Here is a 130,141-nt window from a genome sequence, read left to right as displayed (position 1 = left end):
AAAGGTGTGCTTTAGTGATTCCTCAGTTTCTTTCCAATTTTAAATGTCTGTGATCTAGTAATATATTTTAAACAACTGAGCTGAGGAAGAGAAGATACCTGTTATTGGAAGAGTCGTTTAGCCTAAAAGGTCCAAATCATACCATCTCCGTCTGCTACTAGTCAGACAGCCATTGTCATGGGTACAGTGGTGTGTATCATGACGGCAGCGACTTCAGGAAAGCGACAGTAGTGATGTGATGACTTTTTCTCACTGATGCTTTGGCTAAGTGGTTACATGTCCCTACAGCCACTCTTGTCAGTTCTCTTCCCACCTTGCTATTACCATGTGGGCTCTGGCAAAGAATGTTCAAGAAGAAAGGGTGGGAAAATAGTTTATACCCTCCTGGAAGTTGGGGAAGTGCCCCATGTAGACTAGAATTCTCAGACCATTTCTGAAGTCTGAGCTTAAAAATTTTGGGAAATTCCAGATTGAGACTGAGAATTGAGTTTCTTCATCTAAAAAGCCAGGAAATTGGAAAAGATACTCTCTGAAAGCTTACAGAATAAACTTATTCAGAATTTAGTGACTGTAGTAATTGATCAGTTATTAATATTTCCCATATAACACCCTCTGTATTTTGTTTTGTTACCTGTGAAATGAACAAGTACTTAATGTTGAATTCTGGACATGCAAGAAAGTCCTCTTAGGGCCAACATATTTATTTTGTCATAAACACATATTTAGGTCTTCTCTGTACAAAACATTTTCCCAGATGCTTTTAGTATGTTACCATTTGTCCGTTCAACAATTCTATGCGTAGTATAATTGCCCTACACTTTACAAAGAGATTAATGACACCTAAAACCCTCTGGCTAGAAGAGGCAGACTGGGGACTTCACAAACTATTCATTGTCATTATACAATATCCTTTAATATATAACAGATCATATGCTCTATGCTTGTGATCCAGGTGGTAGCCCTGTGAGGTTAGTACAATAACTATTTCTCACTTTTTACATATAAGGAACCACTTCACACTTGGGCAGTGTTTGTAAGGAGGAACTCAAAAATACATGATAGACAATGGCTGTCTCATTTTCTTTGACACGTACTCTAAAAGTTCCAAAACTAAATGTTATTTAGTAATATTTTGACAGAAATCTAATATCAGAACAAGACAGTAGAAAATAGTGGATTTATATATATATATTTTTTCCCACCGCCAAATAAATACACCATTGTGTGTTCTATCTCTGGCTCGGGAAGATCCCCTGGAGAAGGGCATGGCAACCCATTCCAGTATCCTTGCCTGGAGAATCCCATGGACAGATGAGCCTGGTGGGGTTACAGTCCACGGGATTGCAGAGTTGGACACAACTGAAGTGACTTAGCACACATGTGTGTTTTTTAAACTACCTCCAAATATAAGCTTGAACATTAGAGTCATGAATTCACATCCTAACCCTGTCACTTGCTAGCTGTATGACTTTGGGAAATTTTTTTAACCTCTCCAAGGCTCAGTTTAACTCTGAAATGGAGATAGTGACCACTCATGGATCAGGTACCCCCAGCTTTGCTACCATAGTGAAGAATCCTATTTTGTGGACTTCCCTGGTAGTCCAGTGGTTAATCCACTTACCAGTGAAGGGGACACAGGTTCAATCTCTGGTCTGGGAAGATTTCACATGCTGTGGGCCAACTACGCCCACGAGCCACAACTACTGAAGCCTGAGCGCTCTAGAGCCTGAGCGCAACACACAGGCTTCTCCTGGCACAACAGGCGAAGCCGCCGCAACGAGAAGCCCACGAACTGCAACTAGAGAGTAGCCCCCCTCACCACTAGAGAAAATTCTGCTCAGCAGGGAAGACCCAGCACAGCCAAAAATAAATATTTTTTTTAAAAGAATCTTATTTTGTAAAAGAAGAGAAGGGGAGTCATTTTGGAGTTATACTTGGAGCTCTGGCATTTAAACACTGCTGTGGTAACATTTTTATTTTGAGGATTTGGGGAGTGCAGTGGTTAACAGCACAAACGGGCCAAATCACAGGGCTGGAAGTGCTACTTCCTCTGCTCACTATCTGACTTGACGCATGTTGGTGAACCTCTGTGTGCTTTACTTTCCAAACTAACTGGTGAAGGGTTGTTGAGAGAATTAAATGAATGTACACACATAAAGAAGAATGGACTCTTGAAAAGACCCTGATGCTAGGAAAGGTTTAGGGCAGGAGGAGAAGGGGACAACAGAGGATGAGATGGCTGGATGGCATCACCGACTCAATGGACATGAGTTTGAGTAAACTCCAGGAGTTGGTGATGGACAGGGAGGCCTGGCGTGCTGCAGTCCATGGGGTCACAAAGAGTCGGACACGACTGAACGACTGAACTGAGCTAAACTGATACACACAAAGCTCAAGACAGTGCCTGACATATAGTAACGCTAAGTGAGGGCTAGTACTATTACTGGGGCAAGTTTAAATGCTAACAGCCCCCTTACTTTTTCACCTTAATTTTTTTGGAAGTCCAGAACAGAAAAAAGGAGAAAAAAAAAAAGTGCTTGATTAGGGGGTGTGACCAGGCTAAGGACAACTCTGGCAGCCAGTGCCATTCCAGAGTCTGTTAATTAAGAAGAGAAAACAAAACCATTCCCTTCTGTCTTTCCTCCTGCCTTCTCTTCCGCTTTTTAGTTTTCTTTCTTCCACATCTGAGTTGAGCTGTTTTCAAAAGCTGTGCCTGTGCCTTTAAGCCAAGCTAGGTGCCTTCTACAGGACTCCCTTCCACTGATTGCCCCTTCCTGATTTCCTTGCAGTTTGCAGTATTAACCATTCAAGGGCTGTGTCACAATAAGAAAGATGAATGGATTACAGGGTATCTTTTCTTTTTTATGGATGTTCCCAAGGGCTCGCTCAGCCTTCTCTCAGTACCAGTGCAGCCCATCCAACCAAAGTTCATACCACACAACTCATCAGTTCCTACCTTTGAATTCTTGTCCAGATTCTTTTTGTTTTTATAACACTTTTAAGATATTCACATTCCATACAATTCATCCATTAAACCCAATTCAGTGGCTTTTAGTATAGTCACAGTTGTGCAGCCATCACCATGATCAACTTTAGCACATTCTCCCCCTAAAAAGAAAGTTGCTACCTTTTAAGCAGTAACCCCACCAGATCAGCCCTCCCAGTCCTAGGCAATCACCAAGTAACCTACTTTCTGTTCTGCAAATCTGTCTAACCTATTGCCCAGATTCTTACCTGCCAGTCTTGTCCTTTTTTTTTTTTTAATATAACTGGAAATTCACCTCTTAGAAGCTATTTGGACTCGTCCCACCTGTTTGATCACCACTCTCTGAGTCCTCTTATTTCCAGTGAAATACTTGAAAGTGAAAGCGGCTCAGCCGTGTCCGACTCTTTGAGACCCCATGGACTACCAGTCCATGGAATTTTCCAGGCCAGAATCCTGGAGTGGGCAGCCTTTTTCTTCTCCAGGAGATCTTCCCAACCCAGGTCTCCCACACTGGTGGGAGATTCTTTACAAACTGATCCACAAGGAAAGTCCAGAATACTGGAGCAGGTGGTCTATCCCTTCTCCAATAGATCTTCCCAAGCCAGGAATCGAACCGGGGTCTCCTGCATTGCAGGTGGATTCTTCACCAACTGAGCTATCAGGGAAGCCCAGTGAAATCCTCAGACATTTTAAACTATGAATGCAAACTTCATAAAGTTCCTTAAGTCAGTTAATATATGTCGTAGTCAACTCCCTTTCTATGTTGCAAGCACCTTAAGGAGCAAGAGAACTGGCTTCTGATTGTTTTTTGTACCTTCCGTCTTTTAATGTCTGTTTCAGTGATGCTTCCAGTTCTTCCTGATTCCAAAGCCATTGGTGATATGCTTCTTAGGGAGAGATCTTTAGTGTGTTTTCATACCCAAATTCCAAGTTCTTTTATCAGCAGTGCCCTTATCCCCCTGCAGCTCACACTGGCATTTTCTTGAACTCATCTTACATTTCCATCCCCTGTGCTCAACTATTTGCTAGTTTTCCTTAGTTATAGGTAATTTCTCTTGTCCTTCCCTTGTATTTCCTAATTGGATGTTCTTTCCATTATTTAAAGTGTAGTTTCAAAGTCATCTTTTTTTTTTCTTTCAAATATAGCAGTGTTATTTTGCATATTGGTGTTAAAGAGCATTTTTGTTATCTATGTTTGTTTTTGAGTAAAAACAAAATTAATAAATGTGATACTCTCCCCGCCTAAATTCTTTGTCTGAATTCCACCTAGGAATCTGAGAGCTTGGAAGAAACAGCAGATGGTAGATACTGAGACATTGGTTGAATAAATGGATGTACCTCAGGCACTTGGTACTTTCCACCACATACCATCATTGCCCATATATATATGTCTCTCTGGAATGTAAAGTTCCTCCAGGACATGCCCTTGCATGTGATTTGCAGAACAGAAAGTAGATTACTTGGTGATTACCTCATCTCCCAATATGTGGATATTTATATCTATGGCTTCCCAGGTAGCTCAGTGGTAAAGAATCCACCTGCCAATGCAGGAGAAGCGGGTTTGTTCCCTGGGTCAGGAAGATCTCCTGGAGAAAGAAATGGCAACACACTCGAGTATTCTTGCCTGGAAAATTCCATGGACAGAGGAGCCTGGTGGGCTAAGTCCATGGGGTGGCAAAGGGTCGGACACGACTGAGTGACCGAGTGCACACGTACAGTTACTTAAAGATAGGACTCAAGGTCTCTGCTTCCAGTTTTCTTCTTGAAACATCTTAAGTTTTTAAAGTTGGCCGAGACTTTTCAGCACTCTACGCCTCAGTTTCTTCATCTGCCATATTAACCTACCTCACCTGGCCGTCAGGCTAAAATATTTGTTGCTCAAAGTTTCTCTTAAAGAGTTATGACCCCACCTCTCCCAGGGACGAGGCCAAGCGCGCAGTCCCCTACCGGCGCGGGGTCGCACGCGCAAGGGGCAGGGGCGCCCAAGGCACTGATGTGCTGTGATCCACAGACCGCAACAAGGGAACGAAAGTCGGGGCAAAGCACACCAGCTCCCCCTGGCGGTATTGGGCCAAAACGGCAGAAACGACGTTTTGTTAATCTCAAACACGACGGAATGATCTCTTTTGGTTTCCAAGGCAAACCATTCAATATCACAGTAATCCAAGTCTATGCCCCAGTCCGTAATGCTGAAGAAACTGAAGTTGAACGGTTCTAGAAAGACCTACAAGACCTTCTAGAACTAACACCCAAAAAAGATGTCCTTTTCATTATAGGGGACTGGAATGTAAAAGTAGAGTCAAGAGATACCTGGATTAACAGGCAAATTTGGCCTTGGAATACAAAATGACACAGGGCAAAGACTAACAAGAGTTTTGCCAAGAGAATGCACTGGTCATAGCAAACACCCTCTTTCAACAACACAAGAGACCACTCTACACATGAACATCCCCAGATGGTCAATATAAAAATCAGATTGATTATATTCTTTGCAGCCAAAGATGGACAGGCTCTATACAATCAGCAAAAACAAGACTGGGAGCTGACTGTGGCTCAGATCATGAACTCCTTATTGCCAAATTCAGACTTAAATTGAAGAAAGTAGGGAAAACCACCAGACCATTCAGGTATGACCTAAATCAAATACTAAATCAAATTAATTAAGATTATACAGTAGAAATGACAAATAGATTCAAGGGATTAGATCTGACAGACAGAGTGCCTGAAGAACTATGGACAGACATTCATGACATTGTACAGGAGGTGGTGATCAAGACCATCCCAAAGAAAAAGAAATACAACAAGGCAAAATGATTGTCTGAAGAGGCCTTACAAATAGTTGAGAAAACAAGAGTGCAAAAGGCAAAGGAGAAAAGGAAAGATATACCCATTTCACTGCAGAGTTCCAAAGAATAGCAAGGAGAGATAAGAAAGCCCTCCTCAGTGATCAGTGCAAAGAAATAGAGGAAAACAATAGAATGGGAAAGAGTAGAGATCTCTTCCAGAAACTTAGAGATGCCAAGAAAACATTTCATGCAAGTTCAGTTCAGTTCAGTTGCTCAGTAGTGTCCGACTCTAAATGGACTGCAGCACGCCAGGACTCGCTGTCCATCACCAACTCCTGGAGTTTACTGGAACTCATGTCCATAGAGTCAGTGATGCCATTCAACGTCTCATTCTCTGTCGTCCTCTTCTCCTCCTGCCTTCAATCTTTCCCAGCATCAGAGTCTCTTCCAGTGAGTCAGTTCTTCACATCAAGTGACCAAAGTATTAGAGTTTCAGCTTCAGCATCAGTCCTTCCAATGAATATTCAGGACTGATTTCATTTAGAATAGACTGCTTGGGTCTCCTTGTAGTCCAAGGGACTCTCGAGTCTTCTCCAGCACCACAGTTCAAAAGCATCAATTCTCTGGAGCTCAGCTTTATTTATAGTCCAACTCTCACATCCATACATGACTACTGGAGAAACCATAGCTTTGACTAGATGGACCTTTGTCAGCAAAGTAATGTCTCTGCTTTTTAATATGCTGTCTAGGTTGATCATAGCTTTTCTTCCAAGGAGAAAGTGTCTAAATTTCATGGCTGCAGTCACCATCTGCAGTGATATTGGAGCCCCCAAAAATAAAGTCTGTCACTGTTTCCATTGTTTTCCCATCTATTTGCCATTAAGTGATGGGACCAGATGCCATGATCTTAGTTTTCTGAATGTTGAGTTTTAAGCCAACTTTTTCACTCTCCTCTTTCACTTTCACCAAGAGGCTCTTTAGCTCTTCTTCACTTTCTGCCATAAGCGTGGTGTCATCTGCATATCTGAGGTTATCGATATTTCTCCCGGCAATCTTGATTCCAGCTTGTGCTTCATCCAGTCCAGCATTTCTCATGATGTACTCTGCATATAAGTTAAATAAGCAGGGTGACAACTTGCAGCCTTGACGTACTGCTTTCCCGATTTGGAACCAGTCTGTTGTTCCATGTCCAGTTCTAATTGTTGCTTCTTGACCTGCATGAAGATTTCTCAGGAGGCAGGTCAGGTGGTCTGGTATTCCCATCTCTTGAAGAATTTTCCACAGTTTGTTGTGACCCACACAGTCAAAGGCTTTGGTGTAGTCAATGAGCACAAGTAGATGTTGAAGCCTGTGCAAAGACGGGCACAATAAAGGAAAAAAATGGTACGGATCTAACAGAAGCAGAACATATTAACAGGTGGCAAGAATACATAGAACTGTACAAAAAAGATCTTCATGACCCAGATAACCATGATGGTGTGATCACTCACTGAGAGCCAGACATCCTGGAATGCGAAGTCAAATGGGCCATAAGAAGCATCACTACAAGCAAAGCTAGTGGAGGTGATGGAATTCCAGTTGAGCTATTTCAAATCCTAAAAGATGATGCTATGAAAGTGCTGCACTCAGTAGGTCAGCAAGTTTGGAAAACTCAGCAGTGGCCATAGGACTGGAAAAGGTCAGTTTTCATTCCTATCCCAAAGAAAGGCAATGCCAAAGAATGCTCAAACTACCGCACAATTTCACTCATCTCACATGCTTGCAAAGTAATGCTCAAAATTCTCCAAGCCAGGCTTCAACAGTATGTGAATCATGAACTTCCAGATGTTCAAGCTGGATTTAGAAAAGGCAGAGGAACCAGAGATCAAATTGCAAACATCCATTGGATTATTGAAAAAGCAAGAATATTCCAGAAAAACATCTACTTGTGCTTCATTGACTACACCAAAGCCTTTGACTGTGTGGGTCACAACAAACTGTGGAAAATTCTTCAAGAGATGGGAATACCAGACCACCTGACCTGCCTCCTGAGAAATCTTCATGCAGGTCAAGAAGCAACAATTAGAACTGGACATGGAACAACAGACTGGTTCCAAATCGGGAAAGCAGTACGTCAAGGCTGCAAGTTGTCACCCTGCTTATTTAACTTATATGCAGAGTACATCATGAGAAATGCTGGACTGGATGAAGCACAAGCTGGAATCAAGATTGCCGGGAGAAATATCGATAACCTCAGATATGCAGATGACACCACGCTTATGGCAGAAAGTGAAGAAGAGCTAAAGAGCCTCTTGGTGAAAGTGAAAGAGGAGAGTGAAAAAGTTGGCTTAAAACTCAACATTCAGAAAACTAAGATCATGGCATCTGGTCCCATCACTTTATGGCAAATAGACGGGGAAACAATGGAAACAGTGGCAGATTTTATTTTTTGGGCTCCAATATCACTGCAGATGATGACTGCAGCCATGAAATTTAAAGACACTTGCTCCTTGGAAGAAAAGCTATGATCAACCTAGACAGCATAAAAAGCAGAGACATTGGATAAGGGAATGGCAATCCACTCCAGTACTCCTGCCTGGAAAATTCCATGGACTGAGTAGTCTGGTAGGCTACAGTCCATGGGGTCTTAGAGTCAGACACAACTAAAAAGCAGAGACATTACTTTGCCAACAAAGGTCTGTCTTGTCAAAGCTATGGTTTTTCCAGTAGTCATGTATGGATGTGAGAGTTGGACTATAAAGAAAGTTGAGCGCCAAAGAATTGATGCTTTTGAACTGTGGTGCTGGAGAAGACTCTTTAGAGTCCCTTCGACTGCAAGGAGACCCAAGAAGTCTATCCTAAATGAAATCAGTCCTGAATTTTCATTGGAAGGGCTGATGCTGAAGCTGAAACTCCAATACTTTGGTCACCTGATGTGAAGAAATGATTCACTAGGAGACTCTGATGCTGGGAAAGATTGAAGGCAGGAGAAGGGGACAACGGAGGATGAGATAGTTGAATGGCATCACTGACTCTATGGACATGAGTTCAAGTAAACTCTGGGGGCTGGTGATGGACAGGGAGGCCTGGCGTGCTGCAGCCCATGGGGTCGCAAAGAGTCGGACACGACTGAATGACTGAACTGATCTTAACTGAGGCAACCCACTGTGCGGGCTAGACTTGTGATGACTTTGCGGTCAGTTCTTAAGCTTCAGTTTACTCCTGTTTTAAATTGGGAGCAGTAAGTGCCTAGCTCAGTGCCATTAGATCTAGTAAAGACCCGGCTAACTGAGACTCTTTATCAGGTGCCCACTACGCACAACACATTTTCTATTCACTATCCTGCTGCCAAGAATCTAGCTCTAGGTGTGCCTAGTAGGTTGGGGCCCTCTTTGGGAGTCTCACTGTCAGACTCTCTGATAGCTTTCCAGTGGGGGAATAGGACTGAAAAGGAAAAGAAAAGTTCTTACTCTTCAATCCCTCACTGGTGTAGTCTTCCCCGAAAATAAGAATATGAAGCCACCTGGCCATCCGTCTGAGCGCGAGTAAGTATTGCTGGTGGTCAGGGAGAAACATGGGGCTTTCATTTTTTTTAACATGGCCCCCAAATACTGGAGTATCTGTTACCAATGCTTATAGGCTCTGTTTTCCAATGCTGTATTCCTTGCGAATTTTTCCCCCCAGGGGGGAAAAAAGTTTTAAATCAACTCAACTATGCAAAAAAAGGCACACTATCTCTTTTATTTCAGCATTTAACCTTTTTGAATTCTGCAAAGAAGTGCCACTTCGTTATTGGATTAATTTTTTCTTTTGGTAAGGGATTAAGCAGTGGCGTCTGCAATACACACTACTACTGAACAGATACACTCGTCATGTTTGAATTGCAAACATAACCTCAACTGTGAGAATGAGGATGATGCTCTAAGTAAAAATCATTTCAAGTTATTTTCAAAAAAAAAAGTTTAATGGCAATACTTGAAGTAAATAAAGCAAAGACATTTATTTTTGTTTCCAAATTAATCTGAAGCCTTCTTTAAATAAGACATCTTGCTTTCAAGTCTATTTCTCTGGTATGACATTTAACTTGAATAAAAACGGATTAATTCAGTTCATTGATGGAATATTAATGTGTAACAATTAAGTTTCCCAGTGCTTGGAGAGTATTCTGGTTTCTTTATAAAAAGTGAAGAAACATTAAAGCTTGCAAAATTCCAGGACATAGTATTTCAGTCACATAATCCTAATATAGTTCTTTTATTACTCTGAAGTACTGTGTGAATTCTCAGGCTGCAATAGGTACTGAAAATAAAATAAGAATGCAAATACATCCCAAAGTAAAAATGGGTTATTTTAAGATTACCCACTAATTTACTGTCCATATTATTTGATCCTAATAAAAACTTTAGATGAGGGAACATGCACAGTATCTTGAAACTTCACAAAAAATGTTTTCTTGAACTCAGCATCCATATTTAAATTCTCCCCCGTTAATTATAGGGTTGAAAACCAGTCGACTGGAAGGTGAAATGGTTCTACTGCCCATCCTTAGCATCTATGCGGGTGGGGGGACAAAGGGAAACTTTGACTAGGGGACCTTTTTTTGCACATAAAAGAACCACTAGGAATATTAAAAAAAAAAAAAAAACAAACTTATACACAGGCCCCATCTGCCAGAGATTCTGCTTTAATTAGGCATCCATGTTTTTAAAAGCTCCACAAGTGATTCTAAAGTGCAGTCAAGATTGAGAACTACTTATCTAGGTAAAAATGTTCCATTTTTTCCCTTATGGGCTGAATAAGTTAATAAAAGAATTAAACAGTTGTAAATAATATCAATAAGGAATTAAAAAGATTTTCCCAATGAGCAAATCTAGAAACTGTATAATGGATCTGTGCATTTAGAAATCTGAAAGAGTGAAGTAAAGTATAATCAGTTCTTAGACATACTTGACAAGCTGTCTTTAATGTAATGTTTGCAAATAATCAAATCAAGCTCAAAGGTAAAGACATGACTGGCATTACCCTGGTTACTGGCTTCCTATCTAAAAGTGATGAAATATGCAATGGTTTTTGCTGGTGTGAAGAAAACAAAAAGATGAGGAAAAGTGTTTATCATCCTTTTAAGTGAGTACATTTCAAAATGTTTTGCCTTTGGGGAATTCCTTGACAGTCCAGGGTTTCCCTGATAGCTCAGTTGGTAAAGAATCCACCTGCAATGCAGGAGACCTCAGTTCGATTCCTGGGTCAGGAAGATCCGCTGGAGAAGGGATAAGCTACCCACTCCAGTATTCTTGGGCTTCCCTTGTGGCTCAGCTGGTAAAGAATCTGCCCGCAATGCAGGAGACCTGGGTTCAATCCCTGGGTTGGGAAGATTCCCTGGAGAAGGGAAAGGCTACCCACTTCAGTATTCTGGCCTGGAGAACTCTGTAGACTGTGTCCATGGGGTCTCAAAGAGTTGGACACAACTGAAAGACTTTCACCTTCTTTCACTTTGGAAGTCCAGTGGTTAGGACTCAGTGCTTCCCCTGCAGGGGGCACGGGTTCAGTCCCTGGTTGGGGAGTTTAGATTCTGCATGCTGGTCAGTCAGTATGGCCAAAATAAAGTAAAATATAGTAAAATAAACTTTCCATTGCAAAAAAAAAAGAAAAGAAATTTAAAAATTTGCCTTTAAAAATTAGTCCTCTGGCTTCTCCTGTCTGTCTTATTAATATATTTCACTTTTTGTTGGCACTAATATTTTATGGAGAAGGCTGACAAGTTAGAAAATGAAGTTTTGAGATTCTCTGTGGATTTCATTTTTCTGGTCTCTTCATGGCACAATTAGCGTCAATAGTTAAGAAACTCCTGTATCAAAATAAAATATTAATTATACTTTACAATATATAAAGCAGCTGGCTAAATAATGCCACTGGTGTAACAATCTGAATCTTTATCATTGAAACTCTTGTAACCAAAGTCACATCCTTTACATAATATTTATTCTGTATAGGATTTATTATCCACATACAATGACGTCAGCTTTAAAACAATTGTTATTTGTATAAACTCATCTTATAAAATAGAGTAATACACAACACACCTCAGTGATTTAAGTTGATATTCTAGGATTCAGAAAATCTGATCATTCTAATTCCAATTTCTGCATTGTTTCACTGGGTTGTCTTAGGTAGGTTGCTTTATTGTTCTGTGCCTTAATTTCTTTACCTTTCATGTGATAAACATCCTATTTCATAGATACTTAAAGAATAACATAAAAATTATTAAATACTTTGCAAATATAAAATGCTATATAAATGATAAATAGTAATACTGATCCACTCTAATATAAAATAACATACAACTTTCCATTTATAAAGTTTGGTCCTCTGGTACCTACTAATATCAAGCTTCCCAGTTAAACACATCTTATGCTATATTTTTTTTTAGTGATTTTTTTTCCATAGTATCAAGTTTAGGCCTCCAAATACATATAACTAGTACGCATGGAAATTTCAATACATCTTAGCAAGACTTGGCAAAATAACTTTAATGAACTGAGTTCTGAGCTCATAAGTAACTGAAACATTAAACTTTTTATCCATTGAGTGGTAACTTGGCCACATAAAAGCAGTAACCATGTTTGATTTCCTCACTCAAACATACAATATTGACAAATTTGTTCTGAAAAAGGTCTTAAGATGTGATAACTATAGAAGAAACCTTGTAAAGATGTGATTTGCTGCTCTAAGAGATTCTATGGTTACCAGCTTATAAGTGCTGGGAGTAGCAGGAGTAATAAAGTGAGACTGTAATGCTCAAAGGGAATTTAAAAAGTGATCCAGTCCAAGGTTTTCAGTGTTGGACTCCTGAGCTCTGCACAAGTGTGTGGGGAAAGGCTTGCAAGGAGCTTTAACCAGAGCAGCTCTGTTATTAGTTTCCTTTAAATGCTGAACTTCTCTATGAAAAATTTTATTTGAAAAAAGTGTTTCTTGAGTTAAAAAAAATACCCTTTTAAACCACCGACCTAGTCTATTTTGCTTCATCCAGACACTAGGCATGACTGCAGTGGTGCTTTATTTTTGCAAAACTTCATCCCATCAACCAGATACTCTTGAGGACCATAGATAGACTTACAAGGGTATTCAGAAGCTGACAAACAGCATTCTTATAAGATCAAACTTTGGTCTAACCAACTTCCATTATTTTCCTAATGTTAAAAAAAATCTTGGCATAAATAAAGTTTATATTAACAGATTATACCCCTATGTAATATTTTCCCACATTTAAGAGCCAAAGAATTCAGTTTTCTTAGAAACCATTAATCGACAGTTTCACTCTAGAAAAGAATTGGTCTCTAAAGTCTTAGATAAATATGATATGATACTGTAGCTATTATTTACAACTTACAAACATGTCACAAATGTTCTTTTATATACTAAAATAACAGAACAGATGTGCTAGTCTGATGAATCTGATAGCTGTTTTGAGGGGATTGCTCGATGCTTGTTATAAACAATTATGAGAAAGCATATCTCTGATAAGGCTCTACAAGCGCTGGTGGCACTGTGTTCAGTGGACTTTGCTGACATTCATGCTGATGTTTGCATGCAGAAGATAGTAGCATTAAAGAACATTTAGGTCATAGAATAAAGTGCATTAAAGTATACACATGCAAGCATGACTTCATTTCTATAAATAAAGCTCAAATCTGTCATTTTTCTTATTGGCTCCAATGGTTCAGAATCATCTTATACTTATGTTCCCTCTCTCATTTATAACAGTTTAATTGTTAAGACTCCTGATTCAGGAATGGTCATATTGGGAGATAAAAAATGCAATGCACACCATCCAGTCTTGAAGCAACTGGAAATTTACCATCAGGAGAATCTTGAAAAAAATCAGAAGTAAGTACCATAAAACAAAGTGGTTATCACCTATTAATAAAAAAAATGAAAGAAATTAACCACTTTAGCCTGCAAATTGGTATTAAGGACAATCGTTAATTGAAGAATAAGAGAAAATAATAACATAAAAACTATCTTGAGGTATGTCATGGCAGTTAAAAATACAGAGTAATACATGGAGCCTCTGTCAAAATTAAATTAAAACAAGCTTAATTGGGATAACTTGCCAAGACTTTTATGAAGGACAGTTCTTTACTTCTAGTATTTAATCTTTACAACTAAAATAATGCTTCTTCACTTTGACTGTAATTTTGGAATGTTTTATAATTCATATAGGGGAGGAGTTAAAACTTCATTTTGTATCCTAGTAGAAAGTTTGTTTTGAAAAATTGCATAAACAAGCAAAGATCTTAAAGAACTTAGATAACTTGTTCAAATAGTTTTATATATAAATTTTACATATAAATAACATAAAAACATGTCAATAGATACTGTAGGGACATTGCTCGACACTTCTTGAATAGCTCTAGTGCAAGGTATTATATGTTGTCGAAGATGATTAAATTCCTCTTCTTTCATACGTTCTCATTCTTATAGGCTTCTTTTATAATTATTGCAGATTGGTGAGGTTTGACAATTCAAGGAGAGACAGCTGAAAGAGGACTATTTAAAATCAAAACCTGTCCAATCTCTGGTCCCACCACTTACACTTTCTGACCTTAATTTCCTTATTTGTACATCAGAGACAGTGCTATCTACCTTGCTAATTGATTAGGTGGGGAAATGCAAGAAAGAGCACTTTATAAATAGTACAGCAGTATATAAATGTAGGAAATTACTCTCAAGAACTGGTAAGAACCTCCAGTTTTCATTTTCCTTTTTTACTTTAGAGAGGAAGATAGCTATATTGACCAATCTTCAAAAACTACGTTGACAATATTAGGTTCCTGCTTTAAGAAAATGATGTCTATATATAATTTCTGGTCAGCTTCCATGTTTTTTTTTTTTTTTTTTTAATACTGACTACATAAGAGTAACTTCTAATTTAATGACAAAAATTTCAAATATGAACGACTTCAAACATTCTAGACTTGCCTTCTGCCATAATCCTAAAACCCTTAGGATAATGGAATAATGATAGGTTGTTTTAGATCTGAAGTTAACAGAAAGTCTAATTAGTTAAGTCAGGTAGGTTTCCAGACCCTTAAATGTGCTCTGACCTAGTTCCCTGTGAAAATTCAATAGTGGTAGTTTACATAATTTTGAAACACTTTGAAATTATTTTATATAAAGTTTGGTTGTGGTGAATTTATTGAAAATACTTTCTTTGAAAAAAGTTCCCTAAGTAGGTTTTTCAATATTTTTTAAAAAAAGGTATTTCTGTAACACAATAAAAGTAAGAGGATTAATTGCTCATCCAGCGTGTCAACTCAAGCTAGGTCTTTCTAGTGCAGCAACAGATTTTAGGGCGGTAAAGTTCAGAATGGATACAATGGCCTGTTCAGAAAGCATGCAAGTGGCGTCAGGTCATTACTTTTAACTTGATCTGATAATTTGTTGATTAGACTCTGACTGTGGAAAGAGTGACACAAGAATGTCAGTGAAAGCTGTAGGCTCTGTTGGTTCACATTCCAGCTACCTGATGTTGGGCTTTATTTCCTTTTCTTCTTCTTCTTCACTATCATCCACCTGTTGTATGACTAGGTCGGCAGACCCATCCTCGACTATCTCCACGTAGGATCTGTTCTCATCTTCACCCATGTGCCATCTGGAATCCTTGTCTCCATCTGCTGGGGACATAAGGTGCTGCTCAGCCTCCAGATCAATGGGGAGGCTGTCTATGCCAACCTCAGCAAGGCACTCATTGCAGAGTCTGTAGCGCCGCGTTCCTTCCTGTACCACCTGACCTGTTAGGTCAGTCACATGGCGCTTGCATTTTCTGCAGATAAGTTTGCATGCCTGGTGAATCTGTGTAGAGAATTAAATAGCGATTAAAAAAAAAGATTTTTCAACAGCAGAATAGTTTGATATTCTAAGTACCAGTTCGTAAATTTAACATGTCAAAGCCAAGCAATGATATTAAATTAACATCTAGTTTATTAGAAAAAGGTCACAGGTTTTGGTAATAAAGTAATGTCACAGAAATATCAAACACTAGCTTTCTCTAAATAATGTCTATTATGTTTTCATGGTTAACATTACATACTTAATAATTTCACATATCCCTTAATCCAATAGTATTTTTATATCTGAGGTAACACGGGACATATTCCCAGAATAATAATAATTGCAAACACTTAATATCTGCCATATACTATTCTAAGGACTTTAAATACCTTAATTCAGGAGAAAAAACTATTTTGTTATTTTGCTTGAGGAAGAAAAAATAATGTCCCAAATGTAAATTTATCAAAGAATATTTTTTGATGTAAGGATTATTGCCACTTTTATTAATGAAAGAGGTAGTAGAAAGAAGACTAGTCAAGGAATTGGAAGGCTTAGGTACTAGTTCTGCTTCTGTCATTTTCTAATCTTGTCATTTACTAACCATGCATAGTGAAGCAAGTCGTTTAAAACAGAAACCTACCTCCAGGGTGACTGTCAAAGTATTTAACAACTGGTAAGGTAAGCTGCTGCTGCTGCTAAGTTACTTCAGTGGTGTTCGACTCTGTGCGACCCCATAGACGGCCGCCCACCAGGCTCCCCCATCCCTGGGATTCTCAAGGCAAGAACACTGGAGTGGGTTGCCATTTCCTTCTCCAATGTGTGAAAGTGAAAAGTGAAAGTGAAGTCGCTCAGTCGTGTGCGATTCGTAGCGACCCCACGGACTGCAGCCTACCAGGCTCCTCCGTCCATGGGATTTTCCAGGCAAGAGTACTGGAGTGGGGTGCCATTGCCTTCTCCGGTAATATATGGGTACCACGCAAACAGAATAAAAGCCTGATGACCAGAATGGATACTAGTTACAAACAACCAAGATGGTGGTTCTGCTATATATTGGTCTATTATCATTCCTAATTGCTCCCTTATTACCAATAGGGATACACTTCAGGTTGTGTGGACCAAATGAGTTAATATGTGTGAAATGCTCTGGGAAGAGGTTATAATTGATGAATAATCATATATTATAGTTAGTAATAAATAACTTTGTTCAATAGCTATCAGAGCAGTAGATTATAGATTCTAACCTAAAAATTATTACATAATATTAACTATATAAAGCTAAATTAATGTTTATGGCATCTTCATTCAGATAAAGTTGGAATGCTATGAAGTAGGCCACCAAATACAAAGTAATCAAAAAACCCAAGAAAACTAATGCAGTCTGGTAACATAGCTAAGAATATGTATGGGACTAACACTCAATACACTTATTATCTTCTGCTTAACCACTGACATATTACTCAGTAAATGCTGAAAGTATGTAATTTTTTTTTCCCAATTAGTTTTATTAGTTGGAGGCTAATTACTTTATAATATTGTAGTGGTTTTTGCCATACATAGACATGAATCAGCCATGGATTTACATGTGTTCCCCATCCTGAACCCCCCTCCCACCTCCCTCCCCATGAAAGTACGTAATTTTAAGTGTATCTTTATTTCTCCTGAGACAGTAGCAGTATTATGGTTATCATATGAGGCATTGTTCTTGTTACAAAGTTCTGACACAGATTCATGATCATCCCCCTTCAAATCCAACACAATTAAGAAGACAAAGAAATTAAGTGAAACACTGGAATGTTAAAATTGAAAATATTATCAGGAACCCATTACTTTAAAAATATGCATCTTCTAGCTCAGAAAGGGGCTTCCCTCATAGCTCAGTCGGTAAAGAATCTGCCTGCCATGCAGAAGACCCGCGTTCGATTCCTGGGTCTGGAAGATCCCCTGGAGAAGGAAATGGCAATCCACTCTAGTATTCTCGCCTAGAGAACCCCATGGACAGAGGAGCCTGGTGGGCTACAGTTCATGGAGTTGTAAGAGTTGGACATGACTTAGCGACTAAACCACCATCAGTTCAGAAAGAATATAAAAAGAGTGCCCTAATAACAGTGAGTGCCCTGGGTGTTCAAATGTTGGTTTCTAATTTCATCCCCCACTGAAATGTACCATAGCTCCTTTGAGAAAAGGCTGATTCCAGTTTTGTGTCTGGGGAAGTACAAGACGGGCCTAGGGCTCTTTAAAAGCCAGAAAACTAAGACACTTTGAAAATTTAATGGGTTGTGAGCCAGCTTCAAGGGTCCCCACTGCACAAATTTGAAAATCTGAGGATCAAAAAGAATAACTGTTATGGATCCAAACACAATAAATCAATGAAAATTCATGAGACTGTATATTATTAAAAAAAAAAATAAAGCCAGAAGAAACTCATATATCATTTGAGCCTACTATTAAATCAACTCCTTACTCTGAAAATTGCTAATTAAAGGGAAATAAACATTTATATTGCTTTTCCTGTAGGAACCCTATTTCAAAGTAACCAAATAGCCCCAGGTGATGAAGGAAAGCTTTACTTTATAGAATTCCAGCTAGTAATACAGAAGGAAGGATAAAATCAGTAAATCATTTCACAACTCCAAGTAAAATTAATAATTTGGACAGAGATTACCAATTGGTATTAATATTATTAAATTAATATTGATGGGGAAATAGTCATATAATACCAAAATAGTTCCACAGAGATTCTTTTTCTAATTATAATGCAATGGTATCAACACCCTAATCCAGAGATCAATCGTAACCGAATGATGGGCCCACCAGATACTATGTGTCTCCCGATGTGCTGTGCTGTGCTTAGCTGCTCAGTCATTTCTGACTCATAGCGACCCCATGGACTGTAGCCCACCAGGCTTCTCTTGTCCATGGGGCTTCTCCAGGCAAGAACCCTGGAGTGGGTTGCAATGCCTTCCTCCAGGGGATCTTCCCAACCCAGGGATCAAAAACAGAGTCTCCTGCATTGCAGGTGGATTCTTTACCAGGTGAGCTACCAGGGAAGCCCCTCCTGAGGTGATACAATAAGAAATACACAATTTCTTCCTTGATGAAAGTATTTAATTTGAATTCATTAACCCTTTAGACTAAACGTCTAGTTTTTGGAAAATGCAGGGGGGATAGAAGGACAAGCTAAATGACACCATGTAGAAGCAAGCAGAGAAACCCAGATGTAGGATGTTTTGTAAAACAACTGGCTCAGTAATATTCCCAGACCAGGGATCAAACCCGTGTCTCAGGCATATTCTTTACCGCTGAACCACCAGGGAAGGCTCATGATAAAGTGTTAAGAATAGAACTATCTAGGTGGTAAATACGATATTTTTATTTTCTTATTCTTACTTCTATTTATTTTCTTGCTTTTTATAATGCATACTTATTGCTTTTGGAATAATAAAAGGTTATTTTAATTTAAAAAAATTTCGCTTCAGAAATTAAGGAAGGCAGAGTTTGTTTTGCTCACTGCCATATACCTAGCATGTAGAAAAGGGTCTGGCCCACAGAATGCTCAATATATATTTGTTGAATAAATAACTATAAAGTAATGTACCAAGTGACCCAATGCTCTTCAAAATTAAAAGGAGTTTGTATAAGTGGAATAAAAGTATGAGTAACACTCCACAGATTTTGAAAAACTTCTTGCTGCAAGATGAACAGCGGAATAAATCCTATGTCACTACCTTGTTAAACCACCAGAGCACTCAACAGAAAATTCCCTGAGATCCTTCTGACTGCTGACAGCCCACTCCCTGATTGAGAGTCACTGTCTAACCCTTCTTATTCCCTTCCTTGAGGAGACTAGAGAAACTGGAGAGGCGTGACGAAGAGGGTGCAGTGTGGACGTCAGACAGCAGAAAGCAGACTGACAGCCTACCAGACAAGGATGCATGAATCACTAGTGGACGCTGAGTATCTGCAGCGGTGATTCTGACCTACACATTTTTATAATTTACATTATCTTTGGCTCTGAAATGGCTGGCATATAAAAACATGTTAAGATTTTAAGTGAATTGAGATGGATATTCAAAAGAATGTCGCTTGGACTTTCCTGGTGGTCCAATGTCCAGAGTCTGCCTACCAATGCAGGGGACACAGGTTCAGTTCCTAGTCCAGGAAGATTCCACATGCCACGGGGTGACTAGGCCTGTGCACAACTACTGAATCTGTGCTCTAGAGCCCCTGCTCCACAACAAGAGAAGCCACCACAAGGAGAGCCCCCCACACCGTAACAAACGTAGCCCCCTCTCACAACTAGACAAAGTCTGCTCGCAGCAATGAAGATTCGGCGCAGCCAAAAATAAGAGCTTTAAAAAAAAGAACATCCCTTACTTCAGGGTTTCATAGGAGACTTAAAAATATATAGGGACTTCCCTGGTGGTCCAGTGGTTAAGGATACCCCTGCCAATGAAGGGGACAGGGGTTCAATCCCTGGTCCAAGAAGATCCCACATGTTGGGGGGCAACTAAGCCTGTGCGCCACAACTACTGAAGCCTGTCCTCTAGAGCCCGTGTTCCACAAGAGAAGCCACCACAATAAGAAGCCAGCATGCCACAACTAGAGAGTAGCCCCTGACTGCCCCAACTAGCGAGAGCCTTCATGCAGCAACAAAGATCCTGAGCAGCCAAGAAATAAAATCAACAAATAAGATAATGCATTACGTGCAAAGTAAAAACATTAAATTGGAAATTTAAAACAATATTGTAGAGTTATATGAAAAGATTTTCCTAGCAAACTCAGTTATCCTAAGAAAGATAAATGCATCTATTTCCTAAAAGTGAAACAATGAAAAACCATATACATACTGTTCGAAAATGGCTACTTAGATGGTCGAGCCGGCTAAATCTTTTCCCACAAGCTTGACAGGGGTAGGGTCTTTCTCCAGTGTGACAACGAAGATGGCGCTTGAGGTCTGCCTTCCGCTTCACCACGTGTGTGCAGTACGGACACTTGAACCTCATCCTGGGCAGGTCATCTGTCAGAGACAGTTTGATCAAATTACTGGAAAGTTCGTCACCACAATTCTAATAACATCAAGAATCCAAAAGGGGCTGGCGAGTCCAGTCTCACAAAGGTAGGCAAAAAGGAGAAGGAAGACATTTTACAAAGACTAGATTGTTGATGTTATCCTAAGTACAGAACTATAACTTCAGGATCTGATTTATTTACAAAGTCTGGGTAATTTACACTGTCCCACTTATCTTTTTATTTAATGTCTTAGAGTCACCAGATTTGAAAGTAAACTGGTAGCTGCGTGTTTAATTGTTCAATTGTGTCTGACTCTTTACGACCCCATGGACTGTAGCCCACCAGGCTTCTCTGTCCATAAGATTTTCCAAGCAAGAATACTGGAGTTGGGGTTGCCATTTCCTTCTCCAGGGGATTTTTCCCTCCCCAGCAGTTGAACCTGTGTCTCCTGCATTAGCAGGTGGATTCTTTACGATTTTAAAACTGTAGACACACTCCAAAAGTTAAAGTGCTCACTGTTTATGTTTTTAAGTAACTTATTTTATTTACACATATTTATCCCCCTGCTCTTACCTGTCATACAGTTGTACTGCTTTTCTTTCAAAGGTGAAAAAGTTTCAAGGATATTTTAACCTTTAGTTTTAAAACTCATATGGATTCAAAACGTCACTTATAGTTGGAGGCAAACATCATCAATTTAATAGTTAAATTCAGCTGTCATTTATTTTTTTAAAATTATTTTATTATTCTTACTGTTATTTTATTTGTTTTTATTTTTTGGCTGTGCCATATGACATGTGGGATCTTAGTTCCACCACCAGGGATTGAGCTCATGCTCCTTGCACTGGAAGTACAGAGTCTGAGCAACTGAACCACCAAGGGAGTCCCTCAACTGTTCATTATTGAAGTTGGATTTAAATAACTTAGAATTATAAAAGTGCAAAGCCCAAGAAAGGATAACTTTTTTGCTGTTTTAAAATGCGACAAAGGGGACTTCCCTGGTGGTCCAGTGGCTAAGATTCCAAGCTCCCAATGAAGGGGGCCAGGGTTCAGTCCCTGGTCAGGGAACTAGATCCCATGTGCCACAACTAAGACCCAGTGCAGCCAAATCATAAATAAATAAAATTATAAAATAAAATAAAATAAAATGTGACAAAGATTTCCCATATTTACTCTGTTATATCTGTTTGCCTTGGTCAGTGGTAGAGCTCCTCCGGATTTTCAATAAGCTTTGCAATATGATACAATCTTAAGTATTTTCATGTGAGTATCCTACAGGAAAATGTGATTAGTAAAAGTCAGTTGGGGTGGCTATTGTTTTTAAAAGTCAGTTGGGGTGGATATTGTTTTTAAATATGTTATCTGCAACAAGATTATTTTCTAAAATTTATATCACAACCAGGGAAATGTGAATATTGACTGGCTTTTAGTGATATTAAGTACTGGTTAATTTTATTTACATATGATAATAATGGTATTATAGTTTTTCTAAATTTATATTTTAGGGACACATTTTGAAATATTTACAGATGAAGGCATATGATGTCTGAGATTTACTTAAAAAGGGGAAGATTTGGAGGAGGAAATGGTAAGCCACTCCAGTATTCTTACCTGAAAAATCCCATGGACAGAGGAGCCTGGTGGAACCAAAGGGTCACAAAGAGTTGGGCATGACTGAACGGAGCAGAGCAGAGATACAGTGGATGCTGTTTTCAAATAATGTACATAAAAATTGTTTGTATTCTGAATATCCTATGTACAATAAAAATTATTAACAAGGGGGAAGAGTCAAGGGCAGAGGTACAAGACTGGTCATGAGTGGGACTGGGTAATAATAGGTGCATGGGGTTAATTATACTATTCTCTGTACATATATATATATATATATGGAATTTTTTCTAAATATTATGCTCTGCAGTTTTATTTTATCACAATTTTCCTTTAAATTCACATGTAAACTATTAAGCGTGGCTTCCCTGATAGCTCAATTAGTAAAGAATCCACCTGCAATGCAGGAGACCCCGGTTCAATTCCTAGGCTGGGATGATCGGCTGGAGAAGGGGTAGGCTACCCACTCCAGTATGCTTGGGCTTTCCTTATAGCTTAGCTGGTAAAGAATCTGCCTGCAATGCAGGAGACCTGGGTTTGATCCCTGGGTTGGGAAGATCCCCTGGAGAAGGGAAAGGCTACTCACTCCAATATTCTGGCCTGGAGAATTCCATGGACTGTATAGTCTATGGGATCCCAAAGACTTGGACACAACTGAGCAACTTTCATTTTCACTTTTCAAACTACTAAGCAAATCTGCTAACTGATTAATTGGGAGGACTAGATGATATGCATTTCTAATCCTTGTTCTCTACTTTGAAACTATTAGCCTACATAATTTCTCTGCATTTTACTATCATAGAAATGAGATATCTCATGGTGTTTCACACAGAATTACAGTATCAATGTTATGTTTTTTAAAATTACACATTTATATTTTAATAAAATCAGATTTAATTTATTTTAGGTATTAGGGCTGTGAACCTTTGCCAATATGCATGATTGCTCTATTTAATTTTTCTATATAAAAATACTCCTCCTGAGTGAATACTCAGAAAAAATAAACTATTTAAAGTGAAAGTGTGGTGTATAACTGAATCACTTTGATGTACATCTGAGACTAACACAACATTGTTAATCAGCTGTACTACAATATAAAACTTTTAAAAATAAATCGAATATATGTTAGGACTGAGCCATTTACAAAAGAACTGTAAACATCTAACAGTAATCTAATCATCTACAGAAAAGCAGGTCTGGAAAATCATGGGTTTCTGACCCTCAGAACTCTATTGTTTTGACTTACTAAATGTATCCAATATTTTAATTTTAAAAATTTACCTTTTATGCATAGATTTCATTAGAGAAGTATGACCTTTTAAAAAGGGGGAAAAAACATACTTGGTTCAACTGCCTTAAAAGCAAGGGCATGTTGAGATAGGATTGATTTACACTGGAGTCTTGGAACCCGATTGACAGGACTAATTCTCTATTTGGGTACCTGGAAAACTTCTCGACGTGACATCAGATCCTTGACTATACTGATAGCTAACAGGAGTAGAGTCCATTTCCACATTCATCTGTGCCTGTTCTTCAGACTGGGAAACATGGCTGGAAGAATCAGATGTCCGTGCTTCTCGTTTGCTTGACTTATAATGAGCCATTTCAGAAGGCTGTGACAACCTCAAATGTTTGGACTTTTTAATGGAATCTTTCCTTTGTTCATGCTTGGCCGGAGGCTGCTGAGTATTCCTTTGGGACACTGGATGGTAATTATACTTACTCCAAGATTTCCCGCTTATTATACCTGATCCTTGATCCGGGCTTAGGTGAGGACGAGGAGAACTGCTTTCGTCTTGCCAGCCACTGCTATAAAAAGAGGAGCGTTCTATACCATTAGAATTGGCATCTTTATCAGAGAGGCTGAAATAGCGATCCTTTTCTTTCTCACTAATGTCTAACGAAGATTTAATAAAGGTCTTACATACACTGATGACATCAGTCATCTGAAGGAAGCTAGCAGCTGACATCACTTCTATGACATTCTGACCTGTGAGAGAGAGCTTGCCAGAATAGACAAAGTCCAGGATAACTGTAAAGGTGTCAGGGGAGAAGGCCTGAAATGTCGCTGTGGTTGGCTGACTTGTCTCCTTGGAGTTCTGAGAAAGAAGCATTTTAAAGTAGCCACTACTAGCAAATAAGACATTTCGATGGGCTTTGAAGACCTTCCCTTCAACCAGAATACTGCAGTCACAAAATACATCCTGCCTGCGCTGCTCATTCAGTTGTTGCAGGAGGTGAGACTGATGAGAGGAGATCTCCATTCTAGAGAGGAAAAGACACAGTGGTTACCAACACTGGAGTAACACGGCCTCTCTAAGACGAGCCAAGTGAAATGACAGAAACGGCTGTCATTTTTCCACTAAAAATACTTTCTCCTTAGAGAATATCATCTCCAAGACACAGAAGATAACAGGTTTCAGGATACCATGTAATACTCTTTTTATGTGGAAACTTAGTTCCCTGACCAGGGATCGAACCCGTGCCCCTGGCAGTGGAAATGTAGAGTCTTAACCACTGGACAGGCAGCGAAGTCCCTACACTACTCTTGTGCGTAAGTGCTCAATTGTCTCTGACTCTTTGAGACTCCATGGACTGAAGCCTGCCAGGTTCCTGTGTCCATGGGATTTTTCCAGGCAAGAATACTGGAATGGGTTGCCATTTCCTTCTCCAGGGGATCTTCCTGACCCAGGGATGGAACTGGCATCTCCTGTGTCTCTTGCATTAGCAGGCAGATTCTTTACAACTGAGCCACCTGGGAAGTCCTCTGACTCTTTGTGATCCCATGGACTATACAGTCCATGGAATTCCTCAGGCCAGAATACTGGAGTGGATAGCCATTCTCTTCTCCAGGGGAATGTTCCCAATCCAGGGATCGAACCCAGGTCTCCCTCATTGCAGGCAGATTCTTTACCAGCTGAGCCACCAGGGAAGGGTAGTTAGTTCTACTCTTAGTTGTTTGATTTTTAGACAATCATTTGTTCAGTCACAGAACCTGGATTGAGCATCTTCTATAAATCAGACCTTCTGCTATATGGTAAACTAAATAGGCTTCTTTCTTGCCTCTATGTAGTTTTTAACCTAAAGGGAGTATCAGCATTAAACAAATATTCATGTGGAGTTATAAATGACAAGTGCTAAGACAGAAGGAGGGTGCTCTTGGTATAAAAGTATAAACTAAATTGGGATGGAGTGTGTTAGGGAATACCTCTCTGAGAAGTCACATTTAAGTTGAGACCTCAAAGGCAATTAGGAATTAGCCAGGTGAAGAATGAAGGGAGATGATTTCTGATTATAGCAAAGTGGTGGTCTAGAAAGTACTGAAACTTCTGGTCACAAATCTCTAGAGATGCTGGCTAAAATTCAGTCAAAACTTAAAAGGTATGGCTGAGTTGCTGGGGCAGCAACATGGGCTCTGGTTTTTATCAGTAACAGAAATTGGAACCCTCTAAGGGTTATTGAAAATGGAATAGTAAACTTTGCCCCTAAGTCCAGAGAAAAGGCAAAGAAAGTTTGTCTTTGTAAGGCCTTGGTTGAGGGAAAAAAAGTCCCTAGGTGAGATATCAAACCCAAGGTTGTGCTTTGTGAAGTTCTGGAGTCCAAATTTATTTTGCTTGCTTGGTGTGGAAAATCTCAAGCTGAAAAATTAACATGAGAATGAGTCTTGGGCTGGTGGTGTCCGTGGGGACACCTTGCAGAAGCAAATGCCAAACTACTTAGGAGGGAAGCTCTCAGAACCCGAAAAAAGTAAAAGTGTTAGTCACTCAGTCATGTCTGACTCTTTGGGACCCCATGGACTGTAGCCCACCAGGTTCCTCTGTCCACGGAATTCTCCAGGCAAAGATACTGAACCAGGTGGAAAATAAGCTCTGCTTAAACTGAACTCAAAGTCATTCTCTTCGCTATATAGAGTGGCTGGCTCATTTCCAATGTTGTACCACCATGATGTCTAATATCTCCTACCATAAAACCTCCCCTTGATGGGACTTCCTTGATGATCCAGTGGTTAAGAATCCGCCTGCCAATGCAGGTTTGATCCCAGGTCCAGGAAGATTCCACATGCCTCGGAGCACTTGAGCCCGTGCATCACTACTGAGCCACCACGCTCTAGGGCTTCGCAACAAGAGAAGCCGCCACAACGAGAAGCCGTGCGCGGCCAAGAGCAGACTCCACTAGTCGCTGCTACAGAAAGTTCACATAAAGCAGTGAGGACCCAGTACAGCCAAATAAAAAACTACAAAAACATAATAAATAACTCTCACTGACTTCACATCTATTTCTGGTTGCTACCCCATTTCTCTGCTTGCCTTACACAAAATGCATAGAAAGAGTTTTTGTCTTGGTTTTTTTTTCATTTGCTAGCTTCACGTCTCCTATTCTCATCAGGTTTTCATGCCCATCCATCAAAACCCATTTTTTGGAAAGATCATTATTAGTAACTTGCATGTTGTCAAATCCAACGGTCACTTCTTTGTCTTCATTTCACTGACAACAGTGGATCATTCTTTTCAACCTGAAACCCTTGTTTCACTTATTTGGCTGCCAGGATACCACTCCTTCATGGTTCTTCTCCTATTGCCCACTTCTCAGTCTCCTCTCCTGGTTCTTTCTTGTCTAATCTCTAAGTGCTATGGGATTCAGGACATGCTACCCCCAAATATGGCACCTTGGCAGTGAATATTATGAACTGAAGGAGTCTGAGTAAATAGGCAGAAGCAGGAAGGTCACTCTGACACCCCCTCTCTTCTCTGCTGCATCAGATCACAAATCCCAGGTGAGAGGTGTCCTCCCTAGACACAGAGGAAAGGAGCCTCCTTATCTCAGGAAATGAAGGGATGCTGAGAAGAATCTGAACAAACAGGCTATACTGAGTGTCCCAGTTCACTGAGTTTACCTCTTACTCCTTATCTACCACATTCTTTCCCGTGACTGTCCACGCTTCATCAAGCCTAGCAAAAAACACACAGATCTGTCTCTTTGGGTCTTCATTTCCTTATGAAGCCTACTGTGTCATGTAAAACTTAGAGTAAATTCGTATACATTTCTCCTGCTAAACTGTCACTTTAATTTTCAGATACAGGCGAGGAAGAAGGTCAAGGAAAATTTTTTCTCCTCTATAGCTGGAATGTCTTGGCCTCAGGCTCAGACCTTTCCTCTACTTACATCATTCCCTACGTGATCTCATCCAAGCTCATAGTTTTAAATACCATCTTTGAGCTTACAACTCACAAATTTATACATCTAGCCCCAACCTCTTCCCTGAACTCCAAACTTATGTATTTATTTGCATCACCACTTAGATATTTAATAGGCATCCTGAGCTCAACATATCCAAAATCATCCTCATCTTAAACCTGCCTTTTCTACGGTCTTATCCATCCCAGGAAATGGTAATTTCATCCCACTTATTTAGACCCAAAGCTTTAAGAGTCATCTTTGATTCTGTGTTGTCAGCTTTACCTTCAAAATAAATCCAAAATCCTACCACTTGTGTCCACTACTGCAGATACCGCTTTAGTCTGTCACCTATAATCAACAGCCTCCAAACCGCATATGGTAGGTGGTCAAGATGTGTTGGTTGAAATAATGAATAAATAAGTAGTCAAGTTAGGACTGAGTAATAGGTAGAAGTAACAGATATGAAGTGAAATTGGCAGAATTTTAAATACTTTTTGGTACATACAAAGAAACATTTAACAAATATTGGTCATTTGTTAGTAACAGGAACCACTTGAAGAATCAGAATCCCCAAATCTTAAAAATGAGGATATCCTTAAAAAACAATGGGACATCTTTGCACAAGAAGTTTCCCTAAGCTAGGTAAGGAAAACCTGATATAAATTCTGGTGCCATAAATACCAATTTAGGCATTTGTTGACCATGCAGCTTCATTTGGGCACTGGAAAGACCTGGGGTGTCAGCATCTTCAAGGTTTTCTTGTTGAGTGTTGTCTTCAAGAAGTTGCTTTCTTCTTGTCCTCCTTATAGTTAACCTTGATGTCATGGAATCATCCTTCATAAAGTGCAGATTTTCTCCAGGCTGCATAATACTCAAATTATGCTTATGCCATAGTTATCATGTTAAAAAATAACCATGGATTAAAGACCTAAATGTGAGACTGGACACTTTTAATATAAAACTTCTAGAGGAAAACATAGGCAGAACACTCTCTGACATAAATCACAGCAGTATCTTTTTTGATCTATCTTCCAGAATAATGGAAATAAAAACAAAAATAAACAAGTGGGACCCACTTAAACTCAAAACTTTTTGCACAGCAAAGGAAACAATGAACAAAATGAAAAGATAACACACAAATTGGGAGAAAATATTAATATTTGCAAATGATGTGACTGATACGGGATTAGTCTCCAAAATTTACATACAGTTTATGACACTTAACAGCATCAAAACAAACAGCCCACTTAAAAAATGGGTAAAAGACCTGTATAATCTCTTCTCCAAAGAAGACATGAACGTGAAAGCCACTGAGTCATGTCCAACTCTTTGCGATGCTATGGACTATACATCCAGTCCATGGAATTCTCCAGGCCAGAATAATGCAGTGGGTAGCTTTCCCTTCTCCAGGGAATCTTCCCAACCCAGGGATTGAACCCTGGTCTCCCACATTGCAGGAGGATTCTTTACCAGCTGAGCACAAGGGAAGCCCAAGAATACTGGAGTGGGTAGCCTATCCCTTCTCCAGCAGATTTTCCCAACCCAGGAACTGAACTGGACTTCTGCATTGAAGGCAAATTCTTTACTAGCTGAGCTAAAGAAGACAAACAGATGGCCAATAGGCACATGAAAAGATGTTCAACATCACTAATTACTAAAAAAATAGAAATAAAAACTATAAGACATCTCTTTAAGCCACTCAGAATGGCTATCATCAAAAAATTCACAAACAGTAAGTGCTGGAGAGGTTGTGGAGAGAAGGGAACCCTCCTACACTGTTGGTGGGAATGTAAATTGGTATAACCACTATGGAGAACACTAAAAATAGAGCTACCAAATGACCCTGCAATCCAACTCCTGGGCATATATCTGCAGATAAACATGATCCAAAAGATACACATACATCTATGTTCATTGCAGCACTGTTTATAATAGCCAAGACATAGAAGCAACCTAAATGTCCACGGACAGAGGAATGGATAAAGAAGATATGGTATAAATATACAATGGAATATTACTCAGCCTTCTTTTCATCAAAAACAAAGAAATAATGCCATTTGCAGCGACATGGATGGACCTAGTGAGTGTCATACTGAATGAAGTCAGTCAGACAGAGAAATATCATATGATATCCCTTATATGTGGAATCTGGAAAGAAATGATACAAATGAACTTACTTACAAAACAGAAAGAGACGCACAGACTTATTAAAGAACAAATTTATGGTTGCTAGAGCCATCTGAGATACTGCCTTCTGGGCTGCAGTCCTCATTTTGGCCCAAATTAAAACTTAACTCACAACTCTCAAGTTGTACATCTTCTTTTAGTTGACACTTATGGCGACCACGAAGGGACCCAGAGTGGATTTCCCTCCTTCGACTGGACTGCACGAGGAACCAGAGCTTTGGTACCAGCAGCGGCCCCGTGCACCCATCCACCTCCTTGGGGAGTACAGACAAATTTGGGACACTCTAGGGTTGTTTCTGAAGCTTATCGCAGTAATCTTTCTTTGGATGAAGATCAGATGCCTTACACATGACCTTCAATCAAGACTGGAAGAAGACATAATTCAAGGAACTGTCTCCAACCTGGATGGAAGGACCTTTCTATCAGGTACTCTTAACTAGGTCATGCCCAGTGAAACTGAAGGGAAACTGACTCTTCAGTTAAATCCCACTTTCAAAGGCCCCTAAGCTGGACTGGTCCATAGAGAGGCCTGCTGACCTCAAACTCACCTTAAAACAATGCTCAAACAGGGGAAACTACACTACACTAGGATGAGAAGAAGATGACATCAGAAGTAGACAGTTTGCTTAAGATGCTAATCTGACTTTTATGATCATTTATAATGTTTTCTTGATTCCTTGGACCTATGCCTATCAGTCACATGTTTTCTATCATGGATATGATTCTATGATAGTTGAAAACTCAATCCAATTGTTGGGTTGTGGCCAATTACCTGTACCTATTACTTCTGGGTTACCTTGGTGGATTTCTGTTCTTTAGGGCTCTGATTGGATACCCCCTAGGAAATTTGTTTTAGATGAGTGTTCAGTCCTGTTCTATCTATTCATAATAATTCTAGATGGGATCCTCTGGATCTTTAGGCCTTTAATTGGCCCACCTGGCCAATTAAAAATACCTGCTCTGAGACTGGCCATAGATTTAAGTTTTCTCTTAGGGTCATTTAAACTCAATCAGAGTGATGAGCTAAGTCTCAATAAAAAATTAACTTCTCATCTATTAAAAGCAAAACTCTCACAATTATAGGGTGGATCTACATGCTTAACACCAGGCTATGGTCATTTAAGTTTAAAGGCTCCTCTATGTTGGGAATGGTTAAATCATACTAAAAATGATCAACCTGGTAATTATTAGACAAGGCTGGGTGCTTTATGAACTATGCCTGTTATTACCCTTAGAGAGAGTGATTGGCATGGGACTCAGTGGATTTGTGGCACTAATTTATGGCCTTGACATCTACAGGGATGATATGAAGGTGTAGCCTGGGATTCCCATGAATTTAAGGTCATACATGTTAACAAATTAGAGGTAACCCCAACCAATCTACCATTGGTATGATCCCAGTGGGTCAAAGATCTGTATTCTACTGGTATGACCATTTAGCAGCTTGTGTGTGTGTGTGCCTTCAATGGGGTTGGAGGATGTAATTGACCATATCTAAGCCTTAACAACTTTCATAAGCTTTAAATGACAGTAACTGGGCTATTTGGAGAAGGCAATGCCACCCCACTCCAGTACTCTTGCCTGGAAAATCCCATGGACGGAGGAGCCTGGTGGGCTGCAGTCCATGGGGTCGCTAAGAGTCGGACATGACTGAGCAACTTCACTTTCACTTTTCACTTTCACACATTGGAGAAGGAAATAGCAACCCACTCCACTGTTCTTGCCTGGAGAATCCCAGGGATGGGAGAGCCTGGTGGGCTGCCATCTATGGGGTCGCACAGGGTCAGACACGACTGAAGTGACTTAGCAGTAGCGGGGGGAAGGGATAGTTAGGGAGTTTGGAAAGGTCATGTACACACTGCTATATTTAAAATGGATAACCAACAGGATCTAATAATGTATAACCCATGGAACTCTACTCAATGTTATGTGACATCCTGGATGAGAGGGGGTTTTGGGAAGAATGGATACACGTATGGAGGTAAAGAACCCGCCTGCCAAGGCAGGAGACTTAGGAGATGTAGGTTCAATCCCTGGGCTGGGAAGATCCCCTGGAGGAGGACATGAAAACCGCTCTGGTATTCTTGCCTGGAGAATCCCAAATCCCATGGACAGAGAAGCCTGGCAGGCTACAGTCCATAGGGTCACACAGAGTCTGAAGCGACTTAGCATGGCACAGCATGGAGGACTCCCAGGTTGTGAAGTGGTAAAGAATCTGCCTGCCAATGCAGGAGACACAAGAGACGCAGGTTCACTCCCTGGGTTGGGAAGATCCCCTGGAGTAGGAAATGGCAACCCACTCCAGTATTCTTGCCTGGAAAATTCTATGAAGCCTGGAGGGCTACAGTCCATCAGGTCAAAAAGAGTTGGACACGGCTGAGTGACTGAGTCTGCATACGAGCACAGATACAGGTATGGCTGAGTCCCTTCACTGTTCACCTAAAACTATCACAACATTGTTAATCCGCTATACCCCGATACAAAAGAAAAAGTTCAAAACAAACAAAAAAACCAAAATAACCATTACATTTAAGATGCAATTTTTAAAATGGCACTTTATGTCTTACACAACACTTTTCTCTCCTGGAATGAATGTGTGGAGTGTCTAATCTGAGTACAGCAGTCAAAGCGACCTTTCCACAACGTAAGTGAAATCAAGTCACTCCTCTGCACGAAATTCTCCAAAGTTCCCCATCCAATCCCAAGTGCCTCTCCTGACCTGCAAGGCCCTACGCCATCTGTGACCTGTCCCTCGGAGTACCCGTCTGCCCACATCTCCTCTGCTCTAGGTCTCACACACAGCATTCCAGCTCCAAAGCTCATTCCCAAACATTTAAGGCAAGTTCCTGCCATGAAGCCTTGTGGTACTATCCCCTCTGCTTGGAAATTCTTCCCCCAGATATACACATAGCTCCCATTCTCACATTTTCTGATCTCTGCTCAAAAGTCACCTTATCAGAGACACTTTCCTTTATCATTCTATGCACCTCCCCCTACTCTTTATCCTCTTATTATTTGATTACTCTCTGTTTTCTCCTAGAACTTAAGGTCTTCGAGAGCACAGAGTTTGCCTGTTTTGTTTACTTATATCCTCAGGTCCCTGAACAGCACTTGAGCACACAACAGATGCTTAATCAACACTGTTGAATGAAAGAGTCAAAAATATTAAAAGATATAAGGAAATTGTTCGTTATAAAGAAGAACTAGCAGGCATGACAAGCAGGGAATTAGAACTTCCAAATTTGAGTAAAACAGAATAAAAATCTAATAGGCTATTAAATAAGTGTGTTTAAAATGATCAAAGATAAAAGGTGATGTACACTAGCAATATAGTTATGAGCACAGACTCTAGAACCAGGTAGCTTGACTGAAATTCTAGGTCTTTCATTCTAGCTATGTTCTAGCTATGTAAACCTGGGCAATGTATTAATATTTAACCTTTGTAACACTGTTTCCTTATCTGTAAAACAGAACCAAAAATAACATTTATTTCATAGGATTACTGTGAGGATTGAATGAGCTGATGGACTGGGTTGGCCAAAAATTCTTTCAGGTTTTTCCATAACATCGGCTGGAAAAATCCAAACGAACTTTTTGGCCAACCCAATATCTATAGCACTTGAAAGTGTTTGGTATGTAGTAAGTACTTCACAAATGTAGTTGTTTGTGAAGTACTATTTTAGCTATTCTCCTTTTACTTTATCATTATTATCCATAAGAAAGGGGAAAAAAAGAAGAGGTAGGTTTGAAGAGGAATCAAATGAACATATGAAAAATATAAGTAATGAAATTTAAAACACCTCATGCTGCAAGATGAGTGCCCCATTTGCAGCTTCACATCCATATTCCTGGCAGGAAGAAGATGAAAAGACAAAAGGCGATTACCAGGCAATTTTTATCTTTTTTTTAATTGGGGGAAAAAAAGGTTTTTCCAGATGCCACATTCAGGGAACTTGCAACTCAATGGCTTGAATCATGTCACCTAGTCTTTAGGTGTGCACTTTCACTAATGGTATATATCAATTTCTACTTCCCAATTTTTGCCAACACTTAATATCATCAGACTTTTAAAATTCTGCCAATCTTATGGGCATACAATGGTATGCTATTGCTTTTATTTGAATGGACTGAACAACTTTTAATGTCTGTTGACCATGATTAACTGAATTTCCTTGCTCATTACAATGTTGCTAAGTACCTCTGCATAACAACTAACCACCAAAACAATGTTATACAATAATTACATATTTATATAGTTCAAGTGCTTGTGGGTTAGATGGGGCAGCTTGTCTGAAGTGGCTGTGTTCATGGTCTTACATCTCCCTCCTGGGACTAGTAGGCCAGCCTGGACAATTTCTTCTCACAACAATGGCTAAAGGACATAAACCCAAGTGGAACTACATGAGGTCTCTTAAGACTTAGGCTTGTTAGCTGCCACAGTGTCATATGTACCGCGTCCTAACAGACTAAAGCAAATCACATGGCCAAATCAAAAGTACAGAGGAGAAGAAATATCTTCTGGTCTGTTAGTGGGAAGAACTGCAAGGTCATATAGCAAAGGGTATGAATGTTGGTAGGGGTGATGAACTGGGGCCAATAATGCTGTCTACACAATATCCTTTCTTATTTTTTAAACTGGGTTATCTTTTTCTTATTGATTTATAGGTATCCTTTATATATCCAACAAACTAATCCTTTATCAGTTATAAGTCTTGCAGATATCTTCTCCCATCTGTGGTCTGTCTTTTTAACTCCCTTAAAGATAGAGTTTTTATTAAACAGCAGCTTTTAGTGTTAATATGGTCAAATGTATCAGTCTGTTAACGTGCTTTCTCTATCTTGTTTAAGAAATCCCTATCTCAAGGACATTGAGTTTTTTTTTACTAATAAAGTTCTGTTTCTCACTTTTAGGGTTTTAACCTACTGTTCATTTTGCATATGGTATTCTAATATTTTTCATAAAGATACCAATCTTTCTGGCACTATTTACTGAACAGAAAATCCTTTCCCTGCTAATTTGTAATGCTACTTCTGTTATACATCTAGTTTCCATAAATTCATGGGTCTATTTCTAAGCTCCCTTTTTGGTTCAATTCATCTATTTCTCTCCCCCAATACTGCACAGCTTTAATTACTAAAACTTTAAATTGAGTTTAAATTTAAACTCTAAATTTAAACTAAATTTAGAAAACTAAAACTAAAACTCTCCCTCATAAGGCTCCTTCAAATAACATTAAAAAATATGATTGTCTCTTGTTCTTCTATATAAAAATTATGATAAGCTTATCATATTTCACTTTTAAAATATCCTATAGGGATTATTTCTGGAATTGAATTTAGAGATTAATTTATGTGAGACCATACATCTTTATAATACTGAGACTTTTTCTTAAAAAAATATTCTTTCTTTTTTTTTCTTGGCCACACTTCATAGCATGTGGAACTTCCCCAACTAGAGATTGAACCTGTGCCCCCTGCAGTGGAAGCATGGAGTCAATCACTGGACCACCAGGAAAATAGCTCTAATATTGTTTTATTATCCATGAATATGGTATAATTCACCACTCATTTAGGTCTTCTTTCACATTCTTCAGTAATGTTTCCTTATTTTCTTTATGACCTTGAATGTTTTTTGTTAGACTTATTTCTGTTGCTTATAGGTTTTCTTGCTGTAGTGAATGGGCTAGTAGGCTTCATGGGCTGAGTGGAAATGCTGCTAAAATCTTGCTATTAAGAATGATGTTTAGGGGCTTCTCTGGTGGTTCAGTGGTAAAAGAATCCACCTGCCAATATAGGAGATGGGTTTGATCCTTGGTCCAGGAGGATCCCATGTGCCATAGAGCAGCTAAGCCTGTGCACAACTATTAAGCCTGTGTTCGGGAGCCAAGGAATTGCAACTACTGAGCCCATGGGCAGCAACTACTGAAGCCAATCAGTCCTAGAGCCCGTGTTCCACAACAAGCGAAGCCACCACAGTGAGAAGCCCGTGCACCGCAAGTAGAGAGAGGCCCCTGCTCATCACAACTAGAGAAAGCCCGAGCAGCAACAAAGACCCAGCACAGCCAAAAATAAAGAAACAAATGAATTAATTAAAAATTGGGGTCATAAATGAGTGCTAAATTGTATTAAATGTTTATTCTGCATTTATATGCTTTTTTCCTCTTAATCTGGCTATTGGTTTCCTAGGGCTGAGTGTGAAGTTGTTCAGTCGTGTCCGACTCTTTGCAATCCCAAGGACTGCAGCCTACCAGGCTCCTCCGTCCATGGGGTTTTCCAGGCAAGAGTACTGGAGTGGGTTGCCATTTCCTTCTCCAGAAGATCCTCCCAACCCAGGGATTGAACCCAGGTCTCCCGCACTGTAGGCAGACGCTTTACCATTTGAGCCGCCAGGGAAGTCCAATGGAGGAGGGCATGGCAATTCCTAGGGCTGCTGCAACAAAATACCATCAACTGGGTGACTTAAAACAACAGAAACATACTGTCTCACGGTCTGGAGTCTAGAGATCTGAAATCAAAGCCAGCAGGGCCAGGCTCCCTCTGAAATCTCTAAGAGAGGAATCCTTTGCTTTTCCCTGTCTTCTGGTGGCCCCAAGTGTTCCTCAGGTTGTGGCTGCAGAACCTCAATCTTTGCTCCATCTTCACAGGGCTTTCTTCTCCCTGTGAGTCTCTGTGTCTCCGCAGGAAGATCTCTCCTGTGTCGTCACAATGTCTTCTTATAAGGACCCTAGTCATTTTGAATCAAAGAGCCATACTCCAGTATGACCTCATCTTAATTAATTACACCTGTAAGTAACAACCCTGTTTTCAAATCAGGTACTGTAGGTTTGGACTTCAATATATCTTTTTAGGGGGAACACAATTCAACCCATAACAATCTATTAAAATGATATATTACACTAATGGATTTTTTGGATATTGAATCATCTTTGCATTACCAGAATGCACACTAACCCAGTCTTTATTTCTATACTTATTTAGAAGCTGAAATGATAAATCTTCTGCTTTTTCAATTCTCCAATAGTATAAGGCTAAACTGAGTAGTAGGTTGAATACTGTCCCTTCAAAATTCATGTCTACCTGGAACCTCAGAATGTAACCTTATTGGAAAGAATGTCTCTGCAGATATAATTAGGATGAACTCATACTGGATTAGAGTGTGTGTTCTAAGTCACTTTGGTCATGTCCAACTCTTTGTGACCCCATGGACTGCAGCCTTCCAGGCTCCTCTGTCCACGGGATTCTCCAGGCAAGAATAATGGAGTGGGTTGCCATGCCCTCCTCCAGAGGATCTTCCTGACCCAGGGATCAAACCCATATCTTTTATGTCTCCTGCATTGGCAGGCAGGTTCTTTACCACTAGCACCACCTGGGAAGCCCATACTGGATTAGGGTGGGCCCTAAGTTCAATGACTGGTGTCCTTACACCAAGAAGAGAGGATGCATAAATACACACAAGAAAGAAAGCCACATGAAGAGGTAGAGATTGGAGTTATACAACTACAAGTCAAGGAATACCTGCAACCACCAGAAGCTGGAAGGATCTTCCCTGGAGCCTTCGGAGGGAGTGTGGCCCTGCTGACACTTTGGTTTCTGACTTCCAATCTCCAGACTGAGAGAATAAATTTCAGTTGTTTTAAGCCACCCACTTTGTGGTGCTTCGTTGTAGCCCGCCCTAGGAAGCTAATATAAACTGCACGAAATTGCCAATATCAAACTGTAATAAATAAAAACAGTAATTTCACTTAGTTGACCTAAATCTTGATTTAAAATGAACTGGTGAGGGACTTCCCTAGTGGTCCAGTGGTTGACTCTATGCTCCCAGTGCAGGGGTCTCGTGTTCGATCCTTGGTCAGGGAACTAGATCTCACATGTTGCAACTAAGAGTTTGCATGCTACAGCTAAAGATCTTGCATGTGGCAACCGAGATTGAAGATCTCATGTCCCACACCTAAGACCCGGCACAGCCAAATAAATAAATAAATAAATTTTTTAAAAAAATAAATGAATTGGTGAAAAGGGAAAGTATTTGTTTCCGTATTAACAGAAGAAGCTGTATTTAAGTTGCTATTCTGTTTCAAACGGTACTTTTGGTTACCAGCCTGTTATATCATTTCCCTTCTGTTTATTCATTATTCTATTCCTACTACTCCACCTACTCATTCAATACCTTTTTGTGGAAACAGCTCCTCAACTTTTCTTCAGAGGATCAACCTTTCACTTCTTCACTTCTTATGGGTCTGGAAGATACTCACTCGACTCATCACTCTTGAGGGCAACTTGTGACCTTGACCTGGCAAATCAGAGTACTGCATTCCCATGGCCAGTTATTGGTTTGGGGATGGACATATCAAACAAGGCCACAAAAGGAGGTTCAATCAAAGCAAGTCTTAGCATTTTTTATTGGAGCAACTAGGAAAGAAGACCAATCTTATAAGGATATGAGCCTGGAGCTATGCAGATTTTCTGCCACCATAAGAGAACCTACATGAGAAGGGATCAACACTGGGGAAAGCAGAGCAGAGAAATAGAAAGACCAGATCTAATTGACATCATTTTTCTCTAGACCAGAGGCTGGTCATTCATTTCTGTAAAGGGCCAGATGGGAAATATTTCAGGGTTTGTGGGTGTGAAAATGTGATTTATAATAAATATGTATTTTGGAAAAAAAATATGTATTTTGGACTTTGTCCATGGTTCCTGGCTCACAGTTCTCCAAACCCCTGGAATTTTCTAAGCGGTGAGAGCAATGGGAGCATCTTGTGTTATAATATTTGAAATCATATCAGAGCCATGAAGGTGAAATGGGCATCTTGTTACTTATAACAAGTCCCTTTCAACCATAACTGAGTTTATGTTAATAAGGTGACTTTTTTTGACTATTTATTTGGCTGCACTGAATCTTAGTTGTAGCATTTGGGATCAAGTTCACTGACCAGAGATCGAACTTAGGCCCCCTGCATTGGGAGTGCCAGGTCTTAACCGCCAGACCACCAGGGAAGTCCCAATAAGGTGACTTTTGGAAGTCCCTTTAAAGAATGGGGGATTGCCAGGGAGAACAATCAGTGGATTAACAGTCCCACCTCATGACCTCTGAAGAGGTGAGAGGGACTGGAGGTTGAATCAATCACCAATGGCCAATGATTTAATCAATCATGCCTAGGTGATGAAGCCTCCGTAAAAACCAAGGACAGGGTTCTGAACTTGCAGGCTGGTGAGCCAGAACTCACCCACTTGCCAGCTCCTAACTCCACAGGACAGAAGTTCCTGGTTTCAGCATCTTGTCCTATATCTCTCTTCATCCAGTTGTTGATTTATGACTGCTTAATACCCTTTGTAATGAACCAGTAAGTTAACTAGTTTTCTGAATTCTGTGATCCACTCTTGCAGGTTAATCAAGGAGGGGGTCCTGGGAACCTCTGATTTATAGCCAGCTGGTCAGAAGCATAGGGAACAATCTGATTTGTGATTAGCATGTGAAATAGGGGCACTCTTGTAGGACTGAGCTCTTAACCTGTGGAATTTGATGCTATCCACAGGTAGATAGTGCCAGAATTGAGTTCAGTTAATGTTGGGAAAATTGCTTGGTTTGGGGGAACACCTCACAAATTATAGTGGGTCATAGATCTCTTTTACAACTATTCAGCTTCACCACTATGTTGTTCAATTCAGAGCATAAAAACATCTAGACAATATGAGAAGGAATGGGCATGGTTGTGTTCCAATGAAGCTTTATTTACAAAAACAGAAACAGACAGGGGACTTCCTTTGCAGTCCAGTGGTTAAGACTCCCCACGCAACACAGGGGGCTCTGGTTCAACCTCTGGTCCAGAACTAAGATCCCACATGCTGCGCAATGTGGCCAAAAATCAAACAAACAAAACCAGACACAGGCTCCTTTCGTTGACCCCAGCCCTAGGCTCAGTCATACCTTAAGCTATATGGATCCTTGAACTTTTAAGTTACTTGAGCCAATAAATGTCCTTTTCATTAAGTTAATTAGAGGTGGTTTTCCTTTTAACTTGTAACCAAATAATCTCAACTTACGTTATATCTGAAGATTCTGAATTATTCGTTAACTTTCATCTAACTATTAGTGTAACTATTCTTTAAAATCCATTCTTAACCCTGAAAGGAATCAAAGTTGGTTTCACAGAGGAAAGATAAATTGATGACCAAGTCATTGCCAGTTCTTTTTCAGACATGTCTTACATAAACACTAATTCTATTCTTGAAAGATTTAATAAAAGTTAATTCCTTGGGGGAGAAACAGATTTTCTTTTTCAGTCTAAGTTTCAACAAGAATTTGCTATGCAGGCAATTTGTAGACATTCAAAGTAAGCATCAGTATTGTTAAGAGTTGCAAACAGTAGTCACTGTGTACAAATTTAAACAGGCTCCTCACTGAGAGTTGATGGGGAGTGGGAGGATGTTAACAGTGAAAGTAAAGTGGAAAATTATCTTCTTCTGACTGCAGAGACTTGAACACTGTTTTGAAAAGCAGAAGAAAGAACAGAGGACCTCTGAAAAGGCTGAGAGCTGGGGGAATGATTTTAGCAACAGACTGTGTCAAAGAGCAGTCACGTGACTCTTCCCTAAAGTGAAATACCTCAAGTTGGCAGACGAACTCCTAGAGCTATGTACTCTGGTCCGGAAAAGAAAAGTATACTTTCAAGACAGGATGGAGACTGAGTTCCAGGGGCTTAATTCACACACACACACAACTAGGTAACAAACATACGGCAGGGAAGAGAAAGAGAATGATCATGGATGAGTCCAAGGTTTATGGCCTGAGTACTGGCAAAAGGTGCTTGCTATTTGTTGAAATGGGAAAGACTAGGTGAGAAACAGGTGGTAGGGGCTGGTACCTGGAGCTCAATTTTGGACATGTTAAGTTTAACGTGTCCCGTTATTCATCTAATAAGAGATGAAGAGTGGGCAGCTGTGCACATAAATAGTTAAGAAAATAGGTCCAGGCTGGGGATATAAGATTGGGAACCATCAGCATATAGATGGTATTTACAGTCATGAGATTAAATGTGATTACAAAGAAGGAGACTACATAGAACAGATACGAGTCCTTGGCACTCTTAACATTTAGGGAATACAGAGATGAAGAGAACTGAGCAAAGATACCTGAGAGGAAAGCCAGAAAGATAGAAAGAAATATCCTGGAGGGGAAGAAAGTGTTTCAAGGGAGAAAAGGTAGATCAACTGTGTTAGTTTTGGTAAGATGAGGACTAAGGGTTGACCGCTGGATTTACCGGCGGAGAGTGTGTGTATATGTGTGTGTAAGGGTGGGTTTAAGGGAGAATGGGACCAGAGAAACCAGCACACACAACTCTTTTCAAAGAGTTTTGCTGTAAAGGGAAAGAGAATCAGGGAGGAAGTGATAGGAAGGGAAAGTGGGGTCAAGGCTGAAGAAGAATTTGAATATTTTGGAAAGAAAAAAAAAGATAACTGAAGAAATAAACTTCCAGATGAAGTAGGAAGAGATTGAGAACACATTAAAATGGTTACTATTAGAAAGGATCAGTGAGGGATGGGAGTAGATGCCCTCTTCGCAATAGGAAGAGAAAGTGACAAAGTGTACAGAGACCTGAGAAGGGAGTAGTATGGGAGCTCATTACCGATGCCTTTGGTCTCTAAGTAAATATCACTATTTGTGAAAATGATGCGGATGGGGTAATACAGTAGAATTACAGTCATTAAACATAAAAATGCTTATCTGATTTTTAATCTACCTTGATTTATACTTTTCACTCAAATCACAGGATTAAAGTATCACAACATAACCTGGGCTTAACCCATAGTAGATAATAAATATTTAGTGGATTTGTATTGGTGAAACTGTTGCATTGCTAGACTATAGCAACTGACAGGCAGGAGAAATTGCTGTTTTTCCTTAACCTACCCATCTAGGGTTGAGTAGGTTTGTTCTTTGCTCTTGCCAGGTTTTCGTAACTAAGGCAACAGATTTTGGTTTCGGTACTGATCATTTTTACCTATTGCATACCTATTTAAGCCAAACAACTGCCCTTTTGTATTCCGCTATGTTCTGATAAGTAGAGTCTGGGGCTGAGAGTCTGAAATCTCATGACCCAGGATCTTTCATCAGCTAATTTCCTGTAAGATATGCTAAATGGGTCATGATGGAAACAGAAGACCAGAGAAAGAGAGAAATTTCCAGCTTCTAGCTCTCACAGTTGCTATAATAGTAGCAGGATGGGATGATTCTGGACAGCAGCTGAGGCAGATACAGAATCTTTTTGGTGATTCAAGTTCTGATTGAGGTGGCAATTCTTCAGCAGACCCAAGACTGACTGTGTCTTCAGAAGGGCAGCACACGCTTGTCGGTTCAGCTTTAAGGGCTTGTGAACTCTTAAGCCCTTGTGGTCTCTGAGTATCATTTCCTTCTTTTTTGTTCCTCCAGCCTCCATCCTCATTTATGCTCTTCCAGGCCTTCCCACACCCTTGCAATTTCCTGTAGCATATTATCTCTGTTTGGAATATCTGGAATGACTTCCATTTTCTGGATAGGACTCTTACTATACAATCTTAACAACAGAAAAGGTCCCAGGAAACAGGCCCTCCAAAACAGGATTTGACGACTGGTTTGCTGACTATTTGAGCTTGAACAGAGTGATGGGCTTACTGTCAATGGAAAATGGAAATGTAGTGGCATTATGATTACCTACCTCATCACTCATGTTTGCTTAGGACGAAGTCCTATCAAAGGCAATGCTTTGGGAGACCGAGTGGCTCCTGCATTTGACCATCATGATAGTAATGATGACCACAAGGACTTGGGAGGCCATCTGCTTCTGACTATATTGAAGCACTCACAGAGAGGAAATGATAAGTTCCAGTCTTTAAACTCAAGTCATCATCAGAGAATCAAAGAACTTTGACAATAATTCTAAACGAAGCTCTCTGTGAAATCACATGGTGCATATAGCTAAATATTAGACCCCAAATGTGTGGGTTGCAAAATAACAACACAGGTTGTTTTAAGATCCTGACCAAGTCTCTGATGCGACAGGCACTGATGGTGAGAGAGACCCTAAGACTTGGAATGGGAACATCTGAATAGATTCAGGCAATCTGAGAACCTTGAACCTCTAAATTCCCAAGAGCCTCCCTCACCAAGGAAGCTGCCTGTCCTTCTTAGTCTGAGGAGACCAGCCTTCCTTTTCTTGAAGATAGTAGAAACTCACCTGAGACAACTACCTTGCAAGGAGATGCCAATTTTCCTTCAGACATACCTCCCCACTTCTCACTACCACCAGACCATGGCCAGAGTCAGATCCCAGTATTTCCCAGGGAGGATAATGTAAAATTACCATGCAGGAAGAGTCGTTAGTGAGTTAAAGCACTTAGGAATGTCTCTGGAAATGTTTTACTGGCTGACCACAACTTGAACTCAAGAGTGAACTATATTCAATGAAGTTGAGATGCCAAAAATTCTGGAATGTAGAGGAAGAAACCCAAATGTCCAGAGGACACTTCCTTCACTTAGATATGGAGGTTATCATCTGTAGGATGGGGATGACAGGAGAAAAAGTTCTCACTGAAATGGGATGATAAGATCCTAGAGTGGTAAAGGCCAAGTGACAGTGGTTAAATGCTGGCAATGACGTGCATATGATTACCATAATATACAGCAGGGATCAAATTGCCAACATTCATTGGATCATGAAGAAAGCAAAAGAGTTCCAGAAAAACACCTACTTTTGCTTCACTACTACACTAAAGCCTTTGTGTGTGAAAAGAGTACATCAAGGCCATATATTGTCACCCTGGCTTATTTAACTTATATACAGAGTATATCATGTGAAATGCCAGGCTGGATGAATCACAAGCTGGAGTCAAGATCACCAGGAGAAATATCAACAACCTCAGATATGCACATGATATCACTCAAATGGCAGAAAGTGAAAAAGTGAAAGTGTAGTCGCTCAGTCGTGTCCAGCTCTTTGCAACCCCATGGACTGTGGCCCACCAGCCTCCTCTGTCCAAGGAATTCTCCTGGCAAGAATAGTAGGCAGAAAGTGAGGAGAAACTAAAGAGACTCTTCATGGGGGTGAAAGACGAGAGTGAAAAAGGTGGCTTGAAACTTAAGATTAAAAAAACTAAGATCGTGGCATCCAGTCCCATCACTTCATGGCAAATAGAAAGGGAAAAAGTAGAAATAGTAGCAGATTTTATTTTCCTGGGCTCCAAAACCACTGTGGATGGTGACTGCAGCCATGAAATTAAAAGATGCTTGCTCCTTGAAAGGAAAGCTGTGACAAGAAAAGTTAGAACAGCGTATTGAAAAGCAGAGACATCACTTTGCTGATAAAGATCCACATAAACAAAGCCATGGTTTTTCCAGTAGTCATGTATGGATGTGAGAGTTGGACCATAAAGAAAGCTGAGCACTGAAGAACTGATGCTTTCCAACTGTGGTGCTGGAGAAGACTCTTCAGAGTTCCTTGGACAGCAAAGAGATCAAACCAGTCAATCCTAAAGAAAATCAACTCTGAATATTCATTGGAAGGACTGATGCTGAAGCTGAAGCTCCAGTACTTTGGCCACCTGAAGCAGAGCCGACTCACTGGAAAAGACCTTCATGCTGGGAAAGACTGAAGGCAAAAGAAGAAGGGACTGGCAGAGGACAAGATGGTTAGATAGTATCACTGACTCAATGGATATAAATCTGAGCAAACTCTGAGAGATAGTGGAGGACAGAGAAGCCTCTAATGCTGCAGTCCATGGGGTCACAAAGAATGGGACATGACTTAGTGACTAAACAACAGCAGGGATGGATCTTTGGTGATGGCTAGCTGATCTTGTTGTCTCTGGGAACTGTCTAAACAAACAGCTTACTAAAGTATTAACTTGGTCTATATAACAAAAAACCAACCAACCACCAAACAGATAGGTCTACTGAGCAGGAATCTGACTTGGTTTGCCATATGGGAGTATGATAGCCTGCCATCCACACCTCAGACCTAAGCTGCTTTAGAGAACTGGATTTATAGAACATTTGATTGAAGAAGGACACTACATTCCCACAAGTACATATTAAAAATCTCCTCCAAGTCTCCCTCAAGGGACCTGAAATAATGTCCTAGTAGGTTAAGTGAAGCCATTTACAAGGATGACTGAACACTAGGAGAAAGGAACTGTCTAGATCTTTCGGGGATTGCGAGATACTGGTTCTGAATGGGCATTAATCCCCGGGTATCCAAAATGCCATTGTGATCCACCAACCAAAGTAGGCATTTATTGAGGCAGTGTGAATGGAGTTCTGGCCTGTGTCTATCTCACCCTATGGTTATTTTTCCTATTTCTGAAGTATATTTCGAAAAGCCCTACTTAGCAACTGGCAAAAGCCCCACTGTAGCTCCCTGATCATGGTATGGGGGGGGCTATTATGATAAGGGGCTTCCCTGGTAACTCAGCTGGTAAAGAATCCACCTGCAGTGCAGGAGATCCCAGTTTGACTCCTGGGTTGGGAAGATCCCCTGGAGAAGGGAGAGCCTACCCATTCCAGTATTCTGGGGCTTCCCTAGTGGCTTAGACAGTAAAGAATCCGCTTGCAATGTGTGGGACCAGGGTTCAATCCCTGGGTTGGGAAGATCCCCTGCAGAAGGGAATGGCTACCCACTCCAGTATTTTTGCCTGGAGAATTCCATGGACAGAGAAGCTTGGGGGGCTACAGTCCCTGGGGTTACAAAGAGTCAGACACGACTCAGAGACTTTGGAACAAATAGAAATTCTTAACTTTCCTTTCCTACCAGCATAAACCAAAACCAACACTAAAGCCCTTGGAAATATACAGAGATTAGTGCCACCATCAAAGGCTTCAAAGATATTAGGGTAGTGATTCCTATCACTTTGGCATTTAATCTGCCTCTCTGGCCTCTGCAAAAGGTGGACAAGTCTTGGGCACTGACTGTAGATTTTAGTATGCTTGTTCGTCCTTCAGTCGTGTCCGACTTTTTGTGACTACATGAACTGTAGCCCACCAGGCTCCTCTGTCCATGGAATTTTCCAGGCAAGAATACTAGAGTGGGTTGCCATTTCCTTCTTCAGTAGTATGCTTAGTCACTGGGTAATTCTGATTGTAGCTGTTGTTCCAGATGTGATCTTTCTATTGAAGCAAATCAACATGGTACCAGGCCCTTGGAATATAGTCATTGACTTGAGAGGTGTTTTGTGTCTATATGGATCAGCAAGAAACACAAGTAGCAGTTTGTTTTCACCTGTCAGGGACAACAGTTCACTACATCGAAATTATAATGCTGATTGGACATAATGAGAAGAAAGTAGCAAGTATCTTAGATACCTTAGTAAGAAAAATGTATGCTAGAAGGTAGGAGACAAACACCAGGAAGACTGAGAATTTTGCCTCCTCATCGACATTTTCAGAGGTCAAATAATCTGGGACATGTTGGGATCAGTCCAATCTAAAGTGAAAGACAGGACTTCCCTGGTGGTCCAGTGGTTAAGAATCTGCCTGTCAATGCATGGGATGTGGGTTTGAGCTCTGGCCCAGAAAGATCCCAGATGCCTCAGGGCAGCTAAGCCCATGAGCTACAACTACTGAGCCTGTGCTCTGGAGCCTGTGAACCGCAACTACTGAGCTCACATGCAGCAGGTACTGAAGCCCATGCACCCTAAAGCTCATGCTCCACAACAGGAGAAACCACCAGAATGAGAAGCCCATGCACTGCAACTAGAGAGTAGCCCCTACTCTCTGCAACTAGAGAAAGTCCTCACACAGCAATGAAGACCCAGCATAGCCATAAACAAATAAATATATTTTTTTTAAGACTTGTATCTAGAATATATAAGGACTTCAAAAAACTCAATAATAGGACAAACAACTCATTGGCAAATGATTTGAACTGATATTTCACTAAAAGATACACAAATTAGCATATGAAAAAATGTTCAATATCATTAACCACTAGGGAAACACACAATGAACAATGAAATGTCATTACACACCCACTGTAATGGTTAAAACTAAAAAGATTGACAGTACCAAGTGTTGACAAGGATGTGGGGAAACTGGATCGCATACACTGCTGGTGGGAATATAAAATGGTACAATTACTTTGGAAAACTGTTTAGCAGTTCCAGTAAAGTTAAACCTACTCCAGGACCCAAGAATTCCATTCCTAAGTATTTATCCTAGAGAAATGAAAATATAAGTCCACAAAGAGGTTTGTATAAGAATTTAGAGCAGCTTCACTCACATTTATCCTTGTTTAGAAAGAAATGTCCATCAACTGGTGAATAGATAAATTGTGGTACATCCATACCAAAGAATAGCAGTGAGCAACAGAAAAGAACAAACCTCTGATATTCAAAATGACATGAATGAATCTCAAAAGCATTAGCCTCAACAAAAAAAGCTAGATACAAAAGAGTCAATAGTGTGGTGATTCCAGTCACATGAAATTCTAGAAAGAAGACTAACGTAGAGTGACAGAAAGGACGCTGATAAAAGGCATTGGGTGGCGGGGCGGGGAAGGTAAGAGGGAAGTTCTGGGTGATAGACATATACTATCTTCTTTATGGTGACTGTTACACATGAATACATATCAAAACCCATTGAACTTGTACACTTAAAACATAGTACCGCTTATTGTATGCAAACTATACCTTAATAAAGTTAAAAAAAAAAAACCTCCTAGAAACAAGAGAATATGTGAAGATATCCAGTATAAAACACACAAAGTGAACACACAAAAATGAGCAGCTAGCTATCCAATGCAATGGAAGGTTCTTGCAAAATTGTTAAAATTAAATATCTTAAGAAATATGCAGGAAGTTTAAGAAGCATATGATAAAACTCTATAAGGAGGATCATAAAAGAACACTTGAATAAACAGACTAATGCCTTAGCTTTCTGACTCTGCTTTTACCAGAGGGATCTGCTAAAATATAAATCATGTCATATCATTCCTCTTCTCAAAATTTCCAGAAGTTTTCTTTTCAGAAAGAATTCCAAAATCATTACCCTCATCTAAAAGGACTGCAAGATCTTTCCTCCCATCCCCTACCTGCCCCTAGCTCTAACCTCAATGGTTTTGATGTTTCCCAATGTGCCAATGCACTCCTGATAGCCCTTATGTCAGGAACCCTCCTCACCCAGATCTTCACATAACTTGTTCCCCAACTTTAAACAAATCTTTGCTTCAAAGATTATAGGTTACCTTGGCAAGTCCATCTTTAGTATGGGAAGTTTCAGTTGATCACTATGACTCAACAGCTGTTGTCATAGAAACTATGTCATAGTTTAGAAACCAGAAGAAAAGACAAAAGTGAAAAATGATAGTTGTCTTCTGATATTGAAGAAGAATTACGTGGAAGAGGAAGCAGAATTATTCTTCTAGAAGCTCCGATAGGCGAGTCCTCTGGCCTGATCACTAGAACATTAAGTTCCACAAAGCCTGACTGTTTAGCACCCTTAGCACAGATCGTGTCTGGCACACTGGTGCTCAGTCATATTTGTTGAGTAAATGTTTTAATGTGGTTCTGAAAAGCAAAATGGACCAATGGATAGGACTAAAAGGAGGCAGATGTTAACTCAATAGGAAGAACAGTTTCTTTTTTTTTCCATTTATTTTTATTAGTTGGAGGCTAATTACTTTACAATATTGTAGTGGTTTTTGCCATACATTGACATGAATCAGCCATGGATTTACATGTATTCCCCTATCCCGATCCCCCCTCCCACCTCCCTCTCCACCCCATCCCTCTGGGTCTTCCCAGTGCACCAGCCCTGAGCACTTGTCTCATGCATCCAACCTGGGCTGGTGGTCTGTTTCACCCTTGATAATATACATGTTTCGATGCTGTTCTCTCTTAACATCCCACCCTCGCCTTCTCCCACAGAGTCTGAAAGTCTGTTCTGTACATCTGTGTTTCTTTTTCTGTTTTGCATATAGGGTTATCGTTACCATCTTTCTAAATTCCATATATATGTGTTAGTATACTGTATTGGTCTTTATCTTTCTGGCTTACTTCACTCTGTATAATGGGCTCCAGTCTCATCCATCTCATTAGAACTGATTCAAATGAATTCTTTTTAATGGCTGAGTAATATTTCATGGTGTATATGTACCACAGCTTCCTTATTCATTTGTCTGATGATGGACATCTAGGTTGCTTCCATGTCCTGGCTATTATAAACAGTGCTGCAATGAACATTGGGGTGCATGTGTCTCTTTCAGATCTGGTTTCCTCAGTGTGTATGCCCAGAAGTGGGATTGCTGGGTCATATGGCAGTTCTATTTCCAGTTTTTAAAGAAATCTCCACACTGTTTGAAGAACAGTTTCTTAAAAATGAGAACTTGATGGGATTTTTTGAACTCAGGTGTCTTGATCTAGGGCCTTCATATTTATATGCAAGCAAACAAGAGTTCCAGAAAAACATCTATTTCTGCTTTATTGACTATACCAAAGCTTTTGACTGTGTGGATCACAATAAACTGTGGAAAATTCTGAAAGAGATGGGAATACCAGACCACCTGACCTGCCTCTTGAGAAACCTGTATGCAGTTCAGGAAGTAACAGTTAGAACTGGACATGGAACAACAGACTGTGTTCCAAATAGGAAAAGGAGTACATCGAGGCTGTATATTGTCACCCTGCTTATTTAACTTATATGTAGAGTACATCATGAGAAACGCTGGGCTGGATGAAGCACAAGCTGGAATCAAGATTGCTGGGAGAAATATCAATAATCTCAGCTATGCAGATGACTCCACCGTTATGGCAGAAAGTGAAGAAGAACTAAAAAGCCTCTTGATGAAAGTGAAAGAGGAGAGTGAAAAAGTTGGCTTAAAGTTCAATATTCAGAAAACTAAGATCATGGCATCTGGTCCCATCGCTTCATGGCAAATAGATGGGGAAACAGTGGAAATAGTGGCTGACTTTATTTTTCTGGGCTCCAAAATCAATGCAGATGGTGACTGCAGCCATGAAATTAAAAGATGCTTACTCCTTGGAAGGAAAGTTATGATCAACCTAGACAGCATATTAAAAAGCAGAGACATTACTTTGTCAACAAAGGTCCATCTAGCCAAGGCTATGGTTTTTCCAGTGGTCATGTATGGATGTGAGAGTTGGAGCATAAAGAAAGCTGAGCATCAAAGAATTGATGCTTTTGAACTGTGGTGTTGGAGAAGACTCTTGAGAGTCCCTTGGACTGCAAGGAGATCCAATCAGTCCATCCTAAAGGAGATCAGTCCTGGGTGTTCATTGGTAGGACTGGTTTTGAAGCTGAAACTCCAATACTTTGGCCACCCGATGAGAAGAGCTGACTCATCTGAAAAGACCCTGATGCTGGGAAAGATTAAGGGCAGGAGGAGAAGGGGACGACAGAGGATGAGATGGTTGGATGGCATCACTGACTCAATGGACATGGGTTTGGGTGGACTCCGGGAGCTGGTGATGGACAGGGAGGCCTGGTGTGCTGCAGTCCATGGGGTCACAAAGAGTCGGACATGACTGAGCAACTGAACTGAACTGAACTGAAACTAAGGTTTGGAAAGTTTTAAGTTGGTGGTTATTTTATTGCTTATCTCAGTCCACTAGTGGGCTGTGAAATCAATTTAGTGGGTACAAGTAGGATTTTAAAGAACACAAAAAAGAATTTAAAATATTAGAGCTTATTGCAAGTACTAAGAATTCTTAAATGAATTTTTTGTTTCAGATAGAGAGATAGATTAATATACAGAATCCCAGGTGTGTATTAGGTCAAGATGTGCTGTGTTTAGTCGCTCAGTCGTGTCCAACTCTTTGGGATCCCATGGACTATAGCCTGCTGGTCTCCTCTGTCCATGGGGATTCTCCAGGCAAAAATACTGAAGTGAGTTGCCATGCCCTCCTCCAGGGGGTCTTCCCAACCCAGGGATCAAACCCAGATGTCCAGGCCGATTCTTTACCATCTGAGCCACCAGGGAAGCCCAAGAATACTGGAGTGTGTAGCCTACCCCTTCTCCAGGGGATCTTCCTGACCCAAGAATTGAACCAGGGTCTCCTGCATTTTAGGCAGATTCTTTACCAGCTGAGTTACCGGGTAAGTCCTGGTCAAGATGTAAAATGTAGTATTTCTTACTGTTTTGGTAAAAAAAAAAACAAACTGTTTTGAGTAATACCAGGTTAAGCTGCTCAATACAGAATTTGCCCCCTTGCAAAGTAACGAGTTCTATTTGCAGTTGAGATGGAGGTAGAATGTCATTGATTTAGGATGGAAACACCTGGGGAGCGATGGCACTAGATGATGTTAGGAATTTATATTTTTTCATTACATTTGTGTATATTTTCCAAAATCATCATACATCCTTTTTAAAGTAGTTTTAAATACATATACATGAAACATACTTTACAATAGAAATTAGAAATATAAAATGGAGATGAGATGGTTTCTGCAGGTTTACATTGAACACCATTTGTACTGTAATCCAAGGCAAAAAACAAAACAAAACAGAAGAGTACAAACAACTTATATAGTACTTGTGACATTTGCCCACTATGAAATGAGCATTTTTCTGGCGCTAACTTCTAGGAGGAATCTGTATGTGAATTCTTCTGAGGGCATTAAATGTCATTACAGAGAATATTTGGACCAATACAATAAACTTCCTAATTGGTCTCCTTGCCTTTTATCTTTTACCCTTCAATCCATCCTGAAGTATGTAATCTTTCCAGATTCTCCTGTTTAAAATTCTTTAGTGCTCCTTCCTGCCTCCTTGATACAGTCCATATTTCTACAGATGGATTTAATACCCCTTGGGACCCAACTTCTGCCAATCTCTGTATGCTCATCTCCTTCCAGCTACCTACCTCCCACTTTTAAGATCTATGCCATTCCCAGGTATATTATACCCTTCACGCTGCCAAGCTTTTTATATATTGTTCCTATGCTACAATAAAACGACCCTTCTCAGTCTGAGAAGCTCTTATTCTTCCTTCAGAGTCAGCTCAAACACAGCATCGCTTGGGAAGCTTTCCTTGACTTTCCTGGGTTCATGCTAATTGCTATTTCTTCCAGGACCCATTGCACTGTGTACATGTACGCCATGGCAATTGCTGGAATGTATTTTATTTGCCTGCTTGGATATGTGTTTCCCTTCTACACTGTAATAATCATACGAGGAGAGACCATGTCTATGTGTATGGTGGTGGTGATTTAGTCGCTCAGTTGTGTCCGACTCTTTGCGATCCATGGACTGTAGCCAGCCAGGCTCCTCTGTCCATGGGATTTTCCAGGCAAGAATACTGGAGTGGGTAGCCATTTCCTTCTCCAGAGGATCTTCCCCACCCAAGGACTGAATCTGGGTCTCCTGCATTGCAGATGGATTCTTTACCAACTGAGCCACCAGGGAAGCCCAGCCTTGATTTAATGTTTGAGACATTCAATAAATATCTTCACTAATGTCCTTACTGAACTAACAAGGTTCTTTTTTTTAAATTTACTTTTAATTGGAAGATAATTGCTTTACAACGTTGAACTGGTTTCTGCTGTACAACAATGTGAACCAGCCGTAAGTAGACATATATCCCCTCCCTCTCAAACCTCCCCTCCACCCCACATCTCATTCCACCCTTCTAGGTTGTCATGAGCTCCCTGTGTCATATAGCAACTTCCTGCTATTTTACATACGGTAATGTATATGTTTCAATGTTACTCTCCCAATTTGTCCCACCCTTTCCATCCCCTGCCATATCTATACGTCTCTATTACTGCCCTGTACACATACAATGGAATATTACTCAGCCATAAAAAGGAACAAATTTGAGCCAGTTCTAGTGAGGTGGATGAACCTAGAGCCTGTTATACTGAGTGAAGTCAAAAAGAAAAAAACAAATATTGTATATTAATGCATATATATAGAATCTAGAAAAATGGTAAAAATGAACCTACTTGCAGGGCAGGAATAACAGGTTATTTACATGACTTTCCCTATATCCTGACTTTAAAGTCAAGGACATTCTATAATTAATTTAATGAAAACATTTCAAAGGCAAACTAAGCCAATACGTCTTGAGTATGCTGTTCTTTAGAACTTTCTCTTGACATGGGGTTCAAGCTTATTAGTTATCACCTTTTTTGTGTGTCGCCATTGTGAACTACACATAACTTTACTGTGACACCTTTCATACTAATTTTTGTACCTATCTTTTCCTATAAACTCTTTGAAGGCAGGTATAGTCATATTCATTTTATTTTTTTAATCTCCATTTTATGGCACAGAGTCTGGTCTATAATCTATTAAAAGTTTGTTCCTGATAAAAATATATTTATTATAGCCCCAAACCTAGCATTTAATAGAAGTTACCCAGTAAAGTCAGCAACAGAACAAGGTTGCCATCTATTCCCACTACATATTATTTAACATCATTCTGGAGACATTAGCCAATACAATAAGACTTGAGAAAGAAACTAGAGAAAGGAGAACTAGAAAGTAGGAGGTGAAATTATCACTGTTTGTGGATATGCCTGTATACCTGGAAAATGACAGAGAATCAACTGTAAAATTACCACAAACAAGAGTATGAACAGGGAGTAGGAGATTATGAAATTCATATTAGAAATCATTATCATTAACATATATATATATGTATATATGTGCAAAAAAAACCATACCAGGTAAGAAATATAATGAAATAAAGGACTCCGGTTTTCAACAACATTAAAAATACAAAATATGGAGGAATAAATTTAACAAGAAATGCATAAGACTCATGAAAAAACCTAAGGACATAAGAGAAGACTACAGAAAATCAAACTCTTTGAATAGGAACGTTCAACATATTACGATGCCAATTCTTCCTAAGTCATTTTATAATATAACACGATCATAATAAAAATACCAGTAGGTCATTTTAAGATCAATACAAATTGATGCTAAGGTTTTATGGAAAAATAAATATACAACAGCCAGTTAAATTTTGAAAAAGAATGAAGAGAAAGAATTAGCACCAACAGACATTCAGTTATATTATATACTTCATCAATAATTAAAACTGTGATGTTGATGATAAAGACAAAGACAGACCAGTAGAGTGTACTAGGAAATACAGAAAAGTACCCCAATATATGTGGGAATTTAATATACGATGAACCTGTGGTAAAAAGATGAGCAATTTACTAAGTGACATTGGGACAATTTTTAGCCTTCTGGAAACAAAAATAAGCTGGATTTACACCTCCATCTCATACCAGGATGAATGCCATATGGATCAAAGACTTAGGTGTGAAAATAAGTCCATAAAAGTGCTAAGAAAATATATAGAAGGTTTATAAACTCAAATTGGGAAAGGCCTTTATAACCATGACTCAAAATACAAAAGTCATAAATGACTGATACGTGTGACGACATAAAGATAAAACAAAATTCTGTATGACAAAATATACTACAAAAAGGCGAAAGACAAATGACAACATGGCAAAAACATCTATTAGAGAAATGGCAATCTCCATAATATACACTAAGCTTCTAAGAAATTGGCTAGAAAAGAATGATAACCTAAGAAAAAATAAGACAAAGGACAGTCCACAGAAAAAGAAATACAAATATCAGATGAAGGGATGTTCAACCTCAGTCATAAAAATATAAATGCAAATCAAAACTATATTGATGTTTCATTTTTCCTCTCTCAAATGAGAAACAAAATCCAAACATTTGATAATATTGATAAGACTGTGGGAAAGTAAGCACTTTCAATCTTGACTGGTAGGAATATAAATTGGTGTCACTCCATGGAGGGCAAATTGGCAACAGTTTTCAAAATCATGAATGCATATATTCTCTGACCAAGCAACTTCACTCCTGGGAATTTATCCTACAGGCATACTAGTACATGGGGCTTCCCAGGTGGCAAAGTAGTAAAGAATTCGCCTGCCAATGCAGGAGACGCAAGAGATATGGGTTTAATCCCTGGGTCAGGAAGATTCGCTGGAGGAAGAAATGGCAACCCAGGCCAGTATTCTTGCTTGGGAAATTCCATTGACAGAGAAGCCTGGAGGGCTATAGTCCATGGGGTCGCAAAGAGTCGGACACGACTCAGCAACGAAGCACTAGCTCTAGCACACTGGTACATGATCAAAGTGACACATGTGCATAGTTATTCACTGCAGCACCGTCTAGAATAGCAAAAGACCAGAAAAACGTCCATCAGTAGGGGAGGAAAGTCATATGGAAAGGTGGCTAAGATACAAATATGACACATGATACACATAGTTAAGTCTTTTCAAAAAGCAAGGAACACACACACAAAATATAAGGAAAAAAAGTGGAAACTCTTGAAAACCAGGACAGTGGTTGCTAACTGGAGGCAAGGTGGGATCTGGGAGACAGAGGCAAAGATGGAGAGGAGACGTTATATGTTATACTTTTTTAACATTCTGAGTTTGGAATCATATGAATATATATTAAATTTTTTTAAGTGTGTCAAGCAAGTGGGTGAAATATTAACTATCAGTCTCACATTTATCCAGGTCTAGGTTGTAATTCATGATTAAGATATCTTGGGAGCTCACAGAGTAATGATATTTTGTGTCTACTTATGTCAAGATTCATGTGCCACATGAACAAGTGACAAGATCACATTCCATTATGAAACGTCAAGAGGTTATATTTCTTGGGTGAAAGAGAGAACAAACCAAGCGAGTGTCAGGTGAACAAACAGCTATACTATTGCAATTGTCAATCTGCTTACTGGTCTGAACACAGTGATGATGGCAGGAATGGGAAGGAAGGAAAAGATACAAATGACCTGAATGGGAAATAAATCCATGGGTCTTGATGGCTGATTGAAAAATTCTACTGTGTATGTTCAGAGAGCCCCACTGCAGTCTCCAGAGCTTTTCTAACTCTTATTCGACTTGCTTAATTGTACCTAAGTGCACCATGATTTGTAACTGGCTGTGGAAGGCTAGAAAAAAAGAAAGAGAACCCAGTGATTTTGTGCTTTGCAGTATCACTAACAGAAATTAGAAAGCCAGAAGGAAAAAAGCCAAGTTAGGGAAAAAGCAATGAATTAGGTTTTAAGTACATGGTGTCTGATACGAGTGGGAAATCAGGTAGCCGTGGCCAGAGGGCTACTGGAAATCCTAGTCTGAAGTTCAGAGGGGACATCAGACTTGAAGGTGGTAATGTGAGAGAGATCTGCAAATAGAGAAGAAGAGGCTCAGAGGAAATACGGGCAGAGGGGAGAAGCTGGAGGACCGCTGTGACTGTGGAGCAGAATGGGGAAGAGAAGGCAGAGATAGAGACAGAGAAATACAAGAAGAATCAGGACAGCATGTGACATGTACACTGAGGGTGAGGAGCTTTAGGAAGCAGTGAAGGGGTCTACACATTGAGAAATGAAAGGGCCACGGCAATAATAATAGCAATGAATCCTGACACACAACAACTAGAAGGTAGATAGTATTGTTAGCTCCATTTTACAGAAAAGAATATTAACCCAAGAAATTCCCTGGCGGTCCAGTGGTTAGGACTCTAAGCTTTCACTGTTGAGGGCTGGGGGTTCAATCCCTGGTCAGGGAACTAAAATCCCATAAGCTGCAGTGAAGCCTAGAGAAAAAAAAAGTGGGGGCGATATTAATTCAGAAAGTGACTTCAAAGCTGCAGGATGTAACTGGTAAGCTATAGTCCTTCATGGTGGTCTTGGGAGAGCTGGGAGATCAGAGTTCTGCCACTAAATTAGCTGTATGTGCAGGGATAAGCAACTTCACCTAGTTTCTAGGTTTCATTTCCTTCTCTGCAAATTGAGGGGATTGGTCTAGATAATCTCTAGCTCTTATGTAATGAGTCTTTGACTAAAGCCGAGTGGAAGAGGGAATTCCCTGGCAGTCCAGCGGTTGAGAATCCACCTTACAATGCAGAGGACTTGGATTTGATCCCTGATTGGGGAACTAAGATCCCACATGAACTGCAGCTACTGAGCCCGTGAACTCTGGAGTGCATGGGCCACAACTAGAGAATCAACGTGACACAACTAAGACTCAACACAGACAAATAAATAGATAATTTTTTTTAAAAAGGCAGCATGGTAGAGATATATACACATAAGATGGGCAATGAATTGAAAATTTAGCCATAAGTGAGCAGGGAGACCTGGCCCAGATCAGAATGCTGAATGTTTTACATAGTGAATTTTCAAGCAATAAACCCATACTCTGATATATAAAATCTATAATTGAAAAACTTTTTATCTATATATTTCAGTTAGGTATAATATCAACAATTAAAATTTTTCATACCTGGAAATTTATAAATACTGTTCTTGAAACCCTGCTAAGCTGGTTGAATAGAATAAAAATGGAAGAGTCCAAGTGACGCAGTCTGTATATGAAGGATTGTCCTGTAGAGAGAGAAAAGAGCTATTTATAATAAACATTTGTAATAAGAGACAGAAACAACCGCTAAGGTACATAAATATTTATGGAAATAAATTATATAGGAGCATTTATCAAGTATCATTTCTTTATAATGTAAAAACAGATCATCTAGCACAGAATATTAGTTAATGGGAATCCTGAACCTCTTAATATTAAAGTCTGTAATAAAGACTTCCAAAATTAAAATATATTATGGCAGACTGAAAGCAAACATACTTTTCAACTTTAAGAATAAAATAAACTTTTTAAGACAACAGCTGTTCAAAGGCAGGCCAACAGATGAAATACCAAGACAGCAACATATGTTCTATTACCCTTTTCCTACAAATGACATCAATATGATTTGCAAGAAAACCAAACAGAATAGCTTTAAAGATTCAACCTACAAAGTTAAATATTTCTTTAAAATTCTATGGTTAAGAGGAAAGTGGAGGAAAAAGTCCTACTACATATGTTCATAAAGTCCCATTACAGTCACCCAGATCTTTCATTTGTTTGCCAGACTGAACCAGTGTATCTCAATTTGCAGGAGCAGCTGTAAGAATTCTTGTATTAAAAATGTTTCAGTTTTGGGCTTCCCTGATGGTCCACTGGTGAAGAGTCCACCTTGCAATGCATGGGACACCTGTTCAATCCCTGGTACGGGAAGACTCTACATGCCATAAAATAACTGAGCCCGTGCATTTCTACTCTAATCCAAACCTTTTTCATTACCAAAAAAAAAAAAAAATCTGTTCAACTATTTTGCTCATTGATGAAGTTTTGTTACTGTAGAGACTGTTAAGGCTTTATGTTCATAGGCAGTGGAAAAATGAATTAAATGCTTTTTAAATCAATCAAGCTAAGAATTCCCATCAAAATAATTTTGACTAAATTAATGAAATCATTTTTAAAATAATACAGGTTATTTCTGATTTTAAAAAGGTATTATAGGGCTTCCTTGGTGGCTCGGTGGTAAAGAATCCGTCTGTCAATGCAGGGGACACACGTTTAATCCCTGATCCAGGAAGATCCCAGGTGCCACAAAGCAACTAAGTCCCTATGCCACAGCTACGGAGCCTGAGTGCTGCAACTACTGAAGCCCACGCTCCCTAGAACCTGTGCTCCACAACAAGAGAAGCCACTGCAATGAGACTAGCCCCCGCACAGCAATGAAGACCCAGCACAGTCAAAAATAAATAAATTAAATTTAAAAAGAAAATAAAAGCATTATATACTTTTAGAAAAATTTTTAAATACAAGCAATTATAAAGAAGAAAATGAAATGAAATAAATGAAATTTGAGATGAAATAACTTTTAAGTAAGCATCATGAAAACACTACCAGACAAAAGATAACTGCTCAAAATATACTTTAGTTAATAAACACATCAGTTACCCACCCGAGGAGGTCTGAATTCTGGCAAATTAAAGCATTCAAAACACTGCTATTCAAAAAAAAAAAAACAAACACTGCTGTTCAAAACACTGACCTGGAAGTTAACAACAACAAAAAAAATTCTGAGCAGCAACCAAAAGAGAAAAGAGCCAAGATGACCTGAGTATTCCATAAAGTGCAATGTGATTTCCTCTTAGGATTGGCAAAGTTTATAAAAAAAAAAAAGTTCCCACAGTCTCTACAGCTGGGAAGAATGGGAGACTTTTTAAAAAATTTTTTAAATAAAGGGACAAAAAACAAACTGAGAGCAAAAGGTGAGGGAGCCAGGAAGCAGCGAACCTGTGGAGATGGGTTATCAACACCTTTTATGTGTTTACATTTGAATAACAGCAAAGAATAGAATTGGCTATGAAAAGGATTTTAAGAAATACCCATCATTAAAACAGCAGGGTCTAATTTAGAGGTAAACTAGGGCTCTGTAGTTGGGGGAACAAAATAAATAACCTTTAATTTTTTTTGGCTGTGCTGCGTACTTGTTGCTGCATGGGCTTTTTTCTAGTTGCAACAAGCGGAGGCTGCTCTCCTTGCAGCGGCTTCTCTTGTTGTGGAGAATGAACTCTCCAGTGCCCAGGCTTCAGTAGTTGTGGCTCCCAGGTTCTAGAGCACAGGCTCAACAGCCGTGGTGCATAGGCTTACTTGCTTCGTGGCACGTTGGATCTTCCTGGACCAGGGATCGAACCTCTGCTTCCTGCACTGGCAGGAGGATTCTTTACCACTGAGCCACCAGGGAACCCAATAACTTTTGAAGACCACTCCTCCCCACCCCTAAAGCTCATCCACTCCGAGCGTCAGTGAGCAGAGCGCTCGGTAAAGGGCATTCACTTTGACAGCGTTAAGAGCTGTAACTATTTAGCTTTAACTATTTCAACAAGGTTATTTAAGAAAACTAACTAGCACTGTCCACTATACTGGGTCTGTACAGAGGCAAGTAAAGTTAATTCTGGGGCTTTTTAAAAGAGAACTGATTTTTGAACATAGTCTGTACCAGAAAGTTTATATATACTGATGAAATATCATCTTTAGTGATAACCACCAAATTCTACCCTAGCAGAAAATTATCTGACTAAATTTGCATATTAACCCCCAGCATCCTTTCTAACTTCCTTGTGGAAAATTAAAATGTCCATTTCCCAGACTCCTCTACAGTTATGTTTCCCCAGGTGAAATGGGGTCTATCCATCAGCTGTTTCGTGAGATTTGGAAGGCAGAAATGGGGCGGGAGCCATCTTTCTGCTCTTCTGGCTGTTAATGCTGGCAAGCACATTTATGGAAACATTAGGTTTTTCTGCAGTGTTCCAGCGTCCCGAACCTCACAGCTGTCAAGAGACAAGTTTGGTGAGTGTTTGGGGCAGTTTCAGAATAGCAATTTCCTGACCCTTGAACTGCAGCGAGAAATGTCATCTGGAACTCAGATGTGGCTCCGGTGGCCCTCCCCAGGAGGGCCTGATAGGTAGTCTGGTGCTGGGGATAATTTCTGAAGGCCCATGCCTCCCAGCTCTTCCACTGATTCTGCAAACAGACTAAAATGCTAGAGTGGTTTCTCTTTCCTGCAACTGGGCCCAGGTGATATATTAGCACATCAGTTGCCTCAATATATAAGCAGAAGGGTGACTGGTCTGTCTGTGAGCTGCAGTGCCGAGCAGTGTGCTTGACGATACATGCTCTGGAACCAGACTGCCTCGGTGCAAATTCTGGCTCTGCCATACATCAACCTTCCTGGGACGTTAACGTCCCTGTACCTTAGTTTCTTCATCTGTAAAATGGGACTAGCAATAATATCTTCCAGAGTTATGGGACATAGTAAAAGAAAAGATAATCTAAGTAAAGTACTGGTTTTTCCAGTAGTCATGTATGGATGTGAGAGTTGGACTATAAAGCTGAGTGCCCAAAATTGATGCTTTTGAAGAGTCCCATGGACTGCAAGGAGATCAAAACAGTCAAGCCTAAAGGAAATCAGTCCTGAATATTCATTGGGAGGACTGATGCTGAAGCTGAAACTCCAATACTTTGACTACCTGATGCAAAGAACTGACTCACTGGAAAAGACCCTGATGCTTGGAAAGATTGAAGGCAGGAGATGGGGACGACAAAGGATGAGATGGTTGGATGGCATTGCCAACTCTACGGACATGAGTTTGAGTAAGCTCTGGGAGTTGGTGATGGACAGGGAAGCCTGGCATGCTGCAGTCCATGGGGTCGCAAAGAGTCGGACACGACTGAGCAACTGAACTGAACTGAAAGTGCTTATAACAGTGACTGTCTTAGAAAAAGCCCCTGAGAGATGTTAAATATTACCACAGTAATAATATTACTAGTTATGCAGACCACTTCAAAACACTGCTTCAATTGCGTAGAAAATGTAAACATTTTAGAATTTTATTACCACACATTTTATTGTGACCTCAAGGATTTTAACTTACATACAAATGGTCACAAAAAAATTTGACTGGTTTCATCATATATGTATACCCAGAGAGAGTGACCATTTCAGAACCACAGTGTACCTGAGGATAGCAAACTAGCCAACTAATTAGTTACTCTAACTAGTTATTGTGGGTCTCACCCTAAGGAAGAGTTATTTTCTAGAAACAATTTTTGCCACTTTCCCATTACAAATACTACCTCATTAATTATGCTCTGACTTTTTTTGAGGGGGCTCCAAAATCACTGCAGATGGTGACTGCAGCCATGAAATTAAGACTCTTACTCCTTGGAAGGAAAGTTATGACCAACCTAGACAGCATATTAAAAAGCAGACATTTTGCCAACAAAGGTCCATTTACTCAAAGTTGTGGTTTTTCCAGTAGTCATGTATGGATGTGAGAGCTGGACTATAAAGAAAGCCAAAGAATTGATGCTTTTGAACTGTGGTGCTGGAGAAGACTCTTGAGAGTCCCTTGGACTGCAAGGAGATCCAACCAGTTCATCCTAAGTTAGGAGATCAGTCCTGAATGTTCATTGGAAGGACTGATGTTGAAGCTGAAACTCCAATACTTTGGCCACCTGATGCGAAGAGCTGACTCATTTGAAAAGACCCTGTTGCTGGGAAAGATTGAAGGAGGGAAGAGAAGGGGATGACAGAGGATGAGATGGTTGGATGGCATCACCAACTCAATGGACATGAGTTTGGGTAAACTCCAGGAGTTGGTGATGGACAGGGAAGCCTGGCGTGCTGCGGTCCATGGGGTCACAAAGAGTCGGACACAACTGAGCTACTGAACTGAACTGATAAACCAGGGTGTGTGTTATTCAGATTTTTTTTTCAGCTTCATTAAGACAGAACTGACAAAACTGTAAGATATTAAAGTGTACATTATGGTATCTGATATACATATACATTGTGAAAGGATTCCTCCTACCTAATTAATATGTGATTTGCTGAGTTGTGTCTGACTCTTTGTGATCCCATGAACTGCAGCCCACCTGGCTCCTCTGTTCATGGGATTTTCCAGGCAAGAATATTGGAGTGGATTGCCAATTTCTCCTTCAGGGGATCTTCCCGACTCAGGGATAGAACCTGTATGTCTTGCATCTCCTGCACTGACAGGCAGATTCTTGACCACTGTGCCATCTTTACCTTTTTTTTCTTTTGGTGAGAACATTTAAGCTCTGCACCCTTAGCAAATTTCAATTATACAATACAGTGTTATCAACTATAGTCTCTATGTTACACATTAGATCCTCAGAACTTATTCATCTTACAGCTGAAAATTTGGGGCCTTTTTAGCAACCTCACCCTATTTTCCCCACCCTCCAGTCCATGACTACTTTTATACTCTATTTCTATGAGTTGGACTTTTTTTTTTTTTTTCAGATTTCACATATAAGTGATAACAAGCAGCATTTGTCTTTCTCCACCCGGCTTAATTCACTTAGCATATTATCTTTTAGGTCCATCCATGTTGTCACACATGACAGGATTTCTTTTCTGTCATGACCGAATATTATCCCATTATATATAAACCACATTTTATTTATCCATTTGTCTATTAACAGACACTTAAGACACTTATTTAAACTTAGATTGTTTTTAAAGTATTATCAGAGAGGAGACTTCATGAGAATGAGATCAGCACTCTGTAAGATTTGCAGATTGGAAGTTTAAATTTTTAATGTTCAGGCTTACAATGCTATTCTAATGTACTTATTAAGAAGGTCTTAGATAAAATTATGCCCTGGTTTGGTGTGCAAAAGTGTATTCTGGGTAAAAAAAAAAAAAGTGTATTCTGATGATAAAAAAATACATTGCAGATTTTGGAATAAAGCTCCCCCCACAATATGCTGAAATTATAAGAACCTTGTGTTTCACCTTATCCAACAACACCAGTGAGACAGAGGGCTCTGAAGCCAATACAAAGGTGTTTGAAGTACCCTCGACAGTTCAGAAGATGCAGAAAGTCCAGGACTCAGAGCAATGGAGATTTACTGAAGGGTTAAAAAAACAATGGAAAGAAAGAAACTTCATGCTTTGATTCAATAATTAATTTTACACGCTGTTCTGAAAATCATACAACTATATATATTTTCGGGCTTCCCTGATAGTTTGGTTGGTAAAGAATCCACCTGCAATGCAGGAGACCCCGGTTCGATCCTTGGGTTGGGAAGATCCCGGATAAGGAAACGGCTACCCACTCCAGTATTCTGGAGAATTCCATGGACTGTATAGTCCATGGGGCCCGCAAGAGTTGGACGTGACTGAGCGACTTTCACTGTCATATATATTTTGTTCTTTTTTTAAAAAAACTATTATTATTTTTTGGCTGTGTCAGGTCTTAGCTGCAACACTTGGGATCTTTAGTTTTGGCATGAAAACTCTTAGTTGTGGCAATGGGATCTAGTGCCCTGGGCAGGGATGTAACTCCGCATTGAGTGTGCGGAGTCTTAGCCACTGGACCACCAGGCAAGTCTCTATTTCCCTTTTTTTAAAGAAAAAAAATCTTTTATTTTATTTTCATGAGAACAGATATTCTGAAATGTAATACGGATTCATTCAATATCTATTTATTGAGCACCTGCTCAATGCCAGGCGATCCCTGGCCCTGGGAATACAAACCTGCTGCCATATCAAAGATCAGTGCTCTAGAACACCTCAGTGTCTATCAGCAGAGAGCGAGAGAAAGAAAGTACTCCTAGGAGAAGGAAACTATAAAACCAAGGAAGCAAATGACTTTGCCTGGCAGTGTCCACATGTATGCGTGCCAAGCCACCTCAGTCATGTCCAACTCTTTGCAACCATATGGACTGTAGCCTGCCAGAATACTGGAGTGGGTTGCGATGCCCTTCTCCAGGAGATCTTCCTGACCCAGGGATTGAACCCATGTCTCTTAAGTCTCCTGCACTGGCAGGAGGGTTCTTTATCACTAGTGCCACCTAAGAAGCAAGTCCATAAAAGCTTCCAAAAGGCACTAACAGTCGAGTCTTGAAGGATGAATAAAAGTTCATAATGGAGAAGAGGACAAAGGGCATTCTAGACAGAATCCCCAAGGGCAAAGGCAAGTATTAAAAAGCATGACTTCTTCGAAAAAGTTTGCTATGGCTAACAGACTCAGAGTCCTTGAAGGGACAGTGGAAGATCAACAGAGAACAGTGTGTTGGTGCCAGATCCTGAAACCCCTCCACTGCTGTAGGTCTGGACACTTTTGAAGGATTTTAAGAAGACTGACATGGTTATAGGTTTATCAATGACTAGCTATGTGACTTAGTCAAGTTACTTAACCCTAAGCACCAGTTTCCTTTTTGTAAAATGGAGATACTGACTGTTAAAGAGGCTCTAAGAAAGTCTGTTGAGAGGATTAAGTAAGATAATACCTAAGAAAAATAAGATTAACAGCAATAAGAGATAAAGTCAAACAACAGTGAGCACATGAAGATATGTTTAGCATCAGGAGTCATTAAGGAAATGCAAGTAAAAGTCATCGTGAGACACGACTTCACATCCATTAGGCTGACTGCACACACACACACAGGAAAATAGCGGGTGTTGGCCAGGACGCGTCGAAGTCAGAACCTTCACGTGCCGCTGGTTGGAATGCAAAATGGTACACCCATTTTGGAAAACAGCCTGGTAGTTCCTAAATGATTAAACATAGAGTTACCACAAGACTCTGCAATTCCACTCCTAGGTTTATGTTCATGTTTAAGAGAAATGAAACTATATATGCCCATAGAAATTTGTATACAAATGTTTATAGCAGCATTATTTGTAACAGTGAAATGTCCATCAACATTTGGGAAAATGGACAAACAAAATGTGGTAGATCCATACAATGGAAAGTTATTCAGCCATTAAAAAGGAATGAAAAACTGATTTCCCATTTGCTACCACATGGATGAGACTTAAAAACCTCAAGCTAAGTGAAAGAAGCCAGTCACAAAACACCATATATTTTATGATTTCATTTATATGAAATATCCAGCATGGGCAGGTGAGAGACAGAGAGTAGGTTAGTGTTGTCAGGGGCTATTAATGGATGTGGGGTTTCTTTATGTAGTAGTAAAAGTGTATTATAATTAGAGGGTAGTGATGGCTGCATAACTTTGTGAATACACTAAAAAACACTGAATTTTACACTTTAAAAGGTGAATTTTATGGTATCTGAGTTTTATCTTAATAAAAGTAAAGAGCTAATATTTGAAGGTTTACTAAGCACAGTAGTAGCATTTTACCCCCATTATCTTATTTCAGTCCTTCCAACAGCCTCATGAAATAAGTGCTACTGTGATTCACATGGTATAGATCAAGAAACAGAGGCACAGAGGAATAAAATGAAAATCTCCAAGACTGCACATGAAGCAAGTGAACAGAGATTGGAATTCAGGCTGACTGACCCCAAACCAGCACTCTTTTAAGTCCTGCACTTTTTTTCAGACCATAATGTATGCAAAATGCCTAGCAAGCAGGTGGGCATGTGTGTGCTCATTTATGTCCAACTCTTTGAAACGCCATGGATCAGGTTACTCTGTCCATGGGATTTCCCAGGCAAGAATACTGGAGTGGGTTGCTATTTCCTTCTCCAGGTGATCTTTCCAACCCAGGGATGGAACCAGTGTCTCTTGCCTCTCCTGAACTAGCAAGAGAGGCATTATTTCTTTACCATTAGCGCCACCTGGGAAACCTAGCATGCCATTTGTTGTTCAGTCACCAAGTCGTGTCTAACTCTTCGAGACCTCATGGACTGCAGGGCGCCAGGCTTCCCTGTCCCTCGCCACCTCCTGGAGTTTGCCCAAGTTCATGACAATCGAATCAATGATGCCATCCAACCATCCCATCCTCTGTCACCCTCTTCTCCTTCTGCCTTCAACCTTTCCCAGCATCAAGGTCTTTTCCAATGAGTCGGCTTTTCACATCAGGTGGTCAAAGTATTGGAACTTCAGCTTCAGCATCAGTCCTTGCAATGTATATTGTATTCAGGGTTGATTTCCTTTAAGATTGACTAGTTTGACCTCCTTGCTATCCAGGGGACTCTCAAGAGTCTTCTTCAGCATGACAGTTCGAAAGCATCAATTCTTTGGCGCTCTGTCTTCTTTACGGTCCAGCTCTCACATCCATACATGACTACTGGAAGAACCATAGCTTTGACTAGACGGACCTTTGTCAGCAAAGTGCTATCTTTGCTTTTTAATATCCTAGTGGCTCAGCATGCAGTTAGGGCTCAATAATTATTAGGTATTATTGTTATGATGAGCCAGTTTGTATACTCTGAAAAAAAAACCCAAAACAGCAGGGAGAAATAGTGGGAGAGGCAGGGCCAGGGAGATTAATTTAAAGGCTTAATGCAGTTGTCAAAGTAAGAAATGGTGAGGAACTAAATTAAGGCATACCAGACCGAAAAACAGAAGTGATATACAGGAATTTTTCCAAGAAAATAGGAACTGTCCTATAAATTGGGGTAGTTACAACTCGATATACTAATATTTACACCTACAAAGCATTAACGTAACTTGCACTCATAATTGCACTTTTTTTTTTTTTTTTTGCCAGTTTGCTTGTTTTATTGATGCCTGGATGCTCAGGCCTTGACCGCATTATTCCCGGAATGAAAACAGCCACTCTTTCCACAGCTGCTTCTTGGTCTTCAGGTTCTGTTCAAGCTTGGTGCATGGCTCGAGTTTTCTTGGGTCGCGCATCAGAGGCTTCTTGCCCTTACAGATTTCCTGAGGTTCTCTTTCTGAGTCTAGTTAATGACGGTGAGTACACTGGCGATGGATTTGCAAACGAGAATCTTGGAGAGTTTGGAAGCCTCACCGTCTGTCACTTTAGCCACCCGCAGCTGGGATAGCTCCACCTTCAGGTCTTCCAACTTTTTCAGCAGCTCCTCATTCTTCTTGCCACGAAGGTCTTGAGCCTTTATCTTGGCCATGGCTGTATAGTCTGCCTCTGACGCCTTCTTGGAGGGAAAGAGCCATAATTGTATTCTTGAGTCATCAGGAAAGGTTTAGGTTATTCTTAAAGTATGTGATTAAGTCATGAAAATGGGTAATATGTTTCAAATTTTCTTTTCAGTAGATTGACCTTATAAATTGAAACAGCTAGTTATATTAGTTCATGCAGACAGTCAAAATTCAATTGAGGACTTCCATGGTGGCCCAGTGGTTGGGAATCTGCCTGCCAACGCAGGGGACATGGGTTCAGTCTCTGGCCCGGGGAGATTTCCCATACAACTAGAGAGTAGCCCCCACTTGCCACAATTACAGAAAACTCGCACACAGCAACAAAGATCCAGCACAGCCAAAAATAAATACATAAAAGATAAATTTGAAACATTTTAAATATCTGTAAGAGTTTAATCTATAATAATCCTAAGAATATTAAAGAATTAATGATTCCCACCAAGTTCAAGACCTTTAAAGGTGGATGAAGAAGACAATATACATATTTTAGGAATCATTAAGTTAAAAAGTCTTTGGAATAGAAGGAAAAGACATAGCATTTCCACAAGTAAAGGAAAGATTTAGGTAACAAATATAACTCTTATTACGGTTGTGGGCTAGACCTGGGCTCTGGGCACCTTTTTAAAGGTGCATGTGTGCTCAGTCATGTCTGACTCTCTGTGGCCCCACGGACTCTGGCTGCCAGGCTCCTCTGTCCATGGAACATTGGTAAGAATACTGGAGTGAGATGCCATTTCCTCCTCCAGGGATCGAACTTGCATCTCCTGTGTCCCGGGCATTGGCAAGTGTGTTCTTTACTACTGAAACACCAGGGAAGCCCCCTTTTAAAGGTACATAGTTATTAATTAAGAATTTAATGTATCACCAATACAAAGGTCACAAATACAAAGTTCAATCTTCTTGAGATAAATCCCTGGGCCATGAGAAACTTCAGCAAACTGGTGTGGTAATTGTATGGATACATATCTTTTAGCCCTGTAAATTAGAATTAAGAAATTGGAATCAGAATTAAATATAAAAATGTTAAGAAAATAAAAGCCATATTTGAGGAAAGTCTCAATGAGAAGATGGCATTTAAAGTAAAGTCCAAAGATGGTGAGAGAGTTATACCTCCCAATGTAGGGGGTATGGGTTGGATCCCAAGTCGGGGAGCTAAAAGAAATTTAGAAAATGGAGGGCTGGGGAGAGTAATGAAAGATGGAGTCAGAAAGGAACAATAGATTGTGGGGCAGTAGGACATCATGGGTCTCCCCTTGTGGCTCAGCTAGTAAATAATCTCCCTGCAATGTGGGAGACGTGGGTTCAGTCCCTGGGTTGGGAAGATCCCCTGGAGAAGGGAAAGGCTACCCACTCCAGTATTCTGGCCTGGAGAATTCCAAGGACAGTAGAGTCCATGGGGTCGCAAAGAGTTGGACATGACTGAGCAACTTTCACAGGACATCATGGGACCAGTTCCTGTAGGACTTGGTAGACTCTTTAGGGGCTTGGGCTTTTGGTCTGAGTAAGACCGGGAGCCACTGAAGATGAGGAGCCACTGACCAATTCCAAGCAAAAAAGTGACAAAAACTTTCCTCAAAGGGATCAAAAAACTCACACCAAATCCTTTAATTATTACAAACAGATAGTTAGGTCATTGAAAAGGTTGAGCCTATTAGACATAAATTCTATTTTATCTAGAAAATAAGATTTAAATGATACAGGATGAATCAAGTATTAACTTATCTTACAAAGTTTGGGGGCTCAAATCATTATCAACAGCAGAGCTGGTGATTTCAAGGCTACAAGATAAGTTCTGGCAGAGTGCCCTCTTTCATGGGGTCGGAAATTCACAACTGGAAAGAAGTCCATTACACCTCGGTCTAATATTTCACAGCCTAACCCAAACATGCCCATTTGGCCGAGGGTGGCAGGTTAGATTCTCATTTCCCATTTACCATTTGTGTGGCCAGGGGTACTCCCGGGAATAAAGGTATCTGATTCCTGGTTATAGTCTGCCTGACAGCCCTTCAGGTAAGGGCTCTTGCTCCAGGGGTCCCACAAACTCAACCTTATCTGAGGCTCAGGGAAGATTAGAGAGTTTTGAGCCTGAGGTTTATTCTGCTGAGGATTTTAAGACTTGTTTTTGATAAGATCTGTTAAGGTTTTCAGAGCATGGGAACGATATGACTTGCTTACTTAAAGACTCTGGAGGGGACTTCAGGAAGAAATGAAGAGCAAGAACAGGAGGCAAGGGTGCTAGAAGCCTGCCACTGTTCACCTCTTGGCTGAACGTTTAAATGCTTAATGCGTTTCCTCACCTAGAAAGTGGAAAAACCACCAGCCTGACTGGATGGTTGTTTTATGTGAAAATAACTGGATGGTTGTTTTATGTGAAAATAACTGAAATAATTCATATAGGCGAAAGCACTCCATTCACTAAAGTTCTGCAAATATAAATGTTTATTAAGAACAGAAGTAATACTGATGTGTGTCGTTTAAAAGCCCAATAGGTGAGATTGTACCGCTTGCAAACGCGTTTTGGACTAAGCCAACATAAGGTTATATGTCTACTATATTTCAATTTAAAAAGAAAAACGAAAGCGGGGGCGGGGCGGGGGGGAACCGCCTTTGAAAGATACAGAATCTGGCCACTGGCACAATCAATAATAAACGCATTTGAAGGCGAAGGTGCCAAACCGCTATTAACTTACAAAAGATGCCGTCTACATAGGCAGAAGGTGCGTATGTGTGAGTCCGTCATAAAACAGTAATTACAGCACGATATTAGGTATAGAAAGTCTGCTTGGGTTCTAAGCCCGGATCTGTCGCGTCACGATATAAAACCAAAGGATGGAAGATGTTCGGAGAAACTCGGACTCCTGGCCGCAAGTGACAAGCCCCAGACCTCGGCAGCCCCATCCGGCGGGCCACCCATCACTGGCCGCGCAGCCCGAGCCCCGCCGGCCGCCGACCCTCCGGGAGTCCGCGGCGCCCGACGGCTCCAGACACGCCCGGCACCGGCCCCGCGCCGCCTTCCCGCCACCGCCGCCAGGAGGCTCCGCGCGCCTTCCCGCCTTTCCCCGCGCCACGGCAGGGCCGAGCCGGGCGGCCAGGCGGGCGAGGCGCTCGGCGGGGGCGGTCGCGCGGGCGCGGGCGGCGACGGCGCGGCCATTGTCCCGCAGCCCCTCCCGGGCGCGCAGGCGGACAGGGCCGGGCGGCAGGGCGGGCGCGGCGGCCGCGCAGTCCGGGAACCGGTGCGCCCGGCCGCCGCCGCCGCCCGCCTCTCCTCGCCGGCCACCGCCGCGAGGCCAGGTCCTCGGCGCCGACCGCCCGGCCGCGCCTCCTTTGTGACCGTCTCCAGCCCCTCAGAGCCGGCGCGCCACCGCCGCTGTGCCCGGGGCTGCAAATGGCGCCCGCTTGCCTCTGCGCCTCCCGCTGCTCTCCCAGCCCGGGGACGTCTGGGGGCGCAGCGCCTGGGCCATATCCCGCCGCCGCCGCCCGAGGGGCAAAGCCCGCGGCGCCTCCGCCCGCAGCGAGGCTTGCGGGCCCGTGCGAGGCTGCCCCGACGCCCCGCCCGCCCTCTGCCCGCGCGGCGCGCAGCCACTTACCGCGGGTCGCGGCGCAACGGCGGGTCGCGCGCGCGGGCTGGGGGAAGATTCCCGGTTCTCGGCGGGGGAAATTCCCCCTTTTGAAGCCGTTCCTTTGCGCCCTAAAACAAGTAGCCCCAACGTGAGAGAAACAAAAGGTATTTGCTGACGTGGGCGTTGGACAGAAACGCCCGAGGGCTGGGGACACAATTAAAGGGGCAACGCACAGATTTCAGGCACCAACCAGCAGCTTCGCCCACTCCCCCTGCCCTTCCCTACACCCCGCTGCACGCTCCAGAGGCACTGGGGTGCCCAGATCCCCGAGCAGTTGACTACGGAATCATTATTTAGTCAGGAGTTTAAATTTTAAATTGTACTTTACGTTGAGAAAGGCGCCTCCGGAGGGCAGAAGGGCTGGATTTCTAGGATCTGGGGAATTTGGTTTAGGAAAGAGGGAGGGACTTAGGCGTGCCCACAATTACTGTATAAGTACATGTGACATTATTGTACTTAAGTTTAGCAGCGTCAAATGGAAGAGATCTGTACAGAATTTTTCCCTTTTTTGAGGCACTCATTTTAGTTGGGGATACCTTTTCTCAATCTCTACAGGTCACAAGCATTGCGTTTTCTTTGAAGAGGCTAATCCAAGAAGCTGAGATAAGAGAAAATAATTCTTGGTTAAGTTCAGAGAAAATAAAAAACTAGTAAGAATAGCAGGTTTTGCGTTTTCAAATACAAAAATTCATTGTACATCAAGTCTTTCTTCTGACATATTTATGTCCCTAATATTCAGAGTTCAGACGTCAGATTATGTATTTGCTAAAATCTTTATAATCACTGAATTTTCATTGTTACTATAGAAACAATTTTATAAATTAGTTTTCTAGTTCCTTATGTTGGAGTAAAGTACTGAAAAGTTCTGTGATATAGTAAAACAAACAAACAAAAAAGACTCAGAATTTCAAAATATTTAGTCTTTGATGGACTTCTCTTTTATGTCATATTCAGTTATACTGGACAAAGTTTGTAACTTTGGTTTCATCATAATTAATTATGTGCTTTGAGGACCATATTCTCTACTGGAAGGCTTCCTTAGTGGCTCAGTGGTAAAGAATATGCCTACCAATGCAGGGGATGCAGTTTTGATCCCTGGGTGGGGAAGATACCCTAGAGAAGGAAATGACAACCCACTCCGGTATTCTTGCCTAGGCAATCCCATGGCAGGCTACAGTTCATAGGATACAAAAGACAACTATCTCTTAATGTCACTTCTGTATTACTTTCCAGTTATTTTGCTATTTAGTTCCATTTCCTCACATCATTCTGCACAGATCATTAAACATGTGTTTGAAAACCATTAGGTATCAGGAATGTTGGATGTACTCAGACTATTTTACTAGCATCCGCATTGATAATTCTCCCAGAAAGACCTGGACATTGTTATAGCAAAAGGTTTGTGTGGTTTTTTTAGCTTTAATTGAAACATGCAAAAGAGTTCTACAAACTCCTTCCTCAGCAGAGCACATCAAATTAGTGATAAACTCTTTGTTGCAAGGAAGAGATAAGAGATTTTCCCTCAACTTCTCCCTCTAGCTTCTGAAACTCTTTTATATAGTTGGAGAATTCCTTACATTATGAGTAACTGGTGGGAGGTAAAATTGGCCATCTGCAACAGAATCTGGAAATGCCAGTGGTTTGCTTTCCCAGAATCCTTTGTGGTTAAGATAATGGCCATGGTCTACACTTTGATAGTCAGATGCACCCTCCAGGGACTTTGAAGAGGGATCTGTAAGCAGAAGGAAAACTCAAAGAATCTTTTCTAGCCATGGTGACAGTTGCAGCAAGACAGTATCTCCAAGGCGTCCACTGCCAGGGCTATCAGTGGGGCCAGCCGCCGTGGAGAAATGTTGGTATCCTCACCAGGCCAGTTCTAAGTTATGCCTTGGCTGTTGTTTCTGCCTGGTTAGCATAGGCTCCAGCCCCTGCACTTTGCTCTTCCTGTGAATCTGTGGACTTTTAATAATTCACTTCTGTTTAATCAGCCAAGGCCAGTCTTTGTGCAACTAAGAACCCTACCTGGTACAAAATATGAAAAGGCATTTGGACATATAGCCCTATAGCTTTTTACAACAGATGAAATTGTTGGAGGTTAAAATGTCATCCTGTTATATAGGTGGGAATTAAAACCATAGATATAGATGGAGAAAGAGAATATGAAGTAAGGAGAGGAGAAACTCAGAACCAAGCCATCACCAACTTCATCATCTAGTGGCTGGCTAGAGGAAGGTGAAACTGTGACTGAGTCTAAGAAGTAACTAGAGTGAAACGAAGATATATGGGATAGTGTGGTATTGTAAAAACTAAAAGAGTAATTCAAGAAGGAAGGACTGAACATTAGTGTTCAATACGTCTCTGTTAGACTTAACAACTTGGAAATCATTGATTTCAGAGAACACTGTTAAGCCTGATTTAAGGGAGCAAATTCCAGATGATTGGACTATGTGGGGATGGAGAAATTGAGATGATGAGAATAGACAGCTCTTGAGAGATTTGGTTACAAAATATTCCAATTACTATTGCTGTGTAACATGCCAGCCCAAACATTGAGGCATATATCAAAAGACGTTGATTATGCTCGTGGATTCCATGGGTCAAGAATTTGACTAGTCACTGCAGAAATGGTTTGTTTCTGTTCTACAGTGTCTGGAGTCTAACTGGGAAGACTCTTGTGGCTGAGAGTGATTTGAACTGCTGGAAACTGGAATCATCTGGAGGTTTCTTCATTCACAGATCTAGTACCTAGGCTGGTGTAGCCAAAATTCGGCCTCTATACCCTGGTACTGAGTTGAACCTTAGAGACAAAATGTTGGGTAAAGTATAAAAGAACAGACTTTATTGCTTTGCTAGGCAAAAGGGACCACAGAGGGAAAATGCCCTCAAAACTGTATGTCCCGACCTGGAAGAGATAGTGAGGAGTTCTATAGTGTATGTTAGTCACTCAGTCATGTCCAACTCTTTGAGACCCCATGGACTGCAGCCCACCAGGCTCTTCTGTCCATGGGATTTTCCAGGCAAGGATACTGGAGTGCTTTGCCAGTTCCTTCTCCAGGGGATCTTCCCAACCCAGGGATTGAACCTGGGTCTCCTGCACTGCAGGCAGATTCTTTACTTACTGAGCTAATGCTGACTTAAAAAAATGCACAACATGAGAGTCTCAAGTTTCACATGGGGGAAAATGAGGACTGCAACCCAGAAGACAGCGTTTCAGATAACTCTGAGAAACTGCGTTGAGGAGGCAGGAGGAGGAGCTAGGATATATAGGAGTTTTCTAACAAAGGGCAGGTAGTCAGAAACATCAAAAGATTACTGTTAATTAAAGAAACCAGATATGTCAAGTTAAGGAATTTAGTGCTTTTCTATATATGGGAAGGTGCAAGAGTCTGGGCTAACTGAAGTTATTCCTTTGATATTCACCACAGCTATCTGGAGTCAGCATCCTATATTTTCACACCCTGAGTTTCCTCAGGGCTCAGCATAGGGAGTGGCTGCAGTCTGCTGGCTACTGTGTGTGTGTGTGTGTGTGTGTGTGTGTGTGTGTGTGTGAGTCACTCAGTTGTGTCCGACTCTTTGTGATCCCATGGACTGTAACTCGCTAGGCTCCTCTATCTATGAAATTCTCCAGGCAAGAATACTGGAGTGGGTATCCTAGCCCTTCTTCAGGGGATCTTCTCAACTCAGGAATCAAACTGGGGTCTCCTGCATTGCAGGCAGATTCTTTACCAGCTGAGCTACCAGGGAAGCCCATTAAATAAGATAGTAGTGTGTATAGCTGCACATTCTATTACCAAAGAAGAAAGGGAGACAAGGTAGTGAAGGACAGATAATAGTCTTCTGTAATCAATATTGTTACTTGTAGAGAATAGAATCCACTCTGGGTAGTTTAAACAGAAGGGACATTATTAGACAACTTTAGATGGCTGATGAATCTCTAGGTGGTCCAGGGAATCATGTTTAGTTGCTGAAAGTTTAGTACATTAGTGACCAGGGGAAACTGCCAGCTACATCACCTGGCTATAGTCATAGAATTCTCAGTGCTGCTGCTTCCTGATACTATGACATTAGAAATAGAAATGGCAGTCACTGCCAGAGCTGCCCCAGAAGAACCAAGTGCCTTCAGACTGCTTGCAAGAAGAGCTGATTTACCCATGGGCATATCTTCTGCCTCACATTTCTCATTTCCTCCTTTCCAGACTCATGTGGATGCATCTGTTTGAACTATATAGCTTCAGGGGAGTCCGAGAAATGTAGTCTTGAGCATTCCAGCCTATGCAGTATAAGAAGGCACACTAGAAGGGGATTGGAAAGTAGTGAACCAATACACATTCCATCATTTTGTATACTAGTTATTCATACAACCTTTCCATACTTAAAAAAACACCAATAGCAATGAAATGTTCCCACTTAATATAACTCACTTGTTATTATAGGAAAAAAATTTCTCACCTTGTCTGTGAAGGGGAATACCCAGTGTCTCATCAGGAACTTCATCAGTCCCTGGGAAACGTTCATATCTTATCTGCACAGTCATAATATGATTTTCTGTAATCAAGAAAGAAGATGGGTATAGCTAATACAATCCTTATTTCTGAAACTGGTCACAAGGCAGTAGTTAACATTTATAATTTCTTTAATCTATTCTCTATTCTGTGTTCCATATGTCATAATATCTTTTGTCTCTTTCTTACAATCTTTTTTTCCTTAAGTCTATTACGTTGGATATTAGGAATTACTATCTTCTGGATTCTTTTAGTTCAAAAATACCTGTCATAGATTTTTCTATCTTATTTTAAACCATTCCTTTTTTAAAAATAATAATATGCCTTGGTAAATCATATTGTTGGATTTTTAACTGGTCTTAGAGTCTGGGCCTTTTACTTTTGAATTTAATGCAATTGCATTTATTGTATTTACATTTAAATTAAGATTTGCTTCTGTCATTTTAAAAATTCATTTCCATCATAGTTTATTATAGGATATCGAATATAGTTTCCTATGCTATACAACACAACTTTGTTGTTTACTGTCATATTATTTTATGTTTTATTTATTTATAGCTCTGAGTAGGAGCTTTAAGAGGCAGCTTATGTTTCCACCAACTTTCTTATTCTTCCACTCTGCTGCAAGACTTGTTCAGTTACTCAGTCATGTCCAACTCTGCAACCCCTTTGACTGCAGCACGCCAGGCTTCCCTGTCCTTCAGCATCTCCTGGAGCTTGCTCAAACTCATGTCCATTGAGTCAGTGATGCCATCCAATCATCTCATCCTCTGTCATCCCCTTTTCCTCCTGCCTTCACACTTTTCCAACATCAGTGTCTTTTCCAGTGAGTTGGCGTTTGAATGATGGCCGAAGTGTTGAAGGTTCAGCTTCAGCATCAGTCCTTCCAATAAGTATTCAGGACTGATTTCCTTTAAGATGGACTGGTTGGATCTCCTTGCTGTCTAAGGGCTTCTCAAGAGTCTTCTCCAATACCACAGTTCAAAAGCATCAATTCTTTGGTGCTCAGCTTTCCTTATGGTCCAACTCTGACATCCATACATGACTATTGGAAAAACCATAGCTCTGACTACACAGAACTTGGTTGGCAAAGTCATATCTTTGGGTTTTAATACACTGTCTAGGTTTGTCATAGCTTTTCTTTCAAGGAGCAAGCATCTTTTAATTTCACCTTTTAAAGTCACCATCTGGAGTGATTTTGGAACCCAAGAAAATAAAGTCTGTCACTGCTTCCATTGTTTCCCCATGTATTTGCCATGAAGGTATGGGACCGAATGCCATGATCTTTGTTTTTTGAATGTTGAGTTTTAAGCCAGCTTTTTCACTCTCCTCTTTCACCTTCATCAAGAAGCTCTTCCACTGGGAAGACCCAGAGGGATCGGGTGGAGAGGGAGGTGGGAGGGGGGACTGGGATGGGGAATACATGTAAATCCATGGCTAATTCATTTCAATGTATAACAAAAACTACTGTAATGATGTAAAGTAATTAGCCTCCAACTAATAAAAATAAATGGAAAAAAAAAAAAAGAAGCTCTTCAGTTCCTCTTCATTTTCTGCCATAACGGTGGTGTCCTCTGCATATCTGAGGTTGTTGATATTTTTCCTGGTGATCTTGATTCCAGCTTGTAATTCATCCAGCTTGGCACTTTGCATGATGTATTCTGCATAAAAGTTAAATAAGCAGAGTGATAATATTCAGCCTTGATGTACTCCTTTCCCAATTTGGAATCAGTCCATTGTTCCATGTCTGGTTCTAATTATTGCTTCTTGACCTGCATACAGGTTTCTCAGAAGGTAGGTAAGGTGGTCTGGTATTCCCATCTCTTTCAGAGTTTTCCACAGTTTGTTGTGATCCACACAGTCAAAGACTTTAGTATAGTCAATGAAGCGGAAGTAGATGTTTTTCTGGAATTCCCTTACTTACTCTATGATCCAATGGATTTTGGCAATTTGATCTCTGGTTCCTCTGCCTTTACTAAATCCAGCTTGTATATCTGGAAGTTCTCGGTTCACATACTGTTGAAGCCTAGTTTGGAGAATTTTGAGCACGACCTTGCTAGCATGTGAAATGAATGCAATTGTGTGGTAGTTTGAACATTCTTGGCATTGCTCTTCTTTTGGATTGGAATGAAAACTGACCTTTTCTAGTCCTGTGGTCACTGCTGAGTTTTCCAAATTTGCTGGCATGTTGAGTGCAACACTTTCACAGCATCATCCTTTAGGATTTGAAATAGCTCAACTGGAATTCCATCACCTTCACTATCTTTGTTTGTAGTGATGCTTCCTAAGGCCCACTTGATTTCAAACTTGCAGGATGTCTGGCTCTAGGTGAGTGATCACACCATCGTGGTTACCTGGGTTGTTAAGAGCTCTTTTGTTTAGTTCTTCTGTGTATTCTTGCCAACTCTTCTTACTATTCTCTGCTTCTGTTAGGTCCATACCATTTCTGTCCTTTATTGTGCCCATCTTTGCATGAAATATTCCCTTAGTATCTCTAATTTACTTGAAGAGAACTCTTCTTTCCCATTCTGTTGTTTTCCTCTATTTGCATTGTTCACTTTGGAAGGTTTTCTTATCTCTCCTTGCTATTCTCTGGAACTCTGATTCAGATGGATATATCTTTCCTTTTATCTTTTGCCTTTTGCTTCTCTTCTTAGCTATTTGTAAGAGTTCCTCAGATGACCATTTTGTCTTTTTGCATTTCTTTTTCTTGGGGATGGTTTTGATCACTGCCTCCTGTACAATGTTACCAACTTCTGTCCATAGTTCTTCAGGCCCTCTGTCTATCAGATCTAATCCCTTGAATCTATTTGTCCCTTTCACTATATAATCATAAGGGATTTGATTTAGGTCATACCTGAATGGCCTAGTGGTTTTCCCTACTTTTTTCTTTTTAAATCTGAATTTGTCAATAAGGAGTTCATGATCTGAGTTCATAATCAGTTCCCTGTCTTGTTTTTGCTGACTGTATAGAACTTCTTCATCTTCGACTGCAAAGAATATGATCAATCTGATTTTGGTACTGACCATAAAGTGATGTCCATGTGTAGAGTCATTGTCTCTTGTGTTGCTGGAAGAAGATGTTTGCTATGACCAGTGCGTTCTCTTGGCAAAACTGTTAGCCTTTGCCCTGCTTCATTTTGTACTCCAAGGCCAAACTTGCCTGTTATGCCAAGTATCTCTTGACTTCCTACTTTTGCATTCCAGTCCCCTATGATGAAAAGGACATCTTTTTTTGGTGTTAGTTCTAGAAGGTCTTGCAGGTTTTCATAGAACCATCCAGCTTCACCTTCTTCAACATTAGCGGTTGGGGCATAGACTTGGATTACTTGAATGGTTTGCCTTGGATTACTTGAATGGTTTGACTTGGAAATGAACCAAGATCATTCTGTTGACTTTGAGATTGCATCCAAATACTGCATTTCAGACTGTTTTGTTGACTAGGAGGTCTACTCCATTTCTTCTGAGAAATTCTTGCTCACAGTAGTAGATATAATGGTCATCTGAGTTAAATTCTCCCATTTTCGTCTATTGTAGTTCAATGATCCCTAAAATGTTGATATTCAGTCTTGCCATCTCCTGTTTGACCACTTCCAATTTGCCTTGATTCATGGACCTAACACTCTAGGTTCCTATGCGATATTGTTTCACAGCATCGGACTTTACTTTCACCACCAGACACATCCACAACTGAGCATTGTTTCTGCTTTGGCTCAGCCTTTTCATTTCTTTCTGGAGCTATTTCTCTGCTCTTCTCTGGTAGCATATTGGACACCTACTGACCTGGGGACAGGGACTCTGGCAGCAGTGGTCCTGGGAGGTGCAATGTGTGGTATAAGTCCTCTTAGAGGAGGCACCATTAGCCCCCCATAGAGCTGCTGAGCAGGTGACCCACAAACTAGAGAACAATTATACCAAAGAAGTCCTTGCACTGTTGCAAAAGTTATAGGACCCACAACAGATTTCCCAACCTGGGAATCCAACAAAGGGACTGAGAAACCCCAGGGAATTTGACTTTGAAGGCCAGTGGGATTTGACTACAGAACTCCCATAGGACTGGGAAAACAGAGACTCTTGCGGGGGGGCACAAACAAACCTTGTGTGCACCAGGACCCAGGAGAAAGGAGCAGTGACCCCCACAAGAGACTGAGACAGACTTGCCTGTGAGTGCACAGGAGTCTCCTGCGGAGGCGTGGATCAACAGTGGCCAGCGCAGGGGGTTAGGGACACTGACTGCAGTCCTGGGAGACGAGGCATGCTGGTATGGGTCCTTTTGGAGGAGGTCACCATTACTCCTACCATAGTTTGACCATAGGCCCAACTACAAGGAGGGAGCACAGCCCTACCCATCAGCAGAAAACTGGATAAAGATTTACTGAGTATGGCCTTGCCCACCAGGGCAAGACCCAGTTTTTCCCAAAGCCAGTCCCTCCCATCAGGAAGCTTCCACAAGCCTTTTATCCTCATCCATCAGAGGGCAGACAGAATGAAAACCACAGTCACAGAAAACTAACCAAGTTGATCACATGGATCACAACCTTGTCTAACTCAATGAAACTATGAGCCATACTGTGTAGGGCCACCCAAGATGGACAGGTCATGGTAGTGAGTTCTGACAAAAAGTGGTCCACTGAAGAAGGGAATGGCAAATAACTTCAGCATTCTTGCCTTGAGATTCCCATGAACAGTATGAAAAGCCTGCAAGACTAGTGTGACCCAAATAGGGGCTATTCTTACAGCCCAGCCTATGCCTTAGAGTGAAACACATAGACCCACAGAAGCTGACTTGCAATCACCAACATATAATAAGCAATAAAATACTTGCTGGTTGTTGTAAACCATGTGTTGGCAAGCTACACTCCATGGGCCAAATCCAGTCTATTGTCTTTGTAAGGCTTAGATTTTTTCTTCATTTTTTGAAAGGTTGAAAAGTAATCAAAACATGTATATGTGGTCAATTAATTTATGACAAAGGAGCCAAGAATATAAACTGGAGAAAGGACTGTCTCTTTAATAAATGGTGTTGGGAAAACTGGACAGCCACATGCAAAAAAAAATAAAAATAGACCACTATCTTATACCATACACAAAAATCAGCTCAAAATGGATTAAAGACTTGAATGTAAGACCTGACACCATAAAATTCCTAGAAGAAAACTCTTGGGCAGTAAGCTCCTTGACATAGGTCTTGGTGATGATTTTTTGGATTTGACACCAAAAGCAAAGGCAACAAAAGCAAAAATCAACAAATGGGATCACATCAAAACTAAAAATTTCTGCATAGCAGAGGAAACAATTAACAAAATGAAAAGGCAACTTACTGAGTGGGAGAAAATATTTGCATATCATTTATCTGATAAGAGGTTAATATCCAAAATATATAAAGAAGTCATACAACTGAATAGCAAAAAAATGAACAATCTGATTTTAAAATGGGCAGAGGATCTGAATATACATTTTTAAAAAGAAGACACACAAATGGCCAACAGTATATGAAAAGGTGCTCAGCATTACTATCATCAGGGAAATGCAAATCAAAACTTACATCTGTTAGAATGGCTGCTCTCAGAAGGACAAGAGATGAGTTTGGGTGAGGATGTAGAGAAAAGGGAGACATTGTATGCTGTTAGTGGGAATGTAAGTTGGCCTACCCATTATGGAAAACAATGTGGCAGCTCCTCGAAAAATTAAAAATGATACTGACATATAATCCAGTATCTGAAGGAAACAGAAACACTAGACAAAAGACACATGCATCCTCGTGTTCATTTGCTGCATTATTTACAATAGTCAAGACATGGAAGCCAACTAAAAATTCATCTATGGATGAATGAATAAGAGAAAATGTAGGGACTTCTCTGGTGGTCCAGTGGTTGAGAGTCTTCCTGGCAATGCAGGGAACATGTGTTCGATCCCTGGTCTGGGCAGATTCCATATGCCACAGGGCAACTAAGCCCATGCACCACATCTACTGAGCCCATGTTCTAGAGCCAGTGCTCCTCACAAGAGAAACTACCACAATGAGAAGCCCGCGAACCACAACAGAGTAGCCCTGACTCTCTGCAACTAGAGAAAGCCAAAATAAATAAATAAAATTAAAAAAAAGTATTCAACTTTAAGGATTCCCCAGGTGGCACAGTGGTGAAGAATCCACCTGCCAATGCAGGAGACATAGGTTAGATCCCTGTGTCGGGAGACCCCTGGAGTAGGAAATGGCAACCTGCTCCAGTATTCTTGCCCGGAAAACATGGTGAGAGGAGCCTGGCAGGCTACAGTCCATGGGGTCACAAAGAGTTGAACACTACACATACATTTCACTTAAAAAAAGAGAAAAAAGAAAACATAGTGTACACATACAATGGGATATTATTTGGTCACAAAAAGAATAAAATTCTGCCATTTGCAACAATATGGATGACCCTGAGGGCATCATCATGCTAAGTGAAATAATTCAGGGGATGTGTAAATACTGTATGACCTCACTTATGTGTGGAATCTAAGCAAACCAAACCAAAACGAATGAGCTCATAGACTCAGAACAGATTGGTGGTTGCCAGAAGCAGGGAGGTGGGGAATGGGCAAAATAGGTGACCCCCCCTCCGGGGTCCGGGCTTTCCTCGTAGCTCAGTTGGTAAATCATCTGCCTGCAATGCAGGAGACTCAGGTTCAATTCCTGGGTTGGGAAGATCCCCTGGAGAAGGAAATGGCAACCCACTCCAGTATTCTTGCCTGGAGAATCCTATGGAAAGAGGAGCCTGGCAGGCTACAGTCCACAGGATCGCAAGAGTCAGACACGACTTAGCGACTAAACCACCACCACCACTACCCCAGAGGTCCAAACTTCTAATTATAAAATAAATAAGTCACAAGGATGTAATGACAGTATGGTGACTATAGTTAACAATACCGTGTTGTACATTTGAAAGTGGTTGAGAAAGTAGATCTTATACATTCTCATCACAAGAGAAAAAATTTGTCTAGCTATGCATGGTGATGGATATTAACTAGACTTATTGGGATGATCCTTTAACAGTATATACAAATATCAAATCATTATGTTGTATACTCTAACGTAATATTATATGTCAATTGTATCTCAAAAAAAAAGTAATCAGAAGAAGAATATTTTGTGACATGTGAAAGCTATATGAAGTTCAAACTTTAGTGTTTGTATAATATAGTCAGAACACAGTCACACGTTCATCTACATATGTCTCTGGCTGCTTAAATGCCACAAGGGCAGAGCTGAGGAGCTGTAACTGAGACCCTATGTCCCACAAAGTCCAAAACATTGACTGTCCAGCCCTTCACGCAAAAAGTTTTCCAGCCTCTGTTGTAAGCTACAGAGATATTGAAGTTGGTTGTGACCTCAGCAAAAATGACTAATATAGTCAAGTAGAGTTTCAGGGGAAGAGGGGAGTCACTCTGGAGAAGGGAATGCCAGGCACCACTGAGCTACTCTGGATCATTCCCATGTGCTGTCGCGGCAGACATGCAGCCCTTCTGAGCTTTTACCTTGCCGCTCTTCCAGAGAAGCAGCACTGGCATGAAGTGGTCTCTTAGCTTGTAATTCCTTAGCCTTGGGTATTTGGAAGACAGACCAGCAGAGAGAATACCCTCCTGCTGTAGTCAGCCCGCGCTACCATCTCTGATCTCCCAGCAGGACGTGGCACTGCCTTGGCACTTGATAATAGTCTGTCTATAGCCTGGATTCTTGCTCTTTGCACTACAGCCTGCTCCTGTTAAAAATACCTTTATTTTTCTGGGCCCAACTCAAAGTTTACGGTCCTTTGGGTTACTTGGCAAAAGGATCAGAGCAACATCCACATGTGCTATATGTTGCCTCCAAAATTAATACTCGTACAAGTGAGCCTCAGCCCCTTCTTCTTCCCCTTCTCCTTCCCTCCCATCCTCTCTCTTATCCTCCTCCCCTTCCTTTTTCTTATTCTCCTTTTTTTTCTATTTAAAAGCACATTTATTACCTGAATTTCAAGTTCAGCAGGAATAAAGAAAACTACTTACATTTGTTACTTGTTAACATATTTACTGTCTTTTAAATTTATTTTTTAATTGGAATATAATTGCTTTTTAGTGTTGTGTTAGTTTCTGCTGCACAACGGTGTGAACCAGCTGTATGTATGCATATACCCCCTCCCTCCTGGGCCTGCCTTCCACTTCTTCATTGCAGTAGAGTTGGCATACAATATTATAAGTGTGCTTCATAATTGTCAGTTGGAAAGTGCAGCAACTTGCTTTTACTTGAAGGAGCTCTCTATCCTTCCTGCCTTAGGCCACTGGAACTTAGAAAGTTCCCCAAGATGGCAGGCCCCTGAGTCATCATGGGAGTTTACCTTGTATCCTCTTGCCTGTCTATGTTTGACTAATGCATCTGGATACTTGTTCTTTCTCTTCACCAGGTCCTCCTACTACAATGCCATCACTGATGTAGCAGACAGCTCGTGTGACTGCATTACTCAGTATAACTAACTAGTTGTAGGAAAACCTCAGTGGAAGACTTGCCAGACCTCCAAACAGGAATGGTGATACCTGTGGTTGGGCTTCAGGATCCAGAGTTATGAGAGGTCGTTCCACCCAAGAGAGCTACAAAGAGTCGAAGTTGATTTCCAAGCCAGATCCTTGGAGACAACCCAAAGTTAAGCCAGGGAAACCAAGTTCAAATGGTGGAAATGGTATAAATAAGGGTTTTGGAACAGACTAGGAGCAAGGTAAGGCATGAGCCTTCACGTATGAATACTATCTTGGTTGAACATAGAACTTTCAGGTCATTCCTCTTACCAAGGCCTGTAATGTTACATTGTCTTCTTAATTCCAGTTTTGCTAATGAGTTGTTTGATGCCAGTTCATTTCCCTTTTCTTGATAAGAAAGCTATTCTTTCTATCTAGAAGCTTGTAAAATTTTCTTTGATCCTTGGAGTTCAAAAATCTCACTAGGATTGGGCTAGATGTGGCTCTTTTTTCATTTGCCTCTTTCTACCCTCTCCCTCAAGCATTCAACTTCAACCACCTCAGTCTGACAAGCCAATTCCTGCCTCAGCAGCACTCCTCACCCAATAAGTCTCTATCCTAGTTCTCTAACCTTACCACCATCTGAAAATTATGTTACATATGTTTTGTTATTGTCTGTCTTCCCAAATTAAAATGTATGGTTTATGCCTTGTGTATCTTGATTACTATTGTATTCTTAGCCTATAGGACAAGTCTTAGGAATTGTTTGTTGAAAAAATGAGTGATAGTGGAATAGTGTGTGTGTTTTGCTACAGTGGGCTTACAGCAAACATTTGGCAAGCTGGGACCTCTGTCTTGAGTTATGTGGACGTGTCCTATTTGTTTGCTGGAGCCCAGCATGGAAGCTTCCCCGATGCTGCCTGCATCTCAGCAATACAATAGGCAGCAAGATCATTGCCCCAGCTGCCTCCTGGGAGGAAATTCTGTCTTCTAATTCTGTCTTCTAACCTTGCATCCTTTGACCTCTCTTGAGCTCTGCTTCATTTTGCAAATTCTTCGCAGGAACTCAGGCTCTTGGATGTACCTGAGATCTCCTCCAGACTCCAACAGTTGGTCAGTTACTGAGAGGCTCAGCTGTCCCAGCACAGAGTTGAAGGTGGAGGAGACTGTATGCATTCTGATTTGTTTTCTTAAGTGGGAGAGAATGAGTTCGAGGCAGCAATACGCAGAGCCTATTTTATCTATGCCATAGATGGTAATAAGCAGCTATTACTGAGGCTCCATTGATAGTTACAGCAGCTTTGAATTATATATGCTTTGTTACACTCTCAAATTAAAGGAGGGTTGTTTCAACAAAAACCTGGCTTAGATAAGGAACTAACATGAATGTGAGCACCAGCTGTTATGTGTGTCTTGGTGCAAAATAGGTTGAAAATCTCTGTCCTAGAGCCCCAAATCCAGCTCCTTAGAGTGAGTTGCAGGACCTTTGACATTCCTTACCATCTCCTCCAGCCTCCTCTCCCCCAGCCTGTGGAGCAACCTCACTTAGACTCCCCCAAATGTAATGTGCTTCCTCTGAACATACTTCCATCTGAATTTTACTACTCACCACCTCCATTTGCCTGGAACAGTCCTATTTCCCTTTAAGACTCAGTTGAGACATCACCTGTCCTGTGCAGCTCTCTGATACCTCTAGAGGTAAGTGCTCCCTCTTCTCTGCTTCTCTGTGGCTCTGGACAAACACCTCCATTACTATCCTTATGAAAAGTTTTCCTAACTTTTCCTTGATCTGTTTCTTTCAGCTACTGAGGGCAGGCATCTCATTTTATTTTACTACATAATCTCCATGTACGTGCCCTGTATCATATACACAGCTGATGTCAATCAATGCCTGCTCAGGAGACAAAAAACACAACACAACTTTAGTATAAAGAATTGGCAACTTGGAATTCCCTGGTGGTCCAGTGGTTAGGACTGAGTGCTTCCACCACAGGGGCACAAGTTCAGTCCCTGGTTGGAGCACTAAGATCCTGCAAGCCACATGGCCAAAAATAAGAATTATTAACTACTAAATGACACAGATAGGTAGGTAGATAGATAATATAAATAAATATATATATATATATATAAGGATTATGTGATTATGGAGGCAGGCAAGTCCATATCTGTAGCATGGGTCAAAAGGCTCAAGACCCAAGAGGGCCAGTGTTTCAGTTCCAATCCAAAGGCAGTCTGTTGGTGAGTTCCCTGTTACTCATGGAAACCAGTCTTTTTGTTCTATTCAGGCCTTCAGTTGATTGGATGAGGCCCACCCACATTATGGAGGGCAATCTGTTTTACCCAAGTTTCACCAATTTAAATGTTCAGTTTAGTCACTAAGTCGTGTCTGATTCTTTGCAACCCCATGGACTGCAGCACACACCAGGCTTCCCTGTCCTTCACCATCTCCCAGAGTTTGCTCAAACTCAGGTCCATTGAGTCAGTGATGCCATCCAACCATCTCATTCTCTGTTGTCCCCTTCTCCTTCTGCCTTCGATCTTTCCCAGTATCAGGGTCTTTTCCAATGAGTAGGCTGTTTGCCTCAGGTAGCCAAAGTATTGGAGCTTCAGCTTCAGCATCAGTCCTTCCAGTGAATATCCAGGGTTGATTTCCTTTAGGATTGACTGGTTTGATCTCCTTGCAGTCCAAGAGACTCTCAAGAATCTTCTGCAGCACCGCAATTCAAAAGCATAAATTCTTTGGCACTTAGTCTTCTTATGGTCCAACTCTCATATCCATACACGACTACTGGAAAAACCATAGCTTTGAAATGTTAATCTCTTCCAAAAACACCCTCTAAGTTGACACATAAAATTGATCATCAGGTGATCATCTACTAAAAGAGTAAAGAAAACTTCAAAGAAAACAGGAATAGCAAGTGTCGCAAATGGCAAATACAAGCTAACATCTCTAGGTTTGAAGGGGAGTACTTGAGGAAGGAACAAATTTGCAAGGCTCCACATTCTTCCTCATCCCATGACAAGGCTGAGACTCCAATGACTGTGTATCTTTAGTCCACTGGATGGTGAAGTTCACTGAGGTGTCACAAACCTGGACTGGAGGATCAGAGGTCAGTTACGAGGATGCCAGTAAGTTACCAGAATGTGAACACTACTACCCTGGCAGCTGCCATGTAAGGCCAAGAATAAAGGTCCACTGGGACCAGAACAAGAAGCCCCTGCCTCTGTTTGTGTCGTGTCCCTCCAGTGTCCTTTGTTAACTAGGCTTAGCATTGCCCCAGCTGACACGAAAGATTTGTCTATAGGGTCCAGCTCATTTCACAAAGCAGGGCAAAGAAGGGTAGATTTGGAGCTAAGTGACAATAAATTGATAACTTGCTATGGTTGAGGAATAAATAAATGTCTTCATCGCCCCGAACTGTAACTAACTAGAAGGGTCATATGTAGTCCAAGATAATCAAATGAGAACATTTTTTAAATTTAATGAAGGGAGTGGGGCTCTTCAATGGAAGAAAGGGGAGATATAAGCTATAAGACAGGATCATAATGACCAAGGAGATAAGAGACAAAGTATTAAGAGGACAACCAGATGGGTCAGATACCTGTGAAGGTGTACCATCTCTTTCACTTCAGTCACTCAGGGGGTCCAACTCTGCGGACCCCATGGACCCCAGCACGCCAGGCCTCCCCGTCACCAACTCCCAGAGTCTACTCAAACTCATGTCCATCGAGTCGGTGATGCCATCCAACCATCTCATCCTCTGTCGTCCCCTTCTCCTCCTGCTCTCAATCTTTCCCAGCATCAGGGTCTTTTCCAATGGCCAAAGTATTGGAGTTTCAGCCTCAGCATCAGTCCCTCCAATGAATATTCAGGACTGATTTCCTTTAGGTTGGACTGGTTGGATTTCCTTGTAGTCCAAGGGACTCTCAAGAGTCTTCTCCAACACCACAGTCCAAAAACATCAATTCTTTGGTGCTCGGCTTTCTTTATAGTCCAACTCTCACATCCATACATGACTACTGGAGAAACCATAGCTTTGACTAGACAGACCTTTGTTGGCAGAGTAATGTCTCTGCTTTATAATATGCTGTCTAGGTTGGTCGTAATTTTAACAAAAGTAATTTGTTACCAGCTCTTTAAAAAAAATTAATTATCCTCTTTCCAGAATTAGGGCTTCCCTCATGGCTCAGATGGTAAATAATCCACCTGCAATGAGGGAGACCTGGGTTTAATTCCTGGGTCGGGAAGATCCCCTGGAGAAGGGAATGGCAACTCACTCCAGTATTCTTGCCTGGAGAATCCCATGGATAGAGAAACCTCACTCTATGGGCTTGGAGCTTTCATGGTGGCTCAGTGGTAAAGAATCTGCCTGCCAGAGTAGAAGACACAGGTTCAATCCCTGGGTCAGGAAGATGCCTTGGAGAAGGAAATGGCAACCCACTCCAGTATTCTTGCCTGGGAAATCCCATGGACAGAAGAAGCCTGGAATGCTACATACAGTCCACATCATTGCAAAGAGCTGGACACGACTTAGCAGCTAAACAACAACAGCGATTCTGTATGCTTATTCCAGTGACCATAAATTCAGTTGCATGCCACAGCTCAGAACACATTATCACAACAGACTATTTTCCAATTTTTGAATTAACTTTCATGAAACCATTTACAAAGGGAATAAAAATTAAATCTCACTTCGTTTCATGTAACGTATTGCTTTACACCCAGGGGTTAGGACTCCACGCTTTCATTGCCTAAGACCTGGGGTTTAATCCCTGGTCAGGGAACAAAGATCCCACAAGCCACACAGTGCAGCCATTAATAATAATAAAGTAATAATAATGTGTTGCTTTATCCAAAATAACATCTCAAAGTTTTTCATTAATGTAATATTAAGCTAGCATTTCCATAATTTATTCTATCTTCCTATACTATTAGCTACAAAATGTTACCTAAAGAAGGGAAAGTCCTGGTTTACCGAGATCAGTGCTAGACCCAGATTTGCCCAGTGAACTTTTCTCACAGTGTTGTTGAAGACTCCCCCAGAAGGATTGCTTGGTAGTAAGCACATTCCTCTAGGATGCAGGAGGGTGGCTGGCCAAGCTCTGAAGGCAGAGGCGATATTGTCTTGCACTCCCCCAGCTGTCCAGAAGGGTCTACTGTGGGGACTAATCTTGGCCTCCCAGGTTGCTCACAGACACTACCCACTCTTAAGCCTGAGAACTAGCCCTGGGGCTCATTGGGTGGTGCTGAGACAAAAATGTTCTGCCAGATCCACTCAGCACCCATGCTTCCAAACTGACTGGTTCCAGAAATTTGAGGGAGTTGATGCTTTTTGGGGGTACACTTTGTCTAGTGAGATACAGAAAGCAGCAGATACATTCTTCTCCCTTCCTCCCCACCATGGACAGTTAGGGGATGTGCTAGTTTCATACAGCCTTCTTGATGACATCCCCAGAGACCCATCACCTGTTCTTGGTGTGAAGCTGTGGGCAGCACAGTAATGCATGTATGTGGAGTGAAGTGAAAGTCACTCAGTTGTGTCTGATTCTTTGCGATCCCATGGACTATAGCCCATAGTCTATGGAATTATCTAGGCTAGAATACTGGAGTGGGTAGCCTTTCCCTTCTCCAGAGGATCTTTCCAGCCCAGGAACCAAATCCAGGTCTCCCACATTGCAGATGGATTCTTTACCATCTGAGACACAAAGGAAGCCCAAGAATACTGGAGTGGGTAGCCTATCCCTTCTCCAGTGGATCTTCCTGACCCAGGAATCGAACCAGTGTCTCCTGAATTGCAGGTGAATTCTTTACCAACGGAGCTAAAAGGGAAGCCCCTATTTTACTGAATTCCTTCTCTACTTTACTCTCCTTTCTCTCTTACTCCTGCTTCCCTGGGACTGCACCATTCCCCAAAGAGTTAACCCATAAGCTTTTGTCTCAGGCTCTGCTTTCTAGAAAACTAGGCTAAAACACCAATGCTCTCATTCTACTTTCTACCCTCAAAGGTTACTATTGTTAACAGTCTAATACAGATCCTCTATTAATTGACTCACATATGTGAGGTTGGTATTGTTTAGTTGGGTTTCATTAGCTTAAAATTTTCTTAATTTTTACTTATTTATTTACTTTTGGCTGTGCCAGATCTTTGTTGCTGCGTGGGGGCTACTCTCTCGTGGCAGTGCATGGGCTTCTCATCGGGGTGGCTTCTCGTGCTGTGGAGCATAGGCTCTGGGGCATGCCAGCTTCAGTAGTTGTGGCTCACAGGCCTATTTGCCCTGCTGCATGTGGAGTCTTCCTGGACCAGAGGTCGAACTGCTCCCCTGCATCGGCAGGCAGATTCTTAACCACTGAACCATCAGGGAAGATGTCTTATGTCTTTAGTTGTCTTATGCCCATGATATCATACTACACTTTACCCCTGAGATTGTTATTTTTTTAAGATTTTTTTTTAATGTGGACCATTTTAAAAATATTTATTGAATTTGTTACAATATTGTTTCTGTTTTATACTTTGTTTTCTTTGGCCAAGAGGTATATGGGATCTTAGCTTCCCAACTAATGAAGTGAAGTGAAAGTCATTCAGTTGTGTCCAACTCTTTGCGACCCCATGGACTGTAATTCTCCAGGCCAGAATACTGGAGTGGGCAGCCTTTCCTTTCCCTAGGGGATCTTCCCAACCCAGGGATTGAACCTAGGTCTCCCGGATTGCAGGAGAATTGTTTACCAGCTGAGCCACAAGGGAAGCCCTCCCTACTAATGATGGAACCCAAATCCCCTGTGTTGGAAATGCAAGTCTTAACCACTGAACCACCAGGAAGTCCCCTCATGACTTGTTAGTAACAATGTGTTTTGGATATCTCACCACGTCTGTAAACACAAAATTTATCTCATTCTTTTATTCCCCCAATCTTTTATTGTCAAAAATTTCAATCATACAGCAAAGTTGAAAGAATTTTACAGTGAATACCCATATACACACCACATAGACCCTTCCATTAATATTTTACTAGATTTGCTTTATTTTATATCTATCCATCCCACTATTCATCCATTCATTTTGCTTTTTGATGCATTCCTAAGTAAATTTCAGACATCAGCACACCTCCTTCTGAAAAAATCAGTATAAATATCATTAATTATAGTGTAGTGTTTATACTTCTTTTTTTGTTCCAGGTAAAATGTACATACAATGGAATACACAAACCTTAAGCCTGCTTTGGCTGATATTTAAAAATTCATACACTTGTGTAATCAAAACCCATATAAAGACATAAAACATTATCATCACTGTAGTAGATTCCCTCATGTTTTTCTCCAGGTCAATTCCTGTCCTTAACATTGCAACCACTGTTCTAATTTTATTCCATCAAAGTTTAGTCTTACCTGTTCTAGATTCTCATATAAATGGAAGTATAATATGTGTTCTTTTGTGTAAGTTATTTCACTAGGTGTAATGATTTGGGGATTCACCCTTATTTATTATAATTACTGAGTACTACTCCATTGTATGAATAAATGTATTTATGTATCTGTTCTCCTGTTCATGGACTCCTGGTCTGTTTCCAGGTTTTGGGCCATGATGAATAGAGCTGCTATACACATTCCTGTAGAAGTCTTTTCATGCACATAAACTTTTATTTCTCTTGAGTAAGAATCAAGGAATGGGATTGCTGGTTTATAGGATAGAAATTTGTTAAGTTTTATTGAAAAAAAACAAAACCTGCCCTACTTTTTTTCCAAAGTGGCTATACCACTTTACACTTACAAAAACAAAGTATGTAAGAACTGGCACATCCATGCCAACATTTGGTGTTGTCAGTCTTATTCATGTTAGACATTCTGGTGGGTGTATAGTGATATAGCATTGCGGTGATATTCTCTTTAAGGGCTGCATAGTATTTCATGGTATAACTTCACTTTCTTGACTATTACTTACCAATAGACATTAGAGTTGTTTTCTTGGTTGGGCTAAACTACATTTCCCAGAATTTCTTTTCCTGTATGCTTCCTTTAGAGTGGACCACAAGTGAGATTTGAGGGACAGGAGGAAAGCAGCAGGCATTTTGTAGTTCCTAAACATTGTTGGTGATTTGCTAATTAACCACCTTGGAAGTGAAGTAGCAGTTGAAACTACAACTTCTCTATCTTCACCTGGATCCTCTTTCAACTTCTCCAACTCCTGGGCCAGTTGCACGTATTTTGCTCTGTGACAAAGGCTCTGGCTCCGGCAGGATGCCTGCATCTGCAAGACTGGAAGCAGTGAAAACTGACATGGGTTCCATTCCATCCTTGTGGGATGCTAGCTCTTGCTTGTGGGCCGAGTCTGCTCCTGATCTCAACTTACCTCCATATTCGCTTTCACACTGCCTGCCTGCATTTCTATAAAATAGATTCCCTAGAAGTAGAATTGCTAAATCAAACTTCAGCCTATTAACGTTTAGACATAGTGACAAATTGCCCTTCAAAAGACTCTACCAAATGTATTCTTACAAATGGTGTATCAGGGTGCTCATTTTCCAGAAAACCAAACTGGATTATCATGAATCATTTTAATCGTTGTCAATTTGATTGATTAAAAATAATAACTGTCTGTTGTTTAAAGCTGCAGCTCTGCTGATCAATGAGGCTGAGCTTCTTTTCATATGATATTGGGTATTATCTTTCTTCTGTAAATTCCTGTCTTTTTTTTCTGTTGAGATATATGGGCTTTCTTTCATGTATTTTATGTATTATACATTTTATGTATTATATATAACATATAAATAACATATATATATGTTATGTATTATAGATATTAATCCTTTCTCTGTTATATGTTTGGCAAAAACATCGTTCTAATCTCCCTTACCTTTTAATTTTGCTTGTAATACCTTTCGCTTTACAAAAAATTTTGATGTAGTAAAAACCGTCTATCTTTTACTTTTATCATCTCTGAGTTCTCTGTTCTTCCTTAGATAAGATTTTCTCACATAAAGATTATAAATATCATCCTTTGCATGCTGTGTGCCAAGTCGCTTCAGTCATGACTTACTCTTTGCGGCTCTATGGGGTGTAGCTCACGAGGCTCCTCTGTCCATGGGATTCTCCAGGCAAGAATATTGGAGTGGGTTACCATGCTCTCCTCCAGAGGACCTTCCCAACCCAAGTTTAGAACCCGATGAAAAGCTGTTGCTCCAGACATGAACAACACAGGGATTCTTGGCCTTAGGAGGAGAGAAATTCAATTGGGCCAGTGATGAGGCTTGATCCCTCAGAGCTTTTTGTAATAAAGTTTTATTAAAGTATAAAAGAAATAGAGAAAGCTTCTGACATAGACATCAGAAGGGGGCAGAAAGAATGCCCCCTTGCTAGTTTTCAGCAAGAAGTTATGTACCTATTCAGTTCAGTTCAGTTCAATCGCTCAGTCATGTCTGACTCTTTGTAACCTCATGGACCACAGCACGCCAGGCCTCCCTGTCCATCACCAACTCCCGGAGTTTACCCAAACTCATGTCCATTAAGTCGGTGATGCCATCCAACCATCTCATCCTCTGTCGTCCCCTTCTCCTGCAGCCTTCAATCTTTCCCAGCATCAGGGTCTTTTCAAATGAGTCAGCTCTTCACATCAGGTGGCCAAAGTACTGGAGTTTCAGCTTCAACATCAGTCCTTCCAATGAACACTCAGAACTGATCTCCTTTAGGATGGACTGGTTGGATCTTCTTGCAGTCCAAGGGACTCTCAAGAGTCTTCTCCAACACCGCAGTTCAAAAGCATCAATTCTTCGGCACTCATCCTTCTTTATAGTTCAGCTTTCCGTCCATACATGACTACTGGAAAAACCAAAGCCTTGACTAGATGGACCTTTCTTGACAAAGTAATGTCTCTGCTTTTTAATATGCTGTCTAGGTTGGTCACAACTTTCCTTCCAAGGAGTAAGTATCTTTTAATTTCATGGCTGCAGTCACCATCTGCATTGATTTTGGAGCCCAGAAAAATAAATTCTGCCACTGTTTCCACTGTTTCCCCATCTATTTGCCATGAAGTGATGGGACTGGGTGCCATGATCTTAGTTTTCTGAATGTTGAGCTTTAAGTCAACTTTTTCACTCTCCTCTTTCACTTTCATCAAGAGGCTCTTTAGTTCTTCTTCACTTTCTGCCATAAGGGTAGTGTCATCTGCATATCTGAGGTTATTGATATTTCTCCCATCAATCTTGATTTCAGCTTGTGCTTCATCCAGCCCAGCATTTCTCATGATGTACTCTGCATATAAGTTAAATAAGCAGGTGACAATATACAACCTTGACATACTTCTTTCCCAGTTTGGAACCAGTCTGTTGTTCCATGTCTGGTTCTAACTGTTGCTTCCTGACCTGCATACAGGTTTCTCAGGTGGCAGGTCAGGTGGTCTGGTATTCCCATCTCTTTCAGAATTTTCCACAGTTTGTTGTGATCTACATAGTCAAAGGCTTTGGCATAGTCAATAAAGCAGAAGTAGATGTTTTTCTGGAACTCTCTTGCGTTTTCAATGATCCAGAGGATGTTGGCGATTTGATCTCTGGTTCCTCTGCCTTTTCTAAAGCCAGCTTGAACATCTGGAAGTTCACAGTTCACTTATTGCTGAAGCCTGGCTTGGAGAATTTTGAGCATTACTTTACGAGCATGTGAGATGAGTAGAATTGTGTAGTAGTTTGAGCATTCTTTGGCATTGCCTTTCTTAGAGATTGGAATGAAAACTCACCTTTTCCAGTCCTGTGGCCACTCCTGAGTTTTCCAAATTTGCTGACATTTTGACTGCAGCACCTTCACACCATCATCTTTTAGGATTTGAAATAGCTCAAATGGAATTCCATCACCTCCACTAGCTTTGTTCGTAGTGATGCTTCCTAAGGCCCACTTGACTTCACATTCCAGGATGTGTGGCTCAGGTGAGTGATCACACCATCATGATTATCTGGGCTGCGAAGATCTTTTTTGTATAGATCTTCAGTGTATTCTTGCCACCTCTTCTTAATATCTTCTGCTTCTGTTAGGTCCATACCATTTCTGTTCTTTATTGAGCCCATCTTTGCATGAAATGTTCCCTTGGTATCTCTAATTTTCTTGAAGAGATCTCTAGTCTTTCCCAGTCTATTGTTTTCCTCTATTTCTTTGCGTTGAATGCTGAGGAAGGCTTTCTTATCTCTCCTTGCTCTTCTTTGGAACTCTGCATTCAAATGGGTTTATCTTTCCTTTTCACCTTTGCTTTTTGCTTCTCTTCTTTTCACAGCTATTTGTAAGGCCTCCTCAGACAGCCATTTTGCTTTTTTACATTTCTTTTTTTGGGGGGATAGGCTTGATCCCTGTCTCCTGTACAATGTCACGAACCTCCGTCCATAGTTCATCAGGCACTCTGTCTATCAGATCTAGTTCCTTAAATCTATTTTTCACTTTCACTGTATAATCATAAGGGATTTGATTTAGGTCATACCTGAATGGTCTAGTGGTTTTCCCTACTTTCTTCAACTTAAGTCTGAATTTGGCAATAAGGAGTTCATGATCTGAGCCACAGTCAGCTCCCAGTCTTGTTTTTGCTGACTGTATAGAGCTTCTCCATCTTTGGCTGCAAAGAATAGAATCAATCTGATTTCAGTGTTGGCCATCTGGTGATGTCCATGTGTAGAGTCTTCTCTTGTGTTGTTGTTAATATACCTATTAATAAGCTGTTAATTATGAAGAAGGAATTCATAGGGCCTGGACTCCATCTCAGGCCTGTTCATGCTGATCGTGCTCGGCCACCTCTCCAGTGGACTCTGAACTCTGTGTTTAGTGCTGTGGAAATGACAACAGAAGGATAAGACCCCCTCCAGACAGGGGAACCTTGAAGATCATATCCAGGTTACTCCTCACCTAAGAGAACACATACACTAATCACCCCTTCCTCCAGACAGGCCATAAATTTTCTGTACCTATCGGAGTGTAACCTCGGGCTTATTGATTATTGGCTAATTGTTTAACTGCCTAAGCACATGGCACATGAATGATGGGGTTATTGGGATTGTATTTACCCTTCCTTTGTTTACGTAAGTCTCGAGGAATTTGTGGTCGTGGGTTTGGACACGTACACATGGGGTATAAAAGATTTTCGCAAATGCTGGTCGGGGTCCTTGGCTAAGAGGAGATTCTGCCTTGGGCCCGCCAGTGTAATAAACTGTACTCCACTATCTGCATTGTCCTTCTGAGTGAGTCTGTTTCCCAGAAGGTGTGGCTACAACAGTTAGAAAAAGGAAACATCTGAGAACTCACAGAATGGCATCAGGCCCCTTACCCACAACATGCATTTTGAGATAGCATTGGCACAAGGTGGGTCATCCTGGGCTATAAAACAACTGACATGAACCTTGAAGGAAGGCAGATTTCCAAGTAAATGCATAGTTCTATTAATATAGATTAAGAGAACATTTCTGGTTTGTTGAGCCATTATCGGTTCTGAGTCTTAGGCAGAACCAACTTGAAGAAAGGCAGATTCTAAGGTAAATACGTAGTTCATTAATATAGCTTAAGAAAAACATTTCCATAAGAAAAATGCATTGGTTAGCTAAAGGTTTGAGAAAAGTTAAGTTCAGGTGGAACCAGGTGTCGTCATGGCAACACAGAGTTTTAAAAGAAACTTTTTAAATGTGTATAGAGAAGGGGGAAAAACAGTGTGACACTTGTGGTTTGTTCCTCTGCTTAGGGACCCCTAGCCTTCCTGCCTGTTACCCTCTGACCAAGTCTCTTATGTCTTCTGCATTCGCAGGCAGGCAACCTGGGAAGCCCCTTAATACTATTATAACTTTGTCTTTCTATTTTAGAAATCCATCTAAAATTTGTTTTGATGTATAGGATCTACTTCTTTTTTCCAATACACCTATCCAGTTGTCCCAGTGGTATTTATATAAATGTTGTCCTTTCCTTATGGGTTTAAAAAGTTGCTTTTATCAGATATTAAATTTACATATATTCAAGAGTCTTTTTCTGGATGTGATACTCTGTCCCATTCATCTATTATACATTGATGTACCATTGTACTGATTTGATTATTGTAGCTTTGTGTTAAATTTTGCAACATTAATTTTAAGTGAAATAATCTTTTTATTAAGGCTTAAAGAACTAGACACGGAATAACAGACTGGTTCCAAATAGGAAAAGGAGTACGTCAAGGCTGTATATTGTCACCCTGCTTACTTAACTTATTTGCAGAGTACATCATGAGAAACGCTGGGCTGGAAGAAGCACAAGCTGGAATCAAGATTGCCAGAAGAAATATCAATAACCTCAGATATGCAGATGACACCACCCTTATGGCAGAAAGTGAAGAAGAACTAAAAAGCCTCTTGATGAAAGTGAAGGAGAGTGAAAAAGTTGACTTAAAGCTCAACATTCAGAAAACTAAGATCATGGCATCCAGTCCCATTACTTCACAGCAAATAGATGAGGAAACAGTGTCAGACTTTATTTTGGGGGGCTCCAAAATCACTGCAGATGGTGACTGCAGCCATGAAATTAAAAGATACTTACTCCTTGGAAGGAAAGTTATGACCAACCTGGATAGTATAGTTAAAAGCAGAGACATTAGTTTGTCAACAAAGGTCTGTCTAGTCAAGGCTATGGTTCTTCCAGTAGTCATGTGTGGATGTGAGAGTTGGACTGTGAAGAAAGCTGAGCTCCAAAAAATTGATGCTTTTGAACTGCGGTGTTGGAGAAGACTCTTGAGAGTCCCTTGGACTGCAAGGAGATCCAACCAGTCCATCCTAAAGGAAATCAGTCCTGGGTGTTCATTAGAAGGACTGACATTGAAGCTGAAACTCCAATACTTTTGCCACCTCATGTGAAGAGTTGACTCATTGGAAAAGACCCTAATGCTGGGAAAGATTGGGGGCAGGAGGAGAAGGGGACGACAGAGGATGAGATGACTGGATGGCATCACCGACTCAATGGACATGGGTTTGGGTGGACTCCGGGAGTTGGTGATGGACAGGGAGGGCTGGCGTGCTGCAATTCATGGGGTCGCAAAGAGTCAGACACGACTGAGTGACTGAACTGACTGATGGTACATTTCCTTTTCTGGCCACTTTCATGCTCGTTTTTACACTAAAAATAGCATTAACCTATATATATTTATATATAAAATAAATAATCAACAAAGACCTGCTATATAGCACAGGGAACTCTACTCAATACTCTGTAATAAGCTATATGGGAAAAGAATCTGAAAAAGAATAGATATTAGGTTGGTGCAAAAGTAATTGCAGTTTTGCACTGTTGAAATTTGCTGTGTGATATTGGAATTCATTCTTAAGTAAATGTGGATATGTTATACATCATTTAAATGCATATTTCTCACTTTATGTTTCTTCTCATGACTTACCTGCCACTTATTTTATATTTATTTTAGACTATATAAATGATGTTAGACTAAAAGCAAATTCAAGCAATTTTCTTATTCGAGATCAAAATGGCTCATAAAGTATCAGCGACAACTCGCAACATCAACAATGCATTTGGCCCAGGAACTGTTAACGATTTACAGTGCAATGCTGGTTCAAGAAGTTTTGCAAAGTAGATGAGAGCCTTGAAGATGAGGAGTGCAGTGGCTGGCCATTGGAAGTTGACAACGACCCTTTGAGAGAATCATTGAAGCTGTTCCTCTTACAACTACATGAGAAGTTGCCATTTTATCATTCGGTGTGTGTGCGTGTCTGCTAAGTCGCTTCAGTCATGTCCGATTCTGTGATCCTATTCACTGTAGCCCGCCAGGCTTCTCTGTCCATGGGGATTCTCCAGGCAAGAATACCGAAGTGGGTTATATCGGCTAAAAAAAGATGTAGTTGCGAGTTAAGTTTTATTTGGGGCAAAATGAGGACTGTAGCCCAGGAGGCAGCATCTCAGATAGCTCTGAGAGACTGCTCCAAAGCAGCAGTGGGGGAAAGTCAATATATAAGGTTTTGGTGAAGGGGGAGTTCAATACCATGAAGCACTCATTTTACAAAAGGTTTTTTGTTAGTCATGAGGCTCTGATGTCACCATGAAGGGATTTAGCACAGAGTGTCTCACTCCACCCTGAACTCCCTCAAGGGTTGGTGAAGGTCAACAGCTATAGCAGCATGGAGTTCAATCTCGGTAGAGGCAGGTGGCAAATGCCTTTGTTGTTCAGTTGGTGGCAATGCTCTTGCTAAGTGTGAGTTTGTAGTTGACACAGCCCCCATGTGGTCATAAATCTGACCATAATCTGGGGGGCATTTCATGATCATTTTGTCTCACATTGCTGGGAAGGCTTGTTCCCAGCTCTGAAGAAGGTTTTTGTTAATAGGCCACTCAATGTGCTATTACTGGACTAGGTCTTAATAGTCAAAGGTCTCTGGACACCTGTCTTCTAGTTATGGTCCAGGAAAGTATTCCCTTTTGTTGCATCTTCCCATATCTAGAGTTACACTATTATAATCATTGATCATATATCGAGCTATACATTTGATCAACTGCTTCAAGTCTAGTCATTTTCATTAGAGGCTCAGTCATACAGTTGGTAATAAAAGAAATAATAATCTTGTGAAACAAGCAAAATACAAATGGTATAGTTAATAACATTAGTGGAATTTAAAGTAAATATTTTAACCATGAGCCTCCCACACCAAACCAGTTTTTGGTTTTTTTTTTTAAGATCATCAACAGTAGAGTATGGGTCACTTAAAGCAGAAATCTGATTTTTCATGTGGTTCATCAAATGTGTTACATTAAAGGATTTATCAGGTACAAAAATATAGCATTCACTTGGAATTAAAGCACAGATATCTCCCTGAGATGCTGTCAAGTGTCAAGGGCCTTGCAGTTGTGTAGCACTGCCTTTCTCATCATAGAGATCTCAGAATTCAATAGGCTAATGGCCTGGTTACTATCATTTAAAGCTTATGAAAGTTATTAAGCCTTCAATATGGCCAATTACATCTTCTAACCCCATTGAAGGCACACACAAACACACACAAAAAAGCTGCTAAATGGTCATACCAGTAGAATACAGATCCTTGACCCGCTGGGATCCTACCAGTGGTAGATTGGTTGGGGTTACCTCTAATTTGTTAACATGTATGACCTTAAGTTCATGGGAATCCCAGGCTACACCTTCCTATCACTGATATATGATGGACATTTCACTTTTTGGCCACATTCACTGCGTTTTTACCTAAAACTTCCTTAATGGTAATATAATTGAATAATTCATAAACAGACCCTGCTTTAGCATGGAATTACCAGTTTACTTACTGATTAAAACTAAATAGAGGCTAAAATCTAAAATAGAAACAAAGTTGGAAAGTATGCAGTTCTGCATGTTGCAACTTTTGTGTGATATGGACTTCATCTACAGGTTATATGGGTTTTTCATCATTAAGATATTTGGGTTTATTTTCTTCTCCATGACTTCCCCACCTCTAGATTTATAACCCTAGGTTAACTAAAAGCATTCAAGCAATTTTCTTATCAATCACTCATAGTCACCACTGAAGCACTAAATGACATAGCCCAGTGAACCTGTAATGGATTACAGTGCCAATGTGGTAGAGTTTTGCAAAGTAGATGAGAGGCTTAGTTTAAATGAGATTGCAGGCTCCATCTGAAGTTGAACTGATTTGAATGAACCCTGAAGCAGTTAAACTACAAGTAATGCCTTTTGGGGTGCGATGAGCAAGTGCTTAGATTATCTGACCATACTGTGCAGAGGATTCCCAGTCTGGGGATTTCATGAAAATACTGAAGGATATCCTAATCTAAAAATTAGTTTCTTAAGGTTATCTCAAATCAGAGTCCCAGAGAACAGCAATCCACAAGGTACCAGGATCTCACAAAGCAATTGGCGCAAACCATATCAATTGGTGAAGGGTTTCAATACCCATGAGCATCATTTTACAAAAAGTTTTTGTAGTCATGAGGCTCGATGTCAAGAAAACACATATGATCATCACAACCGAACCCCATCAAGGCTTGGGCAAGTGTCAACCTATCCTGATTCAATCTCTGTTCGAAGTGCATCCTTGTTTTCATTTGATTTTGCTAAGTGTGAGTTTGTAGTGATCCAGCCATGGGCATAATCGAATAATGGGGGGCCAGTTTCAGTGTCATTTTGGACATGTGGGAGCTTGAACCCAGATCAGAATTTTTTAATAGCACTCAATGTGCTATTATGGATAGTCTTGATAGTAAAGGTCCTGACACCTGTCTTCTAGATGTCCTAAATTATTCTTTTGTTCATCTTGCATATCAAGTTACACTATTTCAATCAAATGATCATATACTGAGTAACTTTGAATCAATCTTAAGTTATCATTTCATAGATATCAATTAAATTGTATAAAAATTAATAACCTATAAACAAGCAAATACAGGTAAATGAGTCTTAGTAATAAAGACCTATTTACACCTGGACTTACATCCATGCAAACATTTTTTTTTTTTAAATCATCACATGTAATATTTACCATTAAACCGAAATTGATCTTGTTTTGGTTAATTAAAGGATTTATCTACAAAAATATGCCCTGAGATTAAAGCAAATTATCTTGAGATTTGTTGCATTTGTGAGAGCCTTCATAGAGTCTCAGACTGAACTTTTAAAAATAACCTTCAGGTCTGGGAAGTCCATGCACAAAAGTTATGAATTGATTTTCAGGCCATACACTTGTCATAAAATCACAACACCCATAAACTCAATGGTCATCCATAAATTCCTTGAATATCCTGTAGATTCGTTAGGGTACCTTCTAATTTGATACATGTTACCTTAAAGTAAGAACTCCAATCCTTCTTGAATGTTAGATAGAGACATAAGAAAAATGGTTCTACAATTCTCTCTAAGGTAATAATGAATATTCATAACACCACTTTCTTAATTACATTATCATTTTAGCTTTTTATTTCCAACCTGGAATTAAACAAATTCAAAGTACAGTGAAGTCTTAGTAGAATACCTTGGATTATATAGCCACTATTCACCAGTTTTCCAGGAGATACTTTTGGGTTGTTTTTCTTCTGGGAATTCAAGATCAAAGTCTCCAGTTAGAGATGCCTTTACCCAGCCACCAGGAAGACCCTAATTGACCAAAAGCCTTTTAAAAACCATGAGAGGTTAACATTTGCCAAATTTGGGTTTATCTAATAAAATTATTTTTGAGACTAGCTCATACTCTGATTGAACATTTAAACCCTAAGAAAAACTTAAATCTATGGCCTTCATCAGACAGTGTTATTAAATTGACCAGTAGAGATCCATTATAATATCTGAATAGATAAACAGGACTGAACCTCACTAAATATAATTTCTTAGCGGTATCCAATCAGTGTCTAGAGACAGAAATCCCAGGGAACCCATGAGTAAACCATGTTTGCCACAACCACAGGATTGATTGTCATATCAGAACTTCCATGATGCATTTGAGATAGCTGTCCAAGGATCAAGGCATCTAACGTGATCTCATCCAACACACCTTGGCAAGCTGTCCTACTATCTGATCCACCTTCTCTTTCAGATATTCCCAGCATTGTTTTAATATGAGGTCCAGTTCTAGATCAGGGCCAAAGTACTGGAGTTAACAGTCATTTCATCAATTCACTGGCTTACCTAAGTTAAAGTACTATAGAAAGTCTTCCATTAGGTGGACTTCGTTTGATCTCCTTGCAGTCCAAGTGGACATCTAAAGCTCTTCTCCAAAGACAGTTATGAAAAGCTAGATCAATCTTGAGAGTTTTCTTTAATAGTTCAATCAAATTCTACATATACTAACAAAACGAAACTATCTGGGATGGATCTTAGTATGAAAGTATATTCAACTGATTTTAATATGCTTTTCTACTTAAATCATTAATTTTTCCAATTCCAATGAGAACTCTTTTTAATTCAGGCTGTCATCAAATCTTGCCATTGATTTATAACCTAAACTACTTCCACTGTTTCCCCATCTATTTGCCATGAATTGATGGGACCAGATGCCATGATCTTAGTTTTCTGAATGTTAAGTTTTAAGCCAACTTTTTCACTCTCCTCTTTCATTTTCATCAAGAGGCTCTTTAGTTCTTCTTCACTTTCTGCCATAAGGGTAGTGTCATCTGCATATCTGAGGTTATTGATATTTCTTCTGGCAATCTTGATTTCAGTTTGTGATTCATCCAGTCCAGCATTTCTCATGATGTACTCTACATATAAGTTAAATAAGTAGGGTGACAATACACAGCCTTGATGTACTCCTTTCCAAGTTTGGAACCAGTCTGTTGTTCCATGTCTGGTTCTAACTGTTGCTTCTTGACCTGCATACAGATTTCTCAGGAGGCAGGTAAGATGGTCTGGTATTTTCATTTCTTTCAGAATTTTCCAGTTTATTGTGACCCACACAGTCAAAGGCTTTGGGATAGTCAATAAAGCAGAAGTAGATGTTTTTCTGGAACTCTCTTGCTTTCTCTATTATCCAGTGGATTTTGGCAATTTGATCTCTGGTTCCTCTGCCGTTTCTAAATCCAGCTTGAACATCTGGAATTTTATGGTTCATGTACTGTTGAAGCCTGGATTGGAGAATTTTGAGCATTACTTTGCTAGCATGTGAGATGAGTACAACTGTGCAGTAGTTTGAGCATTCTTTGGCATTGCCTTTCTTTGGGATTGAAATGAAAACTGACCTTTTCCAGTCCTGTGGCCACTGCTGAGTTTTCCAAATTTGCTGGCATATTGAGTGCAGCACTTTCACACCATCATCTTTTAGGATTTGAGATAACTCAACTGGAATTCCATCACCTCCACTAGCTTTGTAGTGTGGCAAGAATACACAGAAGAACTATACAAAAAAGATCTTCATGGCCCAGATAATCATGGTGATGTGATTACTCACCTAGAGCCAGACACCCTGGAATGTGAAGTCAAGTGGGCCTTAGGAAGCATCACTATGAACAAAGCTAGTTGAGGTGATGGAATTCCAGTTGAGCTATATATCAATTCTGTATACAGAATGAACCTAATTAGTGTAATATCTCTCTTTTGGATGTTTCAGGGTCCCACTGAAGCATCCCAAAGTTAGCTAGAAATCTTCATTAGAATGATTTAGGAAGTTTTGTCAACTAATATCAAAAAGGTTTAGAACACTCAGTCAGATAAGATTATGGGTCATTGTGAAACAATAGCTATTCACTTAGCCAAAGTAACAATAAGGGATGTCAGAACAGATCATTTAAGAGATAAAGAAACTTAAATCTATTATCAAAGGCAGTTCAATATCTGAAGAAAGAGGTCCTCTTAGAGAGAAAAGGTAAATTCAAGTTTTTGCACCAGTTTACTTTATTTAAAAGGTAAACTTAATTAACTTTATTTTAAACTTAGTCCTGAAGTGAAGTCGCTCAGTTGTGTCCGACCCTTTGTGACCCCATGGACAGTAGCCTGCACCAGGCTCCTCCGTCCATGGGATTTTCTAGGCAAGAGTACTGGAGTGGGTTGCCATTTCCTTCTCCAGGGAATCTTCCCGACCCAGGGATCGAACCCAAGTCTGCTGCATTGTAGACAAATGCTTTACTGTCTGAGCCACAACCAATCCACTTAGTCCTAATCCAAACTTAGTCCTAACCATGTACAAAACTCTTTCCTAATGGTTCACTTTCTGTACCCATTATTGTGTTGTTCCATCCTAAAAAGCCACCTGTGAGTCGGGCTTACTTCCTTTTCCTTTCACAAAATGCAATTCCATTCCTCATAACTTCTTTACCAAAAACACACTTCCTACTTCCCTTAAGCCACCAAGAACTGACTTTCATATAGAATTTTATAGATTGGTGAGCATAAATACCAGTGATAATTTATAAAACCTTTGTTTTCTTCAGTTCAGTTCAGTTGCTCAGTCATGTCCGACTCTTCATGACCCCATGGACCACAGAACGCCAGCCTTCCCTGCCCATCACCAACTCCTGCAGTTTACCCAAACTCATGTCCATTGAGTTGGTGATGCCATCCAACCATCTCATCCTCTGTCATCCCTTCTCTTCCCTTCTTCAATCTTTCCCAGCATCAGGGTCTTTCCATCAGCTCTTCGCATCAGGTGGCCAAAGTACTGGAGTTTCAGCTTCAACATCAGTCCTTTCAATGAACACTCAGAACTGATCTCCTAATTTAGGATGGACTGGTTGGATCTCCTTGCAGTCCAAGGGACTCTCAAGAGTCTTGCTTTCTTAGAACATTTTAGGATGGCACCAAACATCATTTATTTTTAATCCCAAATCTCTTTAGTTTCTCTGTAAGAGGAAATTAGTGTTTAGTAGTAGTAACTGTTTCAAAATCTTATTTTATTTGGAAATGACTTAGCTATTCAACACTTAGTTTAGCACAACCCTTAGAAGTTCAAGTTATCCCAATCTGGAGAGACTATTTTAGACAAATATTCCTAAAAAGCATAATTATTTTTAATAGAGTCTATCTATAGGCTCATATCTCATTTACATTTTTTAGACATTTCTTCACTTGAGGTAATTTCCTTGCTGACAAACTTGCAACAGATATAATAATATTTAACTTATATTAAATCTAGGTACAATGAAATTATTCTGCTTAATGTTAATTCCTCTTAGACATGTCTACATTAGTTAGATCAACAAACAAACACTGATATCAGGTATTTAATACTGAATATTTCCCAGTTCACAGGAGCCTGAAATTCATTTAGGTTAATTTCTCTTGTATTTAGAATTATTTGATTTGTAAGTACTTACTTTTTTTTAAAGGCCAATTAGATTAGAGCTCATTTACAAACTGATCTTAGCGATCAGCAATATTATCCAAAAAAGCAAAGACACACACTGAGACATACATATATCCAAATAAACACAAGAGATGCTATAGCTTTGTTTTCCAAACTTAGTTAAGAAGAAAAAAATGGTTGGAATAAGGTTTTTAAAGGCTTTGTTCCTCTTTTTATTTTTTCCTTTTGGTTTCAGGAGTTAGAAATGGTTTAGATAAGTGATCCAGAGAGCTCTGGTCTAAAGATTTAGAAGGAGTTATTTCCTCAGGGCAAGAATTCTTGAAGAGAGAATTTTTTTCCAAGCTTCCTCTGGAGTCTAAACAATATTGTGACCACATTGTCAAAAATTGTATTTTTCTGTGACCATAGTTTTATAGCCAAAATTTAGACCAGATAGTGCTCAACTTGGCCCATGATAACAAGGGAAGATTGGTCCCAGCAGGGATTGTCCCTCTGGGGAAGTAGGGGTCTTAGTTTGATCAGCCCCAGGCTGTTGATTATAGGAGGAAGTCCTGGACATAAGGGAACTTCAGTCCATTTTCCAATCCTATGTCAATAAAGGTCTAATATTTTTAGGCCATTTTTCTTGTCATTGGATCACAGCTATAGATTGACTAGTCAAAAAAAAAAAATTTTTTTTTTTTTCCTCCAAGGGGTTCCCACGTGGAGTGTGGAACCTTAGAGTGAGCAATTCCCATATTAACTCAAGCAGTTTGTACCAGATGTCAGTGCACTCAAACCAAAGCAACAAAACCAAACCAAACCAGAACTTCACCAGCCAGAAGTCACACTCTGAATGAAACAAAAGCAGAGATGTCCAGAAATCAAAAGCCAAACGGCATAAATGCCAAATGTGACTTCCCACTTCCATGAGACCTGTGACCTGGCAAAGTCAGTGCTAGCAGCCTTTTTTAGTTCTGATACAGTTTCGAGCAATTTCTTGTTGGTTTCCTGTGAAGAAGTTACTCTATCATTTCCTGTTTTAGAAGCTTCTAGATACCAGTCAAAGGATGGCCAGTCTTTTCTAACTGTGCGTGCAAAAATACCAATTTTGGAATATCAAAAGAACCCCAATTTGGCCATTTTAGGTTAAGATCTCTTTTAGTATAATTTATCCAATTAACTAGGTACTTGCAAGTATGAGCTCCATATATATTGTACATGAATCTGGCTGGAGTGTTGGTCAGAGGCTGGGTTTCTCATACCCCTTTGTTTCTGTTTCTGAGAGATTCCATTTCCCATCTTGAGCTGAATTTGTCAGCGATAAAAATCACTAGTGAAAGACCCAGAGGGATTGGGTAGAGAGGGAGGTGGGAGGGGGGATCGGGATGGGGAATACATGTAAATCCATGGCTGATTCATGTCAATGTATGACAAAACCCACTACAATATTGTAAAGTAATTAGCCTCCAACTAATAAAAATAAATGAGAAAAAAAAAATACCCCCCTCAAAAAAAATCACTAGTGAACTTGTGTAGCGGGCCCATATGCTGCTTGAGAGCTTATCTCCTCCAGGAGTCACCCCAGAGTCGTTTCAGCTCATTTTACGTGTCTCGGATTCTGCCTACTGCAATCTAAGACCACCGAGGCTACTCAGGTCGCTGAATGGCCAGCTCTTATGTGCGACCCCTGGACGAACAAGTATTTTAATTAATGAGTGGGTTTCCCTATAGGACCACTGTAAAGTATGAGGACTAGGCCTCCACCACTCCCATAAATTTCTCAGTGACCTGAGAAAACTGAAACCGGCCGGCAGGAGCCTTGTCTCTTTTCTTCAGAGCAAAGCTCTCATATATTTTCCTCACTTTTATCCTGACAAATTCTATAATGACAGTCAAACTGAGGAAAAGTGTCAGATCAGCCTCTTACTTAACCGTTCAGCCAAGACCATTCAGTCCCCTACAATGAAGCAACCTCGGCATCTTTCTCCTGAGCCCTGGGTATTCCTCAATTTTTCCCCAGTTGAGCCCCCCTATCCAGTACCTTTCCACTAGGTGGGCAATTCTCCTGGCATCTTTCAGCCAGCCCCCCACCCAGTATCTTTTGACTGGGTGGGTATTTTTCAGTGTCATTCAACCAAGCCCCAAATTCAAGAACCAGGAGAGACTTACCCAAATTCATCTGCACTCCCCAAGGAGGCGAATGGGCGCAAGGGGCCACTGCTGGTACCAAAGCTCTGGTTCCTCTTGGAGTCCAGTCAAAGGAAGGAAGCCCACTCTGGGTCCCTTCGTGGTCGCCATAACTGTCAACTAAAAAAAGATATAGTTGCAAGTTAAGTTTTATTTGGGGCAAACGAGGACCGCAGCCTGGGAGGCAGCATCTCAGGTAGCTCTGAGAGATGCTCCAAAGCCGCAGTGGGGGAAAGTCAATATATAAGGTTTTGGTGAAGGGGGAGTTCAATACCTTGAAGCACTCACTTTACAAAAGGTTTTTTGTTAGTCATGAGGCTCTGATGTCACCATGAAGGAATTTAGAGCTTCTCTAGATATGAGGAGATGCAAGGATTGAGATCATAAAATCTGTTCCTAAAAACATCCAACTATCTAAAGACCTGCCCCACCAGATTCCCTGGAGCAGAGTGTCTTGCTCCACCCTGAGGGGTTGGTGAAGGTCAACAGCTATGGCAGCATGGGATTCGATTTCGGTAGAGGCAGATGGTAAATGCCTTTGTTGTTCAGTCGTTGGCAATGCTCTTGGTAAGTGCCAATTTGTGTTGACAGTTGCCATGCCCTACTCCAGAGGATCTCCCCAACCCAGGGATCGAACCCGCATCTCTTACTTCTCCTGCATTGGCAGGTGGGTTCTTTACCTCTAGCACCACCTGGGAAGCCCCTCTCATTTGGCATTTGAAACAAATTGGAAAGGTGAAAAAGCTCAATAAATGAGTGGCTCATGAGCTGACCAGAAATCTAAAAAATCATCAATTTTGAAGTGTCCTCTTCTCTTATTTTACACATTGAACCATTTCTCTATCAGATTATGATGTGCAACAAAAAGTGGATTTTATATGACAAATGGTGATGACCAGCTCAGTTGCTGGACCAGAAAGAAGCTCTAAAGCACTTCCCAAAGGCAAACCTGCATCACAAAAAGGTCACGGTCACTGGTGGTTTGCTGCCGGTCTGATCCACTACTGCTTTCTGAGTTCTGGTGAAACCACTACCCCTGAGAAGTATGCTCAGCAAATTGATGAGGTGCATTGAAAACTGCAATGCCTGCAGCTGGCATTGGTCAACAGAATGAGCCAAATTCTCCACACAACACTTAACCATACGTCACCCAACCAATGCTTCAAAAGTTGAACAAATTTGGCTATGAAGTTTTGTCCCATCTGCCATATTCACCTGACCTCTCACCAACTGACTACCACATCTTTAAGCATCTAAACAACTTTTTGCAGGGAAAATGCTTCCACAACCAGTAGGAGGGAGAAAATGAGTTTGTCAAATCCCGAAGCATTGATTTTTACACTACAGGAATAAACAAATTTATTTCTTGCTGGCAAAAATGCATTAATTGTAATGGCTCCTATTTTGACTAATAAAGATGAGCTTGAGAATAGCTATAATGATTTAAAATTCACGGCCCAAAACTGCAATTATGTTTGCACCAACCTAATATATGTATAACTAAATCATTTTGCTGTATATTAAAAACTAATATAACATGATAAGTCAATTATTATTGTTGTTGTTTAGTCATTAAGTCATGTCCAACTCTTTTGTGACCTCACAGACCTTAGCCCACCAGGCTCCTCTGTCCATGGGATTTCCCAGGCAAGAATACTGGAGTGGGTTGCCATTTCCTTCTCCAAGAGAATCTTCTCAACCCAGGGACTGAACCTGTCTCCTGCATTGGTAGGTCGATTCTTTACCACTGAACCACCTGAAAAGCCCAAGTCAACTATACTCCGATATAAAATTAAAAAATTTTAATGTATAATTTTAGCAAGTAACCTTGTACAAGAGGATGTCCCTGGCGGTCCAGTAGTTAAGACTTTGTGTTTCAACTTCAGGAGTCCAGGTTCAATCCCTAGTTGGGGGAACTAAGATCCTGCAAGCTACACAGCATAGCCAAGAAAAGCACTAAGAAAATATTTGTTATTGTTATTACCTCCTATGCAGTCAATCAACTTTGGCTTATTGCCACAATTTTGTGGGCTTTTCACACTAGTCTAGAATGAATGGGTTTAAGACCAAAGTCACAGGTTGGGTTTTCTGGGAAGTAGATGCTGAGTTCTAGTTGGGAATATAGAAGGATTAACAGGGAGAAACACCTGTGAAGGAAAAGGAGCAGAAAAGCAGGCTTGAGAAAAGAGATCAGTTAGTGACAGGGTTTCTGCCAGCCCATTGGGAACCTCCAGAGCAAACACTGCCTGATGGAGGAGTCCCAGATTTTGGTTGGGCTTCTGGAAAGCTGAAACACTCGAAGGCACTAACTGCAGGAGGCTGTTGGCAAGTTCTTTCGTAAACGGAGATCTCAGCGGCACATCTCTCTAGGTCTGCACGTCAGTCTTCTCAGCTCTGTGCTGAGGTCTCCTAGTCATTCAACAGCCACTCGGTAAGCAGTTCTTCAGTGTTCCCTTAAAGGAAAATCAGAAAGGACTACCTGAGAAGTTGGGCAGAAAAGTCTGGCTGCCTGAGCACCAGGTTTGGTTCCCCTCCTAGATGCTCCCAAGCACTATGCTTTGGCACGTATCTAACTGCATTAAAGTGCCTCATTCATTTGTTGGTCATCCCCCCAAGACCACAAGATACTTGGAGGCAGGCTGTGTCTCATTCACCCAGGTATTGAGACGGAGCAGAACACTGTGGCGCTCCCAGGCACAAAAGGATTTGTGTTCCCTTCTTTGAGCACCAAATGACAGTTTCACATAGCTGTTAATCAAGAAGGCAGGGGATGCAGGGACAAGGAAGGAGCAGTTAAGAAACAATAACACAGGACTTCCCTGGTTGTCCAGTGACTGAGAATCTACCTACCGGTGTGGAGGACATGGGTTCGATCCCTGGTTTGTGAAGATTCCATCTGCCTAAGGGCAACGGGGCCCATGTACAACAAGGCCCAGTTGTGCTACTGAGTCCTCGCTCCAGAGCCCCAGAGCTGCAGTTTCTGAGCCTGAGTGCTTCTACTTTGGAAGCTCAAATGCTCTAGAGCCAGTGCTCTGCAACAGGGGAGCAGTGAGAGGCCCTTGAACCACAGTTGGAGAGTGGTCCCTGCACTCCACAGCTGGAGAGGGCCCACATGCAGCAGTGAAGACCCAGGGCAGCCAAAATATTTTTTTAATTAACAAATATATTTTAAACATTTTTTTTAAGAAAAAAAAGTGTTGCCTTGGGGGCAGCTTCCTGGCTCCCTCTCAAGGGATACACATAACAACATCTTTGAGCTCTTCTGTGGAACTAAAACCCTAACCAAATGGAAGAGGTTAACTACTTGGTGAAGCATTTTCATTCCAGAGAAGGTCACAATTCACCCATCATCACTTGCGACAAGATGGTCTCTGGATTGAAGGAATGTAGGCCCTGCATGCTCCTTGATCCTTATTAGCAATCCTTCGCCTTCACTATAAAACTCCTCACAATCTCTCACCACCACCGTCCTCCTCTCTGGGATACACAGTTTTGAGGGCATTAGCTGTGGCACACCTTTGCTTGGCAAAGGAATAAAGCTATACTTTCCTATTTCACCTAACACTCTGTCTCTGAGATTTAATTCAGTGTTGGGATAAATAGTCCAGATTCAGCTTCAGTATCCCCAGCGCCTAGAGGTACTCAACAAATATTAGAAGAAAGAACAGTGGTGAGGATCATTAAAGTGTGTGTGCTATCTTGTAATTGTTCCTGGCACAGAACCCCTAAAACTCTTGGAATTTCCCAAGTGATGAGAGCTCAAGAGGTGTCTTGATACTTATAACAAACCCGTTTCAACTCCCCTGAGTTTATCTTAATGAGGTGACTAGGTGGGGACTGGTTACCAGGGGAAGCAACCGTGTGATTAGACCTTTGGAACTTCTAGTCCCAGCCCCCTGACCTCAGAGGAAGGAAGAGAGGCTGGAGTTTGACTCAGGTGACAAAGGCCAATGATCTAATCAATTGTCCTTATATAATGAAGCCTCCATAAAGTCCCAACGAATGGGGTTTGGAGACCTTCTGGATGTGAAATAAAATTCATGTTTATGGCAAGACAAGAAAAATTTAGACATAAAAAATTTTCTCTCCAGACTCCCCTGGTGGTCCAGTGGTTAAGAATCTGCCTGCCAACGCAGGAGACGATGGGCTCGATCCCTGGTGGGGGAAGATTCAACATGCCAAGAGGCAGTTAAACCCAGGAGCTGTAACTACAACAGCCCGTGAGCTCTAGAGCCCTCCCTCCTCATCTGCAATAAGAGAAGCCACCACAAAGGGAAGCCCTCACGACACAACTGGAGAAAGCCCTTGAACTGTAACAGAGATCCAGGGCAGTCAAAAATAAACAAACACTTTTTGTAAAATTTTTCTTTTCCCTTTGGCCTCCCCTCTCTCCCCACTGTGCCTTGCATGCCTGCATTTTACATTGACCAAACCTCTCCAATCAGCAGGAACACCTGTTCAATCATAGATAGCAACATTCTTCCAGTATCAACAAGCCAACTCTTTAAAAGACTACATTCCTTCTTGGTCTTGTAAAAGGTCACATGATCTCCCCTGTGATGGTGTTTAAATCTAGATTATGTAAACTGTCAAAAATATGCTATTTAATGAGCCCTCTGTCTCAAAAAATTTAGAAAGACTATGTCATGACTTCTAGCAGATGGAACAGGTCTCAGAGATTTCTGAGATACTCTTCCCAGGTTATAGTCCTCAAATTTGGCTTGAATAAAATTTTCCAGTTCTTTCTTAGATTGACTGATTAATTTTTCATCGACACAGGTTGGTGGACACCTGGAGATCCGGAACTGACACACTCAGGGAAGGCATGGAAGCTCCGCGCCCCTTCCCACATACCTAGCTCTATGCATCTCTTCCATCTGGCTGTTTCTGAGTCACATTTTTTTAATAATAAACCTGTAATTTAGTGAGTAAGGCTTGTGTGCTTAGTCGCTCAGACTCTTTGTGACCCCATGGACTGTAGCCCTCCAGGCTCCTCTGTCCATGGATTTTTCCAGGCAAGAATACTGGAGTGGGTTGCCATTTTGTACTCCAGGGGATATTTCCAACCTAGGGATCGAACCCACTTCTCTTGCATCCCCTGCACTGGCAGGTGGATTCTTTACCACTGTGCCACCTGGGGAGCCCCAGTGAGTAAGGGGAGGAGGAGAAAGTCATTGGAACCTTCAGTGTATAGCCAGGAGGTCAGAAGAACAAGTGACGATCTACACTTGAGATTGACCTCTTAAGTGGGCAGGAGTGGGGGTCAATCTTGGAGGACTGATCTGATGTTGTCTCCAGGTAGTGTCAGAACTGAGTTGAATTGTAGGACACCCAACTGTTTAGTGGTGGAGAATTTGCTTTGTGGGGCTGGAAACCCCATACATGTGAATTGGTATCAAAATTGCAACAAACAAGACTTGGTTCTTGCCCTCCTAGAGCAGGAATTTGGAGAAAAGTCCACTAGGACTTAGTCTAAAAGGAGAAGTAAATTTTCACCAGAGTGAAGTGTATAGGGTGTGTGGAGTGAGGAAGAGATAAGAGAGCAGAAGAAAATGAGAGCAAAAGCAACATGAAAGGGAGTGGTGTTTTCAGGGAGTACCACAGATGATGCAAGGGGGAGCGTGAGGTCACCTTTGAAGATGATGCCAGTTTGGATGAATTAGCAAAACTATGACTCCTTTGAGTTAATATTTTTATAACTCTTCACGGTTTGTTTTTATTTTTTTTTAAGTCTGATCATTGGAAGTAATATATTCTACTTGGTGAAAATATTCTACTTACTTAACACTTTTACCTTTTTTCAGATCATGATCTAGACCTGTACAGTCTGATATGGTAGGCTCTAGTCACAAGTGGCTATTGAGCACTTGAAATATGGTTGCTCCAAATTAGATTTCCTGGTAAGTGTAAGCTACAAATTCCTGAGACTTAGTATGAAGAATGTAAAGTATCTCATTAATAATATCTTATATGGATTACATATTGAAATTATAATATTTTGAATATATAAAGTTAAACAAAATATATTATTAAATGAATGTTATTATTATTGGCCACACTGGGAGGCATGTGTGATCCTAGTCCCCTGATCAGGGATTGAACCCATGCCCCTGCAGTGGAAGGATGGGGTCTTAACCACTGGACTGCCAGGGAAGTCTCAAGAATATTTTTTAAGGAAAACTTCAGCCCAATCTCTGTTCTGTAGCTCTGCCTTCATGATGAGTTGTAAGCACTACAACTTTGTCTTCTTATGTTTTAAAGAGAATAAGGGATCATCAATCAACATCACAGAATTCCTGCAACCCAGATATTCACCAGAAAAATTATCTTTTAATGATTGGCTGCTGACAAGCCCTTATCAAAAGCCTGGTTTGTATGGTTGCTCAGAGGGTCAAAGGAATGTGCTAACTATTTGTTCCTCTGGATTTTATGAGCTCGGTCTCCACATCAAGCTAGACAGTATAAGTTTATGATTTAGTGTTGTGTACTTGGGGCTTATTGAAGGTCCATATTAGAAACAGCCCTTGTGAATTCTGTAAAAACCCTCAGTAAAGAATTTGACCATGATATTTTTTCAATATCTGTTTTAGAGGGAACTGTTTAATAAATTCCTTTTAGACTTTAGTGCCAGAAAAACTTTTCTCCTGAGAAATAGCTATTTTCCTATTATTATACAATGAGAACCATTACACTTAGCCATTTCTCTGTTTATAATTTTGCCTGCAAGAAAACTCAGAACTATATCTAATATTCGGTTATACTAACAATCTTTAGCTTTAATTATCTTCCACCCTCCATGGCTTTTCACTGCTTATACTTATTTTACAGTTTAATGTGAGGTCCATATTGAGAAAGTTGTTTTAGTTACTTTTGCTGTACACCATCCACCCCAAACTTGGAGCTATAAAGCAACCACCATTTTATTGGGCACATTGATTTTGTGGGTTATGAATTCTCGGAGGGCACAGTGGGGGCTGTTCTTCGCTGCTCCATGCTGTTCCAGGCTTCAGCTGGTGACTTAACAGCTAGGAGTTCAAATGGCCTCTTCATTCACTTGGCTGAGCCTGGTCTGGAAAGGCTGAAGGCTGGGCTCCCCTGGAATATTAAGCAGAGCACTTAAGCACATGGCCTCTCCATATGGCTTGGCTTTTCACTGCACGGTGTCTGGGTTCTCTGGGGCAGCAAACCCAGAGGGAGTATCCCAAGAGTCAGCATTCCAAGAGAGCTAGGTGGAAAGTATATGGCCTTTCCTAGCCTCCAAACATCACTTCTGCCATATACTACATCACAGAGCAGTCACAAACCCACCTAGATTCGAGAGGAGGGCATAAAAACCTCACCTCTCAATGAGTATTGAAATCATTAATTGCTACTTTAAAAACTACAGACATAAATGATAAAAATAATAAACTCATAACTCTTCTTCAGTCAAAGAGATCTAAACAGAAGGTTTCTCAGTATTTATCCTGCTCAGACCATGTGGCTAGAAGTGGGGGAAGAAAGGTAGGAGAGGCCTCTTCAGTGCCCCACCATCTTCCCACATTTGCTATAGAGCCAGGGTTTTATTACTATTGTTATTTGTAGTTGTTGTTGTTGGCTACCTGCCCAGCAACTTGTATGATCTCAGCTCTCCAGCCAGGGATGGAACTCCATGCCCCCTGCAGTGGAAGCGCAGAGTCCTAACCACTGAACTGCCAGGGAATTCCCTTGAATTTTTTTCATTGAATGAAACATTCTTTCATTTCTACAGTGCTTTACAATTTTCAAAAGCTTCACACACACAATTTCATATAATCCCATAATAACCCTTTTCCCCCTAACACCATGCTGCCCCTCTTCCCTTCCCTCTCCCCGCTGGAAACCACTAGCTTGTTCTCTACATCTGTGGGTCTTATAGAGCAATTTTTATGATTCACCTAAGCTCCCATAAAGGGGGAAATCTAGCTAAAATTATACATATTACCAATTTGGTAACAACAAGATTATTTGGGCTCCAAATAATTTTTTCAAAGGACTTTATTATTTTAGTCATGGACATCTTGTTTAATGACCAGGGCAAAGACATCTTTTCTAGTAGTTGGAAATAATAAGTTCAGCAAACACCTGAAAAGAGACAAATCTAACAACCATTATTCCTCTTCCTTTTCCTCCTCCTATTTCCTTATCTTTCTGAATTACTGGGAAGAAATTCCCTTAGTAAGCACCTAAAATGTGCTAAGTATTATTGTTGTCATTCCCATAATGTTTCAAAGCACAGATTTAACACCTAATTTAAGAACATGATTAATATATAATATTTCAGGGGTTGGCAAACTTTTCTGTAAAGGGCCAAATAGTATTTTAATTTATACTTTGTGGGTGATACAGCTCTTTGACAATCATTCAACTCTGCTGTCCTAGGTAAAAGCAGCCATGGACAATGTATAAATCGATATGGACGACTGTGTTCCAATGAAATAACTTACGGACGCTTACAGTTGAATTTTATCCAATTTTCACATGTCACAGAACAGTATTCCTCTTTTGATTTTGTTTAAATCACTTAAAATTTAAAAACCAATCTGAACTCATGGGAAAAAAACAGGCAGTGGGCCAGGTTTGGCCTCTGGACTGTAATTTGCCTACTCCTGCAAAGTTAAATGAAAAAAGGAGGGTACAGAATTATACTCATGGTATGATTTCCTATAACTTAAAGGAGGAGACCTACATATAAAGAAAAGGCTGAAAATACACTTACAAAACATGTTTTTTGTTTTTAATGCTGAGATTATGGTTGATTTTCCTTGTGTGGTTTCTTGGTAGTTTCTTGATTTTATAGATTGGAATATTTTACCTGAAGGATGGAAATAGAAGTGTTTTTTTTTTTTTTTAAATAGAAGTTTTTGAAAGAATAAATGTAGTCGTATTTCCCCTTAACTACAGTACATATACCAAAAATCAAGAACAAGGAGAAAATCAGAATGAATTCTGTGGTGCTGGACTGGAATTCGAGTTACCTTTCTATGTCAAATCTATCTATTTATCAGTATATCCAAGGAAATGTCCACTGACAGGTCCTGAAAACAACTCTTCATAAGCAATGAGCACACCTGGCATCCAGGTCTTGGTTTCTTTAAAAAAAAAAAAAAAACTTATTTATTTTACTGCACTGGGTCTCAGTTCCAGCACCCAGGACCTTCCGTGTAGCGCAGGGCTCAATAGCTTCAGCGCAGACTTACTTGCCCCACAGCAGGTGCGATCTTAGTTCCTCCACAACAGGGATTGAACCCGAGTCCCCTGCATTGGAAGGAAGTTGTTTTTTTTAATTTTTTGGAGGAAAAGTGCTTTACAATGTTGTGTGGTTTCTGCCAGACCACAATGAGATTCAGCTATAAGTATTCATATATCCCCTTCCTCTTGAACCTCTGCCCCACTCCCAACCCCATCGCATCCCTCTAGGATGTCACAGAGCAACAGTTCGGGCTCCCTGTGTTACACAGCAAATTCCCACTGACTATCTATTTTACACATGATGTGTATGTTTCAATGCTACTCTGTCAATATGTCCCACTCTCTCCTTCCCCTGCTGTGTCCACAAGTTTGTTCTCTATGTCTGCGTCTCTATTCCTGTCCTGCAAATAGGATCATCAGTAACCATTTTTCTAGATTTCGTACATATGGGTTAATATACAGTATTTGTCTTTCTCTTTCTGACTTACTTCACTCTGTATAACAGGCTCTAGGTTCATCCACCTCATTAGAACTGACTCAAACTCACTGGACCACCAGGTAAGTCCCCAGATCTTGGTTTCTAAATAATGGTTCTTCACGAAAATGAACCAAAGCTTTTTAGAGAAGTATGTGATTTGGGGGCTGGGGCAGGGAAAAAAGACACAATGAACTTGGATGCCAATGTAAGAGATGACAGTTAGATCCCTGGGTCGGCGAGATCCCCTGGATAAGGAAATGGCAACCTACTCCAGTATTCTTGCCTGGAAAATCCCATGGACAGAGGAGCCTGGTGTCCATGGGGTCGCAAAAGAGGACACAACTCAGCGACGAAATGACGACAACAAAGAGTCTGGAACATCTCGTGTAAGAAATGAATAAAGTGCTCAAATAACCATATGAAATCCAATGGACACAAAAGTTGACCTGAATGGGCTTTCACTGGCCAAATCTGGGACAGTTTGAATATTAAAATAAATGACAGCCATAGATTACAGCCCAATAAATAAAACAGAAATCCATGATCCCATATGACTTAATAAGTAAATAGGCAAGGGAGATTAAGAGGTACAAACTCCCAGTTGCAAAACTAAATGAGTCGTGTATACACACGACTGTGTGAAAGGCACAGAGTGGGGAAATATAGCCAATAGTTATGTAATGTATTTGTATGGTGACAGATCATAACCAGACTTATCATGGTTTTCATTTTGAAAAGTTTATAAATATCTAATCAGCTATTTGTGTAAAGAAAAACTATGACAAACCTAGACAGATTAAAATCAGAGACATTATTTTGCCAACAAACGTCCATCTAGTCAAAGCTATGGTTTTTCCAGTAGTTGTGTATGGATGTTAAGAGTTGGACCATAAAGAAGGCTGAATGCCAAAGAATGGATGCTTTTGAACTGTGGTGTTGGAAAACACTCTTGAGAGTCCCTTGGACTGCAAGGCAATCAAACCAGTCAATCCTTAAGAAAATCAATCCTGAATATTCATTGGAAGGACTGATGCTGAAGCTGAAGTGTCAACACTTTGGTCACCTGATGGAAAGAGCCAACCCATTGGAAAAGACCCTGATGCTGGGAAAGATTGAAGGCAGGAGGAAAAGGGGACGACAGAGAATGAGATGGTTGGATGGCATCACCAACTCAATGGACATAAGTTTGGGCAAGCTCCAGGAGTTCGTGAAAGACAGGGAAGCCTGGCATGCTGCAGTCCATGGGGCCACAAAGAGACAAGACTGAGTGACTAAACAACAAAGTCAAAATGGACAAACGTCTGTTTACAAGATAAATAGGTACTAGGGATGTAATATACAACATGATAAGTATTACTTACAGTTCTGTATGTTATATATGAGAGTAAATTGTTCAGAGTAAATCATAAGAGTTCTCATCACAAGGAAAAATATTTTTTCTATTTCTTTAATTTTATATCTATATGAGATGATCTATATTCACTAAACTTACTGTGCTAACCATTTCATGGTGTCTATTAGTCAAAGCAATATGCTATACACCTTAAACATATACAGTGCTGTATGTCAATTATATCTGAATACAACTGGAAAGATAATAAATAAAATTTTAGCACTTTGATGAGAAATGAGCGATTTATGGAGTTTCAAAGTATTTAATACTTCCTGGCTTCCCTGGTGGCTCAGATGGTAAAGAATCTGCCTGCAACGCAGGAGACCTGGGTTGGATCCCTGGGTTGGGAAGATCCCCTGAAAAGGGGAATGGCAACCCACTTCAGGATTCTCACCTGGAAAATTCCGTGGACAGAGGACCCTGGTGGGCTACAGTTCATGGGGTCACAAAGTGTCGGACTGAGTGACTAACACTATGTAATACTTAACAAGTAATAAAAGTGTAACTTCACAGTGGAAAAGCTTGTCAGGCGTCATTTTAATCAAGGATCAACATGCACATCGTCAGTAAGGAGGCAAACTGACAGACTGACAGGCGGCCACTGATGTGATGCTTTGAGCAGAACGCAGCACCTCTTCTGTGATAAGTCCTGCCGGAACGCATAGCCTCAGTCTAGTGAGAGGAGACACACAATCTTCGTGAGCTGAGGCATACAAAAAAATGGAGAGTCTACCAATCGGCTGGCTGCCCCCACCAGGCCGCCCCATCCTCGCTGCGCAGCCGGAGCCCAGGCGGCCGCCGACCCTCTGGGAGTTCGCGGCGCCCGACGACTCCAGACACGCTGGGCACCGGCGCCGCGCCGCCTTCCCGCCGCCGCCAGGAGGCTCCGCGTGCCTTCCCGCCTTTCCCTGCGCCGCGGCCGGAGCGGCCGGGCCCTGCGGCCAGACGGGCGCGGTCAGCAGGGCGAGGCGGGCGCGCAGTCCGGGGACCGATGCGCCCAGCCGCCGCCCAACGCCAGGTCCTCGGCGCCGGCCGCCCGGCCGCGCCTCCTTTGTGACCGTCTCCAGCCCCTCAGAGCCGGCGCGCCACCGTCGCTGAGCCCGGGGCTGCAAATGGCGCCCGCTCGCCTCTGTGCCTCCCGCCGCCGCTCTCCCGGTCCGGGGACGTCCCGGGGTACCCCGCCCGGGGCGCCTACGCCCTCACAGGCTCGCGGGCCGGTCCTCAGCTGCCACGACGCCAGCCTGCCCTTCGGCGAATACCTAGGGGAGTCCTATATATATATATATATAGTGGGACTATATATGTATAATTGTATATATGATGGACAGGGAGGCCTGGCGTGCTGCGATTCATGGGGTCGCAAAGAGTCGGACACGACTGAGCGACTGAACTGAACTGAACTGAGAGTATATTGTGTGTATATATGTATATATATGTGTATATATATATATGCTACATATGTGTGTATATATATACGTGTATTGTGTATATATATATAATTGTAAAATGCATATAGTATAAAATTTGTTATTTTTGAAGTACAATTCAGTGACATCAAGTACATCAAGTACATTCACAGGGTTTATACAATCACCACCGCTATTTAGTGCCAGAACTTTTTCATCACCTCAAAAGGAAACCACCCATCAGCATCCATTCCCTCCTCCCCACCCAGCTGCTAGCAACCACCACTCTGCTTTTTTGTCTCTGTGGATTTGCCTACTGAGTACTTTCTATAAATGGAATTGTGCAATACCGGTGTCCTTTGTGACCAGCTTCTCTAGCTGAACTTAATGTTCTCAAGGTTTATCCAAGTTGTAGCTTGCATCAGAACTTCATTCCTTTTAATGGATGAATAATATTCTGTTGTATGCATACACCAGATTTTGTTTATCCTTTCATCTGGTCGTGGATACTTGGGTGTTTCCACCTTTTGGCTATTATGAATAGATCTGCTAAGAATGTTTGCATACAAGTTTTTGTTGGAACACCTGTTTTCAAATTCAATTCTTTGCGGTATATAACTAAATATTTTGCTCCACTTTTAAAGGAAACCGCTACAGCCATGTACAATTCTGCCATTGATTCTCAGAGTTTGGGGAGCATGTATAAGGCATGCTCCCCCAAATTTTCCTGTCTTCCTTGATATTCTTGGCAGAGGAGACATATATGCACCTGCCTTCCCCAGTGCTGCTTCTCAGGGGCTTTGCCTCATCCCCTCTCATCGCCCACCTTAAATTTCTAAATAACATCCCCTAACCCCGCTACCCCTCCACCCCTCATCTCCAGCTTCGGCCCTCTTCTGCCCGAATTACCATTGACCTGAGGGAACCTATCCTTTGCTGGGCAGAAACTGGGGTGTTTTCCTTTGGAGGACTTTTTAAATAGTTTTAAAAATAATTTTACTTCTTTTTGGCTGTGCTGGGTCTTCACTGCTGCATTCAGGCTTTCACTAGTTGCAGCGAGCAGGGGCCACTCTGTGGTTGGGTCACTCTGTAGGCTTCACATTGCAGCAGTTTCTCTTGTTGTGGAGTACAGGTTCCAGGGCAGGCAGGCTTCAGTAGTTGCTGGCAGATGGGTTCAATAGTTGTTTCCCAGGCTCTAGAGCACAGGCTCAGTAGTTGTGGGTACAGGCTTAGGTGCTCTGTGGCATGTAGGATCTGCCCAGATCAGGAATCGAACCTGTGTCTCCTGCATTGGCAGGCAGATTCTTCACCACTGAGCCACCAGGGAAGCCCCACCTTTGGAGGATTTTAAGGACAGGCAGGGGCTGGAGCAGTCATCTAGAATTGATGAATGGTTGTGGAAGTGAGAACGGCTGGGGAGCCTCACACAAGCATAGAGAGGCAGACAAACAGCATGAACAAGAACCACAATAGCCTCACTCCTGACTTTTGAATTTCGGATGATCTGCTGACTTGCTCTCCTAGGACACTCATAATGTCACTTGTTTTTCTCTTGAAATAAATGCTCTTAAAACTGTTCTCAAGCTTTAGTTTGCATCCAAATACCTCTAGGAATGCTGCTGATGTTGCTAGGACTAGAACCATACTTTGAGAACCATTGTCTTAAGCTTGCTGAGTGCCTGTTCCTTGAAACCAAAAGTGCCCTCACCAGGAAGAGCACTTGGTTGTCGGCTGCTGCTGCTGAATTCATGCGTGCCTGGGAAAGCTGACATCCCACATGCCTCCAGTGCTCACCATTACAGGCTGTCCAGCTGGATGATTGATTTGGCTGCACCATGCAGCTTGCAGGATCTTAGTTCCCCAACCAGGAATCGAACCCATGCCCCCTGCAGTGGAAGCACAGAGTCCTAACCAGTTCCCTAGACCACCAGGGAATTCCCTAACCAGCTGGATTTAACCTGTCTTGCTACTGCCTGTGAGCCACAGCTGTGCTGAGAATACTGGAGTGGGTAGCCTATCCCTTCCCCAGGGGATCTTCCCAACCCAGGAATCGAACCAGAGACTCCGGCATTGCAGGCGGATTCTTTACCAATGAGCTATGAGGGAAGCCCGCTGAGAATACATCAAGGAAGTGCAGAGTTACAGAAGAGCAGAGCAGTCAGTGTTCCTGCCCTCACACTTGGTTTCAAGCTTTGGGCATCAGATGTTCAAAGCAGTGAAGTTTGAGCTCCTAGCATCTCAGTAAGATCTTGCATCACGCTCATTTAGTTTCTGCCTGTAGCTCTCACATTGAAGGCTCAGGCATACTTCACTGGAGCTGAGACAAATGACTTGTTTTATCCTGGTCAGATCCTTCCAGCGACTTGCCCCCATCAGCTGCAAACCTCCACTGATTCTCATACATACCAGGCTTGTTTAGATCCTATTGATGTTCACACATTTGTTTAAATTGTGGTTATGCTCACCAGATCAATAGAACTTACCTCGCCGTCATCATTTCTACATAAGGAATAACAGATTTCACATCCTGTCCAACATTCTAGATCACAGGTGGGCAAACTCTCTATATAGAGCCAGATAGCAAATATTTTGGGCTTCGTGGATGAGAAGTCTATTGCAACCACTCAATGCCACCGTAGTGCAAAAGCTGGCATATACAATATGGGAAAGAATGGGTGAACTTGTGTTCTAATAAAACTTTATTTGCCAAAACCAGGCAGCTAGCAGCTTAGACCCAACCTGTGCTCTAGACAGTAACTTTTTTTGCCTGTTACTAAATGAAATTGAGTCTTCAAACAGATGTCAAGTGTACTTAGTGTTAGTTCTATATTACTATGCAGAACTTTTTTTAAAGTCTATAAGCTATAAATGCTTTTCTCAAGAGCTGGCAGTGAGCCCAGCCAATCTTAAATAAACCTGCCTCAACATTTTTTAAAATGTAAAATTATATCAATACGTTGCTAACACTGAATCAACTTCCTGTCTTCAGAAGATAAATATTTGAAACTGTTTAAGCAGAAATAATTTTTAAAACAAAAATATGCACATGACTTAAAGATTTATCTTAAAAATGGAATGCCAAAACAACAGAAATGAGGTCAGATCTAGATTATATAGATTATATGCACCAATTTATTACTTCATTCTGTCTTATTTTTAGTTCTTTATAAATAAAAAGTAAAAATAGCAAAACAACACACAATGTGGACGACACTGAATCGTATAAACATATCTGGTACATAACCACTATAACATAAAGACCAATTCCATTCCAAAAAGCAGAAAGTTTCCCACTCCTTAAAAAAGAGAAATCAGTTGCTATTGTTTTAATGATCAGGATCATTTCCAACTTTGTCTTTTTTCTTTTTTTGATAGCAGTATTGACAAGTGCCTTTGTTAGATGAATTAATCCACTTGGAAACTTGTGGATTAAAAATAAAGTCAGTTTCTATTTTTCTTTTAAGAGTTGTTGAAAAGTGTATGCCTGTAAAGCTAAGCACTTAGAATGGCTGTGCCTCTTTTGAGTTTTGTGTTATCTGCCATAGTTTTTGCTTATTTTGCATCCCACATCACCCACTCTTCAAGGGGTGGTCAGTCTTCTGTCACAGAATCTAAAACGTCCTAGCTTGGAATACTCTGCCCAGAAACTGTCTAATATAAGGAGGTAATGGTCCTAACATCAGGGGACAGAGAGGTGGGAAAAGATTTTGATGGAAGCTTCTTGTGCTTAGAGCTCTATTTAATAGTTTTCTTTATTTTGTGAGTTTTCTTTCTTAACTAATATTATAGTCATAAAATTTCATGTAAAATAAATGCCCTGAAAAGTCAGTTAAATTACACTTGTTTCTGAAGACAAAATGAGCAATAAAGGAACAAAAGACTTTTCCTTGAACTTGGATAATACCGTTTCTATTCCAAATTTGTCATTAGAGTGTCTTAATCTGACTTTTTGGAAATCAAAACAAAAATTTAGTTTAAGACTATTTCCTGTTTACCCCCAGGTTGATGTAACCAAGTTAAAGATGATTTGCATTCATTTTAATCCCAAACTTGTTATTTCATTAACAACCAGGATCACTGCTTCACGGTATTTTCAGATCGTCAAGTGGCTAATCTGTTTTACTTTGAACTTTCATATATTATCACACAGCTTTAAATAAAATTAGCTCTTATAATAGATTTATTAAAATCCACTGAGTCAAGAAGTACCTAAAATACATTTTCACTCAATATCATATTATATGGGTTGCTGTCTTTGAAATACAGGGGTTTCTGTTTCAAATATGATTATCCTTGTCACCTTCTCTGAATCATACCCAATTTATATTTCAAAAATCACCTAGAGAGGTTGGCAAAAGTAATTTTAAGATAATGTTGTAAATTTTTTAATTCATAATTTTTTTTAATTTCAAAGTTTTTACAAAGTGAATACATTAATATCAAATACCTGATACATATTAAATAAGTGGACAATAAAATTTTGATCTGCTGTGTGTTGATGGTAGTTTATGTTGTTTCAAATATGTGTGGGTATTATAGGAAAAGAAATTAACTCCCTAATGTTCAACATGTGACTTTCCCTTCCCTGTCTAAGCATTACAAGAATTCAGGCCAGGATCACACAAAGCCACATGAGGCTAAAACAGCATTTTCCTCTGCTGTCATTTTAGTCTGACGGGTACCCAAGGAAACAAATGCTGTCTACAGATGGTCCTTGCTGCCTGCCCAGACATGTTTGTTTGTTATCAGCATTGGCCTGGCAGGATCTGGCTTCTGATCCTAACTAGTTGTGTGGGAACTAAATACTAGTCGTTTCCACTCTCCATAAAATCTCTTTGGAGGAGACTATCTCCAGTCCTTTGATTTAATGGTTCTATTCTGTATCTATCTGATTGGGGAATTAACTAGTTTACATGGCCAACCAAGACTCAGTCCATATGCAATGGGGCTCCTCCATCTGTCACAGTAACAATACCTTTCTTCTAACTTATTACAGGGGGTGGAGATGATGGGAAGTTGTTTGTTGTTGTTGTTTCTTAAATAAGAAAACCATAGCACCTGATGCATATTTGCTAAAGACTAGGATGTTCTGAAATGTTTGTTGTAGTATTATATAATTGAATAAAACATGTAATTTAAACACTGTTAATGTCCAAAGCTACCATGTTTGAAAACGGTAAGAAATATCAGAAACTGAGTTGTTTATAAATTGTATCCCAAAGGTAGGAGTTTATTGGACAAGAGACAAGAAAGCCTTCCTTAAGGCTCTAAGACTGGGCTGGACACTCTGCCCAAGCACTCTCAGAACACCCTGTTCCTGCCTCTAATCCACCCCAAACTGTACGGTTTAACTGATAACCTCCCTGATTACACACTGCAAGTTCCTTGAGGACAGGGATTGTGCTTGTTCATTGATGTATCCCACAGGTACCCCTAGTGTCTGACAAACAACAAGGACTCTATACATAATTACTGGATACCTGTTGAATAAATAACTGGCTGTCCTCATTTATTGATCTGCTAGGAGCAACAGAAGCAGGCAAGGGTAGCACCACATGAGCCAATGATAAGAGGCACCATTATCAAGAACCTGGTGTTTGGTGGTTGCCAGGTGGACGCAGGTTCCCATCAAAGTGTGAATGATGGAATCCCCAGAAATTTCCATTTAATGATGTCCCTATAGGATGTCACACTATAACCACCTATGCTGAGTAGCGCAAAAGGATACAAGACATTTTGATAGGACCATTTATCCAACTCTTAAACATACCTCAGCAAAATTCGCAGAGTATATTAATCACAAGTAACTAAGTACAAAGAATGAACACTCTTCAAGGAAGGAAAAATAAGTTGGTGTAGGCTGTCTCTTCATAGGAAATTTCTCTGGCTATATTTTATAGGAAATATGTGCAGTATCTGTTGTATAATTGCTCAGCATACCATTTGGCAAAGGATTAACAAAACATTTTCCCCTTCTGTGTGAGAATTTAACCTTGGGTTAATTTTCCAGCTCTGTTCCCCCGGCAACCTAATGAAGAGTAGTATATCAACCACGTTGCTAGGCAACATTCCATATGGTAGAAATGACCCCAAGTTGGTAAACTGTAAACTGGGAGAACTATTAAATGCGTGATAGGAAGCCACAGCTCTGGGTTTCCCTAACTCTAGTGACTCTTGGAAGAGACATGTCTCTTGTGGGGAAGATATTTCAGTGGAGTTGTTATAAGAGATACTCGTTACCATGGAACAAGAAGCTTTTAAGCCAGAATAGCTTCCAAACCTGCGGGATGTGTGTCTATCTCCTTGCACCTGAGTCACACAGACAGATGCAGGGACTCTGATGAAGAGTAATATCTGGCTCTGCCCTGTTGGTGAGCCATGCTTCCCATCCTATAACCTTCTTTCTTAAAAAAATATTTATTTATTTGGCTGTGTCGAGTCTTATTTATAGCACATGGACTTTCCAGTTGTGGCACTCAGGCACCCTGCGGGATGTGGGATCTTAGTTCCCCAACCAGGGATCAAACCGGCATCTCCTGAATTAGAAGGCAGATCCTTAACCACTGGACCACCAGGGAAAGTCCACCATCCTATCTCCTTCTTAGTGAATCTGATGTGATGGTTTATGAGGCTGACTGTTTCTAAACATCGAGTTGAGCCCAAGTAGCCTCCTGGAAGGCACCTTATTTCTATTTGCTTGCTGTTTCTGGTGGCAGAAGAAGCTCCACAGAGACCATGCGTAGTAGAAAGATGTGAAACTGTTTGGCATATTCTGCTTCTAAAAAAATCCTAATTATGCCCTTCACAGTCTGCATGACATATAATCCATATCTATTACATGTCACCCAGACATTTATCTCATATTGACACTTACCTTTAAAATTCCCAAGCTAGTTTATGCTAAACTTTCTTCATCTAAGTACATAACCCCAATCCTAACCCCCACTGATTTTTAAGATGCTGAGAGAGGACCAAAAAAAAAAAAAATCAAATGATGGATATACAAATTGCTCCCCCAAACCACAGTTGCCCATGAAGAATTGGCAGTAGTAAAATTATCCATCTGGAGGGTCAGAACAGATGCTAAATGTCCTCTTCAAGTTATGAAGACTCCATATCATCTGATCACAATGGTGTGAGTTAGTGTCACCTTTGAAAACTAAGAACATATTAGAAACTAATCAAGCCACCCCTGCCAAACAAACAACTTTCCATTTATCTCTACAGAAGCATTATTTGAAGAAAAGAATTCAAATTGTCAGAGCTTTAATGAGAGGTGTGAGGAACACAGCAATATTTGGTGGAAACATTGAATAAAAATCAATGAAAACACTGCCTATCATAAGCAACTGAATAAAGCACCCTCCTTTTTGAGTTAGAAGATAGTGTGACCATGTGAAAACACAAAGCAGCTACAAGGGACAAACAACAGCAGCAAGTACAGAGGTGATGCTCAGAACTGTGTGATAGGAACTTCTCACCCACCCCAACCCCTTGCCCCTCCCTACCCCACTATACTAGATGTCACAGAGATAATTACATTGTCAGTGCACAAAGGACACACAAGAACAACTTAGAAGTCCAAATTAAACAGTAGTAATTCAGGTGACCGAAGGCCACTCCTGTCTTCCCACCGCCTTCAGAATCAGCACTTGTAGTCCAACCAATTGCCTTTCTCTCCATGGGGTTTATCACAACATCAATTAACAACAACAAAATTAAAAAAAAAAAAAACCCTTTGTTGTATTCTGAACTATATATCCTCCAGAATACTCAATTTCACAATATTTTGCAGACCACTAAGTCAATAGCTTTCTTAAAGAATATTCAAAGTCTAGTGACCACCAAAATATTTACATCAGAATGGCATCTTTCCACCAAATGACCAGAAGCCATGATGATGATTTCTCAATGTATTACAGGTAACATGCCTTATTTTCATTCCTTTCCAACCCTTGCCTTGAAAGCCTGTTCCCTTTTCCCAAGAGAAACAACGTTCCAAGGATGCCATTTTAAAATTCCAAGTAAGAATCTTGTTCCCATCCATTCAATATATGTAATAGAAGATAAAAAGATCTGGATTGAATGTGCCAGAAAGATGCCAAATATAAACTAGATCATGAATGGTCTGCATTGGACCAACTATGAATCTACTTATAAAAATATCACCAACGCTACAAATTAAACCTCAGAGACACTGTGTAGGTTAAAAATACTGACCACCAAATGTGAACATAAATTTAAAACTGAGGGCAGTTTATGATCTGATAGTCCACACAGAGGAATTATCGCCCTTAAATGTAATAGAATTCAACTACCAAATCCAGATATTCCCAATGCCAACACACAAACTCCAAACAGCCAACCAGGAATGTAACAATCTGAGACATTACGGAGAAAGAGAATTGTTTAAATACTAAGCTTCACATTCCATTTTCCTCTCAGTGATTTTGCTACTTTAAAGTCAGAGCCCCCACAAATAAAAAAATAAAGTCAGAGCCCAGTAATGGGTCTAGCAGTACAAATCAGATCAGAATTTCTAAGTTTACACATCATAAACCTAATCAGATCTCGGGCAAGTCGTGGACCACCTATCATCTGGCCTCAGTGCCCTCATTTTATGAATCCACTATTTTCCAAAACTTGTGGGAGCATAAGTCAAAGTGTAACTCGCTCAGTTGTGTCTGACTTTTTGCAACCCCATGAACTATAGACTGCCAAGCTCTTCTGTCCATGGGATTCTCCAGGCAAGAATACTAGAGTGGGTTGCCATTCCCTTCTCCAGGGGATCTTCCCAATCTAGGAACGGAACCCAGGTCTCCTGCACTACAGGCAGATTCTTTACCATCTGAGCTACCAGAGAAGCATAAGGACCTAATAAATATTATGAAGGTAAAAGGTAGCCTAAAATGCACAACAAAATTAAGTTCATTAAAGATATCATTTTTTAAAAGCCTGCTTTATCTTACAGCTGGTTTCTCAACCTTGGTACTCTTGACATTGTGGACTACATTCATCTTTGCTGTAGGGACCGTCCTATTACCTTGTAGGGCATTTAACAGCATCCCTGCCTCCACCCACTGGATGCCAGCATCACCCCACCCTGAGCTATGACACCCGAGAGGGTCTCCAGACACTGCCGGATACAGGTCCTCTAAGGAACAAAATCACCTCCAGTTGCAAATCACTGTCTTAGAGTGAAATCTCTAATGCAAAATGTTTTATCCTGCACCCAGGGATATGAATAGATCATGGGATCACCAAAGAGGATCACTGCTCTGCTGGAGAAAGCAGGCGAGAGCTGAACTGCAAGATAGAAAAGTCAAATTAAAACATCAGAAATACTTTAGACAAAAAAAAAAAGGAAATACTTTAGGCAGAGAAAGCAAAAGATAACAAAACTCCTTGCAAAGTATATCTTTTACACCTCCATTTAGGTTTCCCTCTTGCTAAGGTCCCTCTTTTAAAACAACACTAATAGTCTCATTTCTTGTAAGAAAAGTATTTCTGATCCTTGATAATTTCCCCTGTGTAACTCCTGACCTAGAACAATAATTTTCCAACTACCTCTGATAAAAGACCATTTTTTTTTGTTGTTGGTTTTTTTGTCGGCTGCGCACTGTGTGTTTTCCAGGGAGCTCAGTCCCCCGACCAGGGATGGAACCCAGGACCCCTGCAGCAGAAGCATGGAGTCCTAACCACCGAACTTCAGGGAATTCCCAAAAGACCCATTTTTAATTTCCAATCAACTGCAGGCCAAGGTATGGCCCTACTGTATGGACTGGGATCCAAGAATTCATGGAGCTGCAGCTGTTTCAGGCCATAGTTTGAGCAGCACTGTCCTGGGGTTCCAACTTCTGTTAAGAAGCATGGTCTAAACGCTTTCTGAACCCTTCAATGCTAACATTTATTTACAAGCAAATTTATATTTTTTTGGTTATCTTTTTTTGTTAAGAGGTAGAAAGTGATATTTTTTACTACCTTTTGAAATATAATTATAGTAAAATTAAAGGAGGGCTTCCCTGGTGGCACAGACAGTAAAGAATCTGCCTATAATGTGGGAGAACCAGGTTCAGTCTCTGGGTTGGGAAGATCCCCTGGAAAAGGGAAGGACAACCCACTCCAATATTCTGGTCTGGAGAATCCCATGGACAGAGGAGCCTGGAGGGCTACAGTCCATGGGGTCCCAAAAAATTAAAGGAAGAAAAGGAATTTCTTTTAAAATCCATTTTGGATACTTAATCATAAGGCAAAATTATGGAAGTGCCTGAAATATCTTTAATCCATAATACTTTCTGTTCTTTAGCCTTTTAAAGAAATACAGATTCTTTTGTTAGAATAATTGTATGGCTGCAAAGTGAATAAAGAACAG

The 130,141-nt window shown here is 40.7% G+C and overlaps 2 protein-coding genes, 1 long non-coding RNA gene and 1 pseudogene across 3 annotated transcripts in view; 1 reads left to right on the top strand and 3 right to left on the bottom strand.

Annotated features, from left to right (window-relative positions):
- Window positions 1-9,732: 9,732 nt before the first annotated feature.
- ZBTB8A (zinc finger and BTB domain containing 8A) lies at window positions 9,733-70,742 on the bottom strand. The gene is made up of 5 exons (XM_020896080.2): window positions 70,396-70,742; window positions 56,843-56,943; window positions 23,642-24,465; window positions 20,430-20,599; window positions 9,733-15,603 (listed from the first exon to the last, which is right to left on the bottom strand). The coding sequence occupies exons 3-5, from the start codon at window positions 24,462-24,464 to the stop codon at window positions 15,271-15,273; spliced, it is 1,326 nt and encodes a 441-aa protein (XP_020751739.1). The 5' UTR covers window position 24,465; window positions 56,843-56,943; window positions 70,396-70,742; the 3' UTR covers window positions 9,733-15,270.
- LOC110138774 (large ribosomal subunit protein uL29 pseudogene) lies at window positions 66,349-66,907 on the bottom strand (annotated as a pseudogene).
- LOC110138776 (uncharacterized) lies at window positions 70,443-84,123 on the top strand. Its single transcript, XR_011484790.1, has 3 exons — window positions 70,443-70,532; window positions 73,075-73,244; window positions 83,348-84,123. It is a non-coding gene; the product is annotated as an uncharacterized lncRNA (long non-coding RNA).
- Window positions 84,124-124,967: 40,844 nt separating this feature from the next.
- The window catches only part of ZBTB8B (zinc finger and BTB domain containing 8B), a 22,281-nt gene continuing 17,107 nt past the window's right edge, over window positions 124,968-130,141 (bottom strand). Inside the window, exon 3 of the mRNA XM_020896083.2 lies at window positions 124,968-130,141. This exon is cut by the window's right edge and continues 1,309 nt beyond it. The gene's annotated coding sequence lies outside the window, so the exon portion shown is untranslated.

This window comes from Odocoileus virginianus, chromosome 30 (genome assembly GCF_023699985.2).
Source record: "Odocoileus virginianus isolate 20LAN1187 ecotype Illinois chromosome 30, Ovbor_1.2, whole genome shotgun sequence".
In the NCBI taxonomy this organism is placed as follows: domain Eukaryota; kingdom Metazoa; phylum Chordata; class Mammalia; order Artiodactyla; family Cervidae; genus Odocoileus; species Odocoileus virginianus.
Note: the sequence above shows the minus strand (reverse complement) of the source record. Positions and strands in the feature narration are given on the sequence as shown.

Coding starts and splice junctions, on each gene's coding strand:
- ZBTB8A (XM_020896080.2), bottom strand. CDS start 24,464: ATGGAGATCTCCTCTCATCAGTCTCACCTCCTGCAACAACTGAATGAG. Junction 20,600..23,641: donor CACGTCGAGAAGTTTTCCAG/GTACCCAAATAG, acceptor TGTCTCTGACAG/ATGACCTGCCCAGGATGAGG. Junction 15,604..20,429: donor TAAGTAGCCATTTTCGAACA/GTATGTATATGG, acceptor TTCTCTACACAG/ATTCACCAGGCATGCAAACT.